Source organism: Salmo salar, chromosome ssa01, assembly GCF_905237065.1.
Source record: "Salmo salar chromosome ssa01, Ssal_v3.1, whole genome shotgun sequence".
NCBI classification, from domain to species: domain Eukaryota; kingdom Metazoa; phylum Chordata; class Actinopteri; order Salmoniformes; family Salmonidae; genus Salmo; species Salmo salar.
Window position 1 is genome coordinate 26,765,014 of NC_059442.1, and position 141,410 is coordinate 26,906,423.

The following is a 141,410-nucleotide window of genomic DNA, read 5'->3' on the forward strand; positions in this document are numbered from 1 at the left end:
TGTTCCTATTTTACAAGTCAAAAAAATTGAGAACCTTTCATAATGTTGCCGAACAAAGACTCAACAAACTTACCTGAGACTCCCTGTCTCTGCCAGTCTGTCCCTGCATATCTGTCCCCAACTCTGCTGTCTGTGTGCCATCTGTTGCCTGCTCTGCCTAATGACATCATTGTGAAACATTTCCATTAGAATTTCATTTCTTTCTTATGAACATTTTATCAACTAGTCTTTGAGATATTAGGCTACTAGGGTTCTTACTATGCGTTTTGGCGTATTGAAAAATACTCTGATGTTCGTCTTTTATTTTTCTGCCATTTTTCTACCTGGCTGGCTGGCTACACACACACACACACACAGTGGTTATTTACAGTAGGAGATGGGCTTCTATCATCTTCAATCATTCTATTTGGGCTTCGATCTAAAAGGTAGCTAGCAAATGTGAAACGGATTAAAATGACAAGAGTTGACAGCTTTATGAGTTCACCATTTACACAACATATGCTGCAACCTTTTGTAATTTTAATAGTATGTTTCATATTGGCTGGCTTCCAACAATAGCTGAATTTGCAAAGCTAGCGAGCACCAATTCAGTTTCAGTGGTGTTTGCTATAATCTTTTCTACCCGGGTTAAATAAAGGTGAAATAAAATAAATAAATAAAAGTTCCCTTGCGACAATTTAGCTTTTGCAACGAGACCATTAAATATATTTAAGACAATGGTAGAAGAGAGTGTAGTTCTGTTCAGTTTGGACTTCAGTTTATCGCTAACCTTATCACAGGGACTTTGAAGCACTAACTTACATCATCATCTTCATGCTGATCTTGGAATACATTGACGATAGCAAAGATTCCATCTTTGACGACGGCACATAAATGGAATAGGTACTAGCTAGCTTAATAGTTAATATTTGTGCGCTAGCTCTGCATATTCAGCTAGTGTGTGTGTGCGCGATTGACTGGATGAACCTCACGGCAGTTGCGTGCAAACTAAGGAACTGGCAGTGGATCAAACCATTGTGAGGCAAATGGCGGGGGGGTCGCAATCTTTTCAAACTTGAAAACGCGCTATTAAATGTCTATAATCAGCACAATTGCTTTCATTGCGTATTATAAATATTATTTAAATTACATAGTTATGTTTCAGTGATATATTGGGGGGGACAAATCATATTTTTCCCAGGATGGGGGGGTCGTGTCCCCCCCCGTCCCCCCCCGGGATTTCCGCCCCTGAGTGAGTGCTGCAACCGAGGACAGACAATTTTTCAGCACTATTTTTCAGCACTCAGCGGTCCCATTCTGTGAGCTTTTGTGGCCTACCACTTCGCGGCTGAGCCGTTGTTGCTCCTAGATGTTTCCACTTCACAATAACAACACTTACAGTTGACGGGCGAATCCATCACATACTTTTGTATATATAGTGTAGCTCTTAAGGGAATTCAACAGGCTCACAGAAACATCTTTATAGGGGTCTAAAGTCTACTGTGTAGTAGAGAGCTCTGACGGAGAGGAAGGCCCCACCTTTCCTTTTCTGCAGGCACAGCAATACAGCAATACATGGAGCTGTGGTCATGGTGGCAGTGTAATTCCAGGGAACCTGAAGACACTCGTCATGGTATGATTGGCATACAGCGTAGGGGCACTGTGAATTAACAAGCCAACTCTTATTAACAGACTGACACAAACCTATTGCTGCAATCCATTTAGTTATTTCACACTTAAATGTCATCAAATTGATTTAAAACGCTATCCATTTGTAGTCCTAATAATCTATGAAACAACACATTTTCTGATAGTTAATTGGTAATATCAGAAAATGGCAATTTAATCGTGACTCATGCTTTAATGTCAAATCACTATACAATGGCAATAGACTAATAAAGAAATAGGTCAGGCGGCCTACTCGTTCTACTCATTTGAGCTCGTATGTGCCCCTATACATAAATTACTGAGCAGTGACATTGGGCGCATCACCAAAATAACTTTTGTTCAAATGCGTTAACGCCCACACAGCCACAGCACGATGCATAATTTGTGCGGTCCTCATTGACAAGTCAGGACGATGGTGAGCTTCCCGCCGGTGCACAGCCGCACACTGAACCAAGCATGCAATGTTGCTCTCATCGAAACGGACACAGATGGATAGTCTCGTTCAACCACTTGTTGCCCAGTATCTCGCTATGGGCTGCCAATCCAAAGAAAATGGACAAAATGAAAATGTGGGGTCGAATGGAAAGGAAAAAGAACATTCGTAAGTTTTTATTTTATAACGAAGTCCTTCCTGTGTTTGTAAAATAAACTAAATAGGTTTATGGAGTGCGTTACGTGCTCAGTTTAAATACAGCGAATATGGTTTTGTCAATTTGCAACATACGCAATTTTAAAACCTTTATTGACACCGAATACATATTTGAATCTTGTACACTTTTCCAATGTAGTCCTAATTTAAATCAGAAACTTTTGGTGGTTCTTGGTCGTAAAATAACTTGAGTGCAACAATTCAGTGCGATGTATAAAAGCATCGACAGAGCGCACAAAATGTGCACTCTCAAAACAGCTTCCCTATAGTCTATGTGTTCTCTCCTTCGAATTGTATGCAATAGTTGAGTGTTTTTAATTACAATTTTAGCCTATAGTGTGGAAAGTGTATAGAACAAGTGCATGGCATCCTCTCTGTTTATCAGCCATCTAACTGTTCATTTAGTGCAGTTTCCCAACCCTGGTCCACGTGTACCCCCAACAGTACACATGTTTATTGTAACCCTGGGCAAACACACCTGACTCAATTTGTCAACTAATCATCAAGCCCTCAATGAGCTGAATGAGGTGTGTTTGTCCAGGGCTACAACAACAATGTGTACTGTTGGGGGACTGGAGGACCAGGGTTGGACAAACACTGATTTAGTGGTTCCTATAATGGAAGTCGGTATTCAGTGATTTCCCCAAAGGGAAGTGAATGAGAACAATAAAAAAATAGCACAGCTACTGTAACTGTTAAGATACCTGGTATTAAACACGTTTAATTATTGTGTAATGAACATGACAAGTGTTGTGTTAGTTGCAATGTTTTTGGTACACTTATACCTACAGTACATTTGATGTGTGACTTCATTGTTTTGTATACTTCAATAGTTTAATGTTCACTGCATGCTGTGAAAGTCCCCTACACACACACACACACAAAGCTGTGCTCTCTACACCTCCCTCTATCTCACTCCCTCTCTCCACCACTGCCCCTCCAGACGTCTCTCTCCGGGACCGGGATGTGGCTCCAGATCTAAGGTCTGTCCACCGGTGCCTGCCCGGCCTCAGCGGTTCAACAGGCCCAACCTGGCTCAGATGACCCAGGGCAAGGTCACGATGTCTCTGCCAGGAAACTTCACAAAGGGGGCCAGCTGGGAGGAGGTGATCCAGGCCTGTATCCAGTCCTTTGGTGAGTCTCTGTGCTCTGGGTTGCTCTTGAGTTTCTGCCAGCAATGCTATTGGTAGCTAATGTGCTGCATATTTATCTCTGTTATTTGAAAATGATTTCTGGCTCAGTCGGTAGAGCACGGCACTTGGTTAACATTTCTGCTGGGACCACGTTACATAAAATTGATGCATGCATGACTGTAAGTCACTTTGGATAAAAGCATCTGTTAAATCACAATAAAATATGTTTTTGTTTTTTGTTGCATGTAAAATTAGAAACACGTTTAATCTTTCAGTTTGTTGAGCTGTACAAAATGGTTGTGCAGGTCAGGATCATTGTCATTAGTTCTGCTTGTTAGGTTAAAGCATTTTTAAATGTCGCTGAACCTCAATTTATTTTAAATCAGTACAGTGAGTGTTTCCTGGAAGCACCTGTTTTTCTCTGCATCTAGCTGTTTGATGTTAAGAGACCCTGTCTCCATTGAACTGTCACCATTTACAAGGTATCTCTAATTCGCATGTAGTGCTCGGTTGACACAAACAGAACACATTTGAAGACTTAAATGAACTAGCCTCTATTTGTTGTCTAACAACATGGTCGTCAGTCTTTGCTTTTGAGATAAGACTGGGATTGACATTAAGGTCTGAAAGGCACTCGCACATCAGGAATATTTTTGGTTGCTCGAAGATTATGATCACTTGCCCAAAAATGTAAGGTGGCTATTTTCACCTACAGACTGGAGGAACCAGAAATACTAGACTACTGCAATTTTGGTTGGTATCATAAAAAAATCTCAGAGCAGGTTCAACTTTGGCGACTGCTCAGGTCACTTGCCCCGGGCAATAGTGTAAACCTTTATACCAATCGCTGTAAGACTGTATAATTGTATGTGTATCCAACTATGCCTGCTCTGAATATGAGATAACACAATCATGCAACAACTGAAGTAATGATTCAGTAGATGTGGAATGTGATTTAGGCATATCACATTAGTAATACATTAACTTAACATGAAAATCTCGCCTAGGGGCCCCAAAAGGCTAAGGACATCCCTGTTGGCTGCACTATCAATGCTGTCAAAAACCCTGTCAAATTAGAATCATGTGTTCTACGAAGTTGTCTGGAGTGCTCTCAAAGTTATGGTGATTATGTCTATGAAGAGGCAAGCATTCATATTGCCGTTGCTTGGAGACACAAATGGAGTGACGTGAGAGTGATGAGGTGGTACAATGGACTGAATACAGAAAGTGACATCCCCTACTTACAGTTACACTATCTGTCAGGGGGAACAATAGCAGAATAATGGCTGGCTGTTCATTTAGGATTCAGAAAAAAAAGATCAGCCAAGTTAATAAAGTGAGAGCAAGAAATTGAAATCCTCTCATCGGAATCTGGTCTGGAGATAAACAGGCAGGGGTTTTAAATCCAGGTTATTATAAGGGACAGAATGGAGGTACCTAGTACAGAGGGGTCTAAGAGGGATGAGCGTTCCCCAGCAGCTGCTGTCTCACATCAGAGGCTGACCCCCCAGGTCCTGGGGCTCAGGCACCTTTTTCAAATGTGAGAGCATACGCAAGAGCTATTTGAAGGATTAGCTGGCGGCTGCTAGCCCAAAGGTCAGCCCCCCAAACGTCCCTCCTCAGATGCTGACCACTCTTTGAAATGCAGAGGACCAAGGGGCATGGATCAATAATGTTTGACATCATCATTCACCCTCAAGTTCACGCTCCACAGTTCCACTCACCCACATTGCCCGAAGTCTCTACGCAATCATAATGTTAATGGGCAGTGTATATATTTCAATGCCTCAATCGTAGAATACATTTTTAATGAAATGCATATTCCATGTAAATCATGTATGATGCAGGCACAGAACCTGTGAATGTCACAAAGCGATAAACCATGAGTCAGAGGATCCACTGCAGACTCGGATGTACTGTAGAGACTATTGTGAAAAACCTTTATGTGCCTATGGCGATCAATATATGTACACTTACGGAGCATCATGGCTGTCTGGGGGTATTGAAGTAAGTTCCTGTACTGAGGAATGTATTTTTCGACATGTAAACCTACAGCATGCTGGTACATTCAGTAGACAGAGAACTATTGAAAGTGTGCAACTAATAATGAAATTGAAATCTCTGGGGTCTCTTAGACCGTTCCTTACCGGTTCGTTCATGTGTACAGTAGAGATAAGCATAAGGCTGACGGAGGCAAAACAAAAGGATCATCCAGCCCAGTTACTGTACCTCTCTGTCAAAACAAGGAGACTACTTACACCAGGGCTTTGCTGATGATGCCTATGATAATAAAAACACTCAAAGTAGGGCAACACTCCCAGCTCTTTGCTGTGTTTGTCATCATATCCCTCCTCCTATCCCAGTGCCGCCTGCTGCTGCTTTCCTAACTTTCCACAGTGAGTAAGACGGAGGGGATTTCCTTAGCAATTAGCCAAGTCTGGGTTGGCAGGGTGGTGTTGTCAAATAATGAAGCAATTGTTTACCTGGTAGTGAATCAAAACCATTTCCTTGTTATTTTAGGTCATTTTAGAGCACGTGTCAAACTCCACCCTTGTACTTGATTGATGAATTAAGGTCACTAATTAATTAACTCCACTCAACTGGTTGTCTAGGTCTTAACTGAAAATAAAAGACACTCTGCCCTCCTTGGAATGAGCTCGACACACCTGTTTTAGAGCATAACTTGCTTGTAACATTACAGCCATAGAAACAGCAATGTTCAGTTTATTATAGTAGAGGAAGGATAGTTTGCTTGTTTTGCATCACAGTCCTTTTACATACTGTACAGTGACAGTATAAAGCTTCAAACCTATTGATCTTCTAGATGTTTCTTTTTACTCTTGCCTGTTTTTTATTCAGTAACATTGTCTGTGTGTCATATTGTAGCTGGGAATGTAACTTTTCATTGACCATTAGGGTGTTGTAGCCATTGTTTGAACGAGTAAACAGAACACTCCCGTACCAGCGGTGCAGGATATACGAGGACAGGATTAGCTGCCTGCTGAAGTTGCCTAGTGAGATAGATAACAAAGATTAGAAATGAACATGTTGCCATGGTGTCTGTGGTATTTCAAGGAGATATGGGATAAGTGGGGACCCATGGAAACTGGAGTCCTTGTGTGGCATCAAGACAATGCCAGCTGTTTAGGTTCAAAGTTAAACACCATTATAATGGTTTCGTCAAGGTGCTCTCTTAGCCACGATTCGATTTCCAGAAAGTCACTGGCAAATTGTTTAATACTAAAGAGTTCAAAAGAGATGCTTTGGCTGACCACATAGGATAACCCTTTTTGGTTCCATGTAGAACCCTCTGTGGAAAGGGTTCTTCAAAGGGTTCTCCTATGGGGACAGCCGAAGAACACTTTTAGGTTCTAGAAAGCACCTTTTTTTCTAAGAGTGTAGCAAAGATGTTTCCCATTTCTATCCAATAGACAACCATGATGGTGAACCACTTACTTATAATCAAATCAAATGTTATTGGTTATATACACATGGTTAGCAGATGTTATTGCGAGTGTAGCGAAATGCTTGTGCTTCTAGTTCTGACAGTGCAGCAATATCTAACATGTAATCTAACAATTCCACAACAACTACCTAATACACACACATCTAAGTAAAGGAATGGAATAAGGATATATACAGTTGAATTTGGAAGTTTACATACACCTTAGCCAAATACATTTAAACTCAGTTTTTTACAATTCCTGACATTTAATCCTAGTAAAAATTTCCCTATCTTAGGTCAGTTAGGAACACCAATTTATTTTAAGAATGTGAAATGTCAGAATAATAGTAGAGAGAATTATTTCTTTCAGTTTTTATTTCTTTCATCACATTCCCAGTGGGTCAGAAGTTTGCATACACTCAATTAGTATTTGGTAGCATTGCCTTTAAATTGTTTAACTTGGGTCAAACGTTTCGGGTAGCCTTCCACAAGCTTCCAACAATAAGTTGGGTGAATTTTGGCCCATTCCTCCTGACAGAGCTGGTGTAACTGAGTCAGGATTGTAGGCCTCCTTGCTCACACACATTTTTTCAGTTCTGCCCACAAATTTTCTATAGGATTGAGGTCAGGGCTTTGTGATGGCCACTCCAGTACCTTGACTTTGTTGTCCTTAAGCCATTTTGCCACAACTTTGGAAGTATGCTTGGGGTCATTGTCCATTTGGAAGACCCATTTGCGACCAAGCTTTAACTTTCTGACTGATGTCTTGAGATGTTGCTTCAATATATCCACATCATTTTCCTTTCTCATGATGCCATCTATTTTGTGAAGTGCACCAGTCCCTCCTGCAGCAAAGCACTCTCACAACATGATGTTGCCACCCCCGTGCTTCACGGTTGGGATGGTGTTCTTCGGCTTGCAAGCCTCCCCCTTTTTCCTCCAAACATAATGATGGTCATTATGGCCAAACAGTTCTATTTTTGTTTCATCAGACCATAGGGCATTTCTCCAAAAAGTACGATCTTTGTCCCCATGTGCAGTTGCAAACCGTAGTCTGGCTTTTTTATGGCTGTTTTGGAGCAGTGGCTTCTTCCTTGCTGAGCGGCCTTTCAGGTTATGTCGATATAGAACTCGTTTTACTGTGGCTATAGATAGTTTTGTACCTGTTTCCTCCAGCATCTTCAGAAGGTTCTTTGCTGTTGTTCTGGGATTGATTTGCACTTTTCGCACCAAAGTACATTCATCTCTAGGAAACAGAACACGTCTCCTTCCTGAGAGGTATGACAACTGTGTGGTCCCATGGTGTTTATACTTGCGTACTATTGTTTGTACAAATGAACGTGGTACCTTCAGGCGTTTGGAAATTGCTGCCAAGGATGAACCAGACTTGTGGAGGTCTACAATTTTTTTTCTGAGGTCTTGGCTGATTTCTTTTGATTTTCCCATGATGTCAAGCAAAGAGGCACTGAGTTTGAAGGTAGGCCTTGAAATACATCCACATGTACACCTCCAATTGACTCAAATGATGTCAATTAGCCTATCAGAAGCTTCTAAAGCCATGACATAATTTTGGGGAATTTTCCAAGCTGTTTAAAGGCAGGGTCAACTTAGTGTATGCAAACTTCTGACCCACTGGAATTGTGATACAGTGAATAATAAGTGAAATAATCTGTCTGTAAACAATTGTTGGAAAAATTACTTCTGTCATGCACAAAGTAGATGTTCTAACCGACTTGCCAAAACTATAGTTTGTTAACTGACAACCAAAAGTACTCATTACATTTTAATGCTTAGCAGCACAGAAAATTGTCCAATTCACGCACTTATCAAGAGAACATCCCTGGTCATCCCTACTGCCTATGATCCGGCAGACTCACTAAACACACATGCTTTGTTTGTAAATTATGTCTCGGTGTTGGAGTGTGCCCCCAGTGGTGGTTCTAGACCATTTCAACTGGGGGGGCCAAGCTGGGGCCAGTTGTACTGTTAGAGGGGCCAGTTACATTAGACATTATTGTTGTCATATCGTTTTCTTCACTGCATTGCAGGCATTAGCAGGCAAAAGACCATGTTCATAATCATCATCGTTGCCACTGTCTAATAACGGATGTAAAAAAAAGAATGATAGCAAAAATGAGTTATGTAAAAATTATTTCATACTCCACATTAAGGGGGTCCAAAATTGTTGTCACAGCCCCCCTTCCCCCCCAGAACCGCTAGTGTGTGCCCCTGACTATCCGTAAATAAGTAAAAACAAGAAAGTTGTGCCGTCTGGTTTGCTTAATATAAAGAATTTGAAATTATTCATACTTTTACTTTTGATACTTAAGTATATTTTAGCAATTACATTTACTTTTGATACTTAAGTATATTTTAACAATTACGTTTACTTTTGACCAAGTAGTATTTAACTGGGTGTCTTTCACTTTACTTGAGTCATTTTCTATTAAGGTATCTTTACTTTTACTCAAGTATGACAATTGTGTACTTTTTCCACCATTGCTACTTTGTGGATACAGGTAACAATGTATTCCTTGAGATCTTTCCCACTGGGCACAGACGTCATTTCAACGTCATCTAGTTTTGGTTGAGTTGTCTAACTAACTAGAATTCAACGTGAAATAAAATAAAAAATGTCACAATGTCATTGGACTTAGGTTAAACGAAAAAAAGACAAAATTCCATTACGTTGATGATTTCTTTCCAAATCCAATCAGTTTTCTACGTTCATTTAACGTCATCAAATAGATTTTTTTTGTTGTTTAAATGACGTGGAAACAACATTGATTCAATCAGTTATTGCCCAGTGGGTTTCCACATTGTCATATCCTTTTTTATCTCCAGTGCCTCTAGGGACAAAGCTGTTAGAGTAGATGACAGAGATAGTGGCTGCAGGTCGCCGTAATGTCTGTAGCGTTAGCAGGGGTAGGGGAGGTGGTCACAAAGACAGGAAGTGAGATACGACAGAGAAAAGTAGACCACAGGAAAGTCACAACACCACCACAGGAAAGGCAGAGACGTCCAGAGATGGTGTATACCAGCATGTCAAGCATAACCTCAGATAGTAGGGGAATTGGTAATGGTAGTTGTACTTAGATGACAATGCTATCATACATGCCATTTCTTTTTATACATGTCCGTTACCCAGTGACTAGATACACTTAGAGATTTGCATTTGACACATAACTTGCACATTATTGTGTTTATGGTTGATTTCTATCATTCTTTTTCTGTTATTGCATGACTTTGCAGACTTGTGGCTGAAAAAATCCAGGTAGTTTTAATAGCTACATCCCCTTGTTTTGTTGACATTGATTCTTTGCATGACATGACTGCTAGATTTTGTTATCCAAGAGCTACATTAGCATTGGACATTGATATTCAGAAATAATTTTCTTGTCCATATGAACTCTCAACCATTTGCAGTACAGTATTGGCATTGTGATGTGCAACAGCATGTCTGCTGACGTGCTCCATTTGTTGTGTGCACTCTTTCAGACGTGGAGGGCTCTGTATGTGGAAGCAGCCACCTGATGAACATCACCCTGACCATGCACCGACTTCTCATGTCCTCCAGTGACCTCCTGGAGAAACTCACCTCCCTATATCCTTTACCAAGCAGACCCAGTGCTCTGCGGCTGCTCCACTACAGCCAGAACTATTATTGAGTTGGCACAAGGACCTGACCAATCTGTTGTGACAAACATAACACAGGATCTTTACCGGCTGTGCAGCACTGCTTTGTGATTTGGTTGTCGATAGCAACGGCCAATTAAGATCCAACTTGGCTGACAAGGTGCCATGTCATCGACGCCTCACTCCTCCAGTCAGTGTGACTATCAGTGCCAATATGTGTGCACCCCAATTTCGTATTACTGTACTGTAGATTCTTTAAATGTCTTTGCCAGCTCCAGTACACATCACCATGTTCTGTTTCAAATTCAGTGTCTTCCAGGTACCTTACATTTTTTTCTATGACCACCAGCTACACAGGACCATTCAAAAAATATGATTCGTCCCAGTTTAATTCCTCCACTTCAGGTCTGGTTTTAAAAGGTCACTCTAGAAGCCTATTTTCTGTTTAAAATGAGCGGTATACAACAAGAAGGCCCGCACACTGTTAAAGCTCCCAATTCACCGATTTATTGACAACGTTTCGATCCGAAACGGATCGTCGTCAGGTCAAACACACTGAGTGTTCACATCCCAAAATATACACATTTCACCTCACATGACCATTGCGGACATGACTCATGGTGGGTGCAAATAACATTTATATATCTCTAATAATTAAATAACAATGAGATGGGGTGCATGTAATGGTTCCAGAACATAATATATATTTACAAAATGACCAAATGAGCGGTATGTAATCTAGTCCTCCATTCAACAAAGAGCTCTGACATCACAAAGCCTAGAGGAGCAGCAGTACTGGCCCAGTGAGGAGGGCACTAAGGCTAGGGGCTTCAGGTATTAATGACCTCTTCCCAGACTGAAGTCCCCTTCAGATATAAGCACAGCCTCTCAGCTGCCCAAGGAGGCTCGCTCACCAAAACCTACGTCACACCTCAAGATGCACGACGCGTCCTGCCCTCTATTTTGAACCCCTGGGCTCGTTCTGAGCCAAGGTCTCAGAAGCATGCATCAAATATTGTTAAGAGCTGGTTAGGAACAAGGGAAAGCACTGAAGCCATTAATGCCATTTATTGTAAACACAATCTGGCTTTGGGATGGTGTGGGCGGCTCTCGAGCTCCCATGATGGAATTAGCCTTTTTATGTGCATCACTTCAAGCTGATTTCTGCCAGTAGAGTGCTGTGGCGAGGCTTACAGTGCCCGGCTATTTTTAGCCCTGTTTTATATAATAAGAAGAATATAAATGTTTTTTTACTTTTGATTAATACAATCCCCCAGGGATTCTGGTCACTCTGTACCTACCGAGCATATGGCACAGCAGCTTAGGTAATAAACTGTTCTCACACTCAAAGCCATTGAGAGGTAAAAGTAACATTATGTAAGCTGTGTTTTTAGCTGGTTGAGAGAACATGTTTTTACTAACTTAAAGGTTCCTCTCCCAGCAAATGTAATACACAGTCTGTTTTGGAAGGAATAGTGAATGTGTGTTGGGCACGTTTAAGACACTTTTATCCAAAGCAACCAAGCAATCCAACCCATAGCACTGTAAAAACCATGTTTCAACCAACTGAGCTATCGGAACCACACACCACCAGAATGATTCACTTGCTGATGCTCCTAACCAGTTTTGTCATTTGTGATCGCCTCCTCCCAAACCACCAAATGTCACATCTGTTTCCTGCACTAAATATAATAAACACCCATTTGGAATTGTTTACTTAGATCAGGGGTGTCAGACTCATTCCATGGATGGCCTAGTGTCTGCTGGTTTTTGGTTTTTCTTTTCAATTAAGACCTAGACAACCAGGTGAGGTGAGGTCCTTACTAATCAGTGACCTTAATTCATGAATCAAGTACAAGGGAGGAGCGAAAACCTGCAGACACTCGGCCCTCCGTGGAATGAGCTTGACACATGTGACTTAGATGAACAGAAATGAATAGACACTTTGTCCTGCATAGTGATCCAGGTCATTTATTCACTAATAAATCCCATATACAGTCTCTTCCCTGACTCTAAACAATGTGCGCACATTTTAATATACCAGTGAATCATAATGTATCCTTAACTTGAGTTGTTACATTTAAAAGCGCCGTGGAGAATGAGCAGTCCACAGAATGTGAGAGGATCTGCTACTTCATCAGGTAACTGTGTGTTCCCCGTGCAGTGGTCCTGATCCTGTCACTACCACAGGGCCTGCTGGGGTCCACTAAGGCCTTCACACAATACCTCACTGTCCAATCATTCTTATGAAAGAGCTTATGAAATCCACTTGTCACCTAATAATACAATATTCTGTAATTACGTTAATGGTTTAGGTCAGTGTTTCCCAACCCTGGTCCTCGAGTATCCCAACAGAACACATTTTTATTGTAACATTTTTATTGTAACAAGTACACCTGATTCAACTTGTAATCTAATCATTAAGCCCTCAATGAGTTGAATGAGGTATGTTTGTCCAGGGCTACAATGAAAATGTGTACTGTTAGAGTTACACGAGGACCAGGGTTGGGAAACACTGGTCATGCTATTATTACATTTACATTAAACTACAGTGTTGATTTCTTATTAGATAACTAAACAACTGAGATTTAGAGTTAGAAGTATAGTATTTAATTGCAGTGAACCATCTATTTTCTATCTATTTCAGGTATTGGATCCAGGAGTTCTGGACAATGTTCCGGTTGCACAGCAGCCTGTCAGACTCCATGGAACAGTTCCAGGATCTCATCAGAGATCAGGGCCAGGAGAGGCTGTGCCCTCTGTTGCAGACTCAATGGATGTAAGTATCCCCAGTATATTACTGAACAGAATTAATATCTCTCTGGCTTAACATTCATTCTGATGTAATAGTTTCAAATGATGCCTGTGTAGTACACTATATGTACAAAAGTATGTGGACACCCATTCAAGTTAGTGGATTTGGCTATTTCAGCCAAACCCTTTGCTGACAGGGGTATAAAATCAAGCGCACAGCCATGCAATCTCCATAGACAAGCAATGGCAGTAGAATGGCCTTACTGAAGAGCTCAATGACTTTCAACATGGCACCGTCATAGGATGCCACCTTTCCGACAAGTCAGTTCATGAAATGTCTATCCTGCTAGAGGTGTCCTGATCAATTGTAAATGCTGTTATTCTGAAATGGAAATGTCTAGAAGCAACAATGGCTCAGCTGCGAAGTGGTAGGCCACACAAGCTCACAGAACGGGACCGTCGAGTGCTGAAGTGCGTAAAAATCGCCTGTTCTTGTTTGCAACACTCACTACCAAGTTCCAAACTGCCTCTGGAAGCAACGTCAGCACAATAACTGTTCGTCAGGAACTTCATGAAATGGGTTTCCTTGGGCGAGCAGCCTCACACAAGCTTAAGATCACCATGTGCAATGCCAAGCGTCGGCTGGTGTGGTGTTAAGCTCGCCGCCATTGGGTTCTGGAGCAGTGGAAACGCATTCTTTGGAGTGATGAATCACGCTTCACCATCTGTCAGTCCGACGGACCAATCTGGGTTTGGAGGATGCTAGGAGAACGCTACCTGCCCAATTGCATAGTGCCAACTGTAAAGTTTAGTGGAGGAAGAATAATGGTCTGGGGCTGTTTTTCATGGGTTGGGCTAGGCACCTTAGTTCCAGGGAAGGGAAATCTTAAGGCTACACCATACAATGACATTCTAGACGATTCTGTGCTTCCAACTTTGTGGCAACAGTTTGGGGAAGGCCCTTTCCTGTTCCAGCATGACAATGTCCCTGTGCACAAAGCGTGGTCGATACAAAAATGGTTTGTCAAGATTGGTGTGGAAGAACTTGACAGGCCTGCACAGAGCCCTTACCTTAACCCGATCAAACACCTTTGGGTGAATTGGAACGCCGATTGCGAGCCAAGCCTAATTGCACAACATCAGTGCCCGACCTCACTAATGCTTTTGTAGCTGAATGTATGCAAGTCCCCGCAGCAATGTTCCAACATCTAGTGGAAAGCCTTCCCAGAAGAGTGGAGGCTGTTATAGCAGCAAAGGTGGGACCAACTACATATTAATGCCCATGATTTTGGAATGAGATGCTTGACGAGCAGGTGTCCACATACTTTTGGTAATGTAGTGTACTTGTGTATTTCCTGTCTATGTTGTTCACCATGTTGTGTCGCAGAAATGACAGGCACTGGTCTCAGAAGCCCAGTCAGAAAATCAAGGCTAACAGCAGTAAGAAGAGGAAAGTGTCTCTGCTGTTTGATCACCTGGAGCCCATCGAACTGGCTGAGCACCTCACCTACCTGGAGTTCAAGTCCTTCTGTAGAATATCAGTGAGTAGAGTCCCAATCCGCCTGAATGTGATCGCTATTAACACTGTGACATTGGGAAGAATCTCATAGCACTCTACTTTAGGTATCGCAATGCATTCCCAATGTGTTCAGCCAACCTCTGTCGTTTTAGCAAAATGAGTCAGCATATGCTTTATTATTTCTGCCAGTTTGCAGACTACCAGAACTACATCCGCAGTTGCTGCATGAAGGACAACCCCATGATGGAACGTTCCATTACGTTGTGTAATGGTATCTCACAGTGGGTGCAGCTCATGGTTCTGAGTCGGCCTACAGCTCAGCTGAGAGCAGAGGTTTTCACCAAGTTCATCCATGTGGCTCAGGTATGGCCCTAACTATTCCTGCTCCTCCAGATCTATCATAGACTAACACTCTCTCTACAGTTTATGTGTAAAAAATAACAAAATGTCCACATACAAGGTATTTAGGTTCCATGTTTTGTACCCTCTTAAAGAGTGTTTGTTCATAGTGTATATCCAGTGCCTTTTCCTCGGCTTAAGCTAATACATGTCTACCATCTCATACAGCACAGTGAGACCTACCTACTGCTGAGCTGCAGAAGCACCATCATTTGTAGTTACATAATGCAAATTAAAAGAGGGCTGCTAATGACTCTCAAGAGTTCCATGATGGGCTTTTAGTGCGTCAAAGATGCTTGCTAACAGAGAATGTGTGCTTTGAATATTAACAAAGTACAGGCCATCCGCACTAATGGATTTATCAGGTGAAACACTGACACTCAAGTGCTAGCAAGTATACCATGGAAAACATAACTAGTGGCTCTAGTTGATGAAATCTGGTTTATTATGCCTCTTCACCACTTTATTCACATGCAAAGCGGTGTCCTGAAAAGTGATGACGAGCTGAGAGAGTTGGATGGAGAATCTCTCTAGGTTACTTTAAAGGGATACTTCAGGATTTTGGCAATGAGAGAGTCAGATGAACTCGTGGATATCAGTTTTAGATTTCTGTGTCCAGTATGAAGGAAGTTACAGGTAGTTTCGTAAGCCAATGCTATATAGCGTTAGCGCAATGACATGAAGTCTATGGTATCTGCTAGTATGCTAGAAGATACCATAGACTTCCAGTCATTGTGCTAACGCAAGGTAGCATTTGTGCTAGCGCTAGTTAGCAACTTCCTTCAAACTGCACGCAGAGACATAAAAATGGTATCCACGAGTTCATCTGACTCTGGGGAAGTAGATAAAGGTCCTCATTACCAAAATCCTGAAGTATCCCTTTAATGCACTAGTCAGATGCTGCTCCTCTACCTTCTCTTAATGTATTCCACATCAATGGTTTCCAGGGTCCCACAGCAGGGCTATAGCATCAATTAGTGAACTGAGAAAAGTGTGTCAGTATTATGAGTGCATTATGCAATCAATATTGGAGTGCTACTTGTGGGGTGTACTATTGGTTGACTCCGGGGTTCATTTAATTGTTTGTGTATGTGTTAACCAGAGCCTCCATCTTATGCACAACTTCAACACACTAATGGCTGTGGTGGGGGGCCTGTGCCACAGCTCCATCTCCAGACTTAAAGAGACCAGTTCACATGTATCCCACGAGGTCACCAAGGTACATTATCTATAACATTATCATAACTTGATCTATTGATCAGTATGTTGACAAATGTGTCCAATATATACACACTGTACAAGGTGATCATCTCCAATATCTTCTCCGCTGTCTCTTCTCTCCACAGGTGCTGAATGAGATGACAGACCTCCTGTCCTCTTGTAGGAACTATGACAACTACCGTCAGGCGTACAGCAGGTGTGCAGGCTTTAAGATCCCCATCCTGGGGGTCCACCTCAAGGACCTGATCTCAGTCAACGAGGCCATGTCAGACTATGTAGAGGACTACAAGGTGAATGTTCAGAAGCTCCAGGCTCTGTATAACCACATCAACGAGCTGATCCAGCTACAGCAGATCACCCCACAGCTCGACGCCAACAAAGACCTGGTCCACCTTCTCACGGTTAGTGCACACTTAAAATGCCACTGACACGTTTATACCTACAATGCAAAAATGACACAAACATGTAATCGTAATATCAGTACAAAATATCGAATTCATAGGCTAGTACACACTACTGTGTTCGTTGGAATATATCAGCTGTTTGACCCTGGTGTCCTCTGCTGCTCAGCTGTCCCTGGACCTCTACTACACAGAGGATGAGATTTATGAGCTGTCTTACACCAGGGAGCCCAAGAACAACAAAGCACCCGTGAGTAAAAAAGGGACATGAAAAACTGAAAATACCCCAGCCATATCAAGTTCACTGTGTTATGGCTACGGGTATTTTCAATTTCAAACATGTAATAATACTCATTAAGACCCAGTTAGCTTTACTGAATCATTTCTGAATGTCTGGAAATTGGATGTTTCATATCTCATGAACAAACCTATTGAAAGAGAATAAGCACTGAAACCTTTTTTTAAATTGTCCCATTTAACATCAGTATGATCTATTCTACATCTGCTGACAGTGTTCTGATCATCCGTTTTGTTTTCCATCAGCCAGCCACCCCCTCTAGACCTCCAGTGGTTGTGAACTGGGCTTCAGGAGTGCCCCCCAAACCTGACCCAAAAACCATCAGCAAACATGTGCAAAGAATGGTGGATGTGAGTTTCCCATGACCTATCCCACTGTATTCTCACAGGCATTGTATTCTGTTTCTTAAAGAAAGTAATTGTGTTATGATTATTGTTATGTCATGACTGTTATGTAATGACTATTATTGTTTACTATATACATTATTCCTCTAGAAGTTGTGGTTTTACTCCTGATCTATTATGCTTCATGTGTCGCACTACGATTTCTTGTCTCTCGTCCTCAACAGTCCGTGTTTAAAAACTATGACCATGATGAGAATGGCTTCATCTCTCAAGGGGACTTTGAGAAAATTGCTGCTAGCTTTCCATTCTCCTTCTGTGTCATGGACAAAGAGAAGTAAGTGGAGTGTATGGCTCCTTTTGTGGGTGAATGGGCTCTCCTTCGGCACATTAGACAGTTCGATGTAACTGCATGGGTTCATTTGTGACTGCAGAGAAAGGAAACTAAAGTGGAATCTGTTCGCAGGGTCTGTAGCAACAGGAAACAGAAATAGCAACAGAACTATGAGCTAGCCATTCTCACTGTGGTCAACTGACAGGTGAAACCACTAACCTTTTAACCAGCTAGCTACTGGAGTGAAACTGTTGAAGTGAAAAAAACTGCTAGTTGCTCCTACTTCAAGGAAGACATATTAAATGGTTCCCAATGCCTACACAGCACATTGCAAACATTTCTTATCAGACAGTTTGTTTAACATGAGATATGCTTTGTGTTGTCCTGCTCCAGGGAAGGCCTCATCAGCAGAGAGGAGATCACAGCCTATTTCATGCGTGCTAGTGTCATCTGCTCCAAACTGGGTCTTGGCTTTGTCCACAACTTTCAGGAGACCACCTACATGAAGCCCACCTTCTGTGACAACTGCTCTGGATTCGTAATTCACTACTCTATATTACAACACTATGTCCTGGCCTGTCTTCAGCTAGGCTGTAGTTCTCGTTAATAGGGCCAGGAGGTTTTCCAGACCATGTAACCGGAATAGGAAAAACTCTGGGCCTTAGTTATAGACTACTCATCAACAATAGCAATGCAGTTACGACTATAAATGACAATATTTAAACATGCTCATTTTTAAATATGCATCACTTGTGTTATCTATAAATAACCTTAGCAACTTCCTCTTCTCCATTACAGTTGTGGGGCGTCATAAAACAAGGCTACAGATGCAGAGGTGATTCTTTCTTTTACTGTCACTGAGTTTAGACTGGAATATTCCATAGTGTTTTCATACATGTCATACTGTATGTAGCTTAGAGTTCAGTAGGTTGTACTCAGTACTTTGTATTGTTGATAGAATACAATGTTAGCAGATGTTGTTGATAATGGGGAGGCTGTGAGGAGCAAGTGAAGTGTAGCTATCTTGAGAAGAAGCTGCGTTGTGTGGTTTCTGTCATGCAGACTGCTTGCTGAACCTTGCAACAGATAAAAGACTTGAGTCTGCAGTCGCAACCACAGCATTGCTTTTTACCCTCTTCCCCTTGACACAGTCAGAAACACACTGTTTTCATGGCAACATGCACGTAAAGGTCTGAGAACTGTTCTGTTCCACAGGCTGAGCAGCACCATTAGGCTACTGAGGGGAATGGAAGTTACATTAACTAGCAGGGTGCTGAAGTGTTCCGTTAGTAAATCACAACAGAACATAAACATGCGTTCTCTGTGCAACCCAGCAAGACCATACAAGAATACATTTTTAACTACCTCCTTTCCACCTCTGCTTGCTCTAACACGTTGTCTGCATTCTCGTGGCCTGTTCACAGACTGTGGGATGAACTGCCATAGGCTCTGTAAGGATCAGGTGGCGTTTGAGTGTAAGAAGAATGCCAAGGGCAGTAGCACCTCTGAAGGTCCACTAACACCAGGCTCCACACCCGGCACCACATGTGGCCCAGAAGGTGAGGAGGGACAAACACACAAACAGTGCATTTGGAAAGTATTCAGACCCCTTGACTTTTTCCACATTTTGTTACGTTACAGCCTTATTCTAAAATTGATTACATCGTTTTTTCCCCCCTCATCAATCTATGCACAATACCCCATAATGACAAAGCAAAAACTGTTTTTTAGAACTTTTTTAAATACAGAAATATCACATTTACATAAGTATTCAGACCATTTACTCAGTACTTTGTTGAAGCACTTTTAGCAGCGATTACAGCTTCGAGTCTTCTTGGGTATGACGCTACAAGCTTGGCACACCTGTATTTGGGGAGTTTCTCCCCTTCTTTTCTGCAGATCCTCTCAAGCTCTGTCAGGTTGGATGGGGAGCGTCGCTGTACAGCTATTTTCAGGTCTCTCTAGAGATGTTCGATCGGGTTCAAGTCCAGGCTCTGGCTGGGCCACTCAAGGACATTCGGAGACGTCCCAAAGCCACTCCTGCGTTGTCTTGGTTGTGTGCTTAGGGTCATTGTCCTGTTGGAAGGTGAACCTTCGCCCCAGTCTAAGGTTCTGTGCACTGTGGAGCAGGTTTTCATCAAGGATCTCTCTGTACTTTGCTCCGTCCATCTTTCCCTCGATCCTGACTAGTCTCTCAGTCCCTGCCGCTGAAAAACATCCCCACAGCATAATGCTGCAACCACCAACCTTCACCGTAGGGATGGTGCCAGGTTTCTTCCAGACATGATGCTTGCTATTCAGATCAAAGAGTTTAATCTTGATTTCATCAGACCAGAGAATCTTGAAGAGTCTTGATGGTTCCAAACTTCTTCCATTTTAGAATGATAGAGGCCACTGTGTTGTTAGTTATTTATTTATTCCATTTTAGAATAAGGCTGTAACGTAACAAAATGTGGAAAAGTGAAGGGGTCTGAATACTTTATGACTGCACTGTACACGCATACTAAATAGGTTCTTTATCTAAAATAGTGATAACCACATGTAGTGTAGTAGTAACCAGCCAGAGCAGCTTTGTGTTAGAAATCTAAAGCCACAGAAGGTCGCCATCCGTTGGCCTATAAGTAATATATCATCCTCATTGTGCTTACTACTGTTATATAAACTAAAACCTATTTTGTCTCAGATAGGCCTAAACTGTACCATTCAATGTTGCAACCATTGTTGACACTGGTCATATAGAGTGCAAATACACAGGAACTTTAAAATGCCAAATCATTACTTGAAAGATTTCTTGAAAGTTTGTTTTTGCAGATGATAGTGCAGGTTTAAGCCACTTTATGGAAAAGTATCACAGCATCCTGCGTAGTTTCCCTGTGTAGGTGGATTCAATCTGTCATACTGCTCGCTAAAGTCAAGGACCTGCCTCACTTACCGTAACACTGGATGTGCTTTCAGGAACTACTAAAAATAACATTCTGTGGTCAGACAATCACTCAGTTGACTTTTTCTTAACCTTATGGGATGCAGACTGTATGCAAACACATCACTTCAAAACCAAAAAACTGACTGAAATGGGTTGAACAGATCAGATTTGACTGACTATCTTCATGATGTTGTTTGTGTTAGGCTCAGAAGAGGGGCCTTTCCCGTACCCCTCAGAGGAATGTAGGGACTGGAGCCTTGACTCACCGGCCCCCTCCCATCTGAGGCTCCCCCCTGAGCTGTCCATGCCTGTGGGGGTCCACCGCAGCACCCAGACAGAGGGCCCCCACGCCCCTGCCCCCCCTCCAGAGCCTAGTCGGCTGCAGCCAGTACAGTCCTCTCTCCTGGCCCCTGTACCCTCCTCTCTCTTGGCCCCCATACCCCCCTCCCTCACCCCATGCCCCAGCCCGGTGCCCCAACGTAAACGACGGGCCTACGCCAAGTGGGAGAACAGAGCCTCTACAGTGCTAAAGCCCAGGGAGCCGGACGAAGACAACAAACCCACCTATGATAATCTGGAAACGGTGAGATTCAGACACCACTGGGTTACTGATACGTGTTCAATTGTGTATATTGAATGTACTACATTCTCATTTTAGAGTTTTGAACGTAAGGTTGACCATTCAAACAAATAAACAATGATAGTGAATGATGTTGTTCTCAGGAGAACCAGAAGCTTCAGAAGAACAACGAGACGCTGCGTAAGAAGCTGAGGGAGACGCAGCGCGAGGTAGAGATCCTGCAGACACTCCTAAAGAGGCACGCCCTTCACTCCGTGGTGGAGGACTCCTCCTCCTCCTCCTCCTAGCCAGGAACGCCCCTCAGCCGGTCAGACACACCCACTCTATGACATCACAGGTGATGCTCAGCCATCTGTCTCCAGAGCCACTGACAGTACTGTATGTCTTGGAGGACCCTAGTGCCACACAGTCGAGAAGATACACAGACGGACCTAAAACTCCCTGTGAGGAGACGCTGTTACTCACAGTATGGTATATACAGCCAGTCTTAACACCAGTTGCAGCCAATCACAGCCAAAATGGGGTTATGAGGCAAAACCAATGAACGTACCATCCTGAATAGGACACAGACAATCAAAGTACAGTACCAGCCATCATGGAACATAGCCAAAACATATCCAATCAGTGTGCCATCGACTTTGGGACTCTGACAATCAGAATGATAGAGGCCACTGTGTTGTTAGGGACCTTCAATGGGGCGGCAGGTAGCCTAGTGGTTAGAGCGTTGGACTAGTAACCGAAAGGTTGCAAGATTGAATCCCTGAGCTGACAAGGTAAAAATCTGTCGTTCTGCCCCTGAACAAGGCAGTTATTAACCCACTGTTCCTAGGCCGTCATTGAAAATAAGAATTTGTTCTTAACTGACTTGCCTAGTCAATCAGAAAACCACACAGTATGGCAGAAAGACCAGGAAACTTAATCCAGGTGTACTGTGTAGTTATTGTCCTGTTTTAGGTAATAACAAGGTTGCATAATGTATACAACATGTAAATCCACGTGATTTCAATGTTACTGTCCATATTTATTGTTAAAACACTACAAACTCTAGAGTTAATGTCAATCATTGAGGAAAAGATAAGCAGAGTTCAATTTTTTTTTAAACGGGTAGATATAGACAAATACGTGTTTTTATGTATGTGTAAGACATTTTATCGAAAGAATACATTCAACCACAGTTTTATCATGTATATTTCATCAGCTCAGTGTTGTCCATAGTAGCAATTAACATAATATTAGATGTTTCACCAATGACATACCATGTAAATTCCCTAAGCGCATGATATATTGTGGTGCCATCGTACCAGTATTTCTCTCAAGATGTCCTCTCTCAGTATTGCTGTCATAATGAATGTTTTAATAAAGACATATTCTCTATTAGTCATGTTGGGTGAGTTTTCTAATTCAATGGGTAGCTGTGAGATAAGTTCCACTAGGGGTCACTGAAACCCTCTAGAATGTTGGCATAGCCAACCACCAATATATAACTGTTTTTTATCTATGCCTACCACTCTGACTGCTTTCATAATGGCTTGACGGTTTTCATTTTGTTTTGTCCAACTTTGCTAAAATAATTGAAAATACAGCTCACAGTGACTACTATTTGCTGGATAAATGTATTCCACTTTCTCTATTCAACCTCATCACAATAGCTGTGAACCAGTGCCATTACCTCTCAGTTGGAGATGAATGGGAAGTCTAATAGGAAAATAAGAAAATCCTTCCATAATGTCAGGGAACGTGAGCAGGGTAGTTGATTGTAGCAATCAGTCTGGACCGGTTGGTTCTGCTCTTAAAGGGATAGACACCCTCGCCATCAGAGGTTAAGAACAATAAGGCTCCGCCTCCACAGTAAACAGGTGAGGTTGGGACTACCTACATGGCATGAATGTCTTATTTTAATCAGACTTAACAGACTGAAAAGCCAGTTAGAAACAAGGTATTGATGGGAATTTATATTTTATTTACAGCTATTGTCAATCTCTAGCTATGTAGCTTTTCTAAAACCTCCAACATCAAGCTTAAACAGGAAACACCACAAAACAAACACTGATGGTGGTGGCTCAATCAGTGAAAAATGTGCATTTGCAAGAGAACAATAGAGCAGTGTAAAAGTGGTTCCTATCTTTTGTGTCCATTGTAGGTCAATAGCCTGCTTCTCATAATACGTGCTGTATTCCCATTAATATTGACCTGAGATCTCTGTAGGTAATTAGAGGTGCAGCCTTCTGTGGTGAAGAGCAGAGACACATACAGTTGAAGTTGTAAGTTTACATACACCTTAGCCAAATACATCTAAACTCAGTTTTTCACAATTCCTGACATTTAATCACAGTAAAATTCCCTGTCTTAGGTCCGTTAGGATCACCACTTTATTTGAAGAATGTGAAATGTCAGAATAATAGTAGAGAGAATTATTTATTTCAGCTTTTGTTTCTTTCATCACACTCCCAGTGGGTCAGAAGTTTACATACACTCAATTAGTACTTGGTAGCATTGCCTTTAAATTGTTTAACTTGGGTCAAACATTTTGGGTAGCCTTCCACAAGCTTCCCACAATAAGTTGGGTGAATTTTGGCCCATTCTTCCTGACAGAGCACACACTTTTTCAGTTCTGCCCATTTTCTATGGGATTGAGGTCAGGGCTTTGTGATGACCACTCCAATACCTTGACTTTGTTGTCCTTAAGCCATTTTGCCACAACTTTGGAAGTATGCTTGGAGTCATTGTCCATTTGGAAGACCCATTTGCGACCAAGCTTTAACTTCCTGACTGATGTCTTGAGATGTTGCTTCAATATATCCACATCATTTTCCTTCCTCATGATGCATCTATTTTGTGAAGTGCACCAGTCCCTCCTGCAGTAAAGCATCCCCACAACATGCATCCCTCGTGCTTCATGGTTGGGATGGTGTTCTTCGGCTTGCAAGCCTCCCCCTTCTTCCTCCAAACATAACGATGGTCATTATGGCCAAACAGTTCTATTTTTGTTTCATCAGACCAGAGGACATTTCTCCAAAAAGTACAATCTTTGTCCCTATGTGCAGTTGCAAACCATTGTCTGGCTTTTTTATGGCTGTTTTGGAGCAGTGGCTTCTTCCTTGCTGAGCGGCCTTTCAGGTTATGTCGATGTAGGACTCGTTTTACTGTGGATATAGGTACTTTAGTACCTGTTTCCTCCAGCATCTTCACAGGGTCCTTTTCCGTTGTTCTGGGATTGATTTGCACTATTCGCACCAAAGTACGTTCATCTCTAGGAGACAGAACGCGTCTTCTTCCTGAGCAGTATGACGGCCGCGTGGTCCCATGGTGTTTATACTTGCATACTATTGTTTGTACAGATGAACGTGGTACCTTCAGGCGTTTGGAAATTGCTCCCAAGGATGAGCCAGACTTGTGGTGATCTACAATTATTTTTCTGAGGCACTGAGTTTGAAGGTAGGCCTTGAAATACATCCACAGGTACACCTCCAATTGACTCAAATGATGTCAATTAGCCTATCAGAAGCTTCTAAAGCCATGGCATCATTTTGGGGAATTTTCCAAGCTGTTTAAATGCACAGTCAACTTAGTGTATGTAAACTTCTGACCCACTGGAATTGTGATACAGTGAATAATAAGTGAAATAATCTGTCTGTAAACAATTGTTGGAAAAAGTACTTTTGTCATGCATAATGTAGATGTCCTAACTGACTTGCCAAAACTATAGTTTGTTAACAAGAAATTTGTGGAGTGGTTGATAGCAAATAGCAAATAGGATGCATTCATTTCTCTCAAATGTCTTTGGAGTTCATAGAAAAGGGTATGTATCCCCCAGTCTCAGTGTCACTGTGCCCCAGTGGAAGCCTAAGCTAGCTGTGGCATGAGCTTCCGGTATGTTCTTAACTCCGTTGCACAAACACATGCAGAGGAGTTCCAATCCTGACTACAGCTGCTTTGAGCGGAACAAGCCGTCTGAGATGGTGCAGCCTGCAGGCTTAGCATTGCTGACAGTTAATTTTCTTCTATTTGAATGTGACACCCAGCTCAGGGAAAGTCACAGTCACTCTCCCACCCAGGTTCCTCACACGATCATTTCCAATAACATGGCTGAGTAAGTAAAAAGAGGGACAGTTAACAGACAGTTCATTAAATTCAGAGGACAGCGTGTCTGGAAATGGGATGTTTTTAATGTATTTAAGTCACTGATGACAAATAAAATAAAACATGTAGCATACACTCTTAGAAAAAAGGGTTTCAAAAGGGTTCTGCAGCTGTCCCCATAGGAGAACCATTTTTGGTTTCAGGTAGAACTCTTTTTGGTTCCAGGTAGAACTCTTTTGGGTTCCATATGGAACCCAAAAGGGTTCGACCTGGAACCAAAAGGGGTTCTTTAAAAGGTTGTCCTATGGGGACAGCCGAAGAACACTTCTAGATAGTACCTTCTTTCTAAGAGTGTTAAAGGCATCTATAATTACATAGAAATGTTGAAGCCCAAAGACGGCCATAACAACAGAATCTACAAAAAAAAAAAAGGGGGTAGTTCATTATTCTGGTGCCACCTAATTCAGACTGAATTTGAACTATAAAACATATTCATACACATTAAGATCCTTCCATCCATGAGATGGTATAGTCAAAAAGCAAAGAAGAATGAGAGTTGAACTACGGAGGAGGTAGGCTATATTATATGTTGAGGCATGGCAGGCAGGCAGGCGAGGAGACACCAATGATTTATGGCACTGGTATCATTGGACTACAGGGAATTGATCCATGGGAGATGGATCTAATGAACAGGAGCTCCAACTAATTAGGACAAGATGTGGGAATATCCCATTATAGTCCCTATAGAAGAGTGGGAAACTGAGAACCGAATCAAAGCATCAGAATTAACACACCCATTCAAGGTATATTTTAAACGATGGATGCCACAATATTCTTAGGATATACAGTACCGTATTAAGTTCTAATGATGGTCAAAGGAGCCCTGTGTAGGAGCATTATATTTAGCAGAAACATTATATTTGAATTAGTGGAAATATGCGTCGTGTTTGAATTTATTTCTAAACCAAAGATCAGACGTCCTAGTAGGGTGTCAGAGCTGGATATCTCTCCCTGTCTTTCACACATTTCCTCTCATATGACAGTCCCTCAGAGTGACTTCATACACAGGCTTTAGTCGTAGCTGGCGTTCTGACAGCAGAGTAACTCTACAAATAAACTCAGCTCACATAAGAGATGTGGCTAATGGGAATAGGTGTTCATCTGTGGCTAATGGGAATAGGTGTTCATCTGATCCTGAAGACATCCCTTTTACAAATGGCTTGATTCCAGGTGCGATTAAAGTGTGTCCCTGGCTGAGGCATAAAAAATACCAAAAATATAAGAGACTAAAATTGATTGAAGGGGATTGAGTATCAATAAACTGATGTGAAATCACTGGATTGATGCACTGTGAGCTCTGGGCCCAGAGTGTCAGAGGTTGTAAAGCCACACAATCAGTGGAGCTGTCAGAAGTAAGTGGCTGAATATACTATCTTCCCAGCGATCGATGGACTGGTTCAGCCAGCAATCACCTCCCAGGACCATTGTTATTGGTCCTTGTTAGGCTTGGCCCTGCGGCTTGTGTGTCATATCTTATCATTTGACATTTATGTGGATCAGTTTATCAAAACAGAGGTATGCCATAGTCCCCTTTGGTAAACCAGATGTCCTCAAATCATTTCGTAACATTCCATACTTACTGGGCTTGCTGTTGTGTACTGTGCACTACAAGTATCCGACCTCTGCTTTCTCTTATAAAAACCGAGACTGAGGGCTTCAAATGGTTATTGTCCATGGATATTTAACGTCAGCACATTTACATGGTATGTTCAGCTGATCAAGACAAATTGTGTTTGAGTAGCTGTACATACCTAGTATACATTTCAAATATTAATATTTAATTTGAACAAATCTGCATGTTTCCAACAGCAAGAGAGCCGCCTCACACTGTAATTGCCTCTGGATCCCTTAGAACTATAGAAAAAGGAGAATTCAAGACTCCTTAACTACCTGACTATGCGTTTATATGGATACATTATGCATAATGTGCTCCCACACAAAATGAATCATCTGTAATAACTGTAGCATGTGCACCAAAATGGATTCTGGAGTTCATTTAATACTGGAGTCTGAATTTAGTACAGTAGGTGAAATGTTGCACAGCAGCAAGTTGCATATTATCTTGAATTATATCTCCCTTGGAACTTTAGTTCCTACATAATAACCCTTTAGATGTTTAGATACATGTAGCTTAATACAATTCATGGTTTAAAATATTCCAGGCCAACTTATTGACAGCAATAATGGATTTCCAAAGTCAAATAAGTAAAACAAATTAAACAAAGTGTGATTGGTAATAATCTATTAATCAACCCCTTATCATTAGTTACAAAACAACAACTTTGATTAACACGGCAATGCTGAACAAGCCACCCCAGTCGATGATATACATGCCCTCTTTATACCCACGGGCAGTGCTGGCCCCAGTGCCACCTTGGGCCAGTAGATAATGCTCCACCTCCACGGTGTCTCAGTGGCATGGTAGTTCTCCTGGGGACGGTGAGAGAAGGCCATTCACTTCCCAGCACAGCACCTCTCCACAGAGGCTGATTACAATAGCCACAGGCCTTTAATGAAATACAGCAAGCAATTACTCTTCTTTACTGACACAAACTAGGACACAGCCTGTTTGTATGAGATGTAGGGTATGTAGTAGTCTATGTGGTATTTTGACTGTAGGGTGTGTAGGGTTGTAGAATCCAGAATATGATCTCTAGTCCTTGAAGGTCAGATGTCCTTCACTGAAAGGGGTTAAAAAGGAAACAGCAAGCAGCTGAACGTGATCAGCATCATATCACATTAAACTACTGAAGAGTGAATGATGGGGAGAGTGACAGAAAGGTGATTACAGACAAGGGTTAAATGAGCTTGTGTGTTGTACTGTACTTTGTACATGCACTTCCATCCCCCTCAGCATGTGTAATCCAGTGCTCTGTGGAGGCTTATCATGCCCACAGTATCTCCCCTAACAAGCTGTATTTTAGTATTTTAATGTGGCCTTCTAGTCCCAGACAAACCCCAGCCAAATAAAGATCTCATTTTCTACTTCATTCCAACACAATAACTCATGGCTTTTTCAAAGGGCTGGATTTATAGGGATGGTGATGCACACTGACAGCAGTAATACAGCAGTCCACAGTGGAACATAACCAAGGCGTTACTTTGGGTTACTGTCAAACTAGGACTGTGACATCACTGCTCAGGAGAGGACATTACCACACATTCACACCTGAACGAGGAAAGAGAAACCTAAGCCATTGAAGGACTATGGGATCTAAATTGCATGAGTGGGTGGACTCATCATGGCATATCTGTCTGTGATGGACATGTACCTATGTCGTTAAAAAAACACTATCTTGAGAGAAAAAGGGAAAGAAAACACGACCAGACATGTTGACATAAAAAGATGCTTCCCACCTCTCTGTTATTTTCCTTTATCTTTGAGGAACGTCAAAACATCCCTGGAGTCACCATCGTGATGGACCGAAGTTAATTTGAGGCAAGTAGTAAGGAGTTAAAACACCACCACACAACTCCCTGCCATCTGTGAGCCTCCAAGCCGCAGGAAGATGCCAACTGTTCTCCTTCATTTGTCATGATGGCTCCCTCTGCATAGATCTCAAGGAAAATTATACCAGCAGTAACATCGTAGAGACATGGAACAAAATACTGCATTTTTCATGATAATAAACCATTCCCATCATAGCCTTTTAAAACAGTTGCAGTGGATACATAGAACATTCAATCACAGAACATTCAATCATAGAACATTCAAGTCACAGTCCTAAATGTTGATGATCAAGGTAGTCTGTAAAATGAATGCCTGAGCCAATCATGACCTTCACCCCCTGCCAACAGAAGTGCTAAGAGCATTTGAGGAGAAATAAATCTACAGGTAATGTGAGTTGACAGCTCTGGCTACAGCAGTCAGCTCTTTATTTATAGATAACACAGCCTGGAAACCTCTCACCTAGCATGTCACAAACTCTTAAACTCTCCAACGCTCCAAATACCCAGCATAAGGTGAGAATGACAATACACACAGAATGTTGCTCAACGGATATTTCGGAAATAGAAAATCAGAGGACATATTTGGCTTAGTTAGTTTACTTGGTTTGCTGATGAAGCTTGTGTGATTTTACATCATGTATTAGTCATAGCGGACACAGACATGGCCAACACAGCCAGTATAATTCTGTCTCCTGTATTGTGGATATACCGTAGTAATTCAGATGGCCAACCTCTACTGGCGAGGTTGGTCTACTGAATGCTTTGGTTGCCTCTCCCACAGACTGGGTAACCATGGAAACCACAGCTCCCGCTTTGTCATACTATTTTAAGAAAACTATTTCATCCCATAGATTAGTGCACAGTGCACCACACAACTTCAGCTGCAGGAGGAAATGTGTGGGTGCTGCTCTGTTACAGCAGTTATGTAACTGATATTAACACCAGGAAAGGGGACATTTAGTTTATTGCAAATAATTGGTTTGACCAATTTGTACGGTGGGTCTATAATCAAAATTCAGATTGACATTTCTTTAACATTGTGAATAAAACTCTTTTAACATAGAAACCTGAGTTGCAAGAGTATGTTTCCTCCACTATAGTTAGATGAACAGAGTGTATATGAGGTTAAAAACTGGTCAGAGATCTTGCCATAAATAATACATAAATGTCTTTGGGTGTTACAGCAGTGGATTCAAAACTTGTATAAAACATCTGTTCCCCTTTATTGCCGGTGATAGGGTGAAAACTGTGGGGTCAATAGGGACATTTCGTAAATTTTCCTTACTTTTGTATAACTGTATACTAGGATTTCAGAAGTCAATGTCAAGAGGGAAATATGACATTATGCCGTGAGGAGAGATTTACAAAAAGAGCTGATTAAATCCGTAGCCGAGCCATCACTCAGTTTGCTGACCACTAAAATGAACACTTCAATAAAATATGTATATTTTCACCAGGCTACTGGACTTGACTGCAATGTCTTGTATCTTTATGGATTAGCTGGGAAGTTATTACAATTTTTAAACCCTGATCAGCCTTAAATAAAAAGACTCCGTAGACTCTGGTTACAGGTATTCATCTTACTTCTCACTACTGAAATGAAAAGCCAGTCCATTTGTGATTGGACAGTGATGTATTGTCTCTACCGTACCATTGGCTGCAGAGAACTTCCCCAGGTGTTGAGCGTAACAGGGTCACATTATTTTCACAACAACACAAATCTGTCCCAAATTGCACCCTATATCAAGGCACAAGGTGAGACCCAAATGCAGACACAGGAGGCAGATGGTTGGAGCCTTAAAATATGTATCAATCCAAAGGGGTAGGCAAGAGAATTGTCGTGGACAGGCAAAAAAGTAAAAACCAGATCAAAGTCCAGGAGGTACAGAGTGGCAGACAGGCTCGTGGTCAAGGCAGGCAGAATGGTCAGGCAGGTGGGTACAAAGTCCAGAACAGGCAAGGGTCAAAACCAGGAGGACTAGAAAAAGGAAAATGCAAAAAGCAGGCAAACGGGATAACCGCTGGTTGACTTGGAAACATACAAGACAAACTGACACAGAGAGGCAGGAAACACAGGGTTAAATACACTGGGGAAAGCAAGCGACACCTGGAGGGGGTGGAGGCAATAACGAGGACTGGTGAAACTGATCAGGGTGTGACACCCTATACCTTTTGTAGTGCACTACTTCTGACCAGGCTCTGGTCAAAAGCAGTACACTTCATAGGGAATAGGGTGTCATTTGGGATGCACACAGTGAAATGAAGTGGTGAGCTCATTAAACACTCACACAGGCAGATAATAGACAGTAGCTCTGCTCATGTTGAAGATAAACAATCAATAGTGATGCTTCGCCAACTCAACCGTTAAACTCCAGAAAACAGAATGACAAATGACTGATCTATTTATACAGTATATATAGACGTTCATTTATTTGCAAACCTTCCTTTGCTAATGAATTATGCATAGAATAAATGTATTATTCAGTTTAACAAGAGGAAGATGTGTCAAAGCACAGCAATAACATGTTGTCAAGCACCATCTCTGCTCAGACCATGTAGACACTTCCAGTAATCAGTCTCTTGAGAACTGATACGTGCACCGATACCTTCCGTTTTGCCAAATTACATGAATATTTTTCCCTATTATGTTGGTCTTAAAGAGTCTCTGAACCTCTCAGCTCCATTACAAATTTTCCATCCAATACTGTGGCTATAAGTATTTTGCAATCAGACTACAGTAGCCCTATATTTTATCACCCGTAGTGTGGCTGTCATCCTATTCTGAGATATATAGTATACAATGGTATTGTACTTCTCACTGGGTCAGTAAACTGCAGTGTTTGCTGTCTGGAGACAGATGAACATGTGAACATAAAAGGGCAGAGTTATAATTTACAGAGCTTTGACCAGCCTGTTCCAATGGATGAGCAGTTAAGAATTATGTTCCTCTGCCTCCAGCTTCTTTGACCAGGGACCCCAGTGCTTACATCTCTTTCTGGGGGTCAATTTGTGGGCATGTGAGTTTATAGATTTTTTTTTAAAGCCTGAGCAAATAAACAGAGATCATGTTGAGTGGTTGCGTGGGAGACTGAGCTAGTATTGACACGGTTGAAGGTCATGTAACAGAAAGCATGGATTTTTAGATGTGAACATTATGGAAAGAATGGAGCATCACCGTGGAAACTGGGAGAATCTTCTGTGGCCCATTATAGGTTTCTGAGAATAATGGATTGTAGCATGGGGCATGGAGAATGAGCAATATTGATAAATAGAGTAACAAGTAGCTGCTCTGTACTAATCCCATGGTGAACCTTGAATGGAGAGAGATGCTTCCCCTCTTTGTTAGTCACAGCACAACCTACAGTGGCAGTGTGGATCGAAAACAGCTGGTCAAGTAATGGCACTCTCTACATCTCCTCCTGCAGGAGCAGAACAATAATCCCCAGTATCTGACCACAGAGAAGATGACATGGTGGAGGAACAGGAGGCAGCTAAGCATATTGATTAATAAAGGTGGACAGAACAGACAAATTACATTTTTACACAATTGACTTTGTGTAAGCTTCATAAATGGAAAATCCTTCAGGTCTCTGAAGCTGCTTTCAAATCAAAGCTGCTGATAAGAGTAAAGGGACTCAGGGATAGGCATAGTGCCCAGAGCCTGCATTAAATATATTGGTGATTCAAAAATGCAGTGGTTTGATTCATCCTTAAAGTTGCCATATTCAACTGTTTAATCCATGAAATATTGGAAGGTGGAAAAAAAGTGTACAATAGGGATTGAACAATAGTCCTATAAATCTACCCTAATTCTCACTAATCATGGAACTCTGATGATAGCGGTGTGCCCGGCTCCAGGTTTAAACTGCTACGTGTGGTCTGTGTTCCATAATGATTCAAATAGGCCACATGTCCCTAATTATTGCATAACTTGTAATACGTTAGCCTAATATGATCCAATAAAGCTAGCGATCCTCAGGAACAACCACACGAACGTGTGGTAAACTAATGATGCAACTGAATGATGCAAAATGTAAGCAAACTAACGCAAGTCAGTGACAGTTTTTAATGTATGTGGGTATAACTGACGGTGGCTACCGATAGTGTCTAATATTTAACACGATACAAATTGTTTTTTTTTTAAATACACAAAATGTATGATTCTAAAAATCATAAATCAACTCGGTAGGTTTGGTGCTATATTGTCATTTCTGTATGACTACAGAAGCCTATAGCTGTCACGGTAGTCAAAGGGTTGAGACCAAAACGCAGCGGGTATATGTACGCTCATCTTCTTTTATTAGGACAAAGAAGGGAAACCAAAACAAACACGTATACAAAAACAACGACGACGACGACGACGACGACGACGACGACGACGACGACGACGACGACGATGATAGCCAGTCCTGTAAGGCATAAAGCTAAACACGGAAATAACCTCCCACAAAGTGACAGGTGAAAACAGGCTCCCTAAGTATGACTCTCAATCAGCAACAACGATGTACAGCTGTTCCTGATTGAGAGTCATACCAGGCCAACACAGAAATACAAAACTAGAACAGCCCCTTAGAAATACAAACACAAGAACATACCCAACACACCGGAACACATAAATCAAATACCCCTCTACAATACACACACACCCCGAACCACCTAAATCAACTACCCCCTCTACATCGACACTTACACCAATAAACCCCAGAAACACTCTACACAAAATATCCCTCCATCTAAACACATACACAAAACCATGAAAACAAATACCCTCTGCCACGTCCTGACCAAACTACAAATAACAAATAGACCCCTTTACTGGTCAGGACGTGACAATAGCTTGGGTCTCCAAATTTCCTCACAAATTATAAGGCCACCATTTCATAAACTTCACTGTGGAAAATGTGATATTTTGATATGCTTCAGTTTGCTGCAATATGACTGGTTTCACGTTTGTCTCCAGCGATCATAACTTAAAATAGACATAAAGCAATCCACGTATCCAAATGGCTTACACATTGACCTAACTCTTATCAATTGGTAAATTACAGTGCCTGGAGAAAGGTGTTTTCCCACTCGGAACCGACAGGTTGCTTGACCGTATAGATTGTTTCATCACGCGTAAAGTTCACAGACATTATGTGTCTTGGACTCAGTTCCCAGGAGAGGACTGAGTGGGTGGGTGAGAGGGTGTCTGAAAAAATATTCTCTAGACCCAACACCAAGATGGACAGGGGAAGACCCCCACAGTCAGAGAGAGAGAGGTGGTGGGCAGCCATGGGAACACAGTGACAGATACAAAGACCCAGGTAGCTGACATGATTCAAATAGACAGGGTGATGGGTCACCCCTGCAGGGAGTGTCTCAGTGTGCCTGACCCAGAGCGGCCCCCCAAACGCTCACTTATTTATGACCCATCCCAGCTATTCCACCGCCTCTAGTAATAGTTTCCCATGACATGCCATCCTTCTCAATGTACCTGCACTCATGTGCTCCAATCTCCTTTAAGGATAGCCAAAACACATAGGACCTCTATAAATAACTCCACACTAAATTCAGCTTTCCATAATCTTAAACAAATTTTATACAAGCTGACTGCGACCCTCTTTCAAACGTAATCTTTTCATGCCAAAATATTTTCCACTGTAATATGTTTAGTCCATTGTCCAGTCTGTGGAAAATAAATACGGAACAAAAATATAATCGCAACATGTAAAGTGTTGGTCCCATGTTTCATGAGTTCAAATAAAAGATCCCAGAAATGTTCCATATGCACAAAACAATTATTTCTCCCAAATTCTGAGCACAAATTTATTTACATCCCTGTTAGTGAGCATTTCTCCTTTGCCAAGATAATCCATCCATCTGACAGGTGTGCCATGTCAAAAAGATGATTAAACAGCATGATCATTACACAGGTGCACCAAGTGCTGTGGACAATAAAAGGCAATTTAAAATGTGCAGTTTTGTCACACAACACAATGCTACAGTTGTATCAAGTTTTGAGGGAGCGTGCAATTGGCATGCTGCCTGCAGGAATGTCCACCAGAGCTGCCAGAGAATTGAACATCGTTTTAGAGAATTTGGCAGTACGTCCAACCGGCCTCACAACCGCAGACCACGTGTATGGCGTCATGTGGGTGAGCGATTTGCTGATGTCAACGTTGTGAACAGAGTGCCCCATGGTGGCGGTGGGGTTATGGTATGGGCAGGAATAAGCTGCAGAAAACAAACACAGTTGCATTTTATCGATGGCATTTGAATGCACAGAGATTATGTGATGGCCTATTATCGTGCCATTCATCCACCACCATCACCTCATGTTTCATTCACGATCTGTACACAATTCCTGGAAGCTGAAAATGTCCCAGTTTTTTCATGGCCTGCATACTCACAAGACATGTCATCCATTGAGCATGTTTGGGATGCTCTGGATCGACTGTACGACAGCGTGTTCCAGTTCCCGCCAATATCCAGCAACTTCGCACAGCCATTGAAGAGGAGTGAGAGAACATTCCACAGGCCACAATCAACATCCTGATCAACTCTATTCAAAGGAGATGTGTCACGCTGGTCACACCAGATACTGACTGGTTTTCTGATCCACGCCCCTACCTTTTCTTTAAGGTATCTGTGACCAACAGATGCATATCTTTATTCCCAGTCATAGATTAGAGCCTAATTAATTAATTACAATTGACTGATTTCCTTATGTGGAACATAACTCACTAAAATCCTTGAAATTGTTGCATGTAGCATTTATAATTTTGTTCAGAGTATTTTGAAAGCTATCTCACACAGTATTACACATGACAATACGTTCTATTAATGTCTACAATCTTTTATATACGCAGCCTGCCCCCATGACACATCAGGAAGAGCAGCTCTGACAAGGCTGAGCACCTTTAATTTCAGTTTTTATTGAGGCTGATTAGTTTGGGCTGTGAATAAAACCAAGGCCCAGGTGGCAGCGGGGGGGACAGGGGTGGCCCCGTCTGTCGGTCTGACGCACTAGACCCAGTCAGGAGAATACACACTGTGGAGACACTGCATCAGGATTTGGCTTGGGTCACCCACATGTTACATCTGGACTGAAAGAGGGCACAGCCCTGTCAAACACCTGGCTTCAGTTGCTTTCATTAACATATTCACACATCCCCCAATAACGTTCTACTTTTGGCTGTAGGCCTAGGTGTTTTATCAGATGTGATAAAATGTTATAGTGTTTCCAGTGCGTTGCTGACACGACATTAGCTACTGCATTTAGAGGAATTTATCATACTGATGATCCAGGGGGCACCACATCATTGATGCCGAAAAGCTCTGCTGTCCAAATAAATTCTCACTGGCACACCTTTAATGAAACTATCAACTCTCACAACAGAGAATATAATGAATCTGTAGTCATCCCATTCTCCAGGGCAGGACTCCTACTGCACCACAGCCAGAGATTTGATTACATTCACTGGACTAATTACTCCACAAACTGCATATAAACCTACATTAAGATCAAGCAATCATTGAAATGTATTTTATAAAGCCCTTTTTACATCAGCAGTTATATCAAAGTCCTTATATAGATACCCAGCCTAAAACCCCAAACAGCAAATATTCATAGATGACCAGCAGGGTCAAATAATAATCACAGTGGTTGTCAGTTGGCTTTTCATAGCCGAGCATTCAGAGGTTGAGAGAGAGTTGAAACAGCAGGTCCGGGACAAGGTAGTACATCCGGTGAACAGGTCAGGGTTCCATAGCGGCAGTCAGAACACCAGAAACTGGATCAGCAGCACGACAAGGTGGACTGGGGATAGGGACAGCCAGGAGTTGTCAGGCCAGGTAGTCCTGAGGCATGTTCCTTGGGCTCAGGTCCTCTGGGAGGGGAGATAGAGAGATGGGAGAATTAGAGGAAGCATACCTAAAATCACACAGGACACCAGATAAGACAGGAGAATTACACCAGATAGGACAGACTGACCATAGACCCCCAGCACATAGACTCTTGCAGAATAGATACTGGGGACTAAGGCTATAACCCCACCCAATTTGCTAAAGCATACCACTAAAGGGATATTTTTTATTACATTTTTTTATTTCACCTTTATTTAACCAGGTAGGCTAGTTGAGAACAAGTTCTCATTTACAACTGCGACCAGGCCAAGATAAAGCAAAGCAGTGCGACACGTACAACAACACATTACACATGGAATAAACAAACATACAGTCAATAATACAATAGAGAAAAAGTCTATTTACAGTGTGTGCAAATAAGGTAAGATAAGGGAGGTAGGCAATAAATAGGCCATAGTGGAGAAATAATTACAATTTACCAATTAATCACTGGAGTGGTAGATGTGCAGAAGATGAATGTGCAAGTAGAGATACTGGTGTGCAAAGGAGCAACAAAAAAAATAACAGTATGGGGATGAGGTAGTTGGATGGGCTATTTACAGATGGGCTATGTACAGGTGCAGTGATCTATGAGCTGCTCTGACAGCTGGTGCTTAAATTTAGTGAGGGAGATATGGGTCTCCAGCTTCAGTGACTTTTGCAATTCGTTCCAGTCATTGGCAGCAGACAACTGGAAGAAAAGGCAGCCAAAGGAGGAATTGGCTTTGGGGGTGACCAGTGAAATACACCTGCTGGAGCGCGTGCTACAGGTGGGTGCTGCTATGGTGACCAGTGAGCTGAGATAAGGTGGGGCTTTACCTAGGAAAGACTTATAGATGACCTGGAGCCAGTGGGTTTGGCGACGAATATGAAGCATGCAGGTCGCAGTGGTGGGTAGTATATGGGGCTTTGGTGACAAAACGGATGGCATTGTGATAGACTGCATCCAATTTGCTGAGTAGAGTGTTGGGGGCTATTTTGTAAATGACATAGCCGAAGTCAAGGATCGATACGATAGTCAGTTTTACGAGGGTATGTTTGGCAGCATGAGTGAAGGATGCTTTGTTGCGAAATAGGAAGCCTATTCTAAAATTAATTTGGGATTGGAGATGCTTAATGTGAGTCTGGAAGGAGAGTTTACAGTCTATCCAGACACCTAGGTATTTGTAGTTGTCCACATATTCTCAGTCAGAACCATCCAGAGTAGTGATGCAGGTGTGGGCAGCGATCGGTTGAAGAGCATGCATTTAGTTTTACTTGCATTTAAGAGCATTTAAGACCAACCACTAACTTACCACCCAGAGACAAGGCCGAATATACCCCACAAAGATCTCCCCATCGCACGAGATCCAGGGGACTCAAATCCGGACAGGAAGATCCTGTCAGTGACTCAACCCAAGATTGTCCTTGATGGACTGATTAGTTTCAGGCAGGGGGTTATCTCTTAGTCTGGACTCATCTCTCCATATAGATGTGCCTCAGGTACTGTATGGGAGGAGTTAGTGAGCAATCCTCCTCTCTGAAATCCAGGATAACAAATGTCAACCTTTCCCCTCGATTCTGAGTGCTTTCTCCTTGCAGGACCACTTAATACATTTGTGTGAGGGATAATTATATTGCCGAAGGCCTCTGCCGCTCCTTCTCTGCTCGCCCCACATTTTTTAACTCACATACTTCTCAAGTGCCTGCATGGGCCCCCATCCAGCGCAACCGTAAATGCTTTGATTTAATTTTCGGAGAAGACCTTGAAGAGTCGGTACAACTTTCAGATGCTAAATGAAATTGCTTCTCATAAACTTGAGCATTCTCTGACTCATACATTCTCATTATGACAGCTGGAGAGACACACTCATTTCCCTGCCATGTTTATAAGGGCCATACATCCATCCATCTAAATGCTCCATATAGCAGCTTCATTCATTACAGGCAGGTTGGCTTTACTATCAAAACCATAAGTTACTAAATGTTTATCCTTCATTCAGAAATCCATCCAAATGGTTTTGGTTTTTTGTTTGTTTGTCAGCTCCAATGCCCAAATAAGATTTCTTGCTTAATTAAGAGAAAAGTGCCACTTTGGCCATAGAACAGCTGGATGGGTTATTTATTGGGCAACCCATGATCCTTATTGACTTATCACCTCCTCCAATCACCATCTGCCCACTCTACCTCCACTGCTCATGCCTGGACAGAAAACGATTTCACTTCCTGGTCCTCTCATTGTACCTCAATCAATAGACAGATGCAGTATCTGAGGATACATTTGACCATGACATAGTCTTCACCGGAAAGTGTTTTTTAGGGGGCGTGGCTGTGTTTTGTGACTCCGGTTCTGGAAGGAGAGATTACCTTTGTTCCTGCCAAAACATCTTCTCATTTGCCAAACGTCCGTAATCTTGCAGCAGTGGCTGGCTGAGGCCTGAGTCTGATCACAATCATTTCTCAGGGCTGAAACCTCTTTACTTCAATGGATCAGATTGTCAGACAGTGTCTAATGTTCACTGTGAGCACCAGGAGAGAAATAGATCAGAGATACTTGTACCAAGGTAGGAAGTTGATATAGTGAAGACGAGTTGGGGGTGTTTCTAGAATAGAAGATGCAGTAACAGCTTTATTGTACCACTAATACGCTATTAGACTTCTGCTAATATTACCCAACCTACTACTTAACCTACTAGTATTCTGGCCATTTAAACAGGTCCTGACAGAAGCTTTTCAATACTGTAGATTGTTTTATCCATTCTGGAGGTGGGTTCAGTGGTCAGAGGTGGTATTGGTGTGCTTTGTCAGAGTGCTCAATCAGAGGAAATAATGCCCAGAATGATCCTTGAGGAAAGCAGCTTAAATCCCTCCTTTCTTGACAAAAGCTGGCGAGAACCGATCAAATTAAGTGGTTTAATACTTCCTCTGCAAAGAGGATTAAGCTGATTAATTCCCAAAAGTGTTTAAATGATAAAAGCCTGTTAATGGGTGTTAGGGAGGACTTCCAGCCCAGGGTCTCAGTGTTGGCTGGGAAATCAAAGAGAGGTGGGCAAAAGCCTCACTATCAAACAAACACTGTATACGGTAGGTCCTAAACCTCAGCTTCAATTAAATATTCTTGAATTTTGTTGTTTATTTCTAGGAAAACTGTTTATAAAGCATGTTCCAATCAAACTCCCTTATCCTACTTTGAAGACTATGAAATAAGGTAAGACCATAAACATTTGTCTGACAAATTGCATTCGGTGACAGGGCATAAATGTAGACCAGAAAATGGAACAGAGAAGGGGTCCAAGGTTGAACACCATACACAAACAAGTGTCCAGCTATACCCAGATGGCAAAGATTGAACTACTATACATAATGGACAAATTGACAAATATTGCCATGCAGGTTTCAAAGTGTTACTGCAATGGGTATTTTATTGTGAACTTTTTAAATCTAAAATATAGCTGAGGATTGTCAAAAAACATTTGTATTTTTTTACTTGCCACAGGGGAGGGTAATGTGTTTTTCCCTGGTTTACATTCACCCTTTTGCAGGTTTTACTATATAATTTATTCCATCCTAGCCACATTTCCTCATCTGCTTGCATGTGCCTTCCCTAGATCAAGGTGTTTGGTACTTCCCTTATGCACTATACATTCCGCTGGCTAACTATTACTATACAACAAGTCAATATAGTCTACCAGTCTAACTGCCTATCCTGCCCTCTATCCACCATTCATAGGCTGCAGTGAAAATGTAATTTGAATAGCCCTGTGATTTGAATGTTTCATTCCATTTGGATCAGTTGTGGGTCTACTCTCAACAGTTTATAAGGTCTAGAAAGGCACAGTAGCAGGCCAGTCTGGCTGTATTTCTACTTCTGATACTGAGATGCGCTGTCTGTTGCAGATCATCATTCTCCCAGGTCGTCCTACAAGCCACAAATACTCCCGGCAGGCCCAATTATTCAGGAAAGCTTAACGCGCTGCCTCCTCTACAATTGTAGCGGCTATTCCTCACGGCTCGCACACCGAGAACGCTTCAATATTGCCCAAATATTTGTCATTTAACTTTTTAAATGCACTACCTTTTATATGTGGCATAAACACAACCAGTCAAAATGTTTTAATCTGATTAGGCTACTTCAGAAGTATCCTGTAGACTACCTGCGCTCGTTCGTCCAAAATATCATTCCAGCATCTGAACTGTCTGAACATCTGAACATTTGATGAAAGGAAAGAGACATCTGTTGCAAAAAGTTGAATGACATTCGGAGATTGTCAAGACAAGCCTTCGATACCTGGTAAACCTACAGGGAGGGATGTATTTTCTGTTTGTCGAGATTGACATAGTCTATTTGATTGTGGTTTTCAAAACGCAAACGATGATATTAAAGCGTCCGAACTCGGTATGCTTTGCCTATTGGTTGTGTGGTGCATTGGCACAGAAACCTGTTGGTGGAAAATACGTTGGATATATTTTATATAATTATAAATATAAACACATATTTAAAATCTGATTTACGCCTAGCTGATCATTGTCTGCAGCTGCCTCTGATCATAATGTAATGAAACAGGCAGGGAGAGTGAACTGTCCGGGGTGGTCTGCGAACCCAACCTTCTGGTCCGTAGCTCTACGTGACATCGCCAGTGCCATAAAAAGCATGCTGAAGTGGAAAGGTTATTGTTATTTGTGGTCCTAAACATTATTTTGAGTTAATTATATGATGGGGCAGAGTATGCATTTTTTTACAGTGCAAAGGGACGGTCATTTGAAAATATTTTTTACATTGGGGGGGGTTTGACACCTCAAGTTGGCCTCAAGTTGGACCAGCCACCCATCATAGGGAGACGTGTTCGGTTTTGCCCCATTGCCTCGTCCATCTAAACACAAGGTGACTCTGTGACAGACACAGCTCATCAGAGACCACAGGCTTGTAAATGCAGCCTCATGTTTCTCTCATAAAGTCCCCATTAGAATGTTAATGCTTCACCCAGCGCATCTGACTGATCTGTTTTTCTATGGAAAATAAGCTACTAAAGAGAGACTATAGTCTTGAGCTGGAAACAACCTTTTATCGTGCCAGGCACTGCATGAAGGTCTAAAAGAAAACAAGTAATATGTTGATAGCTTGGCTTCTGAATGAGGAAAATGATTCAATTTTTGTGTCTAGTAACTTGTATATTTAGTTCGCTGACGTTCAGAAATATACACTATATATACAAAAGTATGTGGACACCCCTTCAAATGAGTGGATTCAGCTATTTCAGCAATTGCTGACAAGTGTATAAAATTGAGCACACACCCATGCAATCTCCATAGACAAACACTGGCAGTAGAATGGCCTTACAGAAGAGCTCAATGACTTTCAATGTGGCACCATCATAGGATGCCACCTTTCCAACAAATCAGTTCATCATATTTCTGCCCTGCCAGAGCTGCCCCGGTCAACTGTAAGTGCTGTTATTGTGAAGTGGAATTATCTAGGAGCAACAACAGCACAGCCGCGAAGTGGTAGGCCACACAAGCTCACAGAACGGGACCGTTAAGTGCTGAGCACGTAAAAATTGTCTGTCCTCGGTTGTAACACTCACTACAGAGTTCCAAACTGCCTCTGGAAGCAACGTCAGCAGAAGAACTGTTCATCTGGAGCTTCATGAAATGGGTTTCCATAGCCAAACAGCCACACACAAGCCAAAGATCACCATGTGCAATGCCAAGCGTCAGCTGGAGTGGTGTAAAGCTCACCGCCATTGGACTCTGGAGCAGTGGAAACGCATTCTCTGAAGTGATGAATCACGCTTCACTATCTGTCAGTCCGACGGACGAATATGGGTTTGGCTGATGCCAGGAGAACACTACCTGCCCCAATGCATAGAGCCAACTGCAAAGTTTGGTGGAGAGAAAAAATGGTCTGGGGCTGTTTTTCATGGTTTGGCCCCTTAGCTCCAGTGAAGGGAAATCTTAACGCAAAAGCATACAATTACATTCTAAACAATTCTGTGCTTCCAACAATATGGGGAAGGCCCTTTCTGTTTCAGCATGACAATGCCCCCGTGCACAAAGCGAGGTCCATTCAGAAACGCTTTGTCAAGATCGGTGTGGAAGAACTTGACTGGCCTGCTCAGAGCCCTGACCTCAACCCCATCGACACATTTGGGATGAATTGGAACGCCGACTGTGAGCCAGGCCTAATCGCCCAACATCAGTGCCCGACCTCACTGATGCTCTTGTGGCTGAATGGAAACAAGTCCCTGCAGAAATGTTCTAACATCTATTGGAGAGCATTCCACATGTCCACATACTTTTGGTCATGTAGTGTATTTACTGGCACTAAACAACTGTTGATGCGGATGTGGTTGGATTTAGCTATTTGCATCCTGTAAATGGTTAAGTCATTGCCTAATAGATTCGCCTGGTGACATGTCAGAAGTATTAAAGCTTAATTCCAGTGTCCAGAATGTGTCACGTCACTGTTTTGCTATGCTTGCATTAAAATCCCATCTATATTAATGTTATGTAAACACTATTTACAATGATAAATTAAAGGCATGAAATCTTAAGAAGCTTATGAGGGCATAAAGGACAACCAAATTGTCAGGCTTATGATAAATGCATGAGTTTTATCTGAAATATTAATCAAACGTAAATGCAGTGATTTTAAAAGTATTAATTTGTTTCTCATGCACTGCACCTGAATGTTAGGGTTTGATTTATTTTAAGTTTGACCATGTCCTTGAGCTCAGACTCAGACATAGACAATTTTGAATGGTAGATTATGTAAGGCACTGTTATAGAAACAGAGGAAATTAAAAATACACTTTCACTGGGTATGGGGGTCATGTCCCCCCACACACATATTCTTAAATTGCATTTTTCTCCCCCCCAGTTTTATTATTTCACTGTGATACAAACAGCAGAAACAGTGTGTTTAGGACCATGCAGACGCCTCCGAGCAGTCGGATAGGCTGTTTGGAAAGTTCTGCTAGCTGGATTTAGGACCGGGCTGACAGGCTATGTGAAGGCAAAGCTTCTGGAAGGCTGGCTGGACCAGCACGGGAGACATGAGCAGACAGTAGTTCAGTGTGTATGTGCTGCGCTCTTTCACCAAGTTGTAAAGGCAAGCAGAGCAGAAACTGGCTACTCTTTAGTTGACTGATGTAGCTGACATGGTAACTACTGTTTAACTTAACAGAAAAAAAACTTAACGTGTTTATTTGCAGTGCTGAGCTAGTATTGTAACTGACATGTAATGTTAGCTAATGTTTCATCCCCTCTAGACTGAATGAATTAGCTACGCTAGCTAGTAGCTACCACAGCCAGGTCAGCTCTAGCCTCGAGCTATCTGTTCATTGCGATATGAGGTGGCTATTACTACTATCTAACAGCAGTTGTTTGTATGGAAATGTTTTGTAGCCTTTGTTTTGTCAAGTTTCAACAAAAGTAAATTAATTTGGCTAGCTTTCACTTTACATTTTTTTTATTATATATTTTTTATTTTGGTAAATGATGTACCATTAGAGAGAGAGAGCTGGCCAAAAGTTGTCTGCTGTTAGCTATTCCTTTTGCCTCATTCACACTAGGCCTGAATCAAACGGTGAAACCATCAGCCTGTCACGGTTGTCGTAAGGAGAAGTGGACCAAAGTGCAGCGTGTGTGTCGTTTCACATTTTATTTTCACTGTGAAACTATGCGAGACATACAAAATAAATTGAACGAACAAAACAACAAACCGTGACGCAGAGTTACAAAATACACCTACTCAAAATCAATCTCCCACAAACCCAGGTGGAAAAAAACCCTACTTAAGTATGATCTCCAATTAGAGACAACGAGGACCAGCTGCCTCTAATTGGAGATCATCCCAAACAAAACCCCAACATAGAAATACAAAACTAGAACCTGACAACATAGAAATAGAAAACATAGAGAGAAAAAACCCTGTCACGCCCTGACCTACTCTACCATAGAAAATAACATCTTTCTTTGGTCAGGACGTGACACAGCCAAATGATTGAAGATCAATATTCTGATGTTTTTTCAGTGCAATGTGTTTTTATTAGTCCGTATAGCAATGTAACGTTATTGATCTGTCAGTTTCCCTAGCTAATTCCCTACTTTTCACACTGACACAGTAATAAACAGCTCTAACGTTACACACTTCACTGTCATGGTGCACAGTAAAGGTCTGCGTGGGATGAAGAATCCCACTCCCTTCCCCAACTGCACACCTGCTGGCTTTCTGTCAGACTCTCACCCGCTACCGCAAGAACTGAGCGGTCCCGCAATGTTATTTTAGGCGTACGTGACGCAGCTTATTTGACCGCTATGGTTCCAGCAATTTTGCCCCTATAGGCAATATCAAATGCGCAAAAATAACTTAAGAAATTGTTTAAATTACAAGAGATTCTCACATGGCTTTTATGTTACAGTAGGCTACCTGTATTACTGGGCTGTATCAGCCCATATGCTAGATGTAGTTTGAAGAGAGCAGTGTAGGAGACTTGCACTTTCTCGTGAGCTATTTTTATAGCCTACCTTTTAGGAGTGGGAAGATTTTCAGACTGAGAAACATGGGTGTCAATATTTAGGCCTATTTCTAGGAAATGTAGTAAACTATTTAGGAAGTAGATTTCCTTGAAAAGAGAACTGCCCCATACATCTCTGCCCATGCATAGGCCATAGCCTACTCTATTTAAATGAGACCACAGGCGCACCTGATCTCGCAGGTATTTGTATTTATTATGGATCCCCGTTAGCTGCTTCCAAGGCAGCAGCTACTCTTCCTGGGGTCCAGCAAAATTAAGGCAGTTATACATTTTTAAAACATTACAATACATTCAGAACAGATTTCACAACATATTAAGTGTGTGCCCTCAGGTCTCTACACTACTACCACATGTCTATAACATGAAATCAATGTGTACGTGTGTATAGTGTGTATGCTATCGTGTGTTCGTATGCATGTGTCTATTTTTGTGTTGCTTCACAGTCCCCACTGTTCCATAAGGTGTATTTGTATCTGTTTTTTAAATCTAATTTTACTGCTGACATGAGTTACCTGATGTGGAATAGAGTTTAATGTAGTCGTGGCTCTATGTAGCACTGTGCACCTCCCATAGTCTGTTCTGGACTTTGGGGACTGTGAAGAGACCTCTGGTGGCATGTCTTGTGGGGTATGCATGGGTGTCCAAGCTGTGTGCCAGTAGTTCAAACAGACAGTTCGGTGTGTTTAACATGTCAATAACTCACACATACAAGTAGTGATGAAGTCAATCTCTCCTCCACTTGAGCCAGGAGAGATTGACATGCATATTATTAATGTTAGCTCTCTTTGTACATCCAAGGACCAGTCATGCTGCCCTGTTCTGAGCCTAACCTATGTGCGTGTTGTGCCTTTTCATTGATGATTAAATGTTTTGATTACACTTCGACTCATGTTGATTGAGCGTCCTCCACTTCTTTCCATTATCAATAGCCAATTTATTTACAGACACTGGAGTAAACTACAGTCTAATCATATTTAAGTTAATTTCCTATTTAAGTTAACTGCCATGTGATTCTCCACCCAGGTTTGCAGCCTCCTCTATTTCAATGAGACCACACAGTCCTACTAGTTGCACTTGAACTCTAACTCCCAACTAGGAGAGGTAGGCTACTATTGAAGCAGTGAATAATGTGGAAAAATATGTGTCTTTAATACATAAAGCAGAAAGAGGACCGTTTCCAAATAATCTGAGGGACACAAAAATATTTTCATCCGGAAGTCGTCTGTCTGACTGCCGGCAGCATGAAAAATGACGACCTCGCCGCAATGATCTCTGTAGGGACGTGCAGGTGCACAGCCAGCCCTCTAATGCACAGTCAGTACGCAACATTGCTCATCATGTCTTAGCAGAATCAGATGGTGTCATGGGGTCCCAGCAGGGTCAGATGGCCAGGGAAGACCAGTCTATAGAGCTCAGGTGAATTTTGCAGTATATTAACAATATCAGTGAATGATACAATGTTCCATCTTGAATTGATGGGGAGACCTACTATAGCTACAGGACAGCAGCTTAGTCTTAAAGCTACAGTCTGGGATCTGGGAATAATGGTCATTTCAATTATTGAACCATTGGTTCTATTCTTGGATTGAATAATGTATAAATGTACACAAAGGTCATTCTTTGTCATGCCTCATTTTAGGAGGATCAGATGGTGACAAGGGTTTCAGCAGGGTCAGGCAGCCAGGGAAGACCAGTCTGTGACGGAGTAGAGGTGACTTTTTGCAGATACAACACTTTATTCTCTCTGTGCAGAAAACACTGGACAAGCCAGATGCTATTTTAAGGCAGTCTGACAAACCTCCAAAGTTGATTTCCAAACTTTATCAAGGGTTGAGAGAGGCTTTTCCCAATGACACAAAACATGCAAAACAAAAATGTGAGGAAGACCTGGTAGAAGCTATTGATGATGATGAATGGATACAGATATGTTTGAGTCATGTTCATATCATGTCAGACATAAATAACTGCAGCTGTAGACCATCCACAGAACGTACTAAACTCAGCAAAAAAAGAAACGTCCCTTTTTCAGGACCCTGTCTTTCAATGATAATTAGTAAACATCTAAATAACTTCACAGATCTTCATTGTAAAGGGTTTAAACACTGTTTCCCATGCTTGTTCAATGAACCATAAACAATTATGAACATGCACCTGCGGAACAGTCGTTAAGACACTAACAGCAAGTTCATAATTGTTTATGGTTCATTGAACAAGCATGGGTAACAGTGCTTAAACCCTTTACAATGAAGATCTTTGAAGTTTAGATTTTTACTAATTATCTTTGAAAGACAGGGTCCTGAAAAAGGGACGTTTCTTTTTTTGCTGAGTTTATTTGAGGTGTATGTGGGTTTTTTGTTTCCAAACCCTTCTCTTGGGAATACATTTTGTTTAAGCTGGGAACTGGGAAGGAACTTGTGTTGGTAGAGAACTGAGTTATAGACTAGACCAGTGGGGTTCGGCGTGCAGGCAGCTCAGGCTGCTGGTTGGTCTGGCTGAAATTTGATATAGAGGAGGTTTTAATAAAGACATTCAAAAGTCTTTGTATTTTTTAAAGAGTTGTTCATTTGTTAGGCTATTGGTTAAAGGTGCAACACAAAATGTATTCTTGAATTACCTTTGATCTAGTTCAGTCTTATTAAAACTTCTTAGGGATCAAATCCCTTTAGCGGGATTTGACAACATCCGGTGAAATGGCAGAGCGCCAAATTCAAATTAAATTACTATAAATATTTAACTTTCATGAAATCACAAGTGTAATACATAAAAAGAAAGCTTAAGTTGTTAATCCAGCCACCATGTCAGACTTCAAAAAGGCTTTACGGCAAAAGCAAACCATGCGATTATCTGGACAGCGCCCCATCATACAAATGCATAACAAACATTTTTCAACCAGGGAGGTGCGACACGAAAGTCAGAAATAACGATATAATTCATGTCTTACCTTTGAAGATCTTCTTTTGTTGGCACTCCAAAATGTCCCAGAAACATCACAAATGGTCCTTTTGTTCGATAAATTGCTTCTTTATATCCCCAAAATGTCCATTTATTTGGCGCGTTTGATTCAGAAAAACACCGGTTCCAACTCGCCCAACATGACTACAAATGATCTAATAAGTTACCTGTAAACTTGGTCCAAACATTTCAAACAACTTTCCTAATCCAACTTTAGGTATCCTAAAATGTAAATAATCGATAAAAATTAAGACGGAATATACTGTGTTCAATAGCGGATAAAATCAAAGTGAAGCGAGCTACAGGTTGCGCGCACCAAACAAAAGAGTCCACTTGGCTTGACACTCATTCTGAATAGCCATACTTCTTCATTTCTCAAAGGAATAACATCCACCAATTTCTAAAGACTGTTGACATCTAGTGGAAGCCATAGGAACTGCAACCAGGTGCCTCATAAATCTATTTTCCCATAGAAAATAATAGAAAACACAATGAACTCAACAACAAAAATATCCTGGATGGTTTGTCCTCGGGATTTCGCCTGCCAAATACGTTCTGTTATACTCACAGACATTATTTTAACAGTTTTAGAAACTTTAGAGCATTTTCTATCCAGATCAACCAATTATATGCATATCCTAGCTTCTGGGCCTGAGTAGCAGGCAGTTTACTTTGGGCACGCTTTTCATCTGGACGTGAAAATACTGCCCACTATCCCAAAGAGGTTTTAATCACTTAAACATATGTAATAATGATCACTTACCTTGCTTGATTACTGTGGGCATTTTTGCTTACTTTTTGTTCTAAATAGAGACGGCATATTGGATTGTGTAAAAATGCAGGATGCCCCCAAAAAAGTATGGGGGAGGTTATGCCTAAAAAATAAAAAGAGTACAAGGAAGTTATAAGTAAAATGAGTAGGCTACTGATACTACAGTCATACTCAGTCACCCGCTGAAAAAAAGGAACATGGAAGTCTGTGTCAGTCGATACTAGTGTAGGACATCAAGACGAGTATCTGTCCATACGATGATGCTTGCGGCTGGAGGCATCATCACCGGCACCGCGCACTGAAACACAGATGAGCAGGGGTGATTTTAAGACCAAGCAAACTCAGTAGACTAGGCTACAACCGACTTTGTAGCCTATCGCAGTGGATGGAAAACATATATTCAACGTACTTTATGTGAGCTATAGCTATTATTGATAGTTATTTAGAGAGTTATTGAGGAAGTGAAACTATGTGGTGAGTGTGCGTAATCAACACCTCTCCAATACGCAGCGGTCTGTCTTGTCAGCTCAGAGAGCGCGGTTCGTCAGTGCATGCTCCAGCAGAGACCGAAAGTTACCAGCACATTGGTCCTCGTTGTCTTTTATAAATGTCTCCAATTTTATGTGAACTACAGAGGTGCCGGGGTATGATTTTGAACCCCATTCCCTTTCCATTGACTCCTGGACAACAGTAAAAGGGGAATGCTATTGAGGCAGTCCGTGGCAGGATCTTGTACAATAGGTAAGATCGATGGACTAATTGATACCTTGAATTGCCTTGAATTAATTGCATTACATACTGTCATGCATTTTCAATTCCATTAGATATGAATAATTAATGTAATAACGTATTTATAGAGACAGACTGCGATTGATGAATGTGTGGAATAGGAATGAATGTGTGACATTTCAGAATTGGGCATTCAATTAGCCATAGATGTATTCCAAATTGGACTACGCAACGTAAAAGACTGTTAGAAATGATTTGTCATTTCAGATCATCGTTGTCACCTCTCAAAAATGTATTCTACTCACATTAATCAACGAGAGAGAGAGCAGCTCATGAGCCCTCTTCACGCTTACTAAACTGAGCTCTCCAACCAGAGACTCATATAAACATAAGTGCATGTCACTGTCTGTCTGATGAATTATTAGTGGACATAAAATATGCTCTTTGTTGTGTAATGTACTGTGAAGGGAAAATTCCTCTTTTCTGAAAAGCAACAGAGATGCATCCTCAAAGGCATATGAGAATCACTTTGTAATTCTAAAGCGAAGGCAGTACACTGAAAAAACACAAATCATAATTGATGCTTTGCCTTGACATGCAGAGAAGCACTTGCGTGCTGTGGGAATCTTCCCAAATGGACATGATTTTTCATAGAGTCAAAGGTCCAGACTGAAATGACATTATTGCTCCATCCCTTGGATAAGCTCCTTAATGTACATGTTCTGTGATATTGCTCCTGGGTGAATGAATCCCCCAAAACATTTCCAAGAATGAAGGATAAATTAATATTCAGAAATCCGTCCCACCAAGCCTTCTTCTTCCACACAGAAACAGCTACATGATGACTAATCTGACATAGCCATCTTAATGCCATATTCCATATAAGACATATAAGATGCATTGATTATGCTATAGGATACGGGATATAGTCTCACTGGGTTTTTCCATTGCCTGAGATGTATGAGAGAAAATTAAGCTTATATGTTCTCCTCTCATCAGAGCCTCAGTGAGTAGGCTTGGGTGGAAAGATTAATTAGCTGTACAAGAAGGTCTTCTCATTGACCTCCTCTGGGACTGAGCTGATACGCTTTCGTTGGCTACTAGTTCTATTTATGCTAATTTCCCTGTCTGATAGTGAGAGAGGGAATAGTGGTGAGTTTTCCCAGCATTTCAGAGCGCATGAATCATACTGCTTAAAACAACAAACTAGCTCACAGGAGGACATGTTACCCTGGCGACACGCTCCCCTGATGCTGTTACTGACATAATTGAAATAGCATCTTGAGAATACACTTACCGTGAAAAGACCTATGCTATTTCCTTTCATGCTTTGTTTAGCTTTTTAAAAGTCAAGTGTCTCTACAGTCAACATAACTGGAGCTTGTTCATGACCTATGAGAGGCTTTCCCCCACTTCTAGAACGGGGTACTCCAACGATGCAGCGATGACTACTTCATAGAGGGTATCTTAGCACTATGATCAGTATGCATTAAAAAATCCTCCAACATCTGTCTTCATCTCACTTGTTGGTATGGAGGGAGGGAAAATGATGGGGGACTTTTTACCACCGTTTTTATATGAATTCAGGGGCATGAAATGTGCAACAGTGACAGATGGTAATTTGGTGGTTCACACCATGTGAGGTGTAATACTGTGTGAAGAATATTCCCAGCTCTTAAACCATGTCTCCAATCTACAAGTGTGCTGCATCAGCTTCTTCTGATCAACACCCTATATAGATGCATTTAGCTGGTTCTATTGTAAATGCATCAGTGAGAGTTTCATACAATTGAATGTCATCACATATCATACCTCATCCCACTTTCCATAACTATACCTGTCTTGTCCTTTCTAGCTCCCAGCCTGTTATCAACGCTTGCGGTCTATCCACTCTGATCTCCCTGAAGTCCCTCTCTGTCCCCCACCATGGAGAATCTGAGTGAGCTGCAGAACCCGCTCCTAGATAAGACCAGCAGCAGACACATGGTCCACAACGACTACCAGGCTTACCAGGGCGACTACCCGAACCACCAGTGCCAGGAGAACATCATTGGCTACTTCGTCACAGGGAGCAACGGCAAGACTAAGGCCCAGCAGTTTCTGGATGCCACCTCTCTGCACCTGGCAGTGGAGGCCTTCTATAGGCCCAACTTAATCCTGTACAAGGACGATGTCAGCCTCCAGAGCAAGGACTCTAAGAGTGAGAGCTCTGAGACCACCTTCACAGAGAACAAGGACAGTGTGGTGGGAGTGGAGGGAGCCCCCATAGAGGACCCTCAGGACAAACTACTAGGAGAGAAGGATGTGAAGATCCAAACGGTCTCCTATGAGGTGGAGGAGGAGGGACATGAGTATGAGGTGAGAGTTCACACAGAGGGCAACCAACTATAAGTGACCAGCTAGAACTTTGGATTTGGGATGTGATGTTGCTCATACAGGCAAAACATTGAGCATTGTTAAGATCTAAAGGCTCTTTCATTAGTGGAGAGCACTTGGACATAGAAAATAACAAGGTTACCTCAAATGGTGTGTATTTTATTAGTTGCAGAAAGCTATCAGGGATGTATATTAACAGAATAATCGGTCAGGGCACTCAATACTGTTCATGTTAATTAACAAAGCTCCCTACCTCTTGCTAATAGGCTGTTAAAGCTGCCAGCATGATTCATGCCTATTTGTTTCATCTAACCGTCTGTTCACTAAATGGAAAGTTTGATGTATTTTAAAGCACTTCAAATCCAATAGAGCGGTAGTTTTTCTGTTCCGTAATTGTTGGCAAATCTCCCTGTTCATTTTGATCATATCACTCCAGGCCTTTTGTTATATTAGGACAAAACTGTGACTAACCACTGCAAATTAAAATGGTGACAGTGGGAGAACAACTTCTTTAGAAAAGTGGCTACATCTAATTTCATGCAGTAGGGTTGTGAAATACCCAGTGCTGTGAGTTGGCAGCAGGGGAGTGATCCCTAACTGGTCTTACCATCGGTCCAGCTCCTGTCACTAGCAGTTCATTAATGCCAGAATGCAGTGCTTTGAAAGTATTATTAAGTGGAGACTGGGCTGAAACATGACCCCGACACAGGTAACCCAGCAGATCAGTTATTCCAGGTCGATTCACAGAATAAATGAATCTTTTTTTATTTTTTTATTCAAGCACTTCGGCAAATTTTTCAGATGTAAGTGGTATGATTGAGCATTCATTGGGGTTTCACACATCTTTCACCCCTGAGTCCTTTATGCAAAATCAATGTTTTCCATGAAATAACAGGAGCACATTTTGTTTAGTCACCAATATATAAGCTAATGATAGGCTCACCATTTAGTCATTTTAACTTGTGGTGGATATAGAAAATAAGGATCTGCTGTAGTCCAAATCAAACCAAGATTCTTTATTTCTGAGCTCAGAGAGTAACAGATTTACATAGAGCACTGTAGACAGTCTGAATTCCGAGTCATTAGGTGATAAGCGTATATCTTTATAGTTTCCTGTTACTTTATCTATACAAGGACACAGGATGATACTCCCAAGAACAGGAGATTATAGTAGGACAGATTCACATAGTTTCACAAGGTTAGTCACATACTCAGTTATGTGGACACATACAATAAAAATTTCCCATGACAAACTTTAAGACTTTTCTTCGGCAGCTGCTTCTCTTGGTTTACCCTCTGTTCGAAGCAGTTGTGTGTGTGTGTGTGTGTGTGTATACACACATGTGTGTGCGTGTGTGTGCGCGTGTGTGTGGCACACCGTGTGTAGGTAAATGTAGTTCCAGGAATTGGAGATGGAGTGAGTGTGGCATTCAGGTGGAGATCAGAGCTCTGTAGAAGGCTTTTAAAGTGAACATGCTCTCAGCACACTAAGACAAGAGGGAAAGAGCCTAATGATTGTTCTTACATGTCAAAGCCAATATCTGCTATTAGTTATTCTACACATGTGTTTGTGTTCATCAAAAATGATTCTGGAAACCCTGCATCTGTATACATACAAGACATGGTATACATACAAGACATACAAGGAATACAGGGATATGATGGATTTAACTATTACACACGATAACACGTGACTGGACCATGGCCTCAATGGCACCCATCTCATTTATTTTGTTTTGGTAAACTCTCTGGCAATGTTTTATATTTGTATTTGTCTTTATTATGGATCCCCATTAGCTGCTGCCAATCGCAGCAGCTACTCTTCCTGGGGTCCAGCAACATTAAGGCAGTTATACACATTTAAAAACATTACAATACATTCACAGATTTCATTACACACTGTGTGTCCTCAGGTCCCTACTCCACCACTACCACTTATCTACAATACAAAATCCATGTGTACGTGTGTGTATAGTGCGTATGTTATTGTGTCTGTGCGTGTGTGTGGCATGCATATTATTAATGTTATCTCTCTGTGTACATCCAAGGGCCAGCCGTGCTGCCTTGTTCTGAGCCAATTGCAATTTTCCTACGTCCCTTTTTGTGGCACCTAACCACACGACTGGTCCAGTTGCGACAGAACTAGGGCCTATAGGATCTGCCTTGTTGATAGTGCTGTTAAGAAGGTAGAGCAACACTTTATTATGACAGACTTCTCCCCATGTTAGCTACTGTTGTATCAACATATTTTAACCATGACAGTTTACAAGCCAGGGTTACTCCAAGCAATTTATTCACCAAAAACCATGTTATTTATTACAAGATTTAGTTGAGGTTTAGGGTTTAGTGAATCATTTGTCCCAAATACAATGCTTTTAGTTTTAGAAATTATTTAGAACTAACTTATTCCTTGCCACCCACTCTGAAACTAACTGCAGCTCTTTGTTAAGTGTTGTAGTCAATTCAGTCGCTGTAGTAGCTGACATGTATGTGTTTACTCAAAGCTCAAAGCCAGTGGCGTGTCATTAGTAAAGATTGAAAAAAGTAAGGGGCCTAGAGAGCTGCCCTGGGGAATTCCTGGTTATACCTGGATTATGTTAGAGAGGCTTCCATGAAAGAACACCCTCTGTGTTCTGTTTGACAGGTAAATCTGTAAAGTCATAACATGTTTTTCCAGCAGCAGACTATGATCAATAATGTCAAAAGCCACACTGAAGTCTAACAAAACAGCCCCCACAATTGCAGAAAGCAACGTTTTCCAAAATGCCAACACTTTAGTTTGATGGGGAATCAGGACATTGCTGGTGTGTTGGGGGCAAAATGAGATTAAGGCCTAGGTGTGGGTGGATGATGCCAGTCCCTAGTGACACGGGCCACAGCCGTTTCTGTGTGCCCTGCCATCATTAACAAGCCTTCTGGTAGAGCAGCCTGAGGATAATTAACAGACCAGGGCAGTGGCAGAGTCTCATCAATTACACTGGCCTCAAAATGCACTGGTAGCTCAGCTTGCCACTACTGGCTGGCTGGCTCACTGACTGACTGGCTGACACTCAGATTGGATGTTAGTGTAATGCACCAGTGTCTGTCAGTTTGCCCACACCTAGGGGTTAGATTGTATCAGATCCGCGTAAGCTGACACCTGCAAAGCAGTTGTTTTGGCTTTGTTGGAGGTGGAACTGAGTTAGAGCTGTCAAATCCACAAGCGGCTCCCAAATAAAATAAAATACACATTTTATTGGTCACATACACATGGTTAGCAGATGTTAATGCGAGTGTAGTGAAATGCTTGTACTTCTAGTTCCGACAGTGCAGTAATATCTAACAAGTAATCTAGCAATTTCCCAACATCTACCTAATACACATAAATCTAAAGGGGTGAATGAGAATATGTACATCTAAATATATGGATGAGCGATGGCCGAGCAGCATAGGAAAGGTGCAATAGATGGTATAAAATACAGTATATACATATGATATGAGTAATGTAAGATATGTAAACATTATTAAAATGGCATTATTTAAAGTGCCATTGTTTAAAGTGACAAGTGATCCATTTATTAAAGTGGCCAGTGATTGGGTCTCAATGTAGGCAGCAGCCTCTCTGAGTTAGTGATTGCTGTTTAGCAGTCTCATGGCCTTGAGATAGAAGCTGTTTTTCAGTCTATCGGTCCCAGCTTTGATGCACCTGTACTGACCTTGCCTTCTGGATGATAGCGGGGTGAACAGGCAGTGGCTCGGGTGGTTGTCGTCCTTGATTATCTTTTTGGCCTTCCTGTGACATCGGGTGCTGTAGGTGTCATGGAGGGCAGGTAGTTTTCCCCCGGTGATGCGTTGTGCAGACTGCACCACCCTCTGGAGAGACTTGTGGTTGAGGGCGGTGCAGTTGCCGTACCAGGCTGTGATACAGCCTGACAGGATGCTCTCGATTGTGCATCTGTAAAAGTTTGTCAGGGTTTTGGCTGACAAGCCAAATTTCTTGAGCCTCCTGAGGACACTGTCTGTGTGGGTGGACCATTTCAGTTTTTCTGTGATGTGTATGCCGAGGAACTTAAAACTTTCCACCTTCTCCACTGCTGTCCTTTCAATGTGGATGGGGGGTGCTCCCTCTGCTGCTTCCTGAAGTCCACGATCATCTCCTTTGTTTTGTTGATGTTGAGTGAGAGGTTGTTTTCCTGACACCACACCCGAGTGCCCTCACCTCCTCCCTGTAGGCTGTCTCATTGTTGTTGGTAATCAAGCCCACTACTGTTGTGTCGTCTGCAAACTTGATGATTGAGTTGGGGGCGTGCATGGCCACGCAGTCATGGGTGAACAGGGAATACAGGAGGGGGCTGAGCACGCACCCTTATGGGCCCCAGTGCTGTGGGTCAGTGAAGTGGAGATGTTGTTTCCTACCTTCACCACCTGGGGGCGGCCCATCAGAAGGTCCAGGACCCAATTGCACAGGGCAGGGTTGAGACCCAGGGCCTCCAGCTTGGTTATGAGCTTGGAGGGTACTATGGTGTTGAATGCTGAGCTGTAATCAATGAACAGTATTCTTACGTAGGTATTCCTCTTGTCCAGATGGGATAGGGCAGTGTGCAGTGTGATGGCGATTGCATTGTCTGTGGACCTGTTGGGGTGGTATGTAAACTGAAGTGGGTCTAAGGTGGCCGGTAAGGTGGAGGGGATATGACCCTTGACTAGTCTCTCAAAACACTTAATGATGACAGAAGTGAGTGCTACGGGGCGGTAGTCATTTAGTTTAGTTATTTTTGCCTTCTTGGGTACAGGAAGAATGGTGGCCATCTTGAAGCATGTGGGGACAACAGACTGGACTAGGGAGCGATTGAATATGTCCATAAACACACGAGCCAGCTGATCTGTGCATGCTCTGAGGACGCGGCTTGGGATGCCGTTTGGGCCAGCAGCCTTGCGAGGGTTAACACGTTTAAATGTTTTACTCACGTCGGCAATGGAGAAGGGGAGGGGGGGGGGCGCAGTCCTTGTTAGCGGACTGCGATGGTGGCACTGTATTATCCACAAAGCGGGCAAAGAAGGTGTTTAGTTTGTCTGGAAACGTGACGTGGCTGGTTTTATTTTTGTAGTCCGTGATTTCCTGTAGACCCTGCCACATACGTCTCGTGTCTGAGCCGTTGAATTGCGACTTGTCCCTGTACAGGCATTTCACTTGTTTGATTGTCTTGCGGAGGGAATAACTACACTGTTTATATTCAGCCATATTCCCAGACCTCTTTCCATGGTTAAATGCGGTGGTTCACAGTTAGGGTAGGTTTTAATAGTCACAGTGGGTACACCTCCAATGTACTTCTTTATAAACTCACTCACCGCGTCAGCATATAGATAGATGTTGTTATCTGAGGCTGACTGGATCAAAACAATCTTGTAGCGTGGATTCCGATTGGTCAGACCAGCGGTGAATGGTTCTAGTCACTGGTATATCCTGTTTGAGTTTCTGCCTATAAGATGGTAGGAGCAAGATGGCGTCATGGTCGGATTTGCCAAAGGGAGGGTGGGGGAGGGCTTTGTATGCATCGCGGAAGTTAGAGTAGCTGTGATCAAGTGTATTACCCCTGTGAGTAGTGCAATCAATATACTGATAGAATTTAGGTAGCCTTGTTCTCAAATTTGATTTGTGAAAACCCCCAACTACAATTAATGCAGCCTCAGGATACATGGTTTCCAGTTTACATAGAGCCCAGTGAAGTTCCTTGAGGGCCGTCTTGGTGTCTGCTTGAGGGGGAATGTACACAGCTGTGACGATAACTGATGAGAATTCTCTTGGGAGGTAATATGGCCAGCATTTGAATTTAAGGAATTCTAGGTCAGGTGAGCAGAAGGACTTGAGTTCCTGTATGTTGTTATGATTACACCATGAGTCGTTAAACGTATAGCATACACCCCCGCCTTTCCTCTTCCCAGAGAGGTGTTTATCTCTGTTGGCACGATGTTATGGAGAAGCCCGGTGGCTGTACCGATTCCAAAAACATATCCCGAGAGAGCCATGTTTCTGTGAAAGAGAGAATGTTACAATCTCTGATGTCTCTCTGGAACCCTTGCTCGAATTTCATCTACCTTGTTGTCAAGAGATTGGACATTGACGAGTAGTATACTCTGGAGCGGTGGGCGATGTGCACGTCTACGGAGCTTGACCAGGAGGCCGCTCCGTCTGCCATTCCGTCTGCCGCTTCGGCGGCACCATTGTTTTGGGTCAGATTCTGGGATTAGATCCATTGTCCTGGGAGTGGTCCAAACAGAGGATCCGCTTCGGGAAAGTCGTATTCCTGGTCGTAATGTTGGTAAGTTGACGTTGTTCTTATATCCAATAGTTCTTCCCGGCTGTATGTAATAAGACTTACGATTTCCTGGGGTAACAATGTAAGAAATAATACATAAAAAACTAAATACTTCATAGTTTCCTAAGGACTCGAAGTGAGGCGACCATCTCTGTCAGTGCTATTGGCTGCACAGAGTCGCATTAATAGAAATCCCTTGCAGCCTTGTTTACAAGTTTGAACACTGGAATGAGAGATGTAATCTATCCCTCGATTAGGCTGATAGAAATTCTCATTATTTAGTTTAAAGGGGCAGTGCTGTAAAAAATGTGATTTTCCAAATTGTGAAAGGTTATGATAATGGCCTTTTTGTGTAAGAATCGTTTGAAAAGAAATCCTGGAATTTCAGCCTGATGGAGTTTTTGGCCCAGATCATGACATCACAATCTGAACTGATTATTCTGACCAATGACCAGTCATCTTTTATTTCCATATGTAAGCAGGTTAGGTTCTAGAGTTTAGACCAGGCCTGGGCAATTATTTTCCATGGAGTGCCACATTAGAATATATTTCTGCCAGAATCATATTACAGGATTATAGATCATGTGTTTGACTGTGTTGACAGAAATATCTACTGTAAATCACATCCAGATATGCTATTTATTTTACTTATTTAACATGCAAAGAAATAAACCACATCTATGTTCTCCTTTTGGTAGGTATTTTCATTATTAAACATGCACTGAACTACACTGAGAGAAAAGTACACTGTGCATTCAGCACCACGGACAGAACTCTTGTTAATGGGTATGCACAAAAACACAAGAAAGAAAGAGAGCTCAACATTACATTTAAACTACTCAATCAGTGTGAGGAGTGAAGTCTCTGATGAGCATTGACTAGAGCAGTGAAGTCAGGTATAGTTTCTGACATCACTATGAGCAGGATTGCTGAGAGGTGAGAGTCAGTAAGAGATGATCTGTGCCTTGACTTGTTATATTTCATCACTGAAAATGTCTATTCAAATACATAGGTTGACCCAAACAATACAAACATCTTCTGAGCCTGACTCCTAATCTTTGGAAAGTTTTGTTCATCGAGAGATGCATAGAACCTCAATAGTTCTCCAATCACTGCATCAGACTGAAGATTGATAAGCTCAAGTTGCAGGTCAGTGGGAGCGTTATCCACATTGAAGGTGAAAGGAGAGGAAACCAACAGCATGTCATTTTCCAACACCTTGAAATCCTCAAAACGACAAGAAAACTCACCGTTCAAAGCACGCAGCAGCTATGTATACTTCTCCCGTAGGTCATCTGATAGGGAACAGACTAGTGGTGTCGGAAGGTGGGTGAGATTGTTGGCTTCTACTTGATTGGTCAGGAGAAGTAATTTTCCTTTGAAGGCTTTGACAAGGATGTACATCTGATGTGCAAAAAGGCCCTTCCCTTGTAGTTTGGAATTCAGTTCATTCATGAAGGCCATGATGTTCATGGTGAAGGCAAAATCAGCCAACCATTCTTTATGTTGCATTTGAGGGAAATCCACATATTTTCCTTTCATTTGCAGAAACTCAGCAATCTCCGACATCAGGTCCCACACCCTTTTAAGCACCTTCCCCAAAATCAGCCATCTCACGTTTGTGTGGTAGGGGAGATCTGCATGACCCGAGTCTGTCTCTTCCAAAAGTGAGACAAACTGCCTGTTTAAAGATTTTGCTCTTATGAAGTTTACCACTTGAGTGACTGTATCCACAATATGGCTCATTTTCAGAACACATTTACAGAGCACCTCCTGATGAATAATTCAATGCAGGAAAATAATTTTCTGATCTGGGTTCAGCTCAGCTACATGATCTTGTATCCTTTTCAAAAGGCCAACGTTTTTTCCTGTCAAGTTTGGGCACCCATCTGTGGTCACACTGGATAACTTTTCAAAACTCAATCCCAGCTTTGCCACACACTTATTAATCTCCTCCAATAAATAGTTCCCTGTGGTTGTGTTCTTCATTGACTGCACTGAAGCAAGCTCCTCTGTAATGTCAAGGTCTGGGGTTATGCCTCGTAAGAATATCAACAACTGTGTCGTGTCACGTGCATCACTGCTCTCATCCAGGGCCAAGGAGAAATAGGTGAAATCCTTTACCTTGTCTTTCAACTGTTGTTCAATATTTTCTGCGATGTCCTCAACACTCCGTGTCACTGTTTGTCTTGACAAGGAAACATTTTCAAACAGCTCTTTCTTGTCGGGACAAAGTATTGCTGCAGTCAATACATTTTTTTCTCATGAATTTGCCCTCAGCGAATGGCTTGCTATGTTTAGCAATTTTGTGGGCCATGCATAGCTAGCTCTCGCCATTCCGTCTTTGGTGAATGCAGTTTTGTGAAAAGTCCTTGCTGCTTTTGCAACTGAGAAAGCAACTCTTTCGATGCACTTGCCCTCTGCTCAGAAGACATATTCCTATATTTCTCTGCATGCTTCGTCTGGAAGTGTCGGGACAAGTTGTAGTCTTTCAAGACAGCGATGCTATCTTTGCACACTAAGTACACAGCTTTCCCTGATACCTCAATAAATAACTATTTCGATGTCCACTCTTGCTGGAACACCCTACATTCATTGTCTACTTTCCTTTTCTTTGAAATCTTTGAAAAACGAATTTTTGCGCAATTTCTAGCTAGCTACTATTTGTAACTGTGACATGTGTATCAGCCTGTCAGTCACTGTCTGTCCTCGTGCAGTTGTTATTTATACGTGCCTTCAAAATAAATGGCCCACAAGCGGTGGGAGTTAAATCATTACACAAAGGCGAGTATTCATTGGGCTTTTAATTTTAAAAACAAATACGTTTTTCAAAACTTTATTATCACAAATTCTTTATGTGATCTGAGCATTATTCCGCAGGCTGTGTTGAATCAGGTTGCGGGCCACATACGGCCCCCGGGCCAGACTTTTCCCAGTACACAGTTGAATCTAGGCCCCAGTCTACAAATCTATCCACAGGAGCATGGGAATCCATTAGAAATGTGCTTGGATATGGAGAATCTCACCTGGTGCTTCAGGTGTACACCAGGAATGAAATAGATCATTTCAGAGGCCAATTGTGGGACAAAGTCTCGTGATCATTGGTTATGCATGTGGGTCTCTGTGTGTAACTTCAAACATAATTGTCATAGCTTCTGTAGCTACATATGAAATGTATTATGTAATACATTTTAGGCCCTCTGTCACTTTCTCTCTACAAGCACAGTACTTGTAGCATTTCATGCACAATGCAAGGACACTTCAAAATGCTTATCCCTCTCTCTATCATGTTTGCCAATGGGTGAGAGGGTGAGATGAGGGTTTTGCTGCTATGTCCACTTTGTCTACACACTCTCTATGCCTCTTCCTCTCTCCTCTCGTCCTCTTTAAATTGGCTCATTTATTTTCGGCCCTGAACATCCATTTCCATTTTCTATCCTCCCTCAGTCCCACAGGTTTGTTTGATCCCTGTTAGTAACAAGACTAACAAATGAATCCTATCCTGATGGAGGGAAATTCATTTAAACAAACAGCATCTCCCGCTCTGGGAGAACAGCAAAGGTGAGGCCATCTCTTCTTAAAGGTCATCCCAGTGATGTGGCTCCTCGTGTTTTGCTATTCACTTTTGTCCCCGTGCCAGAGTGCCCATAGCAGCGTCTGACTTTCCTATTCATTAGCCCCTCAGCTACCCAGGGGCCTCTGAGGAAAATCAAGGTACAGTATGGGAAGAGACCACACTGGCCCTCAGAACATTCACAGCCTTTCAAGCAAGACGGGCAAAATGACGAGGGGTGGTGGGGTGAGTGTGGAGACAGGGAGGCAATTTAGCACATAAATGCCAATGTGTTCTTCCTGTTTCTCCTGTCATCTGGTGGTGATGAAACAATCTGTTAATCCAGTGTTATCTGTCATGCCGCTCATGGGTGTTGACAGAAATACAAATCCTCTCTGCCTGGCTGAGCCCATCATGTCCTGCGTGTAAGCAGAACAAGGGCAGATATACCTGGTGGTTTTTGTAATCTAATGTCAAACTGTTAGGTGTTACAGTAACGGTAACAGCAAGGTGTGTGCTCACACATTATTGACACTATCTCTATAGTGCGAAGTCGGATTCAGGTCCATGGAACAATGTTCTCTAATCTGATCCTATAACCTTGCTGATTATTGTTTTATAAATAAAAGTGATGTGCCCCTATTGGTGGGACACGCTTACTCACAGCACAAACTATACTGAGAATTCATCAAATTGTGGCAGTAGAATATGACACGAGTAGCTCACATACCAGTCTTGTCCGGTCCCCCTCTCTCCTTTTCTCCTTCCCAGAGCGACAGCTCCAGTGACACTGAGAGTGAGGACAACTTCATCATGTTGCCCCCTCGGGACCACCTGGGCCTGGCCATCTTCTCCATGCTCTGCTGCTTCTGGCCCCTAGGGATCGCTGCCTTCTACTTCTCCCAGAGGGTGAGTCCAGGACCCAGGCCCCACTTCACCCCTTTATAGCTACTACCCTGTTATTAATGCTAATTACCCCCAGCACTCTCTGCAAGGTCAGTAGGCACAAGTGCTCTCTCTCTCTCAAGTGCTAACACAGCCCATTTTCCACACCCATCGCCCTCTACAAATTATTGCAGACCATTGACTGCGTAAACTGCATAGGTTCTGTCCCCTTTTACTCTTGTGAACACAAGCAGCAATACCACTGAGAGAGAAATGTAAACTGTGTACAGTTAAAACTAAAGGTTGACTGTGCCACATATGCAGTGTTTTATTTTATTTTAATTGAGTCAATCAAAAACGTCATAAATACATGTTATTTTATGTTAGCAATACATTGCCCACATGACTGTCTAGCAGATACTATCTAGCTACATGTATTTTTCAGTAGATAATGAATAGACATGATCTGCTTCCCCTGGGACTGTCTCGCCATTGTGACATTGTGATTATATTGAACCCCAGGTCTATCTATAAATAGCAGCAATTTAGTGAGCAGGTTCTGAATGCAGCAGGGCCCCTCCCTGCCCCTTAATCCAACTATAATTTATCTCAGTGGATCGCAACATCTCTCAAACTAATTGCAAAGACAATTAAATTGCAAAATGACCCTAATAAAGTATTCAAAGGGACAAATGGGTTATGGGCCAGTCTTTTTCAGAGGGATCCAAAAACATCTAAACAACACATTAGTCACTGTCAAAACGGTAGTGACATAATTGCCATAGCAACTAATGGCTCCCCGGGAACAATTCATTGTTTTCTCTCCCTACAGTGAATTTACACCTACTCAAATTTTTCTCAGTCATATGTAATCATGACTAATTTGTCTCTCCTTTGTCTCAGACTAGCAAGGCCATGGCTAAGGGAGACTTCTCTAGGGCAGGCAGTAGCTCCAGAAGAGCCCTGTTCCTCGCTGCTCTCTCCATCACCATTGGGGCAGGGATGTACGTGGGGGTGGTGGTGGCCCTTGTAGCCTACCTGTCCAAGACTAGGGGACACTTATAGGAGCAGGACCAGGGCCACAGGGGAGAGTGCTTGGGAAATCTTCCCTGCTATGGCAACCCTGAAGCACCAGTCTACATGTGGCTCTGTCTGGATGTTTTGGTTGTGGAGCAGCAGAGAGGAGAGAGGAGGAGAAGAAGGACCAGGGGGAGAGACAGCCACTTTTCTCTAGGTCTATCTACCTGGTAAGGATGTTTGAGGATCACAGAATAATGAGGGAAAACCCCTAAAGGAAAGAAGAACTACTGTCCCACAATGACTGTTCTGCTCCTCTACATGAATGAGATGAAAGCTAGTGAAGTAGATGTGATGATACAGTACTACCTACATTTCAGAGCTAACCACCTTCACTGATCTTCATTATGATCATGGAGGCCCCATCCATATTTGTAGCTGTTCTCTGTAAATACTTCTTGTGCAGATGGTGTTTTGGGCCGTATTGATTTTCATGCCACAGTGAGTTATAATGAACCTGTCATTGTGTCGGAAATGCAAAACCAAGAAGGCGTACTTTCATGATTATTCATCAAACTGTTCGCCAGTCCAGTCCAGGAGAATCAACTGCCATCCCTTAATAGACTCTAGACAAGGAAAACTGTGTTTATTGTGCACTGTATATCCTGTCAGAATAAATACATTTTGCATGAATAATGAGTTTTCTGTTTCCTGTCTTTCTCTGTGGAGAGAGGCATCACTGACCGTGTAATAGAGGGACATCAGAATGCACTGTTGAACAATGTGAGTTACAGTAACAGTCAAAAGTTTGGACACACCTACTCATTCAACAGTTTTTCTTTATTGTACAATTTTCTACATTGTAGAATGATAGTGAAGACATCAAAACTATGAAATAACACATATGAAATAATTTAGTAACCAAAAACATTTTAAACAAATCAAAATATATTTTTGATTTTAGATTCTTCAAAGTAGCCACCCTTTGCCTTGATAACAACTTTGTACACTCTTTGCATTCTCTCAACAAGCTTCATGAGGAATGCTTTTCCAACAATCTTGAAGGAGTTCCCACATATGCTGAGCACTTGTTGGCTGCTTTTCCTTCACTCTGCAGTCCAACTAATCCCAAACCATCTTAATTGGGTTGTTGTGGAGGCCAGGTCATCTGATGCAGCACCAACACTCTCCTTCTTGGTCAAATAGCCCTTACACAGCCTGGAGGTGGGTTTTGGGTCATTGTTCTGTTGAAAAACAAATGATAATCCCACTAAACACAAGCCAGATGGGATGGCGTATTGCTGCAGAATGCTGTGGTAGACATGCTGGTTAAGTGTGCCTTGAATTCTAAATAAATCACTGACAGTGTCACCAGCAAAGCACCCCCACACCATCACACCACCTCCTCCATGCTTCACAGTGGGAGCCACACATGGGGAGATCATTCGTTCACCTACTCTGCGTCTCACAAAGACAGGGCGGTTGGAACCAAAAATCTCAAATTTGAACTCATCAGACCAAAGGACAGATTTCCACCGTCTAATGTCCATTGCTCGTGTTTCTTGGCTCAAGCAAGTCTATTCTTCTTATTGGTGTCCTTTAGTAGTGGTTTCTTTGCAGCACTTCAACCATGAAGACCTGATTCACGCAGTCTCCTCTTAACAGTTGATGTTGAGATGTGTCTGTTACTTGAACTCCGTGAAGCATTTATTTGGGCTGCAATCTGAAGTGCAGTTCATTCTAATTAACTTATTCTCTGCAGCAGAGGTAACTTTGGGTCTTTCTTTCCTGTGGCGGTCCTCGTGAGAGCCAGTTTCATCATAGCCCTTGATGCTTTTTGCGACTGCTCTTGAAAAAACTTTCAAAGTTCTTGAAGTTTTCCGGACTGACTGATCGTCATGTCTTAAAGTAATGATGGACTGTTGTTTCTCTTTGCTTATTTGAGCTGTTCATGCCATAATATGGACTTGGTATTTTACCAAATAGGGCTATCTTCTGTATACCACCCCTACCTTGTCACAACACAACTGATTGGCTCAAACGCATTAAGAAGGAAAGAAATTCCACAAATTAACTTTTAACAAGCCACGCCTGTTAATTGAAATGCAATCCAGGTGACTACCTATTGAAGCTGGTTGAGAGAATGCCAAGAGTGTGCAAAGCTGTCATCAAGGCAAAGGGTGGCTACAGTACTTTGAAGAATCTCAAATATTAAATACTGGTAATTTACTACATGATTCCACGTGTTATTTCATAGAAAGATCCTTGAGTGGGTGTTTCCAAACTTTTGACTGGTACTGTATTTTGTCAATTTGCTCACCTCCCGGCTTCTCCCCACACTGGCACGGCTTATTCTGTTATCTGCGTTTGGCATCTCTCATGAGGTGACTCTAGCTGCCAAGAAGCTGAAAGCTCAGGAACAAAGAATACATTCTGGAGTCAGGGTGTCAGAACGAAACGAGTGCAGTATTTTATTCACCTGGAGACTGGAGAGCCATCAAGCCCATATCTCTCTCTCTCTCTCTCTCTCTCTCTCTCTCTCTCTCTCTCTCTCTCTCTCTCTCTCTCTCCCCCTTCTCTACGGTATCTATGTATCTCTCTCCTGCTCTCTCTCAAACTCCCTTTCAACGCCAGCATAATGACCCAAATACACGGGAGACGTTCGTAACTATTAACATGTCCTTGAGTTCCCTCTTTGTGAGTTTGAATAAGAACATGAACCACAGGATATGATATAATCTTTGAACTCAGTGATGCACAGTGATGTATAGAAATTATGACGTATGCAGATAACTACCTCCCTACCTGTCAAGGGCACCTCCAGCTGAATTCTTGTTAAAGCAGTCACAGCAAACAGCTAATGTTAACAGAGAACAGAATGTTTACCGTCCTACTCTGAGATGAAGGAGACCATTGACCACCATTATGGGAAAGTGGCATTAGTGCTCTTTCATTCAAGGTCGGAAATAGATATTGACCTGGTAGATGGCTAGGGGGAAGGAAGTGTGCAGGTTTTAATGTGACCTCATCTGTTCCCTTTTCAGCTCCACTCCCTTTTCAGTATCTCAGGACTCTAATGGAGGGACTGGTCCAGCAGGGAGGATGGGGTCAAAAGAGCTCCTCTCATCAATGAATTCTGTATGGGGTGTTGAAGGTCGGCGAGAGTGGGTGAGTGAGTGAGTGAGTGAGTGAGTGAGTGAGTGAGTGAGTGAGTGAGTGAGTGAGTGAGTGAGTGAGTGAGTGAGTGAGTGAGTGAGTGAGTGAGTGAGTGAGTGAGTGAGTGAGTGAGTGAGTGAGTGAGTGAGTGAGTGAGTGAGTGAGTGAGTGAGTGAGTGAGTGCAGCATGTGTTCTCTGTTCAATAGGGAGGAAAGCTAAGACCACCAGAAGCAAACTGATTCATACTGTATACTGTAAGTCATCCATCCCCCTTGGAATACAACTTTGTAAATAACTGCAGGATGTGTTTGAACTGTGGTAACTAATTATTGTATTTTGTTAATTCCATTCTTATAAGCAGAATAAATATGCAGAACAGGGCAGATATATTATTTGAGAATCATACATTTGTCTGTATTTTTATTCACTTTGTTTTGCTTATTTGGTCTAAAACACCTTTCCAGTCTAGACATTGTAACGTTTTTTGATTCAGACATAATCCTATCACTGCTGCTTGACTGTGTTTTCATGAAAATGAGTGTCACATCCAAAGACCTTTCATTTCCCTCAAACAAAAATGACAGGGAGGAAACTGAATGGGGCATATCCACATTGAACTGAGGGAGGAAATGGAATGGGGCAGATCCACATTGAACTGAGGGAGGATATGGAATGGGGCATATCCACATTGAACTGAGGGAGGACATTGAATGGGGCAGATCCACATTGAACTGAGGGAGGACGTTGAATGGGGCAGATCCACATTGAACTGAGGGAGGAAATGGAATGGGGCATATCCACATTGAACTGAGGGAGGAAATGGAATGGGGCAGATCCACATTGAACTGAGGGAGGAAATGGAATGGGGCAGATCCACATTGAACTGAGGGAGGACATTGAATGGGGCAGATCCACATTGAACTGAGGGAGGAAATGGAATGGGGCATATCCACATTGAACTGAGGGAGGAAATGGAATGGGGCATATCCACATTGAACTGTGGGAGGGAAAATGGAATGGGGCAGATCCACATTGAACTGAGGGAGGAAATGGAAGAGAACAAAATGGATAAGGAACTGTAAAGGAGTGGAATGACAAAAAAATATTAGAGAGCCACTATGTACATTAAGATTTGACCGTTCATACATCCATAGCCATTTTCACTATGCTATCCCTACAGTACCTGTCACAACTGCCTGCAAATGACATGCTCTGTCGCTAGCATGTTCCTGATATCAAGATGAGGTAATGTATCTTACTCTGACATTAGTTAGCTGTGTTCATGCATTTCCCTATGTATTTACATGATTAACAATGTCTTATTCTTCACAGTGCATTAAATGCATTTCAAGATTACCTGCAGTGAAGACATTTGTTTTTTAGTTAAAGAACAACAGTCTGAAGTAAATGCTCATCTAAATGATCTAATTGCCATGTATAACTCTAAATTATGTCTTAAATGAATATTTGCAGTGTTGGGTGAGAGGGTCAGTGTTCTCTGGTCTGTTTTATTAGCTATTACAGAAGTATAGCTCATTCTGTGAAATGAATTCTTCAGGCACTATGTTATATTATTACCCGAGGCATATTACTTTCCCAAGGCCTTTTTAGTGTAGAGGAGGGTTTCTGCAACATTGGGAAAGCCTAAGTTTCATAGTTAACAAATTGTAGCAGCTAACTCTTCATCTCTGTGGCAACAGCATAAGGACATATCCTTTGTGAAAACATCCTCCTACAGAATAGACAATGTAAGAAAAAAGGGTGAATTGTGAAATACTGTGTCTTATTAGTGACCAAACTGCACAACCCTTATTAAGCTGCACCACATGCTATATTGTGAATTGTCCCAAATTGGAGCTTCAAAGTCAATTGTGTAGATTACAGATGCTCTAATGCGGTTTGATGTTCATCCAGAGATTATTATTTTATATTAGTGTGTATGTTTAATTATTACATTAATGTAACACAGTAGCACATTCAAGGTCAAGTGTAAGGACAGATCTTGCACTGATGTCGTTTGAAGATGTCGTAGGTGTCATCTGCAATTATATGATGTTCCTTTACACATTCAACATCATCATTGTAATGTTTTATAATATTCTTTCCACAGATAAACTGGGATGAGCAGACCAAAGACAATGTTAAAGTTATTGTCAAAATTAACATCCATTTTCATGATTTGGATAGCCGTCTTTTATACTAATATAATTACATTATCGTTGAGGATACAATGAAGATATAATATGACTTAAATCCACCAAAATGTTTTATTAGAATATGACCCCTTTAGCACCCTGTAACGCCCTGGCCATAGAGAGGGGTTTTGTTCTCTATTTTGGTTAGACCAGGGTGTTACATGGGTGGGCGTTCTATGTTTATTTTTCTATGTTGGTTTGTTTCTTTGGTTGGCTGTGTGTGGCTCCCAATCAGGAACAGCTGTAGTTCGTTGTTGCTGATTGGGAGTCATACATAGGCAGCCTGTTTTTCCTTTGGGGTTTGTGGGTGATTGTTTTCTGTGTAGAGTTAATCCTGACAGGACTGTTTTGCTGTCGTCTTTTGTTTATTTTTGTAGTGTTCTCTTTTTCAATTAAATTTCAAGATGAACACACATCCTCCGCTGCACCTTGGTTTCATTACGACGATAGCCGTTACACACCCCAATGCTTTTAGTTGTCAATCAACTTTTTTCTACCAGCTAGACTCAAATCAAATGTAACCCTCTTATGTTATGATATAAACATAATAACATGTCCATTTTGATTTATTCAAATAGTTTAGGTCTTGGAAAGTCCTTGGTACCTATTGGAAAGTCCTTGGCACATATTGCTGGCCTCTTAATGACAGAAATCTAAATAAAAGGGAAATTCATATAGCGCTTTACTGTGGCCCCAGTATTTGTTTTACAACTCAAGGATTGTCTTTGGTTTTGAAGCCAATCTGTACTCCCAAAACACTATCTTCTTTAGAAAAAAATGTATGAAGACATACAGATTCAGCAGCCTAGCCATCAGCATCAATCTCTAATAAAGCCCAGCTTCTTTCAAGAGCCACAGCTTCACTTCAGAGTCCAGTGTGTCTTTGAACCTGTTCACAAGCATGCTTATCTGCCCTCACACCTTAGCTGCACGGCATCATGTTCCTCTCCACGGCAACAGCATTAGCCAGAACAGTCTCTGGGAAGATAACAGGCAGCACATTTTGAGCTTGACTTATCTCTTCCAGGCAACAAGGAAACTCTATCTCTTTTCACTTACTTTCCTTTCCATGATAAACAGTGACTGGACACTTTTGTGCTCTGAATGTCCCTCAAAACTGCTGTCTTGTGCCAGCTGTGGAGTGATTTGAGTCTAATGCAGCTGAGAGATAAGAGGGACAGACAAATGGAAACGTTTCTAATTAGCTACTGCTATTACTACATTTGAGTTAGCAGCACACATCAGGTCAAAATGAAGCTGGCTTGGTGGAACATGTTTTGGGTGATTTTTTAAAAGGTATTATTGAAGTGAACTGGAAATAACATTATTTTAGTCTGGCAGATGAGAACTGGCACCCAAAACTGTCCACAGATGGCCTGCTGAAAATACACAGCTCAGGGGGTGGGCTGCTGGTGTCTTGCCACACATCATAAATCTTTCTAGACCATGCTGTCAATGCTAACTGTACAAGATATTTTCAGTATTAAAGTGTTGGCCAGGCCAGGCAACAATTATTAAGTCTCTTGCATCCAACAGAGCTGTGTAGTGGAAGTGAAGGTTACCAGGGACAGAAGCCCTACTCTCAATTCAAAGATGACCCCATGACTACATTACAGTAATTTGATCCATTCACCATCCATAGTATGGCAATAAGGCAACATCAAGAACCACTGGCTGAGAAGTTCATGGCTACATAAGTAGACTAAAGCATACCTTCACTCTTTCTCTTGACACTGCTTGGGGTTACTCATGTGTTTGAGTTGCATATAGTGGCAATATGTTGTTGTTTCTCTTCCTTCTTATTATGTTCCTTCGCCTTTTATAATCTATAGTAATCTCTATCATAAAGATTCTAATCGAAAGTACTGATAGGCTAAATATATATTTTTTATATGTAATGATGTGTGTTACTGCTGGCCACAAACGCAGGATATTACATTCAGTAAATTAAAAACATGAACATTTGGATTTTAATAAAAATCTGTATGAAAGCATCTTTATTCAGGTGTGACATAGCCTATTTTGATAATGTTTTTATGTATTGATAAAATGACCCCAGGAACTACCTCTATTGAGTACTATGACATGAAGAACCCTAACCCTAACCTTAACCCTAACCCAAACAGTTATCCACCTGATCTCCATCTCACTTCCTCTACTGAATACTATGACATGAAGAACCCTAGCCCTAACCTTAACCCTAGCCCTAGCCCTAACCCTCGCCCTAACCCTAACCCTAAACCTACTAGCTTCATGTCCGCACCCTAGATCAACCCTAACCCTACTAGCTTCATGTCCACACCCTAGATCAACCCTAACCCTACTAGCTTCATGTCCACACCCTAGATCAACCCTAACCCTACTAGCTTCATGTCCACACCCTAGATCAACCCTAACCCTACTAGCTTCATGTCCGCACCCTAGATCAACCCTAACCCTACTAGCTTCATGTCCACCCTAGATCAACCCTAACCCTACTAGCTTCATGTCCACACCCTAGATCAACCCTAACCCTACTAGCTTCATGTCCACACCCTAGATCAACCCTAACCCTAACCCTACTAGCTTCATGTCCACCCTAGATCAACCCTAACCCTACTAGCTTCATGTCCACCCTAGATCAACCCTAACCCTAACCCTAACCCTACTAGCTTTAAGTCCACACCCTAGATCAATCCTAACCCTACTAGCTTCATGTCCACACCCTAGATCAACCCTAACCCTAACCCTACTAGCTTCATGTCCACCCTAGATCAACGCTAACCCTAACCATAACCCTAGTAGCTTTAAGTCCACACCCTAGATCAATCCTAACCCTACTAGCTTCAAGTCCACACCCTAGATCAACCCTAACCCTAACCCTACTAGCTTCATGTCCACACCCTAGATCAACCCTAACCCTACTAGCTTCATGTCCACACCCTAGATCAACCCTAACTCTAACCTACTAGCTTCATGTCCACACCGTAGATCAACCCTAACCCTACTAGCTTCATGTCCACAACCTAGATCAAACCTAACTCTAACCTACTAGCTTCATGTCCACACCGTAGATCAAACCTAACCCTACTAGCTTCATGTCCACACCCTAGATCAACCCTAACTCTAACCCTACTAGCTTCATGTCCACCCTAGATCAACACTAACCCTACTAGCTTCATATCCACACCCTAGATCAACACTAACCCTACTAGCTTCATGTCCACACCCTAGATCAACCCTAACCCTACTAGCTTCATGTCCACACCCTAGATCAACCCTAACCCTACTAGCTTCATGTCCACACCCTAGATCAACCCTAACCCTACTAGCTTCATGCCCACACCCTAGATCAACCCTAACCCTACTAGCTTCATGTCCACACCCTAGATCAACCATAACCCTAACCCTACTAGCTTCATGTCCACCCTAGATCAACCCTAACCCTAACCCCACTAGCTTTAAGTCCACACCCTAGATCAATCCTAACCCTACTAGCTTCATGTCCACACCCTAGATCAACCCTATCCCTACTAGCTTCATGTCCACACCCTAGATCAACCCTAACCCTACTAGCTTCATGTCCACACCCTAGATCAACCCTAACCCTACTAGCTTCATGTCCACACCCTAGATCAACCCTAACCCTACTAGCTTCATGTCCACACCCTAGATCAACCATAACCCTAACCCTACTAGCTTCATGTCCACCCTAGATCAACCCTAACCCTAACCCCACTAGCTTTAAGTCCACACCCTAGATCAATCCTAACCCTACTAGCTTCATGTCCACACCCTAGATCAACCCTAACCCTACTAGCTTCATGTCCACACCCTAGATCAACCCTAACCCTACTAGCTTCAAGTCCACACCCTAGATCAATCCTAACCCTACTAGCTTCATGTCCACACCCTAGATCAACCCTAACCCTACTAGCTTCATGTCCACACCCTACCCTAACTCTAACCTACTAGCTTCATGTCCACACCGTAGATCAACCCTAACCCTACTAGCTTCATGTCCACACCCTAGATCAACCCTAACCCTACTAGCTTCATGTCCACACCCTAGATCAACCCTAACCCTACTAGCTTCATGTCCACAACCTAGATCAAACCTAACCCTACTAGCTTCATGTCCACACCCTAGATCAACCCTAACCCTACTAGCTTCATGTCCACACCCTAGATCAACCCTAACTCTAACCCTACTAGCTTCATGTCCACACCCTAGATCAACCCTAACCCTAACCCTACTAGCTTCATGTCCACCCTAGATCAACCCTAACCCTACTAGCTTCATGTCCACACCCTAGATCAACACTAACCCTACTAGCTTCATGTCCACACCCTAGATCAACCCTTACCCTACTAGCTTCATGTCCACACCCTAGATCAACCCTAACCCTACTAGCTTCATGTCCACACCCTAGATCAACCCTAACCCTACTAGCTTCATGTCCACACCCTATATCAACCCTAACTCTAACCCTACTAGCTTCATGTCCACACCCTAGATCAACCCTAACCCTACTAGCTTCATGTCCACACCCTAGATCAACCCTAACCCTAACCCTACTAGCTTCATGTCCACACCCTAGATCAACCCTAACCCTACTAGCTTCATGTCCACACCCTAGATCAACCCTAACCCTACTAGCTTCATGTCCACACCCTAGATCAACCCTAACCCTAACCCTAACCCTACTAGCTTCATGCCCACACCCTAGATCAACCCTAACCCTACCCCTACTAGCTTCATGTCCACCCTAGATCAACCCTAACCCTAATAGCTTCATGTCCACCCTAGATCAACCCTAACCCTACTGGCTTCATGTCCACACCCTAGATCAACCCTAACCCTGCTAGCTTCATGTCCACACCCTAGATCAACCCTAACTCTAACCCTACTAGCTTCATGTCCACACCCTAGATGAACCCTAGCCCTGACCCTAAATCTAGATTAATCTCCACACCCTAGATCAACCCTAGCCCTGACCCTAAACCTAGCTTCATGTCCACACCCTAGATCAACCCTAGCCCTGACACTAAACCTAGCTTCATGTCCACACCCTAGATCAACCCTAGCCCTGATCCTAAACCTAGGTTCATGTCCACCCTAGATCAACCCTAGCCCTGACCCTAAACCTAGCTTCATGTCCACACCCTAGATCAACTCTAGCCCTGACCCTAAACCTAGCTTCATGTCCACACCCTAGATCAACCCTAGCCCTGACACTAAACCTAGCTTCATGTCCACACCCTAGATCAACCCTAGCCCTGATCCTAAACCTAGGTTCATGTCCACCCTAGATCAACCCTAGCCCTGACCCTAAACCTAGCTTCATGTCCACACCCTAGATCAACTCTAGCCCTGACCCTAAACCTAGCTTCATGTCCACACCCTAGATCAACCCTAGCCCTAACAATAGCTTCACGTCTACACCCTAGATCAACCCTAGCCCTAACAATAGCTTCACGTCTACACCCTAGATCAACTCTAGCCCTAACACTAGCTTCACGTCTACACCCAAGATCAACCCTAGCCCTAAGACTAGCTTCACATCTACAACCCGGCTCAACCCCTAACCCTAGCTTCATGTCCACACCCAAGCTCAACCCTGACCCTAGGCCTAACCGTAGCTTTATGTCCACACCCCAGCTCAACCCTAACCTTAGCCAAAACCCAAACCGTAGATTCATTTCCACAACCCCGTTCAACCCCAACCATAACCATAACTCTAGCTTCATGGAGAATCAGGTTTATTCATTCATGAGTATATTAGTTTCATTTCTACATCCCGGCTCAACCCTTACCATACAGTGTAACAACGAGTAAATGCAATATAGTAATTACAATAATACCATTTACAGGCATAAACAGTTTCCAAAGACAGGTTCTCAAATGTTGTGTTTTCTGTACTATGTAATACATTCTATTTTCCTTTTGAATTTCATGTAAAGCTCAAGATTACCATCTTGTGGTGAATGCCACATATTCAAGATTACCATCCTGTGGTGAATGCCATATATTCAAGATTACCATCCTGTGGTGAATGCCATATATTCAAGATTACCATCCTGTGGTGAATGCCATATATTCAAGATTACCATCCTGTGGTGAATGCCATATATTCAAGATTACCATCCTGTGGTGAATGCCATATATTCAAGATGACCATCTAGTGGTGAATGCCACATATTCAAGATTACCATCCTGTGGTGAATGCCATATATTCAAGATGACCATCTAGTGGTGAATGCCACATATTCAAGCCCTCCTTTCCTTTTTATGGTCCATTTTCTCCTGCTACAGTATATTCCCCCTGATGGACAGCATGACAAGGTATGAGGAGAACAATAATAGAAGAAGCCAGCACCACATTTCTACATATTATTTTTGTGGTTAATCTCAACAGTGTTGAAAACAACAAGCAAACAATGAACAGCAAGCTAGTAGGTCAAATTCATACCTAACTCAAAGTATGCATGAGGTTGAATGTCTAGCTTGACTTTATTCTTCTGCTCCCTCTGGAGCATATTGACCATAGACAGACAGACATATACAGGCAACTGCCAAAATAAAGGAAACACTAACATAAAGTGTCTTAATAGGGTGTTGGGCCACCACGAACAGCCAGAACAGCTTCAATGTAACTTGGCATAGATTCTACAAGTGTCTGGAACTCTATTGGAGGGATGCGACACCATTCTGTTATGAGAAATTCCATATTTTGGTGTTTTGTTGATGGTGGTGGAAAACGCTGTCACCAGATCTCATCCCAGTGTTCAATTGGGATGGGATCTGGTGACTTAGACACACACAAGCACACACACACTCACACACACACCCTTTAAACCCCCTATGCTCCTTTGAGACCCCTCTATCAAAGTCACTGAGATTTCTTCTAGCCATGGTAGACAAAATAATGGTCAACTGGGCATTTTTATAAATGATCCTACATTAAAAAATATATATATTTAACCTTTATTTAACTAGGCAAGTCAGTTAATAACAAATTGTTATTTACAATGACGGCCTACACCAGCCAAACCTGGATGATGCTGGGACAATTGTGTGCAGCCCTATGGGACAATTGTGTGCAGCCCTATGGGCCTGCACTGAGATGCAGTGCCTTAGACCGCTGCACTACTCAGGAGCCCAAAAGCATGATGGGATGTTAATTGCTAAATTAACTAATGAACCCCACCTGTATGGAAAGACCTGCTTTCAAAATACTTTGTATCCCTCATTTACTCGTGTTTCCTTGATTTTGGGAGTTAGCTGTAGTAACTGTAAGAGTATAAAAACTCTAGTCCTCAAAACCCATAATCTCACCATCAGTGAAACACTGCTTTAGATGCATTCCCTGGAGTGGCCAACAGATGTCAGAACAACATTACATATGTACGGCTGCTGTCACGTTACGTCAATTTACAAGCAACTGCATCTATTGAAAAATATAATGCACATATATAGCAATGTTTCTATAAAATGTACGTTAGTTTATTAATTAAATTCACTATGACTACCATAAAAGCACTTTCTAAAGTACGCCTAAATGGAGGTCGCAGTAATGTAACCACTATTAACAGATCAATTGCTGATTTGGCACCAGCTGCTGACTATAAAGGCAGTGATAGACAGATAGTAAGGTCTGAATTGCTCTTGTGATGAACCAGGATCCAGAGTTTTTAGTCCTCTACTTGCAGTGCAGTTTACCTCCGAAATTAGCAGACTGATGGAATGAGAAGGTGGACTGGAAATGGGTTATTGACATGTATAATGATATTGCGATGGTCACTTTCATTTGCCACTGCTCTGAGCTGCTATGTGCAGAGCTGTTGCCATAGGAAATGATGTTGGTGTTACATCTTCAATTGACCCTAATCTGCCGTTAGTAACATGGTTTATGAGCTTCAGCTGCCTCATCTCATAGATTTACTCAACTTTTTTTTCTTATACTTTATGCATTATTTGACCAAGACAATCACTCTTAATGTTGTTTTAAGGAGACTATTTTACATAAAACCTCTTATCTTATAGTTTAAAGAGTTTGATCTGTCCATCAGAAGAAATATGTTGAATTACCTCCTCATAACTAATATAAACAGCTTGCTCATCAACAAATCTGATCCTTCGTAGGCATCCATTCCATTTTCAGAGGATTAAATAGTTTTGCACTTAGATGAATAATCTTCACTCTGCATATGTCTTGGCCCAAGTAATTGAATTTGTGAGTTTATGTATTGTGGCTAAAGGTCCAGTTCACTATTTGCTATACTGTCAGGATTCTGAGGATCCACAACGTGGCATTACAAATGTTGTCCCTCTAAACTGTAAGGATAACTCAACAACAAAGCTGTATAATGTTTCTGACAGACAAATATCCTCTCAAACAGCTAATGGTAAGTCTCATTTCTACAGCAGATGTTCAAATGAAATTATGAAACTTTTACCCATTAACTTCTTTGCCTAGTTTTAAAATTCAGGACGCCAACTTCATTTTGTTTATCCCTGTGAGATTATTATTTTTGATCCAGCAAACATAAACCAGAGTGGATATTAAGATTGAAAGTATTACAAAGGTTTAGATGTGTATACAGTGCATTCGGAAAGTATTCAGACCCCTTGACTTTTTCCACATTTTGTTACATTAAAGCCTTATTCTAAAATGTATTACATTCAAAAACATTCCCCATCAAGCTACACAATACCCCAAAATGAATAAGTAAAAACATGTTTTTAGAATTTTTTGCAAATGTATAAATAATGAAAAAGAGAAATAACTTTTTTTATTTTTATAATTCATTTATTGAATATTCGAAACATGCAATATACTTGCAGTGAAGCCGCTCAACAACTACATCATACCAGTCATCCAACAGATTCCCATTCAGAGTGACACACAGAAGCATCCAGGGTCAATGCCCTGCTCAAGGGCATGTTGACCGATCTACCACCAGGCCAAAAAATGTAAACCCGAACCCTCCAAGATTTCCCCACAGTACCCCAATAGCTGTCCCTCAACCATTCGAGACCCCTCCCACAGTTCCCCCCCAGGAAGAAAAAAATAAATAAAAAATACAATTAATTCCATTCCCCACCCCCAAGAACCCCCAATGCACCAACAATGACGAGAATGAACTAAAGAGAAAAAAGGAAAAGACAAGAAAACAGCAAACAATGCAACGTTTAAAACAAATAATAATACATTTAAAACAAAGGACATCAAGGACAACTAAAATCATAACTGCAATGCCAACTGTATATGTTTGTGTGCATGTCTGGCACTATTACATGTATGTGTGTGGTCTTGCATGTGGTTATTTGAATAAGAGTGTGTGTATATGCATGTGTACAAACACCTGTACGGCATCAGCCACAGGCAAACCGGCATTAGTTGTAAAAACACTGCCACTTAGTGTCATTCAAATGTACTTTTAATTAAGTTTAATTTAGACTTTTTTTTTTTTTTTTTTTACTTTTATCTTTGACCATCATTCTATCTCCCACACAGCAACTCCACTCCCACTTGTCTCCAATTCCACATACCAGCTTCCCTCAGCCCATCCCATCTATCTCTGCTGGCCACCCACTTCGGGATACTACGCAACACATATCTTTCAACTATTCTTTGATGTTTAACTTACAATTTCAATCTATCTAATCGAATAGAATCCACAGATTGCAAGTTGAAGATAAATACTTTTACTAAGAGTATTAGTATGTTAGTAATTGACTGACCTGGTCTCTCCAGATCTCCTAACAGTACTATTTCTAGGGTCAATTTTAGATCAATGCTGTGCATTTTCAGCCATTCCTGAACCTGAGAGCAGAAAAAGGCTACCTGAGGGCAATACCAAAATAAATAGTCTATTGATTCTGTATCCTCACAACAGAATCTGCAGAGCTTCAATGATTTCATGCACAAAATATTCAACAAGAATTCAAGAATTCTTGTTGGCAAGAATTCTATATAATAATTTTAGCTGAAAAGCACGAAGTCTTGAATCTTGCGTTGTTTTATATATCAACTCATACACACTGTACCATGGAATCGGTACATCAAAAATTCTCTTCCCAACTATTTTGCAATCGGTATGGCACAGTTGTCAACATCCTGGTCCTCAAATGAAACTGGTATACTTTCCTATCTATGCTATTTTTATTCCTCCGCCAGTTTTGATCCTTTATATTGGGCAGACAGACCAGTTCCCTGCCTCCTCCCGCTGCCACCTGCCTCCTCCATTTTTGGGGTAATGCTGTAATCAATTGAGCAGACCTTTCCATACAATTCTGATAACTCCATGAAGGACATAACTCTACCATCCCAATTTACAATATCATTTAAGAACAAAATGCCCTTTTCAAACAACTTTCCCATAAATACAGGTATTTTATCAACCAGCACATTTGAGTTCAACCATAATATTTGTTGTAACATTTGTTCTATCTTTTCAGGGGGATGAAATTGAAATTGTAGCCAGCTCTGCAATGCTTGTTTGAAAAAGAGAGATACTTTGAAAAAAGTATCATTTTCAATTAATCGAAAATGAGACATGGCACTCTGCACAATGGCAAAAAGGCAATTTTTAAACAATGGATGAGCTTTTCTTAGTAATCTACTTGAGAACCATTTAGGGTTCAAATAAAACTTTTGAATGAGTGAAGCTTTTAGAGAGAGGTTTAGTGCTTTTATATTTAATAATCTCAACCCACCCAATTCATATTCATTATATAGATAGGCATGTATTATTTTGTCTGGTTTAGCATCCCAGATAAAGCAAAATATTTTTTGCTCCTATGATTTGAAAAACAAATCATCAGGAGTAGGCAGCGCCATAATTAAGTGAGTAAACTGAGATATAACTAAGGAGTTAATCAGGGCAAGTTTTCCATAAAAATACAGGTATTTACCTCTCCATGGTTGCAGGATCTTGTCTATTTTTACAAGATTTCTATTGAAATGCATTGTGGAGAGCTTATTTATATATTTTGTGATATGAATACCGAGCATGTCTACTTCACTATCAGCCCATTTTATAGGTAAACTGCAGGGTAATGTAAAAGTTGTATTTTTTAAGGATCCAATACGTAATATTGTACACTTATCATAATTAGGTTTTAGCCCAGAGAGTACAGAAACGTTATCTAGATTTTCAATGAGACATTGCAGGGATCTAGCTTGCGGACTTAATATAAAACTTAAGTCATCGGGCATACATGGACACCTTTGTTTTAAGCCTTTGATTTCTAATCCTCTAATGTTGTTATTGGATCTGATTTTAATAGCTAGCATTTCAATGGCCATAACGAATAGATATGGTGACAGTGGACACCCTTGTTTAACTCCTCTTGACAATTCAAAACTCTCTGAGAATTAGCCGTTATTTACTATTTTACACCTGGGGTTGCTATACAATATTTTTACCCATTTTATAAGATAATTACCGAAATTGAAAAAATCCTGGTATTTATAAATAAAATCCAGTCTTACATTATCAAATGCCTTTTCAAAATCCACTATAAATATCATTACTGGCTTCTTCTAAGTTTCATGATGTTCTATTATTTCTAGTAGTTGTTGAATATTATCTCCAATGTATCGTCCATGTAAAAAACCTGTCTGATCAGGATGAACAATACCTGGTAAAACCCTTTTAATTCTGAGTGCTATGCATTCTGCTAGTATTTTTGCATCACAACATTGAAGTGTAAGGGGCCTCCAGTTTTTTAGATAGACTGGGTCTTCATATTTGCCATCTGGGTCATGTTTTAATAATAGAGAATTCAGACCTTCCTGCTGAGTACCTGATAGACTACCATTTCTATAGGAGTAGTTAAAACAATCTAACAATGGAGCTTTTAGTATATAAAAAAATACTTGATATACCTCTACTGGTATGCCATCAAGCCCTGGGGGTTTTCCAGACTGAAAGGATTTAATAGCCTCAGAAAGTTCTTCCTCTGTAATTTGGCCTTCGCACTGACCTTTCTGTACATTTGTTCATTTTCCATTTTTTATATTATTTGGAAAGAATTCCTTACCATAATCTTAATTCAGTGGGAAAGGATGAAATGGAAAAGAGAACATCTGCCTAAAATAATTAGCTTCCTCTTTTAAAATATAATTCGGAGAATCATAGATGACTCCGTCTTCAGTAACGAGTTTCTGCAAATTCTTTTCATTAGCGTTCCTGTATTGGAGATTCAGGAAGAATTTTGTGCATTTTTCTCCATATTCCATCCAGTTTGCTTTATTTTTGTAATAGATTACATTAGATCATTCTTGAAAAAGTTCCTCAAGTTATTTTTTTGTTTTTCCTCTAACTTATTTTGTATCTCTGTAGTATTGTTTTTTTTCTATCTACCTGTACTATTAGTTAATAGATTTCCCTTGTTAGTCTTGTCTCTTTAGCCAGAAACTGCTTTTTTTTTTATTGATGAATATTGAATTGAATGACCCCTGAAGGTACATTTAAAGGTATACCAAACAATAACGGGATTTGCTGAACCTATATTATACTGGAAAAATTACTTAGTTAAAAATAAGTTGTCTTCCAGTAAACTTTGATTCAATTTCCAATATCCCCCTCCACGTGGAAAATCTATAAGAGTTATGTGAATGCCAATTAGATGATGATCCGATCGCATTCTGTCTCCTATTAAAACTTTTTTAACCTTTGATGCAAGAGAGAAAGAGACAAGAAAGTAGTCAAGACAACTAACTTGATTAAGTCTCTTCCATGTATATCTCACTAGGTCGGGGTTTTTTAGTCTCCAAATATCCACTATTTCTATTGTGTCCATAATATTTGTGATTTCCTTAAGGGCACGGTGATGATAGTTTGTAGAGTGATTACCTTTACGGTCCATTGAGATACTTATCACTGTGTTATAGTCTCCTACCATAATGATTAGATCATTTGTTGCCTGTAAGTTCAATAAATTGGTATAAATGTTTTTGAAGAAGTGTGGATCATCCTGATTTGGACCATATAGATTAATGAGCCAGATCTCTTTTTCGTCCACTTTCATATTCAAAAGGATCCACCTTCCTTGCGAATCATTCCTGACTATTTGCACATTCAGATCGAAATGTTTGTTAATTAATATCATCACACCCTTTGAGTTCCTTTGTCCATGACAGAAAATGATTTCAACACCCCATTCCTTTTTCCACACAACTTCATCTATGTAGATGTATGTAGATGTAGAGATGTATGATGTCTATGTAGATGTAGAGTGAATTTCCTGTAAACAGTATATGTTATATTCCTTTTATTTTAGCCATGTAAAGACTGATCTTCTTTTTTTATAATCTGCTAAACCGTTACAATTATAACTGGCTATACTTATTTCACCTCTTACCATAAGTAGACACTATTCTCAGTCTAAATTTACCATAATTAGTGCCTGTAAAGTTACTGCCATCAGAGGTATTATGAAGGTCAAAACTAGAGCTTTCAAATGTCTGATATTTAGAATTTTCTATGCCACAGATTTTAGAAAATTGAGACAAGATATTATGTGTGTAGCAAATCTGAGTAGGTTGATGTGTATGATATTGGATGTGATATAGTGAGAATGTGTACGATGTTTGTATAAGAGTAAGATTATAATGTGTGATGTCCAAATAAATAATAACTCTGCCAATTTGCATGGTTGAGTGTCTATATGTGTAACATGTAATGTGTATAGCCTTAATATCATGATGATAATTGTAATCCATATCGTATCACCATCATAGTTGCATCATAATTACCTTTAACATAATTGAAAAACACATCCCAGCATTTCCATAGCAATTGACGTTTCACATGATCATGAAAGAGACCTTGCAGTACTCTAGAGACGGCTTCACTAGAGTATAAATGTATTCCGTACAATATGTTATTATTCCCCAATGCCCCTATTCTGATATCTTCCCCTTGCTTGTTGTAAACATATATAAACTTGTAGACAAAGATAAACAATAAACACATTCAATTATAAAACAGTTCTCGACAATAGAGAGTGAGGGAGAGAAGAGAACGAAAAGAGAGAAAGAGAGAGTGAGAGAAGAGAGCGAGATCAGGTGTGTGTGTGTGTATGTATAAGTCCATATGTGTAAGCAAGCATCTAATTGAGTATGTGTGTGTTCATATCCACTTCATAATGTTCAGATATTTTTACAGTTCCCATACCTTCTTTTTTTCGTAACCTGAAGTCCCTGTTGAATTTAGTACAGCCACGGTGTTATGGAACTGTCTTGGAATGGCTGTCCAACTATAAAGAGTTTGTCCACAATGATAAAGACACGCTTACCATTCTCCCTTTGTTGTCTTTGTACTGGATACAGTCTCTTACGACGTTCTTTTATCTCCCTTGGAAATTGGTCATTGAGACCGAATTTGGTAAGCTCCCTTTCCCTGCTTTTGATCAGCTCCTTTTGTTGGTAGTGTTCAAATTTTGCGATGATCGGTCGGGGACCCTTGGTCTTGTCGCTCCGAGCTCCAAGTCTATGTACTCAGTGGAAAGCCACCTTGTTTACAGTCTCTATAGGAAGTTTCAAGGCGGATTGCATGAATTCTCTGATCGCGCCCTCTGGATTATTGGATGCGTCCTCAGGAATCCCAGAAAAGCAAATAATTTCACGCATGCTACGACTTTGTATGTCTAGTAGTGACTCCTTCATCACCCTGTTTTCCCTGAGTAGACAATCGTGGATTTTTACCTTGGCTGTGAGTGTCTTGTTTTCTCTTTGGAGCGTGAGAATTTCACTCTGGCTGAACTCTAAACTCCCCCTCAGCCCTGCTCACACTCCTTACAAACGTTTCCAGTGTTGCATGGATTCCAGCTAGAGCACTAGCCTCTACCTCAATGGTAAGTAAATCATCCATGTATGCAGATGAATCTGTTTTTCTTTTTTTTGTCGGGTTAAAGTTATTTTGTGAGGTGGTCGGATCTTTCCATGATGGAGTATGTTGTTCCTCCATAGCGTAAAGCTGTTGGTACTCATCGATTTCCCTCAGGATCTCCTTAGTATCCAGATTGGCTCTTTACTGCAACCAGTTGTTTTACAAAGAGATAACAATGAGTCTTTCCCGCGACGATGACAGGTGTCTGTAGTACAGCCAGCTAGCACTCGCAGAATCCACACGAAAAAAGGAACACAAACTTGCAGTCCCAGTCGTAAAGGCTAACCGCGTTGTGGAATCCTTAGGAACAAAACTTTAGTTCGGATTAAAATCGATCTAATGAAAATGTTTTAATATAAACAACAAACCGAGTGTAGACTGTACAATGTTCTGTTGCGCTCTCTGATGACGTATCTGATGACGTATATCCGGTCAATACCTGCAAATGTACAAAAAATGAAATAACTTATGAGTGTTTAGACCCTTTGCTATGAGACTCATAATTTAGCTCAAGTGCATCCTGTTTCCATTGATCATCCTTGAGATGTTTCCACAACTTGATTGGAGTCCACCTGTGGTAAATTCAAATTGATTGGACATAATTTGGAAAGGCACACACCAGTCTATAGAAGGTCCCACAGTTGACAGTGAATGTCAAAGTAAAAACCAAGCCATGAGGTCGAAGGAATTGTCCCTAGAGCTTCGAGACAGGATTGTGTCGAGGCACAGATCTGGGGAAGGGTACCAAAACATTTTTGCAGCATCAAAGGTCCCCAAGAACATAGTGCCCTCCATCATTCTTAAATGGAAGAAGCTTGGAACCACTAAGACTCTTCCTATAACTGGCTGCCTGGCCAAACTGAGCAATCGGGGAAGAAGGGCCTTGGTCAGGGAGGTGACCAAGAACCTAATGGTCACTCAGACAAAGCTCCAGAGTTCCTCTGTGGAGATGGGAGAACCTTCCAGAAGGACAACCATCTCTGCAGCACTCCACCAATCAGGCCTTTATGGTAGAGTGGCGAGACAGATGCCACTCCTCAGTAAAATGCATATGACAGCACACTTGGAGTTTGCCAAAAGGCACTTAAAGACTCTCAGACCATGAGAAACAAGATTATCTGGTCTGATGAAAGATTCACCTTCCAACAGGACAACGACCCAAAGCACACAGCCAAGACAACGCCGGAGTGGCTCCGGGTCAAGTCTCTGAATGTCCTTGAGTGACTCAGCCAGAGCCTGGACTTGAACCCGATCGAACATCTCTGGAGAGACCTGAAACTAGCTGAGCAGCGACGCTCCCCATTTAACCTGACAGAGCTTGAGAGGACCTGCAGAAAAGAATGTGAGGAACTCCCCAAACACAGGTGTGCCAAGCTTGTAGCGTAATGCCCAAGAAGACTCAAGGCTGTAATCGCTGCCAAAGGTGCTTCAACAAAGTACTGAGTAAATGGTCTGAATACTTATGTAAATGTGCTATTTCTGTTTTTATTTTTTTATACATTTGCAAAAATTGCCCAAAACCTGTTTTTGCTTTCTCATTATGAGGTCTTTTGTGTAGATTGAGGATAAAACATTTTTTAAATCCATTTTAGAATAAGGCTGTAATATAACAAAATGTTGAAAAAGTCAAGGGGTCTGAATACTTTCCGAGTACACTGTAAATGGCATTTTTTTTATGTGATCTGAAATTTCCGGCATTTCAATATAAACTGGACCATTGAATTGAGAGTGGCAGGTATCCCTCAATGAATGAAATCGATGTTCCTAAAACATATATTTTTTACACAAATCAGGCATTATCACACCAGATGTCATTGAATTGATTACACTGAATTAAATTAGGGTCAAATTAACAGCGGAAATCTAATGACAGTGGCACTAGCCATACAGGCTCAATGATGATGAGGAGCAGCTGGAATCAAAGATCCAGTAGTGATGATTCAGGATGGACAGAGTGCTGCTGATACACTATAGGAGATTAGTGTTGAGCAGGCTGCATCCCCACATCTAGCTATTAGTACTACAGTAGACCTAATACCATTTATAAAGTGGTCAAGTTGCTTAGGAATGTTTTAATATTACTATTATGCTACCTCTAGTAATGCTATTTCCTTATCATTATTATTTATGTATGCTTGTTTCTGTCAGTTACTCTTAATAAATCTAAAATCCCTTGCGTCACGTTGACCTGTGAACCAATGCATATACGTTAGCTCAACTTTGCAGCTAGCAGTATGTGAATACATAAAAAAGCTGGGATGGATAAGTGATCTAAACATCTGAAAGGAAGGGATAAAAAACATTACTAGAGCCTGATAAGGTTCTTGGTAAGTATCAGAGCAGGTGCCTTTAATACAGGCTGAGAGCATCTCATCTGGGCTGTTTCACTGGCTCTCCCATATGGTCCTCATGCATCGGCCCCATAGTTTAATTTGAGAGATTGAAGCCTCTCAACTGCAACAGATTGCAGACAGAACACAGTGCTACACTTGGCTGCTCTGGGAACAGGCAGAGCGTTCAGTTATAGGACCAGCTAGCCACCTTCTAATGAGCATGACCAACAGAGCATCATGCACAGGGAATGACAACAAGGACAACTCTGGTGGATTTTAGAGCATCCTTTGTCTGGTACAGCAGTCCAGGACTTACTTCTTGCAGCTTACTGAAGATGTAAATCATAACATAAGTAAGCCCAGGTAGTGAAGAATATCAATAATTATAGACCTACAGCTTCTCTCGTGCATGTTCACCTGGCCACTTGGCTTTGTGATGAGGTAATACATAAAATAATGTAACAGCAGACCTCATAAAAAATGGTTTAATACTTTGTATTGCATACTATACAGACTGTGAAACAAAAACACAAACATTTAAAGACTACATGAAAGTATATTTTAACAGTGCCTTTGTGAGCCGTCTTTATCTCCATTATATACAGCATAAGAACAACGTAAGACAACGTTTTAATTATTGTGTGTTCCAAATTAGTGGAATAATGTTTTCCCTTTCGTACATCATCATCCCACAGATGTATAGTCGCTTCAGTGGAGCGACTAGACAAGAAACACACTCAGCATCAATACTATGGATGCTGTGAATTCAATATAGAGTACAGTATAGTTTCAGAGATTGGCTACTTAAATATCAACAAACTTATATATCAACAAATGTCCTAATTGGTTCCTTAAAACACAAATATGCACTTTGCACACTGAATTAGTAGTTTAAGAATATTCAATGATAGAAATGTGTAAAGTGGGTATCTTCTAGTTATAGGGGTTGTCAGCAATATACATCTGTATGGACTGCTAACCCCATATTAAACCATTTTCAACAACATGTAAGCATCAATATTTGTATGAATGTCAGTGAGTAAGAAAGACAGAAAGTGCATTGGGGTTTTTCTTAGTCAATAAAATACAAATGTAGATATTGAATCTTTCCAATAGGAAGACCAGTATAAAGCAGGTCATTTTAAAACAGTATAATAGAGATTTAGGATGTTCAACATGTAAAAACCTCTCAGAGAACACTGTAATACTGATCAATCTAGTTGAGTCCATACAGATGTTTAGAGCACAGTCAAGGGCACTGCAAAGTCTGTACAAAGTGAGGGTCTATGGACTCTTGGGCTCTTCCACTGGACTCAAAGGGCCACTAGATTTTTCCTCTGTCGCCTGTCTCTCCACTTTGCTCTCCGGTCTCTCGCATGTAACAGTCCCAAGCACCTTGGCACTGTGCTCCTGTGCTTTTGCCCTGAGTGCTGCGATGCTGTTCTCCCTCAGTTCCTCTTTGGAGATGGGTGACTTGCCCTCTGCCCTCTTCTCCTCCGCGTCGCACTCTTCAGCCCTCTGAATGGCTGGCTGCTGGGGAACATTGGACTTCTCTTTTGGCTGGACGACCGTGGTCTCCATGGACTTTTTGTGCATCCCTGTAAAGAATTGTGGGTATTCGGATTTAGAAAAGCGTCTGCTGATTGGAAAGCCATCTTGAACTGAAAATAGTAAGCAAAGAAATAGTTCTGATTTAGCTATAGGAATATGATCTTCAAATTGAGGATTCATAATAAGTGTAAACTGATAGTAAATATTTGCTGAATAGTTTTTTTTCTCCCACTAAGCGATATGTAAATTATGATATCTTGATCATTTCATTTGATGAAAAGATGAAATCAAGTATGAAATAGTGTTTGGCCTCTTCCCCGAATGACGAGGAACACAACCCACAATCACAAGTAGGAAAGTAAAATGTGGAAAATATCTGAGAGTAAGCATGGAGGGTGAAACCTGCTGTAGATAAAACATTAGTCTCATACCAAGCAGCCATGGGGCACAGGAGTCCATGATGCCATCCTTGGCAGACTTGAGGATGGAATCCGGTAGGGGGATGGAGTGACGGACCATGGCGCCATACAGCCCATACTCTGCCATCACACTGCTGCGACCCCAGCACTTCTCCCTCTTCCTCCATTTGGCCCTGCGGTTCTGGAACCAGACCTGTAACCCAGGAGGAATTATTCAGTACCACTGACCAACACTGAAACTAGCAATATTCAGACACACTGACACTAGCAGCATCAATGAGTCTACTAACTGACAGACACCACCACCTTAACTGGCTCCAGCACTGGCATCACATTGTGACACAGTTGTCCACCCTGTGAAAAATCCATCCCAATCTTTGGCAGACCTAATGGCCCTTTATGCCAATTATTTTATTTTATTTATGAAAACTACATAAATTAATCTGGTCTTGTTTCTCTCACTATTATTCCAGTTTACATTCACTTCAGTGTTGTGTTGTTTTGAGATATCTGTTAGATGTCTTATGTAATGTGTGATGATATATGATAAAACTGATGTGATTTGATTCAGCACATTGATTTCCCAAACAGGCTGCTGGTGGTCTCTGAATGATCTCTGCCTTCTGTCAGTCCCTATCTTCCCCCAGCCTGAGGTAGTGTCGATGGATAGTGACTAAAACATTAAGATACTTCACTTGCCCAACCATGACTACTGGTTGGGGCCCCCAGGCTATCTGTCAGCTCAGTGAGAGGCCAAATTGATTTCATAGCACAACACAGAGCTGTTAAACAGCCTTGGCCACTTCTGATGGCTGTATGTGCAGTGCAAATAAATAAGAGGGGCAAGCACAGAGATGTCTCGACTGTGGAGGGGGACCAGACATTAAATTGAAAATGATCAAAACCATTTAGAACCTTTTTCTGGTAATTCTGATGATAGCCCTTATTTCATACAAGATGCTTTTTTATGAGAAATTGTTTCTCTGGCCCTCAAAGGAAGCCGAGGGGGAAGCTGCGAGCAGAAGCGACCCCTAGGGCACGCCGAGGCTGATTGAAAAATAAGTTAATTTCAAGCCCAATCGATGGTGGACAGGCGGGCAAATATCACGGGAAATTAAACGAGCGGGACTCGGGGGAACGGCGCTATTGACCCGTGCTAATAAATTCAATGTAGTTATTTCGTCTGAACTCCCAGTGTCTCGAGCCAGCCTCCCCCTGGAACAAGGCAAGCTCGTCTGATTTAACTAATTACAATCTATGAGAAAATTGGGTGTTAATTTTATTTAGGATAGGAATAGCCTACGTTTATTTATTTATTTCCTTATTATTTATTCGCGGCGAAGAGCCTTAATGAGAAGGAAATTAAAAGGCGCTGGGGCAGATGGATGGTCCAGGTCACACCGCAATCTTCTTCCGCCTTGATAGCATGATTAGGTCGTTAGTGCTCCTCTCCGAGAACAAATTGTTTCACATCCAACTGCGCCTGATGAGAGATGATCTGCTCTGGCGAGGATGCTGCTAGAGGTGTCTTTGACATCTCTGATCGATTTACGTGGGCTCACTTGCATCCTCCGTAAAACATTATGTGGTTAACTAGTTCGTCAAGTGCAGAGTAGGCTAGGCCTAGATCACTCCACATTTCATTTTCTAGACAATTCATTGTTTTTGTAATACCTGCTTTATAGTCTGGATCAAGGCTATTTAAATCCCACGGCTAAAGCAAAAAATGTTGAGACGAGCCTATTTCAACGTAAAGGCCCAGTGCAGTCAAAACCTTGATTTTCCTATGTTTTATATACAGGTAACTGAAAAAATAAAGGAAACACCAAAATAAATATCTTAATAGCGCGTTGGGCCGACACAAGCAGCCAGAGGCGTCGGGACAACTTTGATGCGTCTTAGCATATATTCTACAAGGTTCTGGCACTCTATTGGAAGGATAAAATACCATTCTTCCACGATAAATTCCATAATTTGGTGTTTTGTTGATAGTGGTGGAAAACGCTGTCTCATGCCCCGCTCCAGAATCTCCTATAAGTGTTCAATTGGGTTGAGATCTGGTGACTGAGACACACGCATACACACTTTAAACCCCCTATGCTCCTATGAAACCCCTCTTTGAAAGTCACTGAGATCTCTTCTTCTAGCCATGGTAGCCAAAATAATGATGCAACTGGGCATTTTTATACATGACCCTAAGCATGATGGGATGTTTTAATTGCTTAATTAACTTAGGAACCACACCTGTGTGGAAGCCCCTGCTATACTTTGAATCCCTCATTTACTCAAGTGTCTCTTTTATTTTGGCAGTTACCTGTATATTATGAGGTCGGAATAATGCTGTGAAATTGATGGTAATGCCCTTTTAGTGTAAGAGTTGTTTGAAAAGACTGCCTGAGATGTCAGCCTGTTTGGTGTGATGGCATCACCAGCAGCACAGGAGGTTGGTAGCACCTTGATTGGTGAGAACGGGGTCGTGGTAATGACTGGGGCGGAATCAGTGGAATGGTATCAAATACATCAAACACATGGTTTCCAGGTGTTTGATGCCATTTCATTTCCTCCATTACTCTGTCCATGGACCCCAAAACCACTTTCTGCCCATAAAGGAATGATATGATATTCCACAGGAGTTTTGGCTTTCCATGGTGACATCACCATGTGGTAAATTGGTTAATAGACCAATAACAAAGAGAGTTCCAAACCTCTGCTAAGAACAGCTAGTTTTCCCCTCCTCCCTCAGACCACTCCCAGACAGTCCTAGCCAAATTTTTACTTGAGAAATAGTTTTTTTGCTAAATAGCTACTTTTGCCCATTTTAATGGTAATCTATTTAAGTAAGGTACTTAATTGTTAGCCAGAAATTATTTGATATTGATATAAAAACAGCTGCATTGGGCCTTTAAGGCCCAACTGATCATTAATTTGTTGGCAAAACTACAACCATTATCATGTAAATTCAATTATGATTATTTCAAAGAGAATAATGTTAATAATGCCAATATCAAAAGCAGATCACAGTCGCAATGTATCCAGTGACAGATATCAATAGTGCTTAATAGTGCTTGCTCTAAGATAAATGCAGAACCTATATTAAAAAGAAGAAGAATTATTCACTGTTAATCACATTTAATTGGAGAAAGATGTTTTACAATTAGCACAAGTTCTCCTGTATTAAATATTTTGCAGAGTAACAATATTCCAGTTTGAGTTTGTTTGCAAGGACACCGAGTATGATGTAAAAAAAACTAGATCTGACATAATATTCCAGTCATTTTATCCAGTAGATAAATAAAAATTATAGGCTATAAACATGAATAATGCTGTTCTGAGACATTTAAATGCAATTTTAGTTCATGCTAATAAATTGAATGCATTTGTGTTGGGGGGGAAGAAATCAAGTGAAAAAATACATTTCCTCTGACATGATATACAATTAGAAACTGCCAACATCAACAGCCTGCTGTCATACCTGTATTCTGTCCTCAGGAAGCTCTGTTTTCATAGCCAGCATCTCTCTTGCATACACATCTGGGTAGTGAGCTTCATTAAAGGCCTTCTCCAACTCCTCGAGCTGGTAAGATGTGAATATGGTTCTGAAGAAATATGAAATATGTAAATTGTCCACATTGAAAAATGGTCGCAATGCAAATAAATAGGCAAGCTCGGTTGGCTATTATTTCATTTAAACAGGTGGCCCAATGCATGCCGTACATCTTATATATACAAAGGTTTTGGTGGTATGCATTTCATCTTAGGTACATGCAAAACAATGGTGCATTTTAGAAATAGAGTAGGCCTAACTCAATGCAGCGACCCTCTCGTCCACATGCCATCCAAAAGGAGCTGCCGATCATAGTATTTCATTACAATAAAAAGTATTCAGTAGCCAATGCATGTAAACCAGAAAGCAACGTGTAGGGATATTGCATCATTTTCATGCACTCGGTAAGTGAGTATAAATAAGTGGATAAATGAAAAAAAGATGCGCAAAACAGGCTCTAATCCCTTTTCTTTCTTTATGCTGGAGGAAAAGGAAATGATCTATTTCCATTTCAATGTCTCATCCCCCTCATAAAGAATTATAAAGTATTCACAGACTAAGCCTATATCGTTATGAAACGTTTTATTAAGTAAAAGGTAGGCTATATCCATATGGTGTACTATTAGGCCTATACACTCGATTGTAAAAAGTCTATATTCAAAATAGGCCCATGAATGATGCATTTACCGCGGCTGATTCGCAACAAAACGCTAATGCTTTCACACCCCGAAACAAATGTACATCAAAATGAATTAACAAAAAGGTATTAAATAATACGGAATTGTTAGAGTAGGCTAGCCTGTAAATTCACACTTGTAGGCCTAAATCATTAATTTGCTATATGGAAAAATGGAATCCAAAGACCATTAAATAAGGAAATGCGTTGTAAGCCTAATTGCATAAAAATAATTTGTATAAACTTTATAACATCTAGGCCTAGACCCTATTAAATGTAATTCCATATTTGTTACAAGGTTATTCATATTAGAAAAGGACAAGCTGTTTGTCAGCTCAGTAATTAGCATGGGCTACTTTTTCAATTCTTCAATACATTTTCTAATTTTTCAATCTTGTTACAATAGCCTTCACAAAATCCAAAATAGTTGTTCTTGAATTAAGACAGTTCAAAAGCCCTAAACAAAAAACGAGTATCGTTAGGCCAAACAAAAATAAATTGAAACGTGCGCTTCAGAATTTGAAGCTATTAGGCTATAGCGTTCTGATAAACAATAAAAGGCCTATCATGTGTTGGAATGCAACACCTACCGGTGCCGTCTTTTCTTCCGTTTCTTGCTCTGGCTTAATGAGTTCTTTGAGAGTTTTCGTTCACTTGATGACACATCTTCTGAGTCTGTGAATATTAGAAAACGTGGCAATAACATGAATGACTCGTTTGAGGAATTAGACATATTCAATATGTTATCACAATTGTAGTGTTAAAATTGAGTAGGCTAAGAAACAACGTCTAACACAGATGTTATCATTATATTCTGTTGTTATAATACTGACATAAGTAGCCTATTTGTATTATTGTTAGTATAATTTTATATTATAAGTTGCCTATTGTGCTTTTAAAGTTCAGCCTAATAATAATATGAATACTAATACTAGCTTACTACTACTACTACTACTACTACTACTACTACTACTATTAATAAGAAGAAGAATAATAGCCTAACTACTAATAATAGTACTACCATTACTACTACTAATAATACAACTGTATATTTTAAGTCTTTAATGTAATGACGACTGCAATTCCTACCTGAACTGGCGGACTGGCTGTGGTCCAGATGTCCCACAGTTCTGTTGTGGGTTTGCAAGTGAACGTTCTGCGCATCCTGCAGGACCTCCAAAAACGCTGGTTGCCTGTAGAATGACGGAATCCCTCCAGGCCCGATTAATCCCATCCCAACTCCTACACCAGCGGGGCCAAGCATTGACCTGGCGGCAAGCAGGTGCGCCCCAGCTGGCAGCGACTGCAAGGCGCTCCTCGGGGCCACCGAAGGCTCTTTATTCAGCCCTAAAATCTCCTGTATCCCGAATCCCGTGCATCTGGGAGGGTGCGTGGCGCTGTTCTTAGATTGTTGTTGCAGGCTGTTATTCCCTCCATTAGCACCGATAGACGATGTTTTGGATATATTCAACGTTTCCGATAGCACCGCAGCTCCTTGTTTACCTGTCATGGTGTCTTCGATAGTTGGCCTATTCCCTATTTGTATCAGCTCACAGGTCGGTCCCCAGTGCACTAGCCACGATGTATCACTCGAGACTCTCTAAAATGGTCCTTTTATCCAACAGGTCCATCCCAACAAGAGTCAGAGTCCAGCAGCCAATCAGCTACGAGGGATTTTTCCGGATTCCTGCGCATCAGGCATTATTACGCGCCTTTGGAAACGGTTTATTCCCAAATAACTGATATATTATAAGGCTATAGGTAGGCTACACAAACCAGAGTGTCAGGATAACCCAAAACGCCTGCGGATAAAGAAGATGAAACAGGTGGATTGAGTTGAAGAATGTTGGCTAATACGAAGCTATGCTATTCATCCAATGTACTGAGAAAAATATATAACCACACGCCGTTTGCCATGTTTTTCATTGATATGTGTGACCGTTTATACTGTATATAGAATATGACAATTATTCTGGTATTTAAACGTGATCTCGACATTATACGTTTCATGCAGGATTACAATTATTTGAGGGAGATTGAATCGACTTGGGATCTGGATTAAGTTACCGATTTCATAAAATTAAAATGCATGTTAGTCCGTGTTTAGGCTATTAGCCTCTTCATTGAATATATTTCAGACCAGCTTCTAGTGCTATTTCTATCTTCTATGATCTCCATGTCCATCCGTTGCCTCACATGAACGGATAATTGATCTCCAGATGCTACAGAGGAAACCACACAGAAATCAAAGCCTCTCCAAAACGACAGCTGGACGCGAACACACATCTCTGTCTCGCTACAGACTGCTATTTCACAGCAGCGGCAGTACATAACAGATTATGGAGATGTTTATTTCACATGAGAAATGGAAAATTAGGAAACAATCTGGGCAACCAACGCTTCGGCCTATTAGAAGCTATTTATTAAACAACATGGTGTCTAATTAACTTTACAAACAACAGCAACATTAGCCTACTGTGTCACTTTCAATCGTTTAGAAAAGGATAGTCCGAGTTTTATTAAACCTCTTAAACCCAACAAGTTACTGATGCATGGGGAGCATGCTAAGCATGCGTGCACGCATGTTCATAAAGTGCAATCAAATTAATAAAGATGATTACCATTATCAAAAATGTCCCAATTTAATCGGATGTTTAATGTTTTACATACATATCTTTATTTGTCTTGCTAATTGCTTTTCTTTTCAATTCACATTTTAATCCCCTGTGCAATCCAACGCAATTTAACTCTGTGTGGAGGCCTCGCAGCTTTTAATATGCACAATTCGCTTTGTTAGAATGAAGGCAGTTTATGTTAAATATTTGGAGAGAACATGTAGGCAGGCCTATTTTAACGTCAAAATCTATTTCGACTATTTAGGCTATTTGAAAAACATAGATTTTATATAAATTAAATTGGCATTATTCGTATAATTGTTCCAACAATAAATTAGATTAGATACCCACCCTTTCTCCTTGCAATATCATTCGTTATCCTATATCTCAGAGGTCGTTTCCACAGAATAAGTCGTTTCATTTGAGACGAATAGTATACTTCATTTGGTTCAATTCACAAAGTGACCTACTTAGTTAGTTTCGAATATAATGAAATTTTATTGGTCACATACACATATTTAGCAGATGTTATTGCGGGTGTAGCGAAATGCTCTTGGTGTAGCTAAATGCTTGTATATGGCAGCATTCTTTTGTCAATACTACATATAAATTCCCCTGTTGTGAGCAGGTTTACGATTAGGCCTACTAATGGGTCAAATAAGTCATACAACCATTGTTTTCCGCATAGGGATTGGATGCGTTTGGAGTTGTGTGTGGGACAATTTGGACATCTGGACAGATAATTACACCCAGATAATTTATGGAAATGGGATGAAACTATCTGAGGGGGACAAAGCTAACTCCGATCTTATCTAAGTGCCACGTGGTAATAGATGAATAAATGTCCTGGTTTAAAGTAGAGAAGAAGCGCGTTAGGTGCCCCAGAAACACAATAATGCCCTATTATTATGCCTACTTAGTTATTCCACAAGAAATGACACATACTGATTCGATGGGAACTTGTTGTTGTTGTGAATGTGAAATTTACGGATGATGTCCAGCCATGACTACTGATAGAGACATAATCCCGTTGGAACCAGGTGTGGGTTATCAGATGTATAAACAAGACACCTCATACCATTAGCCTACAGGCTCTCTGATCTACGTCAGGCTAAAACCGACCGATCCATGGCTACAGAGCGGTTCATACAATATATCATTTACACGTTTGAAGATAACCCCATCGAAACGGGGTTAAGTGCCTTCGGAAAGTATTCATACCCCTTGATTTATGCCACATTTTGTTGTGTAACAGACGGAATTAAAATTTTATGAAATATATATTTTTTCACCCATCTACACACAATACCCCATAATGACAAAGTGAAAACATATTTTTAGACAGTTTTGTAAATGTATCGAAAACGAAATACAGAAATATCACATTGGGCCAGTTCCCAAAAGGTTGCTAGATTGAATCCCCGAGCTGACAAGGTAAAAATCTGTCGTTCTGCCCCTGAACAAGGCAGTTAACCCACTGTTCCTAGGCCGTCATTGTAAATAAGAATTTGTTATTAACTGACTTGCCTAGTTAAATAATAAAAAAATAAAAAAATTGCTAGGCAACCATTTTCAGGTTATGCCATAGATTTTCAAGTAGATTTAAATGAAAACTGTTCTTGGTAAGCAATGCCATTGTAGATTTGGCCTTGTGTTTTAGGTTATTGTCCTGCTGAAAGGTGAATTAATCTCCCAGTGTCTGGTGGAAAGCAGACTGAACCAGGTTTTCCTCTAGGATTTTGCCTGTGCTTAGCTCCCTTCTGTTTCTTTTGTATCCCGAATACAAGCATACCCATAACATGATGCAGCCACCACTATGCTTGAAAATATGGAGAATGGTACTCAGTAATGTGTTGTGTGGGATTTGCTGTATTACTTCAGTGCCTTGTAGCAAACAGGTATGCATGTATTGGAAAATGTTTATTCTGTACAGGCTTCCTTCTTTTCCCTTTGTCAGTTAGGTTAGTATTTTGGAGTAACTACAATGTTGTTGATCCATCCTCAGTTTTCTCCTATCACAGCCATTAAACTCTGTAACTGTTTTAAAGTCACCATTGCCCTCATGGTGAAATCCCTGAGCGGTTTCCTTCCTCTCCAGCAACTGAGTTAGGAAGGACGCCTGTATCTTTTTAGTGACTGGGTGTATTGATACACCATCCAAAGTGTCATTAATAACTTCACTAGGCTTAAACGGATATCCAATGTCTGCATTTTTATTTTTACCCATCTACCAATAGGTGCCCTTCTTTGCGAGGCACTGGAAATCCTTCCTGGTCTTTGTGGTTGAATATGTTTGAAATTCACTGCTCGACTGAGGGAGATAATTGTGTGTGGGGTACAGAGATGAGGTAGTCATTCAAAAATCATGTTAAACACTATTACTGCACACAGAGTGAGTCCATGCAACTTTTATGTGACCTGTTAAGCACATTTTTACTCCTCAATTTATTTAGGCTTGCCATAACAAAGGGGTTGAATACTTATTCACTCAAGACATTTCAGCTTTCATTTTTAATACATTTTTACAAATTTCTAAAAACATAATTCCACTTTGACATTATGGGGTATTGTATGTTGGCTAATGACAAACAAAATCTCAATTTAATCAATTTTAAATTCAGGCTGTAACACAACAAAATGTGGAAAAAGTCAAGGGGTGTGAATACTTTTTGAAGGCACTGTAAATAGCCATTACGGCATTGGCAATTTGTGTCAAAAAGGAAACGTTTGGTAAAATGCTTATTCTGGTAGGCTAAATTGTATTTTGTTCTTGATATGTGTGATTATGTCCATATCTGATCTAGTCAATGGGGTGAATGAGACATGGATGCTAAAACAAAATAAATATTGTAAACTACATCAAACAGTTAAAATTGAGCCACTGATTAAGAGGGAGAAAAACATTACCGCTACAATTACTCGATCACCAGTTGAAACTAATTAGGAGGCTATTAAGTGGAAATTTCATTACGGGTAATGAAGAAATCAATGTTATCAGGATATGCTAATGACGTATCAGCCAGTCGAGATGAACCCATCTATTCACATGGAACCGTGAGTCAGGATGACCTGTCAATTACACCTCGTGTTCCTGCCCTCAATCCACTTCTGTTGCAATCTCTTGTGGCTTTGTTGTTTATTGTTGCAAGAGACCCTCTTCCTCAGTATGGCTTTTAATAATCCATCTCCATATGAAAATGACTCCACCCTGATTTACATGCAGAGGAGAGGACAGTCTAATAGGGCTCTAGATTAAGGGAAGATTTAGTTCAGTCATTCGTGTATTTGGTTGCTCATCAAAGACCACAAGATCTGAAGGCTGCAGATTAAAAGGCAAACAGCTGTTGCAAAAATGTGTTTATCTGTTCTGTTCCCCCTTTCCCTCTGTTTCCATCTTACTGTGGGAGAGTTGTCATGTTGTGTAAACCAGATTGCCCTCAAATGAGAAACAAATATAGGTTAAGATTTCAACTCGACGAAAGGAGGCTGAAATGGAGAAGAAATAAACAAATGTGTGCTTCAACTTTAAAGGACATTATTACATAGTCATATTTGGAATGGCTATCTAGTGTGTTAGACAAACTGAGGTCATTTGAAGTAAACTTCTTGACCTTCATAGACGAGAGATCAAACCAGAGGATGTTTAACTGTGTCACTTTCCATTTCACCAGATATCTTAATGTCGCAAACAAAAACCTCCCCCTTTGAATGAATATGAATGGAGTCTTCAGTCTGCAGTCATTTTGATGGGAAAACCTTGACGTCTATGTATAATGAATAGGTAAAGAACTTTCAGTCCACAGGAAGGTCACTAGATAATGGGCTATGTGATGGGCTGTATAAGTAACATAACTGCATTCGCACAGCCCCTGCAGATTGCTTGAACTTGATATTTCATACTATGCAATCAAAATGAAGGATTACTGATGCTCACACAGCCATACATCTGCATTCGCCCTATACTGTGCAGATATAACAAATGAGAAGCAGCATTTTTCAACTCTGATCAGACTTTGCCAGCAGGTAAATCCAACACATTTTGTGATTCAGCTGTTATAGTTCTGAATCAAGCCCGGCTCCTAACTCTATAGCTCTGTGTTGAAACAATGAGCCTGTCCTGATGACAGAACACATCTTGTGTCGAGTCAAGGGAAAACTAAAACACTGCAAGAGGTTCTGCTTTTTTTCTTTCCCCAAAGCGCTGCCAAGGGCGTGTTGACCCCCTGATGCAAAGTGAGTTTGCTAGCTCCAGTTCTCATGGCTCCTCTACAATGGCGTGTTTGCGAGCTGCCTGCCGGCATTGCTTAACTAGGCGAGGAGTTGATTAATTTGCACTAATTGACAGCTAATTAAAGGCCTGAGGGCACATCGGATTGACGTTTGTCGGGGCAGCGAGGCTCGGTGAGGTCAGGTCTATGTATTGTTGATGGATGGAGGAGTTTTTTTCTCTCTGTATAGACGACCCCTCCATGGGGAATGACCTGTTTCTTGAGGAGCATGTCTGGCTGGACTGGAGGCTTCGCATGACAGGCAGCCACCAGTGATTGCAGCATATTGTGAACGTCAGGTCACTTACTGTGTCAATGCTCAGTAGACTGATCAATGTACATCAGCCAACAAGTGTTAACCAGCCAACTCAGCAATAGGCCATGTAAACCAGTGTCAACCAGTCAGCGCTACACCATCTGAGCTAAACAGTCCCTTTTCACCCTTCTAATGATGTAAAACTTCTGTTAAAAGCTTCCATGGTGGATATTTGACAAAAAACAAACACACTGTACACTAGACTAGAGCAGACCAATTAAACTGACTACAAGGGACCATAATAAACCTTGGATGCATTGGGGGTAAAATAAGTAGATTGCCCTCCTCTTACAGCTTAAATTCCTGCCCATCAGGTGATGCTGTACATCCACTCCCCCAACCCCATCCTGCCCATCACAGGAGTCTCCAGCACACACAGGAAAACACACACGCTGTCTAGGAATGGGGAAATGATATATATATATATATATATATATATATATATATATATATATATATATATATATATATATATATATATATATACACTGCTCAAAAAAAAATAAAGGGAACACTAAAATAACACATCCTAGATCTGAATGAATGAAATAATCTTATTAAAAACTTTTTTCTTTACATAGTTGAATGTGCTGACAACAAAAATCACACAAAAATAATCAATGGAAATCAAATGTATCAACCCATGGAGGTCTGGATTTGGAGTCACACTCAAAATTAAAGTGGAAAACCACACTACAGGCTGATCCAACTTTGATGTCATGTCCTTAAAACAAGTCAAAATGAGGCTCAGTAGTGTGTGTGGCCTCCACGTGCCTGTATGACCTCCCTACAACACCTGGGCATGCTCCTGATGAGGTGGCGGATGGTCTCCTGAGGGATCTCCTCCCAGACCTGGACTAAAGCATCCGCCAACTCCTGGACAGTCTGTGGTGCAACGTGGCGTTGGTGGATGGAGCGAGACATGATGTCCCAGATGTGCTCAATTGGATTCAGGTCTGGGGAACGGGCGGGCCAGTCCATAGCATCAATGCCTTCCTCTTGCAGGAACTGCTGACACACTCCAGCCACATGAGGTCTAGCATTGTCTTGCATTAGGAGGAACCCAGGGCCAACCGCACCAGCATATGGTCTCACAAGGGGTCTGAGGATCTCATCTCGGTACCTAACGGCAGTCAGGCTACCTCTGGCGAGCACATGGAGGGCTGTGCGGCCCCCCAAAGAAATGCCACCCCACACCATGACTGACCTACTGCCAAACCGGTCATGCTGGAGGATGTTGCAGGCAGCAGAACGTTCTCCACGGCGTCTCCAGACTCTGTCACGTCTGTCACATGTGCTCAGTGTGAACCTGCTTTCATCTGTGAAGAGCACAGGGCGCCAGTGGCGAATTTGCCAATCTTGGTGTTCTCTGGCAAATGCCAAACGTCCTGCACGGTGTTGGGCTGTAAGCACAACCCCCACCTGTGGACGTCGGGCCCTCATACCACCCTCATGGAGTCTGTTTCTGACCGTTTGAGCGGACACATGCACATTTGTGGCCTGCTGGAGGTCATTTTGCAGGGCTCTGGCAGTGCTCCACCTGCTCCTCCTTGCACAAAGGCGGAGGTAGCGGTCCTGCTGCTGGGTTGTTGCCCTCCTACGGCCTCCTCCAGGTCTCCTGATGTACTGACCTGTCTCCTGGTAGCACCTCCATGCTCTGGACACTATGCTGACAGACACAGCAAACCTTCTTGCCACAGCTCGCATTGATGTGCCATCCTGGATGAGCTGCACTACCTGAGCCACTTGTGTGGGTTGTAGACGCCGTCTCATGCTACCACTAGAGTGAAAGCACCGCCAGCATTCAAAAGTGACCAAAACATCAGCCAGGAAGCATAGGAACTGAGAAGTGGTCTGTGGTCACCACCTGCAGAACCACTCCTTTATTGGGGGTGTCTTGCTAATTGCCTATAATTTCCACCTGTTGTCTATTCCATTTGCACAACAGCATGTGAAATTTATTGTCAATCAGTGTTGCTTCCTAAGTGGACAGTTTGATTTCACAGAAGTGTGATTGACTTGGAGTTACATTGTGTTGTTTAAGTGTTCCCTTTATTTTTTTGAGCAGTGTATATATACACACACACACACACACACACACACACAATACAGTACCAGTCAAAAGTTTGGACGCACCTACTCACGCAAGTGTTTTTCTTTATTTTCTACATTGTAAAATAATAGTGAAGACATCAAAACTCTGAAATAACACATATGGAATCATGTAGTAACCAAAAAAGTGTTAAACAAATCAAAATATATGTTATATTTGAGATTCTTCAAAGTAGCCACCCTTTGCCTTGACAGCTTATCACACTCTTGGCATTCTCTCAACCAGCTTCATGAGGTAGTCACAGCTCCATGAGGTATTTCAATTAACAGGTGTGCCTTGTTTTAAAAGTTAATTTGTGGAATTTCTTTCCTTCTTAATGCGTTTGAGCCAATCAGCTGTGTTATGACAAGGTAGGGTTGGTATACTGAAGATAGCCCTATTTGGTAAAAGAACAGCTCAAATAAGCAAAGAAAAACGACAGTCCATCATTACTTTAAGACATGAAGGTCAGTCAATGTGGAACATTTAAAGAACTTTGAAAGTTTCTTCAAGTGCAGTCGAAAAAACCATGAAGCGCTATGATGAAACTGGCTCTCATGAGGACCACTAAAGGAAAGGAAGACCCAGAGTTACCTCTGCTGCAGAGGATAAGTTCATTAGCGTTGCCAACCTCAGAAATTGCAGCCTAAATAAATGCTTCACAGAGTTCAAATAACAGACATCTCAACATCAACTGTTCAGAGGAGACTGCGTGAATCAGGCCTTCATGGTCGAATTGCTGCAAAGAAACCATTACCAAAGGACACCAATAATAAGAAAAGACTTGCTTGGGCAAAGAAACATGAACTTTACACAGGCTTTAACGAAACACGGCTTGTAACAAATAATTAAAAATTAGCAGTAAGCTTTAGTTGTCTTTTCCTCACGCTGCTGTTTCCAACGTCTTATCATCGACTCATTAAGACCAAGCTCCCGTGCAGCAGCTCTATTTCCTTTTCCAACAGCCAGATCAATCGCCTTCAACTTGAAAGCTGCATCTTATGCATTTCTCCGTGTCTTTGCCATGATGAGGGTGACAAAATGACTACCGTAATCAGAATGATGGGAAGTTTGAGAGCGCTCGATTTAATCTAAACAGTAAACAAAAAAGTTGTTTGACCTTAACCCGTTCGGCAACTTCATTGGTCTAATGAAAGCTTCATGCCGCTAAAAAACTGAGCACGTCACAGAATGTGTTTTTTTGAGAAAAAAAAAATTGAAAGAGGGAAAAATCCATATATTAGCCGCGTCATTGTTTAAGCCGCGAGGTTCAAAGCCTGGGAAAAAAGTTGCGGCTTATAGTCCGGAATTTACAGTAGGTAAACGGATGATCTCCGCGTGTGTGGTTCCCACCGTGAAGCATGGAGGAGGTGTGTGATGGTGTGGGGGTGCTTTGCTGGTGACACTGTCAGTGATTTATTTAGAATTCAAGGCACACAGCATTCTGTAGCGATACGCCATCCCATTTGGTTTGCGCTTAGAGTAACTATCATATGTTTTTCAACAGGACAACAACCCAACACACCTCCAGGCTGTGTAAGGGCTATTTGACCAAGAGTGATGGTCCTGCATCAGATGACCTGGCATCCACAATCACCTGACCTCAGTTGGACTGCAGAGTGAAGGAAAAGCAGCCAACAAGTGCTCAGCATACAGTGGGCTCCAAAATTACTAGCACCCCTGACTGGCAATGCACAAACAATACTTAAAATAATATAAACAATATAATTATAGAGATAAACTCAAAATACCAACATGTGAGAAATACTGTACTTTATTAATGTTTCAATGAAACCCACCAAAATCATACAATTATTTAATACAAAATACATTTCACCAAACTCAAGGTTTCACAATTATTGGCACTCCTCATTTAGCACTTAGTGCTTTAGACCAGCATGGTCTTTTCCTGTAATGTTTGACAAGGTTAAGGAACACATTTAGAGGGATTTTGGACCATTCCTCTATGCAGATCCTTTCTAGATCCGTCACATTATTGGGTTTGCGCTTATCAACTGCCCTCTTCAACTCAGCCCACAGGTTTTCGATTGGATGGAGGTCTGGTGACTGAGATGGCCATGGCAGAACATTGATTTTGTTGTCACAGAACCATTTCTGTGTGGATCTTGAGGTCTGTTTTGGGTCATTGTCTTGTTGGAAAGTCCACATACGGCCAAGTCCCAGCCTTCTGGCAGAGGCAACCAGACTGTCAGCCAAAATTGCCTGGTACTTGGTGGAATTCATTATGCCATCAATCTTAACCAGTGCCTCTGGACCTCTGGAATTAAAACAGCCCAAAAACATCACTGACCCACCACATTTCACCGTGAGTATGAGATGCCTCTCCTTGTATGCATCTCTGTTTCGACGCCAAACATGCCGATGCTGTATCTGACCAAAACGTTCAATTTTGGTCTCATCTGACCAGAGCACCTTCTTCCAATCATAATTTAAATGACGTTTGGCAAACTCCAAGCGCTTGCGTCTGTGTCTTGGGGTCATAAAGGGCTTTCTTCTGGCAACAATTCCAAAGAGCCTGTGGTTGTGGAGGTGGCGTCTGGTGGTGCTTTTTGAAACCTGGCGACCCCAAGATGCCACTAAGGCCTGCAATTCTTTCAGTGATTCTTGGGGATTTTCTTGCTTCTCTCACGATCCTCCTCCCTATCCTGGGGGGCAAAATGCATTTGCGTCCTCTACCCGTGAGGTTTGCAACTGTTCCATATCTTTTTAATGTTTTAATAATCGCCCTGACAGTGCTCAGTGGTATATTCAACCGTTTGTGAATCTTCTTGTAGCCATTACCAGATTTATGAAGGTCTACGACCATCTGTCCCTTTTGAACTGCCAGTTCTTTTCTTTTCTTCATGATGTTGGATGACAAAGGGATATTGCATGCCTGTCACCTCATGTTTATACCCTAGTTAAAAAGGAAGTATTGTAATGGCTCAATATAGTTCCTTAACACTTAAATAAACTTAAATAAGTGGAATTTAATTCCTGGTTTAATGTTGGTAGATGGCCGAGGGATATTGACAGTTCTTTTGTATTTCTTCCATTTGCGAATAATCGCACCAACTGTTGTCACCTTCTCACCAAGCTGCTTGGCAATGGTCTTGTAGCCCATTCCAGCCTTGTGTAGGTCTACAATCTTGTCCCTGACATCCTTGGAGAGCTCTTTGGTCTTGGCCATGGTGGAGAGTTTGGAATCTGATTGATTGATTGCTTCTGTGGACAGGTGTCTTTTATAAAAGGTAACAAGCTGAGATTAGGAGCACTCCCTTTAAGAGGGTGCTCCTAATCTCAGCTCGTTACCTGTATAAAAGACACCTGGGATCCAGAAATCTTTCTGATTGAGAGGGGGTCAAATACTTATTTCCCTCATTAAAATGCAAATCAATTTATAACATTTTATAAATGTTATAGCTTTTTTCTGGATTTTTTTGTTATTCTGTCTCTCACTGTTCAAATAAACCTACCATTAAAATTATAGACTGATCATTTCTTTGTCAGTGGGCAAACGTACAGAATCAGCAGGGGATCAAATACTTTTTTCCCTCACTGTATGTGGGAACTCCTTTAAGCATTCCAGACGAAGCTGGTTGAGAGAATGCCAAGAGTGTGCAAAGCTGTCATCAAGGCAAAGGGTGGCTACTTTGAAGAATCTCAAATATAAAATATATTTTGATTTGTCTAACACTTTTTTGGTTACTACATTATTCCATATGTGTATTTCATAGTTGTGATGTCTTCACTATTATTCTACAATGTAGAAAATAGTAAAAATAAAGAAAAACCCTTGAATGAGTAGGTGTGTACAAACCTTTGACTAGTACTGTATATAATCGTTATTTTGCAAGAGGTGAAGCTGGGTCCGTGCGAGAGGCAGGGGGTGCAGCCACTTGGGCAGTCTGTCTGTGTGAATCGGAAAGACAATTAGGGGCTTATTAGTGGCCTGTGGAGATGTGTAACTTGTGGAGAGTGAGCGCTCCCCAGCGCGGCCAGAGCGACATCTCCAGCCGGGAACAGTCCGAGACATTGTCTCACCTAATTATGCTGGACGGACTTCTTTTTGTTTACCATTCAGCATGCCTGTCTGATTCCCTTTTTGCCTGGCCGCTAGCTCCGACGTCGCTGGAAGTGTGCTAATTAGAAAATAAATGGTCCTAGTAATTATGTCAACTCTCATTAAAAGGGATGAGAATGAGCAATATTATTTTTACGCAATGTTTTGTGTAGGGCCTCTACTTCCAATCCTCATTAAATTGAAAAATGCCCTTGTAGCGGGGGAAGCACTCTCATGTCAGAGCTCCTTACATGTCCAAAGCCAGAGAGGTGCTTTAACAGAGTGTCTATGGAGTGGCACATGCATGAAGTTATTGCCCTAATTAAAAGTTTGAGTCCCCCCAAAAACTGTCGCATCATGAAACCAGTTTCTGAAGTGAATTCCATTGTATCCTAACCCATTGAAAGATGCAATTGTATCCACAGACGCACACTGAGGTTGATTTCCAATTCGTTTGATTATGAGGACGATTATAAATATGTTACTACACTAAAAGATGTAGGGCTGGGCGATATAGCGTATTTTATGATATTTAAAATAATGTATTTCACCTTTATTTAACCAGGTAGGCAAGTTGAGAACAAGTTCTCATTTACAATTGCGAACTGGCCAAGATAAAGCAAAGCAGTTTGACACATACAACAACAACACAGAGTTACACATGGAGTAAAACAAACATACAGTCAATAATATAGTAGAAAAATAAGTCTATATACAAAGTGAGCAAATGAGGTGAGATAAGGGAGGTAAAGGCAAAAAAGGCCATGGTGACGAGGTAAATACAATATAGGAAGTAAAACACTGGAATGGTAGATTTGCAGTGGAAGAAAGTGCAAAGTAGAAATAGAAATAATGGGGTGCAAAGGAGCAAAATAAATAAATAAATACAGTAGGGGAAGAGGTAGTTGTTTGGGCTAAATTATAGATGAGCTATGTACAGGTGCAGTAATCTGTGAGCTGCTCTGACAGCTGGTGCTTAAAGCTAGTGAGGGAGATAAGTGTTTCCAGTTTTAGAGATTTTTGTAGTTCGTTCCAGTCATTGGCAGCAGAGACCTGAAAGGAGAGGTGGCCGAAGGAGGAATTGGCTTTGGGGGTGACCAGAGAGATATACCTGCTGGAGCGCGTGCTACAGGTGGGTGCTGCTATGGTGACCAGCGAGCTGAGATAAGGGGGAACTTTACCTAGCAGGGTCTTGTAGATGACCTGGAGCCAGTGGGTTTGGCGACAAGTATGAAGCTTGGGACAGCCAACGAGAGCATACAGGTCGCAGTGGTGGGTAGTATATGGGGCTTTGGTGACAAAACGAATGCCACTGTGATAGACTACATCCAATTTATTGAGTAGGGTATTGGAGGCTATTTTGTAAATGACATCGCCGAAGTCGAGGATCGGTAGGATGGTCACTTTTACAAGGGTATGTTTGGCAGCATGAGTGAAAGATGCTTTGTTGCGAAATAGGAAGCCAATTCTAGATTTAACTTTGGATTGGAGATGTTTGATGTGAGTCTGGAAGGAGAGTTTACAGTCTAACAAGACACCTAGGTATTTGTAGTTGTCCACATATTCTAAGTCAGAACCGTCCAGAGTAGTGATGCTAGTCGGGCGGGCAGGTGCGGGCAGCGATGGGTTGAAGAGCATGCATTTAGTTTTACTTGTATTTAACAGCAGTTAGAGGCTACGGAAGGAGAGTTGTATGACATTGAAGCTCATCTGGAGGGCAGTTAAGTGTCCAAAGAAGGGCCAGAAGTATACAGAATGGTGTCGTCTGCGTAGAGGTGGATCAGAAACTCACCAGCAGCAAGAGCGACATCATTGATGTATACAGAGAAAAGAGTCGGCCCAAGAATTGAACCCTGTGGCACCCCCATAGAGACTGCCACAGGCCCTCTGATTTGACACACTGAACTCTATCAGAGAAGTAGTTGGTGAACCAGGCGAGGCAATCATTTGAGAAACCAAGGCTGTTGAGTCTGCTGATGAGGATGTGGTGATTGACAGTGTCGAAAGCCTTGGCCAGGTCAATGAATACGGCTGCACAGTATTGTTTCTTATTGACGGCGGTTAAGATATCGTTTAGGACCTTGAGCGTGGCTGAAGTGCACCCATGACCAGCTCTGAAACCAGATTGCATAGCGGAGAAGGTGCGGTGGGATTCGAAATGGTCAGTAATCTGTTTGTTGACTTGGCTTTCGAAGACTTTAGAGAGGCAGGGTAGGATAGATATAGGTCTGTAGCAATTTGGGTCAAGAGTGTCCCCCCCTTTGAAGAAGGGGATGACCGCAGCTGCTTTCCAATCTTTGGGAATCTCAGACGACACGAAAGAGAGGTTGAACAGGCTAGTAATAGGGGTTGCAACAATTTCGGCAGATAATTTTAGAAAGAAAGGGTCCAGATTTTCTAGCCCGGCTGATTTGTAGGGGTCCAGATTTTTCAGCTATACCGGTATCGATGCACGGACCGGTTTGGGTTTTTACTTTATCTTCTATAACGGTATTTCAATGTTTGGTTTGCTAAATGTGATAAGCTGTGTGTAAAGTCCATTTTTATATACTGAACAAAAATATAAACGCAACATGTAAATTGTTGGTCCCATGTTTTATGAGCTGAAATAATAGATCCCATACATTTTCCATATGTAACAGTATAGGTCTAAGCGTGAGTGACGTCACCCGATTGAAACGCTATTAGCGCGCACCACCGCTGACTAACTAGCCATTTCACATCGGTTACACACACACAAAAAGCTTTTTTCTCTTAACCATGCCAGAACAGGACCTCCCAATCTGGATTCTTCACCTGCGGACCGGACAGCTGATTAAATTGAGGAGTATTTATGTCTCTAATAAAGCCTTTTTGTATGGAAAAACTAATTCTGATTGGCTGGACCTGGCTCCCCAGTGGGTGCGTCTATGCCTCCCATGGCTGCGCCCTGCCCAATCATGTGAAATCCATAGATTATGGCCTAATGAATGTATTTCAATTGACTGATTTCCTTATATGAACAGTAACTCGGTAGAATCTTTGAAATTGTTGCAGGTTGCGTTTATATTTTTTGTTCAGTATCGTTTACTTTGCTACATGAGTCATCTCTCTGCCGCTTTCCACACAGACCTAGCCCCGTCCCGTCAGTCAAGGAGCGTATTTGTTGTTCCTCGACCACCAGAAACGTGCGTTCAGTCTGCATGGTCAATGTTGATGACGATGCCGTTTTCACTTTGCTTCTTAATATAAATCCACTAGCGTTCTATAGTTACACTATTAGTTTGTGTTTCTTACATCTGCAAACAGCTGGTTTGTTTTTTCTTAGCAAGTTTGGCCTAAATCTTGTTAGCCGCTAATGCTAATCACTAGTTAGCTGGCTAATATATGTACTGTCCGAGCAAACGTAATTAGCTATACAGCCTGATAATAGCAATGATGGCGTAGACCTAAATCAGCAAGTTGTTTGTGCAACAGTGTCTTCTAAATCATAGAGGAATACGCGAAACAAGAATGTAACCTACGTGAAGTAGATTAGAGAAAACATTCAATGTAACCAAAGCTTATAGTGCAAGTTCCCTTGGAAACACTTATCAAAACTTTGGATCCTACCCTGTCACAACTCCTCCCTGGCATTTTCATTCGTTGTCAAGTCAAACAACATTATTCAAAGTGCACACTATTATATTCTAACTATAGAATTAGAATAATCATTCTATTTCCATGATTCCAACAGTTCACCCAAGTGTTTTGCTCTAAATCACAAGTCAAATCGCAATTGCAACATTTGGTTAAAAATAAGGCCTAGATTGATTGCCCATATGTGTAGCTCTACTTGGCAGCATGGAAATGATCTCAAAATCAGTGCAGGAAATGCAGAAATTGATAAATTATTTTGGGTTGAAGTTTAATTGAACATTATAAAACAATCAGAATGGATAAAGACCCATTAAAATAATTTAGAATGTATGTGTTGCAACCCTAGGGTCAAGCACTACTCATGAAGCAAATGTAAAACTCTTCTTATTTAAAAACATAAACTACCGTCATACCGTCAAATTTAAAAAAAATAATACTTTGATATGATATTTTGGCCATATCGCCCAGCTCTAAAATGAGGGAGGAAAAATATTTTCAATTTTAAGACTTTATTAAATAATTTTCTTCTACAAATTGCCAAAATGTAAATAATGCTACAAATACAAATAAAAATACGAATAAATACAGAATATACACTCATTTACAAAACAGTCCTACGAGCTAGCTAAAAAGGAAATTGAAAGCGACTCACCATTTCAAATCATTATAAAAGTAAATGGAACTGTTTTTGAGGACCACAGGAGGTGAAAAGTGTTGCAGCCCTTGGACTCTTAAGGACGTTACACACTTTACGCAAACGACAGCAAACGAGGCAGGGGGTGCAGCCCTTTGGACAGTGGCTGCCTCTGTCCGTGTCAATTGGAAAGACAATTAGAGGCTTATTAGTGGCCTGTGGAGATGTGTAACTTGTGGAGAGTGAGCGCTCCCAGAGCGACATCTCCAGCCGGGAACAGTCCGAGACATTGTCTCACCTAATTATGCAACAGGAGGTGAAAATAATGCTCCAAATACATAATGTTCTACGTACTTTGTGTGGCTCAAATTCTGGAACGGATCATATACGACACTCCCCATTTGCATAGAGTGTGTAGGGTCTGTTAGAGGAGAACTCTGCAGTGAGTGAATTTAGCCCAACTGTCTCTATTTAAATGAAAAGTCCAGGAACTTGATGATGGTTGTAGTATGAGTGTATACATAAAGGCATAAGTCTGATTCTGAGTCTTAAGTCAGTCGTCTGGGTGTTGTATTACTCTCTTTGCAGACACATACTGTGTAAAGAGCATTCCTGGGGTCTTCACTTCTTGGGTCTCTCCAGGATGTTCAGGAACTTTCCCCTGGTCATCTCCCTGGCTGGAGAATGAACAAATGATACAACGTAAATATCAACAACTGAACATTTCAGAAACGTTTTGTAGCACCTCTTATTCAACTTGAGGTAACCTACCTAAAAATAATTTGTTAATTGAAAGTATTTCCACTGATTCTCTATATGCTTCTGGGAACTAGTGATGCACGGGTCCGCTGTTTGTTCACCTGCCCACAATTGCTAATAACCCATCCGCCCGACTATGTGTGATAGTGAAAATCCACACCCAACCCTAACCAGCAAATATAGAAAATGCGCTACAGGCTAGTCAAATGAAAGATTTTTTACAGGGAGTGCAGGTTTTTTGTTGCTGCCTGATTTAGATACTTTACATGACCAAAAGTATGTGGACACCTGCTTGGCAAACTTCTCATTCCAAAATCATGGGCATTAATATGGAGTTGGTCCCTCCCTTTGCTGCTATAACAGCCTCCACTCTTCTGGGAAGGCTTTCCACTAGATGTTGGAACATTGCTATGCGGGGACTTGCTTGCATTCAGCCACAAGAGCATTAGTGAGGTCGGGCACTGATGTTTGGCGATTACGTCTGGCTCGCAGTCGGCATTCCTATTCATCCCAAAGATGTTTGATGGGGTTGAGGTCGGGGCTCTGTGCAGGCCAGTCAAGTTCTTCCAAACCGATCTCGACAAACAATTTCTGTTTGGACCTCGCTTTGTGCACGGGGGCATTGTCACGCTGAAAGAGGAAAGGGCCATCCCCAAATTGTTGCCACAAAGTTGGAAGCACAGAAACGTCTAGAATTTCATTGTATGTTGTAGCTAGGGTTGCAAAATTCCGTGAACTTTCAATAAATTCCCTGGTTTTCCCGAAGTCCCAGTTGGAGATTTCCCAGAATAAGCAGGAAATCCAGAATTCCAGTCCCAGAACATTATTCCTACTCCACCAAACTTTACAGTTGGCACTATGCATTGGGACTGGTAGCATTCTCCTGGCATCAGCCAAACCCAGATTCATCCGTTGGACTGCCAGATGGTGAACCGGGATTCATCACTCCAGAGAAAGTGTTTCCAATGCTCCAGAGTCCAATAGCGGCGAGCTTTACACCACTCCAGCCGAAGTGCATCGCCCATGGTGATCTTAGGCTTGTGTGTGCCTGCTTGGCCATGGAAACCCATTTCATGAAGCTGCCGAAGAACAGTTCTTGTGCTGACTTTTCTTTCAGAGGCAGTTTGGAACTCATTAGTGAGTGTTGCAACCAAGGACAGACGATTTATACGCATTATGCACTTCAGCAGTCGGGTTCTGTGAGCTTGTGTGGCCTACCACTTTGTGGCTGAGCTGTTGTTGCTCCTAGACGTTTCCATTTCATAATAACAGCACTTACAGTTGACCGGGGCAGCTTTAGCAGGGCAGAAATTTGATGAACTGGCTTGTTGGAAAGGTGACATCCTATTATGGTGCCACTTTGAAAGTCACTGAGCACTTCAGTAAGGCCATTCTATTGCCAATGTTTGTCTATGGAGATTGCATGGCGGTGTGCTCAATTTTATACACCTGTCTGCTACGGGTGTGGCTGAAATAGCCAAATCTACTAATTTGAAGGGGTGTCCACACACTTTTGTATATATAGTGTATGATTCTGCGTATAATTTCCGTCATTTTGGTGGGCTATTTGTTAGTCTATAATTAAAATACATGCACCTTCTCTATTGTCATTGCCCTAGAACACTAAATAAACCCTTGCTCAACAGAATAATGTAATAGATCGATAGAATGAATGCTTCAATCTAGTTGACACTGGTAAAGTTCTCTCTGTCATCTTATTTCACGGAGCAATGCAATAACACACACATACACACAAAAAAAGGAATGTTTTTCTTTGCAAAATGTCCAAATGACAGCTGTTTGACTGGTTGTAAGGAAATAGAAAGCTGTGAAAACGACCCAACGTGTTTCTGATTAGATCTGAGTTCGGCTTCGATGCATATTTCATGTGGTTGAAATACTATCAGCTTTTATGATGCTGATAAAGACAGCACCTCTACAGATGGTATCTGAGCATTCACATTCTCTCAGGTGTCTCAAGGGTTTCCTGGTGTCAGGAAAATAACCTCTCACTCAACATCAACAAAACAAAGGAGATGATCGTGGACTTCAGGAAACAGCAGAGGGAGCACCCCCCTATCCACATCGATGGGACAGTAGTGGAGAAGGTAGAAAGTTTTAAGTTCCTCAGTGTACACATCACAGACAAACTGAAATGGTCCACCCACACAGACAGCGTGCTGAAGAAGGCGCAACAGCGCCTCTTCAACCTCATGAGGCTGAAGAAATTTGGCTTGTCACCAAAAACACTCACAAACTTTTACAGATGCACAATCGAGAGCATCCTGTCGGGCTGAATCACCTCCTGGTACGGCAGCTGCTCCGCCCACAACCGGAAGGCTCTCCAGAGGGTGGTGAGGTCTGCACAACACATCACCGGGGGCAAACTACCTGCCCTCCAGGACACCTACACCACCCAATGTCACAGGAATGCCAAAAAGATAACCAAGGACAACAACCACTCGGGCCACTGCCTGTTCACCCCGCTATCATCCAGAAGGCGAGATCAGTACAGGTGCATCAAAGCTGGGACCGAGAGACTGAAAAACAGCTATCATCTCAAGGCCATCAGACTGTTAAACAGCCATCACTAACATTGAGTGGCTGCTGCCAACATACAGACTCAATCTCTAACCACTTTAATAATTAATAATTGGATGTAATAAATGTATCACTAGTCACTTAAACAATGCCACTTTATATAATTTTTACATACCCTACATTACTCATCTCATATGTATATACTGTACTCTATACCATCTTGCCTATGCCGTTCGGCCATCGCTCATCCATATATTTATATGTACATATTCTTAATCATTCCTTTACACTTGTGTGTATAAGGTAGTTGTTGTGAAATCGTTAGATTACTTGTTAGATATTACTGCACGGTCGGAACTAGAAGCACAAGCATTTTGCTACACTCGCATTAACATCTGCTAACCATGTGTATGTGACCAATACAATTTTAAGACGCTGAAATAAAGAAATCATTTTCCCCCACTCCTGTTCTCAAGTCCACATTTTGCCTACATTTGATGTATCATTTTACTGCAAGGATGTTTTTATTCTGCAGGATTTAATATTAAGACTATGTGAGAGTTTATAGACCTACAGAGTGTGTCCAGATTTCAGTTTCCATTTAACCCATCTTAACAGTAGGCTACAGTTCCCTTGACATGCCATAGGCCTATTTGAAGTCCCATTTTGTGACTGTCGAATTTGTATAGCACCTCACAATCATCACACACTGCTGTCATCCTCTTTTACCACTTCACCAAATCTTTCCCAAACATTACTTTTCTGGCACTCCCTTTCCTTAATTTTCAACTCTCCTTTCGCAGCTTTTGTCTTAATGAATTAAACTTCGACAATGTCCGTTTTGCCTCCATGGATTGACATGAACTTCACAAAAGCATTTGGTGATTGGCGTGTAGTCTATTTGGCGCACGTACAGTTAAGTTTAGGCTTATGCACTAATACCAGATAGTCTAAAATAATGAAAAACCTTAATGTAGCCTATACATATAGAGTGAGGGAAAAAAGTATTTGATCCCCTGCTGATGTTGTACGTTTGCCCACTGACAAAGAAATGATCAGTCTATAATTTTAATGGTAGGTTTATTTGAACAGTGAGAGACAGAATAACAACAAAAAAATCCAGAAAAACGCATGTCAAAAATGTTATAAATTGATTTGCATTTTAATGAGGGAAATAAGTATTTGACCCCCTCTCAATCAGAAAGATTTCTGGATCCCAGGTGTCTTTTATACAGGTAACGAGCTGAGATTAGGAGCACACTCTTAAAGGGAGTGCTCCTAATCTCAGCTTGTTACCTGTATAAAAGACACATGTCCACAGAAGCAATCAATCAATCAGATTCCAAACTCTCCACCATGGCCAAGACCAAAGAGCTCTTCAAGGATGTCAGGGACAAGATTGTAGACCTACACAAGGCTGGAATGGGCTACAAGACCATTGCCAAGCAGCTTGGTGAGAAGGTGACAACAGTTGGTGCGATTATTTGCAAATGGAAGAAACACAAAAGAACTGTCAACCTCCCTCGGCCTGGGGCTCCATGCAAGATCTCACCTCGTGGAGTTGCAATGATCATGAGAACAGTGAGGAATCAGCCCAGAACTACATGGGAGGATCTTGTCAATGATCTCAAGACAGCTGGGACCATAGTCACCAAGAAAACAATTGGTAACACACTACGCCGTGAAGGACTGAAATCCTGCAGCGCCTGCAAGGTCCCCCTGCTCAAGAAAGCACATATACATGCCCGTCTGAAGATTGCCAATGAACATCTGAATGATTCAGAGGACAACTGGGTGAAAGTGTTGTGGTCAGATGAGACCAAAATGGAGCTCTTTGGCATCAACTCAACTCGCCGTGTTAGGAGGAGGAGGAATGCTGCCTATGACCCCAAGAACACCATCCCCACCGTCAAACATGGAGGTGGAAACATTATGCTTTGGGGGTGTTTTTCTGCTAAGGGGACAGGACAACTTCATCGCTTCAAAGGGACGATGGACGGGGCCATGTACCGTAAAATCTTGGGTGAAAACCTCCTTCCCTCAGCCAGGGCATTGAAAATGGGTCGTGGATGGGTATTCCAGCATGACAATGACCCAAAATACACGGCCAAGGCAACAAAGGAGTGGCTCAAGAAGAAGCACATTAAGGTCCTGGAGTGGCCTAGCCAGTCTCCAGACCGTAATCCCATAGAAAATCTGTGGAGGGAGCTGAAGGTTTGAGTTGCCAAACGTCAGCCTCGAAACCTTAATGACTTGGAGAAGATCTGCAAAGAGGAGTGGGACAAAATCCCTCCTGAGATGTGTGCAAACCTGGTGGCCAACTACAAGAAACATCTGACCTCTGTGATTGCCAACAAGGGTTTTGCCACCAAGTACTAAGTCATGTTTTGCAGAGGGGTCAAATACTTATTTCCCTCATTAAAATGCAAATCAATTTATAACATTTTTGATATGCTTTTTTCTGGATTTTTGATTGCTTCTGTGGACAGGTGTCTTCTATACAGGTAACAAGCTGAGATTAGGAGCACTCCCTTTAAGAGTGTGCTCCTAATTTCAGCTCGTTACCTGTATAAAAGACACCTGGGAGCCAGAAATCTTTCTGATTGAGAGGGGGTCAAATACTTATTTCCCTCATTAAAATGCAAATCAATTTATAACATTTTTGACATGCGTTTTTCTGGATTATTTTGTTGTTATTCTGTCTCTCACTGTTCAAATAAACCTACCATTAAAATTATAGACTGATCATTTCTTTGTCAGTGGGCAAACGTACAAAATCAGCAGGGGATCAAATACTTTTTTCCCTCACTGTAAATTGCACAAGAATTATACATTTATGGATTTAAGGTATTGTTTTCTCTCTTTCCCAACACCCACCTGCCCTTCAGCCACACAATATTTAATGATCCTAAACTCGCCTGCCCTGCAGATATAACCGCGGGAACTACGGGTTATGAGTCAACCCGTGCGTCACTACTGGGAACACTACAAACGTTATGCTGTCAAAACATGCTTTGACCAGGGATTTAGACTTAAACAAGCTACAGCACTCCATCTCTCAGTCCCTCACTTCAGAGCAGAATCACTTATCAATGCAAAGCATGCATTTCATTTGTGAGATGTCTAACAGGGAGGTAATTGACACCAACATCTGTTCCATTGTGGGCATGGAAAACAACCTAAGACGGCCATTTTGAGGCTGTAATCAAACCCCCAAATGCTCATGCTCCAGATACTCAACTAGTCTAAAGATGGCCAGTTTTATTGCTGCTTTAGTCAGGACAACAGTTTTCAGATGTGCTAACATAATTGCAAAAGGGTTTTCTAATGACCTATTAGCCTTTTAAAATGATAAACTTGGATCAGCTAACACAATGTGCCATTGGAACACAGGAGTGATGGTTGCTGATAATGGGCCTCTGTACGCCTATGTAGATATTCCATAAAAAATCTAACGTTTACAGCTACAATAGTCATTTACAACATTAACAATGTCTACACTGTATTTCTGATCAATTTGATGTTATTTTAATGGACCAAAAAATTGCTTTTCTTTCAAAAACAAGAACATTTCTAAGTGACCCCAAACTTTTGAACGGTAGTGTATGTGTGTTGGTGTTTGCGGGCATGCAAGTGTGTTCAAGAATAAGAACTGATAAAGGTTAAATATTTTTTTTAAATAACAACAACAAAAAGGATAGGGGGAGTGATGGGGGATTTGTTGTCTGAAAGATACCGTTCTCTGGAACGCAAACGAATCAACCCACATAGGGTTGGGCATTTGAAATTATTTTACTAATTGAATAATATTACATTTTTTTGGATATCCGGATAGGCGATAATAATAATGACTTGACCTATAAGAATGACGCAAATACACATGGCAGAGGTAAACAGCAGATCGGCTGCTTGCTTTTCTCTGGTTATTTGGCTAACTGCAACAGCAAAAGAGAAGCCTGATTTTAGCCATGATAGAACAGATTCTGTTACAAAAAGGTTTTCTGGTGAGTATTTTGCATTGATCTGTCTAGTCTTGTGGAAACTCTGTTAGGCGAGTGCCTGTAATTGCTATTTGAAAGGAAACACAGCATAACGATGTCAGGGCAGCCTGGAGGGAGAAATGCGCAGCAGTAGCTCAACGCAAGGTTATAAACATTCTCAAAAGTTTGTTGTTTTATTAAATTAAGAATTTAAAATATCATATCCTTGTAGGTAAAAATGTCACAATTTAAACAAATCTTTTTCATTTTTAAAATAGGCCAAATCTCCAAAGATGACACTCTCTCAAGTAATTGAATACGAACATCTGTTTGGATATCCGGATATTCGATTAACAGTGCCCATACCTAGTCCATAACTTTCCATCATAGAGTGCCTTATGTGTAAGAGACTATGGCGATATTTTTCCTCACTGACTGCCATTACTATACACTTACCACTGAAATACCATAGTAAGAACCGAAGACACTGATCAGATAGCACTCCCAACACAGACCATAAAGGTTAGCTAGAAAAGCCCATGAACTGGGAGAAGTACTTTGTAGAGACATAATGAAAAGCACTTGGTGGGGGTCTACAAAACAAGCTCTGCGCAATAGTTCTGGATCCGTGCCAACCCCATACTGTAGCTCGACAACAGATTGGCCCCAACTGAAGGCCTTTTGTCACTTTGCTTCTATCTGGTAAGGAGAGTATTTCAGGAGGTTTTCAGTCAACAATAGCCAGATTATGTCACAATGGAAGCTACAGCAATGTTCCTCCAGCATCAGTGTGACCCTGGAGAGGCCTCACCCAGATCCAGTAATTACTCTTTGTTCTTGGTAATAAGAGAAGAAGGCTCTTAGGGAATCAAAGCTCAGGCAGGGCCAAGAGGGGAGCAGGGATCACCTGTTCAAACCCACACAAAAAACACCTCCTTCATACAGTTGCTAAGCATACCCACCAGGACATGAAGAGCAATACAGGCAACACATTTCAAGTGGGCAGCGGCCCTTCATCTTGTATCTTTTTGGAAAAACATGCATACAAATACCACAGTCCCAAGCGTTCCCACCCACACAGAAGGTCCACAGTTGTAGAAGTGTCTGTCTCTGCTCGTTGAACCTGACACCAGAGCTGATGAGCAGCCTGGGTTTCTGGGTGCTTGTTGGGCTGTGCAGAGCGTTGTGGTGCACGGTGAAGGGGTTAGCAGCTAATGAAAAACCAGGGTGGATTGTAATTTAGATGAGCCGCCCCGCCTGGAATGATAATGCCCCGGCTGAGCAAGGGCCGCTTCACCTTGAGGTGTCCATCATCAGGTTAACATGACGCTAATTGGATTGGGATTGATACATTTTGTGCGGCGCTGCTGTCTCTTCGAATAACACCAAACAAAAATAATCAGAGCCCCCGGACAGACAGGCAGACAGGATCTTAGATCGAATGAAACAATCAGTATCAGGTGGGATGTAATGAATTAGGATGACCCAAAACGACTGGTGCACAGATATCATTTCCCTATTTGGAAGAGTTGGGCTTGGTGAGCCAAAGGCTACCACAACAGTGTTTAACATCAGTAATTAGGCCTACACACCGCACAGAGGAATAGAGATCTACATGTTAAATAGAGAAGATAGATCCAACAGCATGATTAGTAGTCTGCTATGACCTTGTATTTGATGATGACACTAAATAAAAAGACAAGAGTGTAGATAAAACTATAACCTAAAATGATAGATTTATCGCTATATTGCGTTCATATACAAATGACATACTTCATGTGGATGGAGACAGGACCTCGAGAGCCTTCAAACTTAATTCTGGACCTCAAAGCCAGTTCCACTCCATTTTCTCATTGTTGCCCTCTAGACCTGGAACACCTGTGTGCAATTAATTATCAAGCAGAACAGAAAACCAGCACACTCCAGACATCGTAGGGTAAGGGTGTTTTCACACTTGGTCCCTTTCAGACAATTTTTGGGAACTCGGTGTGGTTCGCTTCATTTTTTGTTGAGTGCGAAGACTCCAAAAGGAACTCAAACACATCAAAAGAGTCCCCAAAGCGAACCAAAACTGAGACCATCTCGATATGTGGTCTGAGTTTGCTTTGCTTGAATTCCGCGGTCAGGTTCCCTTATTTTTATTTATTTTTATTTCACTTTTACCCCGTTTTCTCCCCAATTTCATGATATCCAATTTGTAGATACAGTCTTGTCCCATCCCTGCAACTCCTGTACGGACTCGTGAGAGGCGAAGGTCGAGAGCCATGCGTCCTCCAAAACACGACCCCGCCAAACCGCACTGCTACTTGACACACTGCTCGCTTAACCCGGAAGCCAGCTGCACCAATGTGTCGGAGGAAACACCATGGTGACCGAATTCAGCACGGATGCGCCCGGCCCGCCACAAGGAGTCGCTAGAGTGCGATTGGACAAGGACATCCCAGCCGGCCAAACCCTCCCTTAACCTGGACGATGCTGGGCCAATTGTGTGCCGCCTCATGGGTCTCCCGGTCGCGACTGTCTGCGACACAGCCTGGGATCGAACCCGGGTCTGTGGTAGAGGTCGACCGATTAATCGGAATGGCCGATTAATTAGGGCCGATTTCAAGTTTTCATAACAATCGGTATTTTTGGACACCGATTAGCCGATTACACACACACACATTTAAAAAAAAAAGTTTTTATACACCTTTATTTAACTAGGCAAGTCAGTTAAGAACACATTCGTATTTTCAATGACGGCCTAGGAACGGTGGGTTAACTGCCTTGTTCAGGGGCAGAACGACATATTTTTACCTTGTCAGCTCGGGGATTCGTTTTTGCAACCTTCCGGTTACTAGTCCAACGCTCTAACCACCTGCCTTACATTGCACTCCACGAGGAGCCTGCGTGGCAGGCTGACTACCTGTTACGCGAGGGCAGCAAGAAGCCAAGGTAAGTTGCTAGCTAGCATTAAACTTATCTTAGAAAAAACAATCAATCTTAACAATCACTAGTTAACTACACATGGTTGATGATATTACTAGTTTATCTAGCGTGTCCTGCGTTGCATATAATCGATGCGGTGCCTGTTAATTTCTCATTGAATCACAGCCTACTTCGACAAACGGGTGATGATTTAATAAGCGCATTTGCGAAAAAAGCACTGTCGTTGCACCAATGTACCTAACCATAAACATCAATGCCTTTCTTTAAAATCAATACACAAGTATATATTTTTAAACCTGCATATTTAGTTAATATTGCCTGCTAACATGAATTTCTTATAAGCAGTCAGGGTATATGCAGCAGTTTGGGTCGCCTGGCTCATTGCGAACTGTGTGAAGTCCATTTATTTCTAACAAAGGCCGTAATTAATTATGACATAACATTGAAGGTTGTACAATGTAACAGCAATATTTAGACTTAGGGATGACATCCGTTAGATAAAATACGGAACGGTTCCGTATTTCACTGAAAGAATAAACGTTTTGTTTTCAAAATGATAGTTTCCGGATTCGACCATTTTAATGACCAAAGGCTCGTATTTCTGTGTGTTATTATGTTATAATTAAGTCTATGATTTGACAGAGCAGTCTGACTGAGCGATGGTAGGCACCAGCTGGCTCGTAAGCATTCCTTCAAACAGCACTTTCGTGCGTTTGCCAGCAGCTCTTCGCAATGCTTCAAGCATTGTGCTGTTTATGACTTCAAGCCTATCAACTCCCGAGATTAGGCTGGTGTAACCGATGTGAAATGGCTAGCTAGTTAGCGGTGGGTGCGCGCTAATAGCGTTTCAAACGTCACTCGCTCTGAGACTGGGAGTAGTTGTTCCCCTTGCTCTGCATGGGTAACGCTGCTTCGAGGGTGGCTGTTGTCGATGTGTTCCTGGTTCGAGCCCAGGTAGGAGCGAGGAGAGGGGCAGAAGCTATACTGTTACACTGGCAATACTAAAGTGCCTATAAGAACATCCAATAGTCAAAGGTATATGAAATACAAATTGTATAGAGAGAAATAGTCCTATAATTCCTATAATAACTACAACCTAAAACTTCTTACCTGGGAATATTGAAGACTCATGTTAAAAGGAACCACCAGCTTTCATATGTTCTCATGTTCTGAGCAAGGAACTTAAATGTTCGCTTTTTTACATGGCACATTATGCACTTTTACTTTCTTCTCCAACACTGTTTTTGCATTATTTAAACCAAATTGAACATGTTTCATTATTTATTTGAGGCTAAATTGATTTTATTTATGTATTATATTAAGTTAAAATAAGTGTTCATTCAGTATTGTTGTAATTGTCATTATTACAAATAAAAAAAAATTATCGATATCGGCGGTTTTTGGCCCTCCAATAATCGGGATCAGTATCGGCGTTGAAAAATCATAATCGGTCGACCTCTAGTCTGTAGTGACGCATCTAGCACTGCGCTCCAGTGCCTTAGAACGCTGCACAACTCGGCAGGCCCAGTTCCCTTTTTTAGGGCAATGTGAACACAAAGCTTCCCAGGTTCACTTGTCATTATTCCCGCACCACACACTAAACTATGCAACACAGTTTCACCTGCCATAACCCCTCACACTAGACTACTGCAACACAGTTTCAATTGCCATAACCCCTCACACTAGACTACTGACATAACCCCTCACACTAGACTACTGACATAACCCCTCACACTAGACTACTGACATAACCCCTCACACTAGACTACTGCAACACTGTTTCCCCTGCCATAACCCCTCACACTAGACTACTGACATAACCCCTCACACTAGACTACTGACATAACCCCTCACACTAGACTACTGCAACACTGTTTCCCCTGCCATAACTCCTCATACTAGACTACTGACATAACCCCTCACACTAGACTACTGACATAACCCCTCACACTAGACTACTGACATAACCCCTCACACTAGACTACTGACATAACCCCTCACACTAGACTACTGCAATACTGTTTCCCCTGCCATAACTCCTCATACTAGACTACTGACATAACCCCTCACACTAGACTACTGACATAACCCCTCACACTAGACTACTGACATAACCCCTCACACTAGACTACTGACATAACCCCTCACACTAGACTACTGACATAACCCCTCACACTAGACTACTACAACACTGTTCCCCCCTGCCATAACTCCTCATACTAGACTACTGACATAACCCCTCACACTAGACTACTGACATAACCCCTCACACTAGACTACTGACATAACCCCTCACACTAGACTACTGACATAACCCCTCACACTAGACTACTGCAACACTGTTTCCCCTGACATAACCCCTCACACTAGACTACTGACATAACCCCTCACACTAGACTACTGACATAACCCCTCACACTAGACTACTGACATAACCCCTCACACTAGACTATCAACACTGTTCTGCCATAACCCCTCACACTAGACTACTGACATAACCCCTCACACTAGACTACTGACATAACCCCTCACACTAGACTACTGACATAACCCCTCACACTAGACTACTGCAACACTGTTTCCCCTGCCATAACTCCTCATACTAGACTACTGACATAACCCCTCACACTAGACTACTGACATAACCCCTCACACTAGACTACTGACATAACCCCTCACACTAGACTACTGACATAACCCCTCACACTAGACTACTGACATAACCCCTCACACTAGACTACTACAACACTGTTCCCCCTGCCATAACTCCTCATACTAGACTACTGACATAACCCCTCACACTAGACTACTGACATAACCCCTCACACTAGACTACTGACATAACCCCTCACACTAGACTACTGACATAACCCCTCACACTAGACTACTGCAACACTGTTTCCCCTGACATAACCCCTCACATTAGACTACTGACATAACCCCTCACACTAGACTACTGACATAACTCCTCATACTAGACTACTGACATAACCCCTCACACTAGACTACTGACATAACCCCTCACACTAGACTACTGCAATACTGTTTCCCCTGTCATAACCCCTCACACTAGACTACTGACATAACTCCTCATACTAGACTACTGACATAACCCCTCACACTAGACTAGTACAACACTGTTTCTCCTGCCATAACCCCTCACACTAGACTACTGACATAACCCCTCACACTAGACTACTGCAACACTGTTTCTCCTGCCATAACCCCTCACACTAGACTACTGCCATAACCCCTCACACTAGACTACTGCAACACTGTTTCCCCTGACATAACCCCTCACATTGGAGAGAGAAGATGATGTGCAGGTTCGTAGAAAAAAAAACTGTTTTTGGATATTGACTAGTGATTGTCAAGGATACAAAGGATTCCAAAATATATGTGGAATTTTGTACTGACACGATGTTCAAATTATTTGTTTGCAATATATTGATCTATAGGCTAAGAGAGATTCATAAACGGATTATTCAATTGTGGGGCTTGAATGGTGTGAGAAGACAACAACATAGTTGCTGATAATCAAAACATAAGGTCCAAAATCCATTCCAGCTCTTAACTTCTTATGGATGGGTGGCAGTATTGAGTAGCTTGGATGAAGAAGGTGCCCAGAGTAAACTGCCTGCTTCTCAGGCCCAGAAGCTAAGATATGCATATTATTAGTAGATTTGGATAGAAAACACTCTGAAGTTTCTAAAACTGTTTGAATGATGTCTGTGAGTATAACAGAACTCATATGGCAGGCAAAAACCTGAGAAAAATCCAACCAGGAAGTGTGGAAATCTGAGGCTTGTAGTTTTTCAAGTGATTGCCTATCCAGTATACCGTGTCTGTGGGGTCATTTTGCACTTCCTAAGGCTTCCACTAGATGTCAACAGTCTTTAGAATGGTGTTTCATGCGTCTACTGTGAATGGGGCGAGAAGAGCCATTGGAATCAGATGACTGAGAAAATGACATGAGCTCAGACAGGCGCGCTTCCTTTTCATTTCTGAAGACAAAGGAATCGTCCGGTTGGAATATTATGAAGATTTATGATAAAAACATCCTAAAGATTGATTCTATACATCGTTTGACATGTTTCTACAAACTGTAATATAACTTTTTTTACTTTTCGTCTGAACTTACTGCGCGAGCACAGTGCATTTGGATTACTCGACTGAACGCGCGAATAAAAAGGAGGTATTTGGACATAAAGGATGGACTTTATCGAACAAAACAAACATTTATTGTGGAACTGGGATTCCTGGGAGTGCATTCCGATGGAGATCATTAAAGGTAAGTGAATATTTAGAATGGTATTTGTGACTTCTGTTGACTCCAAAATGGCGGGTATCTGTATGGATTGTTTTGATGTCTGAGCGCTGTACTCAGATTATTGCAAAGTTTGCTTTCACCGTAAAGCTTTTTTGAAATCTGACACAGCGGTTGCATTAAGGAGAAGTGTATCTTTAATTCTGTGCCTTGTATATTTTATCAAAGTTTATGATAAGTATTTCTGTAAATTGATGTGGCTCTCTGCAAAGTCACCGGCGGTTTTGGAGGCAAAACATTCCTGAACATAACGCGCCAATGTAAACTGAGATTTTTGGATATAAATATGAACTTTATCGAACAAAACATACATGTATTGTGTAACATGAAGTCCTATGAGTGCCATCTGATGAAGATCATTAAAGGTTAGTGATTAATTTTATCTCTATTTCTGCTTTTTGTGACTCCTCTCTTTGGCTGGAAAATGGCTGTATGTTTTTTTGTGACTAGGTGCTGACCTAACATAATTGTTAGGTGTGCTTTCGCTGTAAAGCCTTTTTGAAATCGAACACTGTGGTTGGATTAATGAGAATCTTATCTTTAAAATGGTGTATAATACTTGTATGTTTGAGGAATTTTAATCATGAGATTTCTGCTGTTTTGAATTTGGCGCTCTGCACTTTCACTGGCTGTTGATCCCGTTAACGGATTTCAGCCGTAAGAAGTTAAAGGGGCAGTAGCCTACATTGAGTGCACAATTTTCAGTTAGGCCTACAGCATTATTTAATCTCCAGTAATTCTTCTGCTATTTCATCTGTTATCAATGATATTTACATGTTAATATTATCTTCCGATTACAATGTTTTTTAACTAAATCAATTAGTTTACAAAATGTACGTTGGTATATCTAGCTGTCCGATAACACGTTCTGATGGAATGGCTTGTCCTGGACTTTTACCCAGAGTGCATTGAGTGAATGTTGGAAAAATATCTTGGTTCCTTTCAGAACATACCAATTTGAATGCAAAGAGGACTCAGACCTCAAAAAAGGTGAAGTGAACTGGCAAAAGAGTTGAGTCCTCATGCAAATGCAAGGGCAGTGTGAATACAAAGAGAACAGAGTTATTTTGCTTATTTTTTTACACCAGAGTTCACGTTAAAGAGGACTGAGGGCTATATGTGAAAACACCCTAAGAGTTAAATACCCCTGCTTTAGAGAATACTATTGAGTCATTGGTCTCCTAATCCCAGTTTATCATTCTGATCTCTCTGCTAAGAGCGTGTTAAATGGACCACTGGTTTCTGGAGAGGCCTGCTAATGGGAGAGACTGGTGGCCCTCTCCCTCCGTATCTCTCTCGATCCCCCCAACAATAAATGAGAGCAGCCTGGTCTGTGGCTGTAGCCCCCCCCCCCCTCTAACCCCTCTGAGCCACTCATTAATTACGAGTTCAGTTTAGCATCCGCCTCTGTCACATAGAAACTCATATGTTTTGCATTGTAAGAGAAATATTAAAAGCGGGAAGAGAAATGATCAGCCAGTCAGCCACCCTCAGGCAACTGGACTCACACACACGGAGTGGAAGACACCGACATAGATGGCAAACACCCTCCCCCCCCACCCAGAAACACACACTCACACACAGATGCATGTATACATGCCCACACATAGACACTGGTACACGGCAGGGGCAATCAATACTGATTAGAAGGAGTTAGAGATGTGTTTAGTTGATTACAAAGGTCAATCACTAATTCTGTACTTATTTATCAGTGACTTGTTACAGCTGCCAGCCATACTAAATAACACCTTATGGATTGTGAGGGCCATGTCTTCACCCTGTTGATTAGTTGCGCTCTAATTATCATTTAGCCCTGGCTGGGCTGGCCTGGGAATGCCATCACAATGTGGGACTGATGGGAAATAAAAATGACAAAATGTCCCCCTCAACCAAATGAATATCCAATACTGAATACAATATTCGTCCACCAGCACTTCTCAAAATAGCATTCTCCCAATGTAAATGTATAGCCTAAATGTGTGACATCACCTTCCTACCGTTTGGAGTGGGTGATCTGGGTGTCATTGTCACATCATCTTGTCCCCCCCGTGTGTAGAATGGTAGTAATCGTGATGAGGCCGCTTCACCTCTCCAGGCACACGCCAGAGGAGCCAGCCAGACCCCTGTTAGCCCTAGAGACAGATGACCACCTGGGTTAACTGGCGTCCCAGCCTCCAGACCCGACTTCCACAATTCACTATCATTAAGAGTCAAGCAGACTAATCTGACCCCCGCTGCCCATCTTTAAGTGCCACTCAGCTATTACTGGTTGTAAGCTTTACTTAATGGATTTAACATCCATTCTCACTGTCCACTTCCCCTGGGACCCGGGGATGACACCCCCCACAAACCCCTCCTTCCTCCATTAACACATTCACTCACCCCCCCTTCCCATATACACACCCGCCTCACAAAACATAGCCTACACCTGACGCTCATGTTTGTGTTCACAATTCAATTACGTACTTATTGATACTTCACAGGGATATTTAAGATGCAGACACAGCCAGTGATTTCCCAGGGGAGCCACTGGTTCCTCTTTATGTCCCAACCGAGAGCGCTCCTCTCCTCCCCCCTCTTCTCTCCCTCCAATATATTCCTGCCTGTGTGCACTGAGACACACACACACACGCTCGCACAAACAAACACATCTACACCTCCCCACCCATGCCACAGCCTATCCCTGTTCAAGAGGTGTCCTTATTAATAGGCAATCAGTCAAAATTCATTCATTAAAATGCCTAAAAGGTTTTACACCGCCACTATGATTAGCTGGGAAAGAAAATCCAATGAATTCCTAATGCGTTTATGGAAATGAAGTGTCATTTCCGATCTGCTCAGGGAGGCGGCAGGCAGGCAGGCAGGCAGGCAGGCAGGCAGGCAGGCAGGCAGGCAGGCAGGCAGGCAGGGCTGAAGAACAGGCGGTGTGTGCAGCTCTCTTTCCCTCGACCATGATACACACCTCCAACACTGATACAGAGACAGAGGGCAAAGCACCATAGCTTCTAGGCTGTTTAGACAACCTTAGTGTAATAGTCGAACATTCAAAATTGCTAAAAGTGAACTGAAGAATTTCAAGAGTTTGATGAACCACAATTCTGATTGTACGATTGCGATTCAGCACTGACTGTTGCTACATGCTTCAACAGCTGCACTAAATATAAACAGTCAGGAACCTAAACTGCGTTAACCATGCAACACTGGTTAGAGGCTTCTGGATTAACTTGGTACATATTGTGCTAAACAGAAACGGTGTTTTTAGGGACACTTTTCTCATACCAGCAATTTCATCTCCTCAAGCCAAACAACATTTCACCCAAAACATGCATCTCAAATCGCAAAAAAATTAAATAATTTGATACAGAAAACTTCTCAACACACACATCATCGTTTGACTCGTTTCAGTTTCCCATCACGCCATTCCTAATGGCATCTTTACCACGGACAATTCTCCAGCGGGTGGGCCTTGCTATTCATCTCCACTATGAGCTCATAAAGCAGGCCGATGCGGAGAGGAGGACAGAGGAGAGGAGGGGGTGGGTCCCCAGTTCCTCATTCAGAGGTTGTCAGAGAGCAGAACTTCATAACGGCCCGCCCCGCGGTCGCTCAGGCCGCCCTGATGGATTGATGAAGGCACATTAGCACCATGGGCCAGTGTGAATGCAATCATATTCAGCAGCCCTGGCCTCTTAATAGGAAGGAGATTGATGCTGGGCCATTAGGAGCTGTCAGCACTGACCTTCAGCCTCAACTCCACATAGGCAGGGATGTAGGGGTCATCCTGGCTTTACTGTGGTGGCGACACAGTGGTGTTTAGACCTGGACAGCTCTTTGCCACCGCCAGCCAATACTAAGCAGCACTGGTCTTGACTGGCGTTCCCTTGTATCAAACCAAACCTGGAGGATTACCTGGATGATTATGACAGCCTCATTGAGGAAGATTGGCAGGTCTTGCTGTAAAATAATGTGGCAGCAGCAAGACCTGTCATCTGTCTGTCTGTGCAGAGCTCTGCAGAAGGCGACTAGAATCAGGTCAGACTCTTTCTATCCACTCCAACCCAAATTCCAACCCCTCCCCTCTGGCCACAGCTACAGGCAGCCAGAAGTAAAAACCAACAGAGACAAAGTATTTTATTCAAGTGCAATACTTCAAAATTAACAAGATCTTAGACTAATATGCACTTTAAGCACCTTGACATGCAAATGGCTCTTTATATAAACTAGGGCACCAGTAAGGACTTCCTATACTAGACAACTTGTTACAGCTGTTGATAAGTCATTGATAATAATCTGCCAATTTTTTCATCTCATTACATGAAGATATACGGGGAGAACATAGCTATATTCAATAAAATTCACGAGTTGATTCACCTGTTTAACCCTTTATCATGGTTGGTGTCTTGATGGATTTGTCAAAAATTGTGTGACATAAAACGTTACTTTCCTGTCCTTGCTTTTATGGCAGTGCAAGTTGTCATTATATAATATATTAAGTATGAATCAGTTAAATTAGATATTAAACTTGAACCCTGTAAGAATCCTGGATCTAGCTGTCGGACAGTTTTTTTGTATAGAGATCTCAGAAACGCAGTGTAACTAGGTAACATTCCGTGTCTCCTTATGTTACAGGGTGAAAACAGTTTTCATGGGCACACAAATCAAAAATGATGTATGAGATTGCAAAATTGCATGCTTCTAACCGAAAGTGTCACCTTACTTTGATACTTAAAACCTAAATCAATACTGTCATTAACGTGGTTCTTCAATAATTATGTATAACACTTATTCGATGGGCATTTGGTGTCCAGCTGATTAGTTACACCATGATATTTTCACACATCACCAGATCCATGAAGGACAGTCAGGTGACAAACAGCTGTTGTGATAGCGCATGCCATGCAACAACAGCTCAAGTGCTGGAAAAAAGGAGTTTGCGAGGAATATGTGTCTCTCATTTGTTGCCGGTGAAGACAGTTGTGCCTGGATTCACATTGGATCTAATATCCCTAGCGAATTGATGTTGATAATCTGTTGTTGTCTGCTTGATTTAGAGCAGGGTCTCGTTAGATTTAACAGAGAAAGTATTAAGGTAATGAGTTCATGTTTCATATTTTTGTGCCTCGGATTGGACACCGAGTCTACTGTGCTCAATTGTGTAAGATAGGCTTTTGCACAACACCCAATGCTATTCCTATTCATTATTCTGGATATAATGACAAATTACATACCCCAGTGGGCTTATTCACAATATAACCTGGTAATGAAATAACATGATAAATACATTTTGTTTTCCATGTTACACCTGCAATTTTAAACAGTACAAGGGACTTGAAGTAGCCTACTTGAACTTTAATTTGGAGGTCAGAAACTCAAGTATTTGAATAGGCCTACCTTGAAAATCAGACATTTAATCAATTTGGTGCTTGAAAAGTCCTTGTAAATATTGTAGCCAATTTATACGTTCTCCTGCTCCCTTATAATTTTCCATGATTTCATTTTTTTATCAGTTTTTGTGAGAGATGTGGCCACTTTCGTTTGTTTCCCAGCACTTCAATTGATTGACAAATTCTTCCAATAAAAAAGGAACCTGGTTTTTGGTCACTTTGTCATTATGAAAACAGTGATGGTGAGATTCAAATGGTGAGATGAATGCTACCACTATTCATGGCTTTATTATGTGTGCCTGCGTCAGCCACATAGGCTACAGAAAAATGGCCATCCAATCTATTTAGTCAGGCAATGTCCACATTATTCTCACATATTTTAGAATGTAATAATCATTTGAATATCAATGCATTGGCAAGACCCCCCCCCCAAAAAAATGTTTTTATTATTCTTAAATGCTTTTTTTTGGGGGGGGGGGGGTCTATATTATTAAATTATGTCTTTACAATTGTATAACAGAGGTCCTTCAATTACAATGAAGTGCTTAAAAAAGATAGTGAAACTCCTTGAATTTGTCTTGCCAATGTTTTATGAACCCTTCTTAAAGGGATGTATAGTCCTAGGCATATGATGTTGTATAGGTGAAGTTAATAGCTAATTTGCAAATATTCACTTCCTGCATGAAAATCTTTTTTTAATTCTGTTTCAAACCATTTAGAAATGTTAATCCCAATGTCACACATTGGCCCCATTATTTAAATCTGAATCTATTTCCAACAATAAATCCATTGCAGTGAAAAATAAGGAGGCTGGTTTTGTACAGTACTTGTCCTCATCATTTGACTCTAAATAATTATACAGAAAAATTATATCAGTCTACACTAAATGGTCTCTGCATAGGGAAGCTGCTTGGCTCCATATTAGGCCACATCATAGAGAAAGATATCCCTGCATTAGCAAGGAGCCAAGGCCCAGTCAGTCCAGTCAGCTGGTGGTGGTGGGGATCAGTGAAACCTACAAGTGTGTTAGAGCAGCAGCCTGAGGCCTGTCCCTCAGGACCAATCCCCTTTCAATTACCTCCAATAACAGCACTTATCACAGTAGTCAGCGCTCTCCTGGGACCCAGGGCTGATGCCGAGCTCAGCGGCCCACAACAGGGGCATTCATCACAGGTCGGAGCAGCAGCTGGGGTCTGGGGAGGCATGCGCCAGGTCCCCCATGGGGCACACTGTGGCAGCATCACACAGCCATCGGGGGGGGGGGGCCCCCAGGGAACAGGGGCCTGCCACACACACCCATACTAACACATATGTGCATGCATAATATACATGCAGTGCTGCCCCACTTGCACACTTGGGGCCTCTGTTCTACAGGTAATCTGCCTTTGGATCTCCAAAGATTAGGCTACATTACATTAGGCTAGCCATTTTACATGACATTAGGCTGGTGTTCCAAGTCCTTCTGAACGTTCAGGTGAAATCAGTGTCCTCTAGGTCAGGGTGTCTACGTCTGGCCAGTCCCCTTCCTCCACAGGCATCAAGGAGGGTGTTTTCACTGGCTGATTGTGCTCTGCCCATTAACCAGCTCAGTTTAATGGGCCACATGTTTAAAGGGGGGGGGGGGGTAGTAAATCCTGTCCCCTGCCCTGGTTTGTGTTCCCTCCCTCTCTCTCTCTCTCTCTCTGAGGAAACAAACATGATGAAAAAGTAGCTGAGATTTACAAGGCCTCCTCTGACAGCCGGGAAAACAAGAAAATTAAACCAGAGCACATTAAAAAGGCATCATTACAAGCTGCTCTGAGACCGATAATAACCATTATTGTGTTACTTCATCCTGAGGTACATGACATGGTTGCAAAGACAACATCCCTTCCTTTATGGCTGCTAACATCTTTACAACTAACAAATATGTCGTATGGTAGACAACATGAAGCATTTAATCAAATGAAAGATCATGAACAGATCACTGCATGCTCAGGGCATAAGACAAGCTGATCTGAAAAATGTGAGGGACATCAGATAGCTTCATTTTCCCATAAACGCCTGTAAATGAAGCTTATCACGTTTGGGTGAGACTGGTCCCACAGACCCTGGATCAGACTGTATGATCAGCTTGTTTAATTTGTATTTAGTTATAATATTTAGCTATAATATGTGGTAGAGAGAGGATCCTGACCTGTAAATATGAGCCTGGAATAAGCAGATAACACATTTTATCTACAGCTATGCTGAAGTCAATGACACTAATCTGAGCTTTCATAATGCCTGCTGCATAATAATGAGACATTCAAGCAGTGTGATTGCGTTTGTCATCCCCACCAAGTCTATGTGCACTTTGAGGCAATTCACTGTCACTCAAGCGGTCAAGTCATGCGCTATATCTTGAGGTAGGTTGCTTGCTTGATCAACATAAACGTTGCCATTAAACAAAAATATATCTCTCATTTCTGAGCGAGCAGGGCAAAGCCCAGACAAATCATGTTTGGCATAATCCTTTCCAGAATGAGTCTACTTTAATCATCCTGTCTTTATGGAATTTGACAAATCAGCGGTGCTCTCTGTGGAGCGGGACCTATCAGCCCTGCACCCCCTCTGCATAACCAACATGCTCTACATCTCTCAGAATCACAAAGGGGGGCAGAGGGTTCCTCGTCCTCACTGTACAAGATTACAGTTTCTGTTTAAGCATTGAATGGAGGCTAAATCCACTCCAGATTTAAGGTAGAACTCCGCCCAGAGAGCATAGATTTAAGGGAGTGCTCTATTCTACAACAAGAGTGTGTGCAAAACAAGTGCAGCCAACATTAAATGCATAGTTAGAATTCAACAATACTTTTATTTTGGCAGCAAAAAAATACTTTGAGAGGAAATAACTTAAGTCTGTATCAAATCTCTGTCACGGCATTTTGTTTCTGGGTTTGTGCATGGTGTGCTTTGTCCATAGCGAGCTAAGTACCCATATTCCTCTTAGGAAAAAAAGGAGCACTTAGCTAGGCTACATCTCTCTAATCCACACTTTATGGATTAGGACAATGGATGCAGAAAATCTGTCAATCCACATTTTGCATCCATCACATGCTTCAATACTTGTTGTCTTATGTGAGACCTGCCCCCACATCACCAGACTTCTAAATGCAATGTTGAATTGCTGTTGTTTTACACTGAGTTACAGTACCAGTCAAACGTTTGGACACACCAACCCATTTTCTACATTGTAGAATAATAGCGAAGACATCAAAACTATGAAACAACACATATGGAATCATGTAGTAAGCAAAAAAGTGTTCAACAAATCAAAATATATTTTATATTTGAGATTCTTCAAAGTAGCCACCCTTTGCCTCGATGACAGCTTTGCACACTCATGTCTTCAGTGTACAACATGATAGTTACATGTAGCTTAACACCCCTACTGAAAAAAGAACATGAAATCGCGCTTGAGGCATGGAATGCATAGTTCGGCCATATCTTTAGTGCACAACATGTAGTTTCCCCCTCCATGGAAGTGGCAGCGGAGCAGTGGGAGCACAGAGCAGAAGTTACATTGGCAGCAGTGTGCAGCAGCTAAGTAAAACAAATTCCTGCACCTGCGCTGAAATATTCGTATCAATAGCTACGGCATGTCGGAACCGCAGTCACTCCAGTACTTTAATGTAGCTGTAAGTTGGTGTTGATAGCAACTGGCTGACTCATGAAGTGCTTACATAACGTTAGCAGGCTGGTAGGGTTAACTTTAGCATGCAAGTATGGCTAACGTTAGCAGGCTAGTTGGCTAGCAACCTAGTAAACTGATTTGCAAAAAGTATTTGCTTGTAAATTGGCTGAAAATTAAATTGAAACCCGTAGTCATGAGCGCAAACAATTTGGTTTAATTTTAAGTTAGACATTTTAAGTAATTTCTGCTGGAGTTTACATTATAGGGAATAGGCTGGCTTGCTGGGTCCTCCATATACCTTCACATCCCGAAAAAATGTTTCCGTCATGATTTCGGCATTCTCATTCATTTTATTTAATTACAAAACAAGTTTTGAAAAGTGAGGTGTAACTTTGCATTGGAAATTGATGCGTATACTACTGTAAATCCATTTGTTACATGTGGCTAAGTTCATGCTAACTACCCTTTAATGTGAAAATGCATTCAAAATGGTTGCCCTATGCTGACGTGCAATGATACAAGTAAAAGGAGGGCTGTGATTGCCTACTACTGCCAATTTCTCTGTATAAAATAGCCATAACTTTAAACTAGCAGATATTACAGTGCCTTCAGAAAGTATTTACACCCCTTGAGTTTTACCAAATTTTGTTGTGTTACAGCCTGAATTTAAAATGGATTAAATTTAGATTTTATGTCACTGGCCTACACACAATACCCCATAATGTCAAAGAGGAATTATGTTTTTAGACATTTTACAAATTAATTAATAATGAAAAGCTGAAATGTCTTGAGTCAAAATTTAAAAAGCAGACATTGAATATCCCTTTGAGCATGTTGAAGTTATTAATGACACTTTGGATGGTGTATCAATATAACCAGTCACAACAAAGATACAGGCGTCCTGCCTACCTCAGGTGCAGGAGAGGAAGAAAACCACTCAGGGATTTCACCATGAGGGCAACATTGTAGTTACTAAACAATATTAACCTAAATGACAAAGAGAAACAAAGGACATTTATACAGAATAAAAATATTCCAAAACAGGCACAAAATAAAAAAAATGAAAATGTGGCAAAGAAATAAACTTTTATGCCCTGAATAAAGTGTTGTGTTGAAATACTCTTCATATTTTCAAGCATGGTGGAGGCTGCATCATGTTAAGGGTATGCTTGTCATCGGCAAGGGAGTTTTTTTTAGGATAAAAATAAACGGAATAGAGCTAAGCACAGGCAAAATTCTAGAAGACCTGGGAGACAAATTCACCTTTCAGCAGGACAATAACCTAAAACACAAGGTCAAATATTCACTGGAGTTTCTTACCAAGACGACTTTGAATGTTCCAGAGTGTCCTAGTTACCGTTTTTATCTATGGCAAGACTGGTTGTCTAGCAATGGTCAAAAACCAACTTCACAGAGCATGAAGAATAAAAAAATGAATAATGTGCAAATATTGTACAACCCAGGTGTGCAAAGTTCTTAGAGACTTACCCAGAAAGACTCACAGCTGTAATCACTGCCAATGGTGATTCTAGCATGTATTGACTCAGGGGTGAATACTTATTTAAATGAGATATTTCTGTATTTCATTTTCAGTAAATGCACAAAAAAAATCTAAAACATGTTTTCACTTTGTCATTATGAGGTATTGTGAGTACTGTAGATGGCTGACTTAAAAAAAAAAACTCAGGCTGTAACAACAAAATATAAAAGAAGTCAAGGGGTATGAATACTTTCTCAAGGCATTATATTGAAATATTTGTCAAATATTTTTTTATATATATTTTCATGTTTAGATGTTTCAATATTCATTAAAAAAAAAAAATATATATATATATATATATATATATATATATATATACACACACACACACATACATACTGGGGGGAAAAGTATTCGATCCCCTGCTGATTTTGTACGTTTGCCCACTTACAAAGAAATGATCAGTCTATAATTTTAATAGTAGGTTTATTTGAACAGTGAGAGACAGAATAACAACAAAAAAATCCTGAAAAACACGTCAAAAATGTTACAAATTGATTTGCATTTTAATGAGGGAAATAAGTATTTGACCCCCTCTCAATCAGAAAGATTTCTGGATCCCAGGTGTCTTTTATACAGGTAACGAGCTGAGATTAGGAGCACACTCTTAAAGGGAGTGCTCCTAATCTCAGCTTGTTACCTGTATAAAAGACACCTGTCCACAGAAGCAATCAATCAATCAGATGTTATAAAATGATTTGCATTTTAATGAGGGAAATAAGTATTTCACCCCTCTGCAAAACATGACTTAGTACTTGGTGGCAAAACCCTTGTTGGCAATCACAGAGGTCAGACGTTTCTTGTAGTTGGCCACCAGGTTTGCACACATCTCAGGAGGGATTTTGTCCCACTCCTCTTTGCAGATCTTCTCCAAGTCATTAAGGTTTCGAGGCTGACGTTTGGCAACTCAAACCTTCAGCTCCCTCCACAGATTTTCTATGGGATTAAGGTCTGGAGACTTGCTAGGCCACTCCAGGACCTTAATGTGCTTCTTCTTGAGCCACTCCTTTGTTGCCTTGGCCATGTGTTTTGGGTCATTGTCATGCTGGAATACCCACCCATTTTCAATACCCTGGCTGAGGAAAGGAGGTTTTCACCCAAGATTTGACGGTACATGGCCCCGTCCATCGTCCCTTTGATGCGGTGAAGTTGTCCTGTCCCCTTAGCAGAAAAACACCCCCAAAGCATAATGCTTCCACCTCCATGTTTGACGGTGGAGATGGTGTTCTTGGGGTCATAGGCAGCATTCCTCCTCCTCCAAACACGGCGAGTTGAGTTGATGTCAAAGAGCTCCATTTTGGTCTAACCTGACCACAACACTTTCACCAGTTGTCCTCTGAGTCATTCAGATGTTAATTCTCTCCAAGCTGCTTGACGATGGTCCTGTAGCCCATTCCAGCCTTGTGTAGGTCTACAATCTTGTCTACAATACTTATTTCCCTCATTAAAATGCAAATCAATTTATAACATTTCTGACATGCGTTTTTATGGATTTTTTTGTTGTTATTCTGTCTCTCACTGTTCAAATAAACCTACCATTAAAATTATAGACTGATCCTTTCTTTGTCAGTGGGCAAACGTACAAAATCAGCAGGGGATCAAATACATTTTCCCCCCCACTGTATATATATGTTCAATCTTATTTAACTAAAAACGGTAACTAGGGCACTCTGGAACATTCAAAGTCGTCTTGGTAAGAAACTCCAGTGAATATTTGACCTTGTGTTTTAGGTTATTGTCCTGCTGAAAGGTGAATTGATATATATCAAAATATTACAGAGCAAGCGGTAAAGCTTCAAATGACACCAATTTTTTTGTTTTGTAGCATCTGATGAAAGATGAAAAAATATGGAGTCTTTGGTTAAGGCTAAAATGTCATAAATATGCCAACTTTAATTATTTCTCAATTATGCTTTTAGATACAAATGTCAAATATATCTCAACAATCCATCCTCCAATGGACTATTCTATGGATCACATTTTGTGACAATTACAAAAATCACGTTATTGCTTTGTCTAGATTTCATGAGGAATCATTCAAATACTCTCCATTTACAATCTATTTCTGTCTAATTCATAACAATATTCAGAAAGATTAGAAATACATTGAATCTTAATAAGCGGTGTCTACTTCGTGAAATGTAAAATGAGTTGAATGACTGTAGCAAATACTTGAGATGTTCCTTGACCGTTCACACATAAATTAGCCATAAGGCTAGCAGCACCATCTAGAGGTAGCCTATGGAATGACAACTAGAGCTCTGCTACACGACCTGAGCCTGATGGGCCTTGGTTAGGGCCTGTTTTATCATCAATAACTAGGGTACGGGCAGGGCTTGGGTATCACTAAATTGATCACCAAAATTTTGAAGCGGAGTCATTTCCTTGTGCTCTGCTGCGCAGTACAACCAACAGTATCTGACTAAGATCACAACATGGTGTCAAAAGCGCTTCAACCTCGTCAAATACAAGACGAGAGAGATCATTTCACAGAAAATAATCATGTTCATTGAGTTTTGGAAGAGTTTAGAGTGATGAAAAGTAGCTAACCGCTCTCTATATAGTTCTCGTCAATGAGCAGAGCAGCTCAAGCGGAGCCGTTGCTATGGATACTCACAGATCCAGAGCCGCCATGAGCAGAGTGCATGCAGAGCGAGCAGCGCGCAGTGAGAAAGTTATGGATTTACTAACGGAGGAAACTATTTCTAATTTCGGGCAGGGCCTTAACTTTGGCAGAAGCAAATCGGTCGGAGTATCACGGGCATGGGTAGGCCTTAAAGTATATGCCCGTGCAGAGCTCTGGTCCCCAACTGGTTGTGAGTGTGTATGTGTATCGTGTGTATACTTACACTCCTCAAGGCCCAGCTGGTAGGCCAGGTTCTGTAGCCCTTTGACCTTCTCCATCAGGTTTGCTGTGGTCAGACTCCCCAGCTCTGTGGGAGGAATAGAGTTGGAGTACAGTCAGTGAATACTTAGTCTATTTTCACAAGTAGGCAATGCTCATCAGTAAGTGTAGCATATGACGCTACTGTACCTTACCTTTTAACATTTCAATGTCCTCACTCTCCAGTTCAGCCATCCATTTGGGTGGAGAATTGGTAATTGGCTGCAAGACAAAAAATAAGAAGAATGTGCATTCTCTCAGCCATGTAGGTCTATTCATCAACGCTAGCTATAGATCTTTGAAAAACACTCACATTTTTGCAAGATGCAGCAAATTCTGCAACTCCTGGCACTGTGTGAGAATCAGAATCAGGAATGAGTAAATTGCAATAATAGGCTTTATGAAGCGAACACAGAGGAGAAGACAAACTTACGTTGCTCTGGCCATAGGTCAGGAGATGCTCTATCCAGCTTCTCAAAACTCAGCAGAGAGGACTCAAAATCATCACCTTACAAAGGGGGAAAACTTATTTTAGTCGTCATCAACCGATTCAACACTACTAAATGTGAAAGAGTAGCCTTTAGCTAAGTGCTGTTCACGCTAAGACATTGTGCTTGTTCGCTACATTAACAGGGCTCATTTAGTATAAGTAATTAGGGATTGGGTTTGAATTTAACATAATATTATGAAAGGAGTCATAATCCTTTCTTCTCAATGTACAGTGAGTTTGAGTGTAGGCTTATTTAAGGCTCTACTAGGGGTTGGAACCAAAATTATTTTCCAATAGTTTAGTTCTGAACAGAACCATTATTGTTTTCATTCCGTTCCACTGGTCCGACCAGCAAAATAAAGTTCTGACCCGGTTGGAACCCCCAAAAAAGTAACGGTTTATATTGTTCCTTTCTGTTCCTTTTTAAACCTCTGAAAACGACATTAAATTAGTTCACCAATGGGTAGAGCTGCTTGCTACGGAACGGGAAAGCTATGTACATGCATTGGACAGACTAGTGTAGTGTAGGGTGCGACATGCGACTGAAATTCTGCAGGTGAGGAGAGCACTGGACATCTTGTTATGACATGCATTTCCTGAATTAGGCCCACAGAATTATACCTACGGAGGAGCAGCTTCTATGAAGGAACTTTGAATGTCTCTGAACTTCAGAGAGTTGGCTTAACTAACTTTGGACCAGAGTTAGCTCTTGATCATGACTCTCAGTTCCATTACATTCATTACATTGCACATAATGCTGCCTAGAATTTGAGCGCTAAACCAGACAAACTTGTGTGAGCAGAGTGGCACCAGAATTAAAATACCTTACCTTTTTGTAGTTAATAAATCCAATGTGAAACGTGATAACTATAGTATCCTTAACATTGAAAAAGTTAATCCATTGTTCTCTAATTAAAAAACCTCTCCCTAATTTCTAAATCACGCCTGTAATGTCAGTAGCTACATTAGACTATGCATGCTTCAGAGGGAGGGGGAGGTAGCCTACACAAAAACTGGCAAAGATTTTCAACTGGCAGGCAGACACTGGAATAAGTTTCTGAGTAACAGTGAGGACTTTGCATAGGCGCTTTGTTGCGTTTTTTTTGTGGGAATGGAAAATGTAAAATAACAGTAATAACTGGTTCGTTCCAGAACAGTATAGATCACTTTCGTTCTTGGTTCTGTTCTTCAAAATTGTTATATTTTCCGATTTTGCGGTTCCGTTCCATGAACCAGTTCCAGCTAGACAGCCCTTTTTGTTCAACTAACCAGTTCTTGGCGATACATTTTTTTTTCTCACAGAATCAAGAACTTACTAGTATCTTAGAAATGTCCGTTTCCAGTTGCAGGTGTATGGAAAAGACACAAATGCACCTCCATACAGGTGGTTCTTCAAAACCAGCAAGAACTCATTAAATCCATGTTTAGTATCGAGTGAGATATGCCACTTGCATGTGTGAAGACATTGTGTTTTGGTCACACGGTGTGATGCACTGTCATCACATAGAAAGGACTATTTCCTGCAAAGATGTTGGGAAATGCCAGATGTGCAGCAGCTAAAACAGCGAGGAACTTCCTCGCAAGGTACAAAACATGGATGATCTTTGAGTTGTCGCTGGTTTTTGTAGAACCACCTACAACTGGAAACGGACATTGATTCTGCGGGGGGAAAAGTACCAATAACGTAGAAAGTATTGCCAAGAACAGGTTAGTTGACACATCTATTGGTGGTGGTTTGTATGGGGCTTTCTTGAAACGCCCAGTATTGGACAACCAATCTTTGGTTGTATCACATTATCTGGCTGTAGCTAGCTGTAGCTACCTAGCATGCAAATGAATTAGTCATTACAGCTACTGTTCCTTTGCTGATCACCTAGCTAGGTCAGTGTCCATTAAAATGGCTGTTACTGATAAATTGGATAGGCCGAGATGGCTAATAAAGACAAACTGCATAGTTATCTTATCAAGTAGGAAGAAGGGCATTGCTAGCTGGCTTGTTTTGGTTTGGCAGACATAACCTGTTGTGTGAGCATAGCCTTGTGAAAAACGTGAGACATTATTTGTACAACATATGAACTCAGAATGTTTCAGCAAATAGAAATACGAAGCATACGGGTTTCATCAGCATCTCGGTATCAAGATGTCAATTTATACACCCAACAACGAAATTAGAATTTACCTCCATTTGGAGACGCCATCTTCAGATCCACACACGTGATAGAATGCAGCCAATGGGTTGATGTTGCTTCAGATTGACGTGTCTGCACCAGGCTGCACTACAAACTTCTGTCAGCAGGTGGCATATGTATCACAGTGCCACACAACTGCATCAAAGATTCTTCTACTGAACAAAAATATAAACGCAAGATGTAAAGTGTTGGTCCCATGTTTCATGAGCTGAAATAAAAGATCGCAGAATTTTCCCATATGCACAATAATTATTTAGCCATTTTTTTGGCACAAATCTATTTACATCCCTGTTAGTGAACATTTCTCCTTTGACTTGATAATACATCCACCTGACAGGTGTGGTATAGCAAGAAGCTGATTAAACAGCATGACTGTTACGGGTTCCCCTTGTGCTGGGGACAATTAAAGGCTACTAAATTGTGCAGTTTTGTCACACAATACCACATGTCTTAAGTTTTGGGGGAGTGTGCAATTGGCATGCTGACTGCAGGAATATCCACCAGAGCTGTTGCCAG

General features: G+C 41.5%; 4 protein-coding genes across 8 annotated transcripts; 2 read left to right on the forward strand and 2 right to left on the reverse strand.

Moving 5' to 3' along the window:
- The first annotated feature begins 1,986 nt into the window (after window positions 1-1,986).
- On the forward strand, window positions 1,987-22,657 carry LOC106589171 (RAS guanyl-releasing protein 1). The gene is made up of 17 exons (XM_014178920.2): window positions 1,987-2,248; window positions 3,240-3,430; window positions 10,373-10,478; window positions 12,589-12,651; window positions 13,158-13,289; window positions 14,652-14,805; window positions 14,973-15,146; window positions 16,285-16,401; window positions 16,529-16,804; window positions 16,974-17,054; window positions 17,348-17,452; window positions 17,671-17,780; window positions 18,171-18,315; window positions 18,576-18,612; window positions 19,202-19,336; window positions 20,904-21,283; window positions 21,424-22,657. The coding sequence occupies exons 1-17, from the start codon at window positions 2,109-2,111 to the stop codon at window positions 21,565-21,567; spliced, it is 2,490 nt and encodes an 829-aa protein (XP_014034395.2). The 5' UTR covers window positions 1,987-2,108; the 3' UTR covers window positions 21,568-22,657.
- A 26,621-nt stretch (window positions 22,658-49,278) lies between these two features.
- On the forward strand, window positions 49,279-64,553 carry LOC106589256 (synapse differentiation-inducing gene protein 1-like). The gene is made up of 4 exons (XM_014179014.2): window positions 49,279-49,738; window positions 51,582-52,084; window positions 62,723-62,860; window positions 63,740-64,553. Exons 2-4 carry the CDS (start codon window positions 51,653-51,655, stop codon window positions 63,899-63,901), a joined length of 732 nt encoding a protein of 243 aa, XP_014034489.1. The 5' UTR covers window positions 49,279-49,738; window positions 51,582-51,652; the 3' UTR covers window positions 63,902-64,553.
- Window positions 64,554-86,890: 22,337 nt separating this feature from the next.
- Window positions 86,891-94,230, reverse strand: LOC106589343 (visual system homeobox 2). 2 transcript variants are annotated; one of them, XM_014179231.2, is made up of 5 exons: window positions 93,701-94,230; window positions 93,202-93,286; window positions 91,864-91,987; window positions 88,404-88,584; window positions 86,891-88,082 (listed from the first exon to the last, which is right to left on the reverse strand). In XM_014179231.2, the coding sequence occupies exons 1-5, from the start codon at window positions 94,119-94,121 to the stop codon at window positions 87,706-87,708; spliced, it is 1,188 nt and encodes a 395-aa protein (XP_014034706.1). In that variant the 5' UTR covers window positions 94,122-94,230; the 3' UTR covers window positions 86,891-87,705. The 2 variants fall into 2 exon arrangements, with proteins under 2 accessions (XP_014034706.1, XP_014034787.1); XM_014179312.2 differs by having other exon boundaries at window positions 86,891-88,019; window positions 93,701-94,228.
- A 15,845-nt stretch (window positions 94,231-110,075) lies between these two features.
- LOC106589484 (protein lin-52 homolog) lies at window positions 110,076-140,969 on the reverse strand. 4 transcript variants are annotated; one of them, XM_045716031.1, is made up of 7 exons: window positions 140,885-140,969; window positions 138,649-138,723; window positions 138,529-138,566; window positions 138,371-138,437; window positions 138,181-138,264; window positions 126,750-126,884; window positions 110,076-110,894 (listed from the first exon to the last, which is right to left on the reverse strand). In XM_045716031.1, the coding sequence occupies exons 1-7, from the start codon at window positions 140,901-140,903 to the stop codon at window positions 110,839-110,841; spliced, it is 474 nt and encodes a 157-aa protein (XP_045571987.1). In that variant the 5' UTR covers window positions 140,904-140,969; the 3' UTR covers window positions 110,076-110,838. The 4 variants fall into 4 exon arrangements, with proteins under 4 accessions (XP_045571987.1, XP_045571993.1, XP_014035086.1 ...); XM_045716037.1 differs by lacking the exon at window positions 140,885-140,969 and adding an exon at window positions 140,022-140,177; XM_014179611.2 differs by lacking the exon at window positions 126,750-126,884 and having other exon boundaries at window positions 140,885-140,961.
- Window positions 140,970-141,410: the final 441 nt, after the last annotated feature.

Coding starts and splice junctions, on each gene's coding strand:
- LOC106589171 (XM_014178920.2), top strand. CDS start 2,109: ATGTTGCTCTCATCGAAACGGACACAGATGGATAGTCTCGTTCAACCA. Junction 15,147..16,284: donor AGTTCATCCATGTGGCTCAG/GTATGGCCCTAA, acceptor TGTGTTAACCAG/AGCCTCCATCTTATGCACAA. Junction 21,284..21,423: donor CCTATGATAATCTGGAAACG/GTGAGATTCAGA, acceptor TGTTGTTCTCAG/GAGAACCAGAAGCTTCAGAA.
- LOC106589256 (XM_014179014.2), top strand. CDS start 51,653: ATGGAGAATCTGAGTGAGCTGCAGAACCCGCTCCTAGATAAGACCAGC. Junction 52,085..62,722: donor AGGAGGGACATGAGTATGAG/GTGAGAGTTCAC, acceptor TCTCCTTCCCAG/AGCGACAGCTCCAGTGACAC. Junction 62,861..63,739: donor CCTTCTACTTCTCCCAGAGG/GTGAGTCCAGGA, acceptor CCTTTGTCTCAG/ACTAGCAAGGCCATGGCTAA.
- LOC106589343 (XM_014179231.2), bottom strand. CDS start 94,121: ATGACAGGTAAACAAGGAGCTGCGGTGCTATCGGAAACGTTGAATATA. Junction 91,988..93,201: donor CGGAAGAAAAGACGGCACCG/GTAGGTGTTGCA, acceptor ATATTTCTTCAG/AACCATATTCACATCTTACC. Junction 88,585..91,863: donor TTCCTGAGGACAGAATACAG/GTATGACAGCAG, acceptor CCTGGGTTACAG/GTCTGGTTCCAGAACCGCAG.
- LOC106589484 (XM_045716031.1), bottom strand. Junction 138,265..138,370: donor GGACATTGAAATGTTAAAAG/GTAAGGTACAGT, acceptor TTCCTCCCACAG/AGCTGGGGAGTCTGACCACA. Junction 126,885..138,180: donor CCAGCTGGGCCTTGAGGAGT/GTAAGTATACAC, acceptor ATCTGTCTCTAG/GGCTAACAGGGGTCTGGCTG.